Source organism: Camarhynchus parvulus, chromosome 8 (genome assembly GCF_901933205.1).
Source record: "Camarhynchus parvulus chromosome 8, STF_HiC, whole genome shotgun sequence".
NCBI lineage: Eukaryota > Metazoa > Chordata > Aves > Passeriformes > Thraupidae > Camarhynchus > Camarhynchus parvulus.
Genome location: NC_044578.1, coordinates 15,323,214 through 15,467,392, shown reverse-complemented (window position 1 = coordinate 15,467,392; position 144,179 = coordinate 15,323,214). Strand labels below are relative to the sequence as shown.

The following is a 144,179-nucleotide window of genomic DNA, read 5'->3' as shown; positions in this document are numbered from 1 at the left end:
TCTGTTTATGTTAGACTTGGCTGATAAAGTTAAATGCTGAAAGGAGATTTGGTATGTATAGATGCACACTTGAAACTCTGATTCATCTTCTCACTTAAAGTATTGCTTTCTTCACCTCTTTCAAAGTTCATTAAACATGGAATGGATTAATTGAGCCAGAGGTTACTGCATTTGTAGTAACAAATACAGTTTCTGCAGATTTCTTAGAAGGAAGACTATTTACATCATATTCCCAGACGTAATTATGCAAAGCATAAACATTAATGATGCAATCTCTGTCATTCCTCTGGTAAATCTTGAATGTGCTGGTTGACTTCAAACAAATATACCAAAAGAAGTCTCATACAGGAGTTCCTTCAAGTTGCATGAAGAGAGGTAAGTGGCTACCTAGGGGAGGAAGATAGTATTTCCAAAGTGTTCCAGCCAAGAAAAAGCCTCAAAGATTAAGTTAAAACACCAGAAAACCTGTAAAAGGGAGGTCACTTTTAAATAACTCAAATATGAGAAAATCTTCAGGGACACTGATGTGTAGACCAGGCTTCATTCCTGCAGCTGTTTATGAAATGACGCAGTATTAGACTTTTCCTCCTGGGTTTCAGTCTTCTCAGCTTCCATCCAGTTATGAAATAGTTTGTCAGACTTCAGGCTGATTGCATGCATCTCCAAGCTAGAAACAGTAAAAATCATCTTCAGGTAGGAATGTAAAGAAAATACCTGTGTGTCTTGAAAATCCCAGGGATCCCCAAGAGTCCTGACACTGATGAAGTGTGTGTTGTACTGACAGGAGTCCCTGGCTACACACAGTAGCTGGAAAAGTACAGCTCTGACACACAGCTATGGCTCCAGACCAGTTCTATTGTTCTGTCCTCTTGGCTTTGTGCTCCCCAAGGCACTCACCAAAAGCTGCCTCAGGCACAGAAAGGCAAAGGCCTTCAGATTTTTTTTTCTTTTTGGTTCCTGGTACCTTTAAAAAGCTCCCACTGAGAAATTACTAACTCCTGTCTTCCATCTTCTGTCCTCCTAACCATGGAGAGTGGCAGGATCAGGAATATGCCTTCATAAACATTCAAAGCATTTTGGAGTATGTTCTCCTACAAACAAGCAACCATCCTATAATGATGTGGTAGTTGGTGCTCCAGCTGGAGAAGGTGATGTTGACCTCTGGTGACTATTCTGGGGATGCCTGGTGGCGTGATCACAGTGAAACATTTCTGAGAACAGCTAGGCAACAATTTCACTGAAGCTGGCACAGCACATGAAAACAGTCACCCTCTTCATGGAAGCAGTTACACATCCCTTCCGTGGAACAGGAACACCCAGCTGAAACAAAGACCCCAAAAGGCTGCCTTATAGCCTCAAATATGCACACAGAGAGATTTGACTAGAGAACAACTGCACAGTGGCTGCAAAGTCAAAAGAGAAAATGCACACAGAGTGAAAGGACTGAACAGAGCAGTCCATGGAGACAGACATCACGGTATAATCCAGGAGAAAATCAGAGGGTGAGGAGTCAGTTAAGAAAGCACCTTAGCTGGCAGCAATATATTATTTAGATTTCTCAAATCACAGAAATGAAGCAAAAAGCAACAATTGGGATTCACTGCAAATAAGCAAAACAGCAGAGGAACACCCCAACAAACCCACTGTCTATTTGTTTGCTGACATAACCCAATAGACACAACATTTTGCCAGATTGTAATGAAAAATATTATTAGACACTAAGAATTCATCACCAGCAAGCTATGCATTTGATTTTTAAATCTCATTCATTCTACATAATGAAACAATTTTGTCAATTGCATTTGAACCTCATGTATCTCATGCTATATTGTACATTCATAGAATAAAACCAGAATACAATACATGATGCCTTAGGAAGTTACTCAGAACTCATCTACAGATTCAAAATAACAAGTGTTTTATTTTCCCACTTATTCAAAAGAAATGAAGAAAAAAACCACTTTCCAGCAGAGCCGCTCAAAATACCTAAAGAAAATAAGATATTTCAGAAAGCTTAAACAACAAAAACGATTTGAGGACTGAGAAGGAGTGTAGATTTCCAACCTAGTGACACAGCCTAAGCGATGTAGTGACTTTAGTGCCCCATGCAGAAAGAGATACCAGAAAAAGGGAAATTAGGTGAGCAGAGCATGCCTCCAGGTAACTATTCTGACCTGGATTAGAAGTGGGGAGAAGATTAACAGAATTTATATTCCCTCCAGAATTAAGCTGTTTATCAATGGAAAAGAATTTCTCAATTCCCAAGATGTTTTCGATTTAATACAACTTTTGTAATACTAACATCCATCATAATAACCCAGCTTATTTCTCAGCTTGGACTGATTAGCATCAGAACCAGGCAGACACCCTGACAGCCAAAAGTAAACTGAAAATGCACATTCTTCATTCAAATCCATACATTAAAATAAGGAATTCCTTAGTGTTTTGCTGTTTGGGTAGTGCATTTGCTTTGCACAGTGAGAACAAACTGGTATTGCTGCCCCCACATAAGCTTTCCATTCTGCTTTCTACTGTATTGCTCCATACCGCAGGGACTCAAGGGTGTGTTTACAGTCAAACCTCAAGGAGCTTACCTTATAATTTGTATTTAATTCATTTAAATGCTTTTTTCAAATGGTCTGTGCAAGCAGATGCCGGTACCTGAAGCCCTGCCACGGCTGCCAGGCAGGCAATAGCGCCGTCAGGGGGAGACGCACGGTACAATTGCCTGAGGCGGTGGAAAGTGCGAGAACGCAGTAGAAACGCCTTATGCAAGTTCTTGGAGCACTTCAAAGCTGAAATAAATTGGCATCTCAAGAGGAGATTAAAAAAAAAAATGAAAAAAAAGGAAAACAAAACACTGCAGAGCTTTGCCTGGGCAATACCTGATAATTTCTGAACACTTAACTAGTAGCTTAATTTTTAAATCTTTAATTACCATACACACATACCTTTTACATTTGTGTAACTGTTCGTAAATGACTGCAGTCCTTTTGTTAGCGTTCCTCAGCACATAGTCTCTCTTTCAACTGGAGATGTCCTCAGGATACATTATTATTTTGGAAGGGAAAGGCAAAGACATGATTTGACAAATATGCCAGGTCCCCAGTTGCACAGGATGAATTTTCCATGCTTCACCGGCAATCTGATTCAGTATCAGTTCATTCAGCTTACACTGAAAAGCTCTCTGATTTTCTAGCATATTACTTTGGCTGAGAAAAACTTAGGTAAATGCTACTCCCTCCCTACCAACCTCTGGACTTAAATAACTGCCAAGGAACCACTGACTTAACTCTGTGAAGATGGCAAAAAGTACAGCTGTTGGCTAAACACTTCTAAGGATGCGAGAAGAAATGCTGGTAAGGGGGAGACTCAGACCTACAACTAAAGCTGTCCCTTCCAAATAGTATATTTCCAGTACCCTTTGCCAGCTCAATTCTTTCAATATATAGCAGGGACAGCCTCTAGAATGTCTGAGTTTGCCTCCCAATCTGTGTGTTTCTTAGTCCATGCTTTATAGTTGGATACAGCCACTATGTAGGTCACTATGTATTTCTATCTCTGGATGATCACAAGTGGCACAGGCAGTGAAATAATCAGCCCTACTGTGCCCTTCCCAGCTCTTTCATGCCAGCACAAGCCTGAATTCTCTTACATACCAGGTTGTGATTTTGTCATCAGCTGGACCCTAAGGGAGAGACAGCAACCACAGTGATTTAGTATCTCCCTGGCATCAATACAGAAGCCAAAGGAATGTTTACCTAGACACACAGGAGATCATTTTCTCTGTCATCTAGAAGCTTTAGGGGACTCCTTTGCCCTATGGAATTATTATGATTAAAACTCACTTAGGGGTGGGCTGTTACTGAGAAAAGGCAGCTGAAATCAAATGGCACACAGTTAAAGACGGAAACCTCTGAAAAATGCAAGAGGGATTTTGCAACTTAATGGAGCTCAAAGTCTTATTAACCATAGCAGACTTCTGCAGCACAGCTTTGTTATATTCTGTTAAAAACCCCAAACCAACCCAAAACAGAACAAAACAGCAGTTTTTTTCAGGGGAAAGAAATAATTCCCAAACCTCAACTTGTACTCTGCTCCACTTCTGTTTTGAGTCTGCAGTGTCCTGGAGCAATACTCCAAGGAAGCAAATGACTGAGATCTGAACTGATTACCCCTGAAGTCTTAAAAGACAAGTCGTCATGCACTATTTGCTACTTCACTGCTGACTCAAGAACATTCAGCTCATGTGCATACTCCACTTCCCCATCTGCTCACTGCTTCAGCTTCTCTCTGACAGTTGTGCATTTCCAGAACAAACATCTTTGATAAATTAAGAACTAAGTGCAGGGCAGCATAAAATGTGCACCACTTTTCATCAAGGTATCAGAAGCACTACTCTATCGACTATTAATCTTTATTTGTGAGTTTAACTTATTAAATGCCTCCATTTTAACATAATAAATAATGTAACTATGTATGGTAGCCTCCTGCAACCTGAAACATTATGTAGAATTTCAGTCTCCTCTGCTATGGAATATGAGGCTCTGTTTATATCATGGTGGATCTGTGTAAATCTATGGCAATGAAAATCAACCTGTCTTTATAACATGCTAGCATTATTAAATACAGAAAAACAGGCAGCTATAGCTGAAAGCAAGACTCAGTAAATTGAAAATTTTGTACCTAAGTTTATCAGTTTTCTCTGAAGCAATGCAGGAAACAACACGTTATCAGCTCAGACTGTTTAGTGGATTTATTTCTCAAGCCAGGAAAACCACACCCACTTGGCATAAAACCAGATTAAAATCAAATAAGATTTATATGTACTTGCCTTTGACATTGTTGCTCATTTCATACCAGAAAATGTACCTATTTCCTTTTCATGCATATGTTATAATTTATAATCACAGAACAGAAAGAAAACAAATCTTTGTTTTACAAGATCCTTTTACCAAGACATCTTGAAGAGCAAGCTGAATAACTTGAAAGAGTTATTTGGAATGGTATGAATACTCTGAACTTCTGCTAGCTTTGGGTGGGAGTCAAGTACACTCACTAAGCAGTTACTCAAGAACTCAGCACCTTACAGAATCAATCCCCTGCACAGCCCCCAAGTTACTTCAGCAGTTTATTGAGACAGACTGCTTTGAAGGAAACACTAGCAGTAGCTCTCATCAGCCAGATTCAGCAGTGAAAAGAACTTGCTCTACAACAGCTGGACTAGCTCCTGCTCTAGCTTTTCTCCCCTCTTCAGTTTTCCACCCCCACTATATTGCACTCTGTTGCTCTGACACAGCCACTTTGTCCACCTCATAAAAAGCAATGCCAACTTTGGGTTGCCTTAACACACACTGAAACACAATTCAGCTACTGCTGCTGGAGAACCAGAATCATCTCTAAGCAGCAGAAAATTCTCTACAGAGCACAGAAACTGCTATCACTGCTCCATAATAGAGCACTAATCAAGATAAAACACAAGCATCCTGAGGAAAACAGAGTGTTAGGGATTAATGAGCGCACATATTCAGCAGTAATCATGGGTTGCACAGCATGGAAGTGTGATTATTCTCCCTTCTGTTCCTACATTTTCAGGCAGCCAATGCAGCCACAGCAACTAAGCATATCTGTTGTCTGATAACAACAGTTCGAGACATGCTATTTACAAACTCTTGAAGAGTTTTTTTAAATCTATCCTTATACTTTCTACTTCTTGATATTTTACTTTAGATAAACATATTTAGTATATTTGTGCGTCCTAGGCCTGTTTAATTGTCATTCAATATCTAGGTATGTGCATATAGGTAGCTATATATACGTAATATAATCCTTGAGAAGAAGTCATACTCACTCATTTGTAATGTTGCACTGTAATTAAAAAAATCAAACAAAACCAAAGAGGCAGCCAAGGATAATTACTCTCAAGCAAATACAAAGTTGCCCCCTAAGCAGTTATCATAAGGGAGGTACTGATCTTTGTCCTGTTCTGCTGCTTTTGGTACTTGCCAGACTGTACCAGACTAATTCAGCTTGTTAAACCAGCAGAAAACAAGTACACTAAAGTGTACTTTTGCCAGGCTTTTGCATAGAATCAGCTCAGCATAAGGTCCAGCAAAAGCAAAAACAATGGTTAGACCAGAGAGCCAAAGCACAGAGGTCAGTGATGAACACCTTTAGCTATAATGAACAGCTTCACTAGAAAATCCCACCCAACTGTCTCATCACAATTTTATGCATTTTTGCTACTGAGCAAGGCCAATTTCAAATGATCAATCAATTCACTGTTTACTTGCAGGTTAGCTATGTTTGCAATGAAGATAATGAGCTACACTCCTTCTTCCCCTTGCCATCCATATGCTAGAAGCCTGAACCCAGACTTGAGAGGTTTTCAGGTTGCATTGCCAGGGAGATTGCACTGGCTGGCTTTTTTCCCCTCCACACTTTTCAAATACTTGCTTTACAACATCTTTTGATAAGAGTATTGGTTCTGAAATAGACAGATATGCAAGTATGAGGTAGAGGAAAAGACAAGAAATAACTTTTATTCAGGGTGTTATAAGTAACACTTATCAACAGCAGCAGTAAATATTAGAAATAGTGTTCTTATAAGAGGAAGAAAGCAACAGCAAGTAATAAATGTACCTGTGTAACAGCAGGCCCACGAGCACTAGAGACTGATACCGCCCTGTGTTAAGCACCATGCTGCCAGAACTGCCTACCAGCAAGTTCTACTTCCCAGGAAACACTTTCCCAAGAGCCTGCTGGGCTAAGCAATAACAACCATCTCTGCAATCTCTCTTGTTACTTGAAGGAATTATTCCTCTCCCCCCTCTCTGAAGGTGGACTCATTTCCATCCACTCTTCCCCACGTGTTGTCCAAGTGTTAAATGCATATGACTTGCATATCCATACGACTTGAAAGCCTTTTAGCTGGCTCCTACGAAGCAGAGTGCACGTTTGTACAAAAATAACGAGAGATTATAGGTTATTAGAAGTTGAACAAAGAGGGAATGGATATTCACATAAATGGAGCAATGTAAAGAAGCAAAAGACAAAGATGTCCTTTGGTCCTCTAATAAACACACTGGACTGGAGATAATGCCTGAACCCTTCAGATGCCAGTCCAGCCCCAGAGTGGGTTGCTACTGCCCCCTGCATCACCTACATGTCCGAGCAATGGAGCACTGGGAAAAACTCTTCATGTAATGCCAGGATGGAGACTTCCCCAGACACAGGAATTCCTGAAACATTGCTGTATCCTGTTAGCATAAAGGACCACAAAACACAAATCTGTAGGAGTATGAAAAAACAGTTTTTGAATTCATAATCTGCTTTATTTTACTAACACTACCTCCTCAAAACAGGTAAGCTGCATCATTTTTTATTAGTTATTTCATTTCATGTCCAAGAAAAAAGGGCCACAGTTCCATAAAATTTACTAGGAGGGTTCTCATTTTGAAAAATAAAAATACTTTACTTTTACTTGAATATGTAACACTACTTGCAAGTCTGAGCTTTTTCCCTTACTTTAAGAACATGGTGTCAAACCCAAGCCTGCAAAAAAAGCCATCAGGTACCATCTTGCATTTCAAGAGAAATGAGACGTTTGAGCTAACATCACATGCAATACTTGAAATACATTCATGATTTACCATGAGCAGCATTATTTTTGGCAGTTTAGCCACATGACAGCTGTATGTGCCAAGCTGGGGAGAAAATCATTGCCCACCTGCTTCTCCCAGTACAATTCCAGTCTGCATTTCATACTTACCCAGCTCACAAAAATTAAAGTGGAAGACTTGGAAAAGGTTGTGGAGCAACAATTAAGAAGGAAGCTTTGGTCTAAATCAACATAAGAACTTCTCTCCTAATCCAGAATATGAAAACGATTTTGACATGGGCCATAGTTTTCATTTCCCACTGCTGTCCATTACCTTCACACTATCCTGTAGAAGATAGACCTGCTGCCACATAGATACAGACAGCTGGAAGCTTTGCATTAAATCTCTGATGAAAAAGAAAGAACAGTTCATAAAATTGTAATGCAAACAAAAATTTAATCTTTAAACAAAACGTTCATGATACGGAAGGTCACAATACAAAGTTCTTAAACACAATATAACACAAACAAGTTGAAAAGCCTTTTTTGATTGAAAATGATTATTTATACAAAGACTACATGCCAACAATATTTTTGTACAAAGTTTAACAGTGGATTCATAAATTGATTCCCTGAAAATTCCCTTGTTTTGAAGCAATAGTGAATATTAAGGTAATGGCTGAAGTGAATTCAAGGAATTCAGAGTTACATTTGTTTCCATCCTCAATTCTAAGCACTTGGATTAGGTTTCATGGTACAAAAGGGATAGTAAAGGCACTGTGGTTTGAAAACAAGGCTAGCTATCATAGCCTTTATATGTTCCGGCTTTTGTCTGGGTGTTTTTTAAACATCCAAACATGCAGCTAAAATAATCCAACCCTCCTGAGGGGGTGCAGAGTGAACAAATTAAAGTCTGCAAAAAATGTAACCCATTTAGCCTATAAAACAATATTATTATTAATTATACATGTGAGTCTCAAATCCTCTACCATTTTAGAAATTAAGTACCTTTCTCCAAGTTATTTCTGTTAATTCGCTCCTGACAAAATTAGTGTAGAATGCACATTTAAGATAATTTTTCACCTTCATCAGTTTGGTTGATTATGGAAAAGGACTGATGCATTCCTAAAAAGTTGAAGCTACTGGCCAAGTCAATTACTTGCTGATTTAACTTTTTCAACACAGCTTCCTAATTTAGAAAAAAAGCTTTAAAGAAAATGCTCATTTAATCTGATAAAAATTATTAGACTGCAAGTCTTAAGTGTCAAATTCTGGCATAAAGTGTTCTTTCATGTAAAGTTATGAAGTCCAGACAGGCCTATTGCAGTTATTAACACAAGCCTTGCCACAGGGGTGTAAGTCAATGCATTGTGGTTTAATCACATGTACCACAACTAGGTCTGTTGATGAACCATGTCAATTCCTATGGGCCTGTTATACAACTCAAAATGAGTTAACAGAGTTTGGAGGAGTTGCATATGGACATTATGAAACACTGTTCCAGCAGCACTGGTCTGCGCATAAGCACAACTAACCAGTTTGAACTAAACATTTCTAGAACTACATAGAAAGCAATTAGTTTTACCACACTTTGGTTCCCTGAGAAGAAAAGTGCTCCAACTACAAAGGTCTTTGGAATGCCATCAGTACAGTGGATAAACATGCACCTCTTGCACTGCAATCCTGCAAAGACATCTACTTTCATGCTGATCAGAGTTGCTTGGGCATTTTCATTCAAAATAACATTACACTCCAAAAACTGGCAGGGGAATGGGAGCAAGAGATGACTGAAAGTAGTCTAGTACTAAAACTAGTTTAATCTGTGATTATTTGTTATTACAAACTGGAATGCAGTTTGTTAGCACACTTCTTGAACACAAAGTCATTAAGGGCAGTTTACTTCATCTGCTTAACCCATAATTGAGCTTGGTTTTTGAAAACTGTATTATGTTAAAGTTTTAAAATGTGTTTTTGGAAAGAAGCCTAACCTCTTCTTTCCCCAGGTCCATAACTTATGTTTCTGGTGAACATGATAAACATAATGAGAATTAAGACTTCAAATATAATAAAACAGCGCACAGCAGAAGAATGAAGTTAGGAAACATTTTATTTCCATCCAGTTTTGCAAGTATTAAGGATGGCATAAGAGTTTATCCCACCACTATGATTTATGAAATTATTACATCCCTAGAAGAGGCAAAGCTTATAATGCTTCCTGTCTTTTCCCCCAAATGCTTCTAAGTTGTGTGATTATTTAGTTTGTTTTATCTGTGTCTTTCTGTCCCTATCTAATACAAACCTCAAACCTCCTTCATCCTCTCCACAATAACTGGGTGTGGAGAAGCTGCACTGAGGCAGTCAGTAATGAGAAGTTATAAAAATATTAATCAGCAACATACACTACACTAACACCTGGGATGCTCACAACATACAGAAGACAACTTTGCAACTATTCTGTTTGCCATCACTGTTTCTGAAGATCAGTAATATAAGATTGGTTCTCTAGGACATGCGCACAACAGTTACTTCAGATTCTTCTGATTCCTCCCAATTTCTAGGCAACAATTAGTTTTGTATTTACTATTTTTAAGACAAAATGCTGAAACCAGTTCTAGGTATTTAATAGTAAGATTCAAATGGCATCTTCCACAAGTATAGAATTAATGCTTAGTACTTGTCAAAAGCTTTTAAAAATTAAGTTATGTTGAAAAATTACTTTCTGTATACCCCATGCAATTAAACTGATCAAATAGTTTAAACTCTTAATTTAATACATCCTAAGTTAGAGAAGAGTTCATATTTAGAAACTAATTCCAGACAGTTCTTAGGCCTCATATGGCAGGAATAAAACTATTTTAAATCATTGCTATCAACAGAAAAAATTCTCATAGGAAAAAAGTATATACACTCTCACTACAGCCAGGCAATCATCTCTTCTTTTTCAATACTACCATAAACATTTAGCTGAATTATTTCAATCAGTAGAACCTAACCAACAATTCATGTTCCAAAATTCAAACATGTTTACTTGTAAAAGGCTGCATCTTTTGTTTAAATCTGAATAAATTTTTCTTTTCCAATACAATCAACTTAATTCAATGCATTTAAGTTTAAGACTGATTTGTAAATTGCTCTCTCTCCTTCACTCCTCTCTACCTATACAGATCTTTAGAGAGATATTAAGCAAGACTTGTAGAATGCAACAATGCAGAGTTTCATTTTAAACTTAGGACTTATCTGGGCATGCCTGCAAACGCTCTCTTACACGAGGTGGGAGTGTTTTTAACAACCTTTCTTCTACAATTAGATTATTTCGCTTTAAGAGCTGACATTCTTCCAGTTCAGCGGGAAGTGATTCAAGATAGTTTCCAATGAGCTCTAACTGAACAAGATTCAGTAGCTGACCCACAAAAGGGGACAAATTCATCAGACTGTTATTTCCCAGAAGAAGAAACTGCAGCTTTTTGCACTGAAATAATCCATCAGGCAGCATTTCAATCTAGAAAAAGGAAAGAAAAGAACAAAAATAAAGTACATTAGAAGGTGTTAGCCTATGTGCAGCTGGGTGTTTTCACATTTCCCCTTTTTATTTTAGGGTAAAAAACCCTCTTAGTTTATGAAAGGAAAAGGAAGACTGTAATTCCTCTATCATTATGTGATCAAGTGCTTGAGAGCACTATAATGGTTTTATTATCCCTGTTTTCTTACAAAGCTGCCTAGCTCCTGGCACAACCAAGCCTGGAAGGGGGAGCTCATCCATGTACGCACGCAGAACTGCACGCAGACGTGTGCAGGTGGCAGGGCAGAGGAAGAGCCTACTATTCCAAAGAATCACTTAATGAAGAACAAGCACAGACTGTGGAAAGACATTAGCAGCCTCTGTGTTGTGAAAGCTGTACGAGCAGTTATCTGTGCAGCGCAGTCATCCTGGCCCACTCGACTGACACGTAACATCCAAAACCAGCCTCACCAATGAAAACAATTACAAACCTCAGAGGAAGTCACAAGCCTGAGCTCCACACTAACAAGTCAGACAATTTAGCACTGATTGTGAGGTTACCAACCACAATTATTTCCCTCTTCTCAGTCATACACCTGAGATGCTCATCAACCAGCTGTTCATTCACTTTAGCTTTTAACCTGATGTTTTAAGGTAAACATTAAACACTGTTCACTTCCACTAAAATACTACATAGGATTGACAACTGCAGGGCAAGGGAAGATCTGTTTCTGCAGCCATGCTAACCTATACCATCTCTGAATCAAAGCCTTAAGCAGCTACAAACCAGGATAGTACTTATTCAGTATTATGCGAGCTTTGCTGATACCAAAGCTTTAGTAATTAAACAAGCACCACCCCTTTTTTGTGGATTTACTTTAACAATGAACACCACAAAAGCTAGAGGCTGTTCCAGAAGAAATAGCAGCTTAAGTCTGGTTTTGTTTTTGAATAGTAATTCAAAGTTCTACTTACATGGTTTTTTGTCAAAGCCAAGTACTGCAGGTTGGTCAGATAACCGATTTCTTCAGGGATGGAGGTTAGCTTATTATAGCTAAGATCCAAATAATGTAACTTTCTGCAAAGAAATAGCTGCAATGGAACATTCTTAATATTATTATAATTTAGATACAACTGTTCCAGGTTTGATAATGCACCAATCTGCACTGGGACATAGGAAATACTGTTGTGCCACAATTTTAAGCAAGAAAGATTCTTAAGATGTTGGAAACTAATTATTTCTTCCACTGTTCTAAGATTATTTTCTTTTAAGTCGATTTCATGCAAATTGTTTAGGGTAAAAATGGAATGGGGAATGCGCTCTAAATCACAGCAGATTAGTTCCAAGGTTCTCAGGTTTACCAGCTTCTTCAGGTTATTTAGCACTATCAGTTTATTTCCCTCATTGTTGATAGACAAGTGTTGTAAAGAAGGCAGAAGATCTGTGATCACTTGAGGTATACGGGAAAGGTTATTTTTTAAGTGAATTGATCTCAGATTTTTTAGCCCCTGAAAGCCATCATTGTATATGGAGTTGTGATGATCTAGCATGAAATATCCTGTTAAACACAATTCTTGTAGGTTTTTTAGATGAAAGACCCAAAATGGAATTCTTCCCATCTCACTAGACTTCAAACGCAAGGTTTTCAGATTTTCTTCTAAGAAGTTGACTGCTGGATAATCCATTGTTAGTGATGAATGATAAACATTGAGTTCTTTGAGATTGACAAGCTGGGTCACAGCTGAAGGAAGTTTGGCTTCAGGAATAAGTTCCAGGCTTAGAACTTCTATTTCTGTCAGTTCAAAGACACTGTCTGGAAGACCATTTAACATGAAAAGGTGAAGTTCAGTCTTGTCTTGGGAGTTTCTTACTAGTTTATTTTTCAGTTTTTCCACTGACCATTCATTGTTAAGATTTATCTGTTTAAGCTCATTTTCACTCAAATCAGACAGGAATATTGAGAATCGTTGGGAATAAAGAGGATCATACTGATCTGCCAAATGAAGAATAAATGCAAAGTCATTCTTCACATCAGGTATATCAGTGTAATTACTTTTCTCTCTCAACTTCTCAAAAGAGTATTGCTTAAGTGAACTTCTTAACATCCACCACAAACTGTAAGTACAAGTTAATCCATAGAAGATCACCAAAACAACATAAAATGAAGCCAAAACTTTAAAAATTTCTGCTAGCGAATAAACACACTGGTACCTTTTGTAGCCTGTAAAGGCTTGAACATTAACTACACAATCAATTTCAAGTGTAATAAATGATAAATAGTAGGGGACATAAGTTACTATTATGACAACTACAAAGACTTTCACTATAATCTGTTTCATATACACTGTGTATACGACATCCTTTTCTTCGGCGTGTACTCTGAATTTCTTCACTTTTTCAAATATAGCTTTAGCTTGTTCCCCTTCTTTTTTGTCAAGAACACTGGAATTTTCTCTTCCAGTTGTTTCCAAGCCATGTTGTGAATATGGCAGGGACTGTCTGCTGGCCCCTATGTCTCCTGAACACTGAGGTGATGAAATCGCTGGTTTTGATTTGGCTACTGGCAACTTCCTGGCAGACTGCTCAGCAACTGTTTCTGAGAGGGCACGCGTTGTCCAGGGAGAGTCGAAACACTTCTGAAGAACGGCTACAAAGTGCTCAAGCCTGGAACTTGTACTGGGATAGTAAAGCCAGAAGTTACTGCAAGCTGCAAAAATAAAGGTATGCAAAAGCACTAGGTATGGAAAAAATTTGGCAAACCAGTGAAGCTGTCGCTCATAACACACTGCATCGATGTAGGAATACTGCTGCCGATGGAGATAATTCTGGATTTTAAGCGGGATGAGTATCGGTGCTGTCGAGCTAGCTGACATGTTAAGGTTGGCTTTAACTAAATCCCAAGGCACAGCACAATGATTGTCAAATTCTAGCTTGCAAGGAAGACAACACAATACTCTGGTTTGAGTAAGCTGGAGAGCCCCAGCAAGCACAGCAACTAGCAGCATTATCATGGTGAGGTAATACCAGAAGACATCCCACCATGGTTTTAGTATGTGGTAGGATGACTGGGCATCTGCCAAGCATTTGAGTTCTGTTAGCGTGATCATGACTTTCACCTGTGAGAGAACAGCAGCTGGTAGAAGAGAAAAGAAAAGACATTCTTAGAGAATTGTTTAACAAAAATCTCACCATTAAATACTTGAGGTCTATTATTGTTATCACAGTTCTAAATATGTGTAACATGTGACCTGGACTCCAGAGCACAGCAAAAGGATCCAAGAACTTCTGGGACCTGACCCCATCCATCATCTCATGGATTTATTTTAAGGAAAGGTACGTGGGAGTGCAAAAACTTAAAGAGTAAAACTAGCCTGAGAGAAGGTATATTAAAACCAAACATTTGGGTACTGCTGCAGTAGAAGCAACAAACAGGTATAAGTAAAAGAAGTGGCTGATGTACTATTAGCAGTCCTTCACTACCATTATAAACTTACATAAGTGATTTCTTATTTACGAAGAATTCCAAAATTAGAGTGGTACATTAACATGATGGCTCTTGCAATTTAGAATTTTCTACCAGATTAAATAATTCTACCCAATTAAAAATACACAAAGTCCCAAAAGAGCCCTTGTGTATTACATATTCTTATACATAATTCCCCATCTTCTCCCATGAAGAGAATTAAGCATATTGGCAGAATTAAAATTAAGGTGGCACAATGTCTTACTGTTCAATACTGTTATATATATAAAAAAAGGACACATTTAACTCCCAGAAGCGTAGGTTTGAATCATACTTACTTTACTAATTAAAGGGAATAAAAAACACAGCACTGCTCAGTCAGGAGGTCTACATCTTTTAAAATTCCTTGGACATGCCATCTTTACATTTGTCTTCATTCTGGATGGAGAAAACATTGACTATACTTATTTAATGGCTTAACATAAATAAAGAGCAAACATTTCAGCTTTCATTAGAACTGCTGCTTCATTATGCCTCCATTAAGCTCTGCATTGCTACAGCTACGTAAAATGGAACAGGATGTATGTATGTGACCATGCAGCACGCAAAGTCAAAGTTTTCAGCCACATCAACAGAAAAATCCCCAAACATGCAGGAAAACTGCCTACAGCTAAGCCCTATTTCAACAAGGAAGTAATTATTTTTCCCCCAAATAACTATGAGCTTGTTACTTGGGAAATTGACCCCCACCTGGCTACACTCTCCTTTCAGGCAGCTGTAGAGACTGGTAAGTTCCACCTGACTGATAAGTTCCCCCAGCTGCCCAGACCCTCCCCAGCTCCCCTGTCCTTCTCTGGGCTCACTCCAGCCCCTCAGTCCCTTTCTTGTAGTCAGGGGCCCAGAACTGGACCCAGCACTCGAGGTGGGACCTCTCCAGTGCTGAGCACAGGGAAGGGCCCTGGTCCCCCTGGCTGCCCTGTTTTTGATACAGACCAGGGTGCCATTGGCCTTCTTGGCCACCTGGGCACACACTGCCTCTTGTTTATAATATATTGGGACTGTACATTTCAATTTTAAACAGAGCTGACAAACTGTTAGAAAAAGTCAAACAATAGCTGAACCTGATTCTTACTCCACATTCAAGTGGAAAAAATAACCAAAAATAAATTAATCCTTCTTGCAATGACAAAGCTATTTATAATAGAATACAAAAACTTACCAGGCCCACCCAAGGGAAAGCAGCTGAAGAAGGACTGGATGGTTACAATACACTCCTGTAAGGAAAATAAATTGTCATAAGACTGTGAAATGTTTGGACTCCAAAAACTGTGAGTATTAGAACAGCAGCTAGTTACTGGTTCCACAACAGCATTTCAAAGAGCCAACATCTATGAGTAAAAGATCTAAGGATCTACAGGATGCCACCCCCTTCAAATTATCTACATGTTCACTATCTGAAAGTTGCTTTTCCTAAAGTAGAAATAAAGTGATGGCTTCTCTCATTGTCCCCTTTCTAAGGACTAAAAGCCATTTAAGCTCTATTTTTGCATTTACGTAAAGTTACAAGTTCTGCAGCTGAGATGCTACACAACTGAAAAATAGCAATTTCTTTCATCACTCCAACTTCCAAAAGCACATCTCAAATGCCTTTAAAATGAGTTCTTTTGACATAATTCCTGTGGTTTGAATATAAATTTGTCGGTATAAAAGCATAAAGAGATACTACACCCATTCAAACTAAGGCTTTCATTCTGCAAAGAATACCTGGATCACATCTTGACTCAAGCCAAACATGCTTGATTTGAATGTAAACAGAAGAAAATCAAAAACATTTTTCCCTTCCAGCCTAAAATTTAAACCAGTCAATTCTTCTTGCTTGATGTTTGTTATAAAAATGGAAGACTTGGGACCTCTGTTAAAGTTGTAAAGAACACACTAAGAGATTAATATATTGAATGATGCAACAAAGTAAGATCAAAAGGTAAAAATAGCAAACTTTTAAAAAAGAAAAACACTTGAAAAGTCAAAATTTTCACTAAACTGGCTGAGAGTTTAACATAGTGTGAAAGGTCTAATGACCATGAGGATGGGAGCAATTCTTTTCCTAAAAAACATGTAAACGTCATCAGGGATTTGGGGAGATATTAACGTTTTAAGATGATTCATGTAACTAAATGCTTACTGGAGTATTCTTGGGGAATAAGGCATACCTGCTCAATACAAAGGACAAAATTCAGAGTACAATAAAACAGTTAACCCTCTTTGATAAAGCATTTTCCCTAAAATTTACAAAAAGGAGAACAATTCAATGAAAATCACATTGGTATACTTAAGAGTATGCATCACTCAATCACTCAATACACCTTTTTCAACCAATGACATAATGCTAAAAAAAAAAGTGCTTTGTTTTTGTACAGACTGAGAACTCAATCTGAGGCTGACCCAGGTAACTTTGTGAGGTCTGTTTCTATAAACTGCTCTGTCACCTCTCTGCCTTGCAGAGAGTATGCAGTATATACAACTGTAACATAAACATGTGAATTATTAATGATAATTTTGTTGAAGACATTTTTCTTTCAAATCCTATCTGTATGCCAAGGGTGGCTAATCAAATGGAATAATGCTGAACTGTAATGGATTTGATAAACCTCATCTCCAGCAGCTTTCAACCCATATCAAACCCATAAAAGCTTTTCAAAGTGGCCTAACTCAATTGGCAATCTTTCTTACAAGAAGAGAGAATGAAGCTTAGCCCCAGGCAAAATGATGACTTCAGGAGAGTTACTCCAGACCAATACAGAGACACAGGCCAGAAAAATAAAGCAATAAAGATCACTAATATTGAGGTAATTTTTAGTTACTTCAAGACTTATTAAATCAGAACAACAGAAACAGATCCAGAATGTGAATAAAAGGCTTTTGTTTTGAAAAATATTATCTGTAAGCATCAGACATCCACCACCACCCCCAGCTGCCAGAAGGGTACTTAGTATTGCATTACTCTGTCATTTGGTCATTGCTCACAGAATTTTAGGCACATTTAGTCAGGGATGTCTTTGCAGCAAGGCAATTACCTTGCCTGTCCTCCCTAAAGGGTATTCACCTGCATACTAATTTAATCAAAATAGATTATACAACTAAACTTTACACAACTACTTGACAGGTACTCCCATGGCCCCTCTGTCTTGCTTTTTTTCCCTCCCCCTGAAAGAAACACAGCCACCAAGTTTTCAGGCAGTCTCTTCAGACTCTTGCAGCTGCTTCTCAGTCTAGATAAGGAGATGCTGACATACTAAGTAATGTATCTGTTTGTTTAATCAATTTTCTATCAAAAATCATTCCTGAACTACAGAACCAACTTAGCTTCTAGCTAGTTTAAATAGATCACTTTTTCTTCTCAAGTTTTGGATGGAAAATTAAGTTTGACAATGAACTAAACACATCATTGGTTTTGCTTCATAGGCAGTTTTGAGACTCCCCTATGAGATTCCCAATACCTGTTTATGGTTTCATATGCACAACCTGAGCCTTGCAAATAAACCCCCATGAAAATGCCGACAACAATAAAAATAAACAAACCTTACCCATACACACACTCATCATCCCCACCAGATCTTTCCTGGCAAAACCTTCTCCTTTTATTGGCACGTTACTGCTCCCTTTCTCAAGTATTCTATAAGCAACAACAATGAGGAACTGCAAGAGTTCTGGTGCAAGTGACTCCATAAAGAATGATACTGCCATATGTACTCTTAGCAGAAGCATTTACATGACTGCCTCTCCCTTTTTTAAGCTGTGATTCTTTCTGAATCTGAACTTTGGTCACCTGTGTGCATACACAGATTCAGTTGTAGGACTTTTTTGATAGGGATTGTGGTTTTGAATCCGTATTCCACTGAATGCTGGACAACACAAACAAGATTAGAGAAAGCTTCTTTCCAGCTCCTTCTGAAGAAGATCACAGGTGACAATTAAACATGTGCAAGTGATTATCCTTTTGTATTTAAAACAAATCCAAAGACATTCCCACACTCTACAATAAACGGCATGTTCTCAAGCACTGGATCTTTAATACTACATTAACATTATTCCAAGTTTGCCATATCAACCTCCTAAATAATCAAAGTCCTTCCAAGTACTCAGAAATTACAGCTACACACAATCTCAGCCATGTGTACCTGGACCAGCTAGAGGCCCTGGCCTTTCTTAAACACTCCTGCTCTCAAGACAGCTGAACATAAGGTGCAGAACAGTAACAGCAAAATTTTACACTGCTTAAAAATCAGTATTTGCTCTCTGGGGAAGGCTTACATTAATCTATATAGCAAAGTAACTTCTGGGAGAAAAGAATTGTAAACATAGTTTAAAATGTAGTGAGTTAGACTACACTAACATTTTTTACTTTACAAGATTTACCCTTCTCTGCTACAGCTTCAGAGTTAACTGCACAGATCATAATTTGATTTAAAAAAATCTTAAAATCAAGCAAGTACTACCTCACTCTACCACTACCATATCTTCATGAAGCTAAGAAAAACAAAAGTAGAACATGGCAAGTATAGCTCAACTTCCTGAACTACCTAAAAGCTTGAACATTCCCAGGTTAAACACAAAAGGCCTTAGGTGAAAAAAAAAACAACTTAAAGGCAGTTTCACCCTTCTTTCTCTCTCTGGTACACTTAATGTAAGAAAAATACTTTGTATAGTCTAAAGTTATTATAAAGTTGCAGTCTAATCTAAATTGAAATTATGCTTTACTCCAATTTGATTTACTTTACAAGCACAAGACTTATTCCTGAAATCTGACTGTGCAGGATTAGTTACATTACATTGTGCATTTCCTTCCTATGCCTGGAACCTCCAAAAAAGACCAGTCTTCCTTGAGCCATATTAACTTCTCATTAAATATCACTGATATCCACATATTGAGCCTTTTCTCTATTCAAGGAAGGCCAGTCAAGAGATAAACTTTGGTTGTAAAATCTGTCACTGTTCAAACACTCACTAGGGAGAGGACCCACATTCAAACATTCCAGTTGCCTAAAATGACAAACCTGTGGGCCACACAGATCATGGCCCACATCAGTTAGCTCTGCCCAAGGGCATGAACTCACTTGAGCTGAACTCTCACAAGCAGATGGGAGGGTAAAAACAAATCCACTATTTTGAAGATTAAACTCTGTAATGAAGTTGCATTATAAGATTTGCATTTAAAAGTTGTGTTAAGCGTGCTTTTTATTTCATTCTAGTCTAGCCCATAGAGCAATTTCAAACACAAATTCACATTCAGATATAAATATTTTTACTAGTAAAAGCACTTTCTCCAGCCCTCTCCTCAAATTAAGGATTGTGTTCTATCTGAAATAGGTCACAACCTATGCTCCTAGAAAGTGAGAAAAAGATTCAGTGTAAACCCAAGTTTAGAACCAGAGATAGGTGAGACAATCAGTTTACACAAAAACCCTACAAAATAAAATGTAGAAAAACTGGTAAGTAGGTACAAACCTAAGTTTCTGAAAAAGTATGTTACAGAGTTAGATAGATAAGACTTCTAATGGTAAAAAAACACAGTAAAATGAAAGGTGGACCAGCTTTCCTTTAATGTAATTGCATCAACATTACCAATCTCTTTGAGAACAAGCTGTCTGCTTGTCCAGAGCCTATAACTCCATTTGTAGCCATGGTGCTTTCTGAGATCCCTAATGAACCAAGCAGAATCTGGACTCTGAATCAAATCTGAGCATTCTAGTAAGCAATGTTTTTTACAGCTTTACTGTCTCAGTACTATTTTTAAAATACACAAATTAAGGTTATAACTTAAAACTTGGGACATATCAGCCTCTAAAATACTGACTACAATAAATATCAATGCAAGCATCTGTTCAAAAGAGTGCTTTATATTGATCATACATTACATACATACCTAGCTTCATCTCAATATTTAATTAATAACTTGTATAATTTGTGTTCATTGGAAACTCTAGCACTCTTGGTTGCTTCATTAATTTACATTTCTCCAAGCAGCTGTATATTTCACATACTCCACTTTGAAAAGGAAATTATTGGATGAATGTAGCAGCAATGATGTAGCTCTGAGCAGCAAAGGCTGTCCTTCACTAATACCCAAGAAAATACTTGCAGCAACAAGGGGCACCATCCCTGTACAAACCTAATCTGGATGTCTAAAGAGCTTTATCATCTCAGAAAAAGGCAACAAAACCAGAATCAGAACCGCAAGACTAAGAATGCTCAAAGGAATGGTGACTTAAGAAATCAGACTAAAAGAAGAGGGTTTCTAGCATAAGGGAAGGAAGAATGAGAATATAGTGGGGATGGAAAGAAGGGGAGAGAATTTTATTGGAAATGTATCTGCTGCCTTAGGCCAGAAGCACATAGTCCACAAGTGCTCAGCTAATGCTAATTTAAACCACAGGAGACAGCTCTCTCCAGGCATGCCATGCTGTCAAGCATTCCAGCCCAAATGTGTCAAGGAAGATACCACGAAATTGGCACAGATCACACTCTCAAGTGATATCTAGAAGAACAGGCCTCCTTTGTCCTTCCCCCATTTCCCAGTTCGGTTTTAAAGCCAGTAACTCAGTTGTAAAGATACTACAGTCTTTACTTCCAAGTTCCAAAGAAATCTTGGAGCAAGTTTGGAACACTAAATATGAAAAGTCTCCTTGGTGCTTCACCTGTTCTTTCCTAAACAAGCATGACTACACCAAAAGCAATCTCATTAGTCCCAGGCTAGGTCTTTTATCCGCACCTTTGGTAGCTCTCCCAGAAACCATCTTACACAACAGTACATCAAGCCCTTCATCCCGGTACTAACACAGCTAACACAGAATCAGACACCTTCCAACTGCATGAAATAAGACTTTTCAAGCTTGCTTATTGTAATTTTTTATTCTTGTAACCATGTTTTTGGGTCTTTCTCATGCTGGGAAATATGACTACATAACCATAAGACAATGGTATCAGGAGTATCCCTCCAGCATTCTGAATGGGCATCAATGATATCTATTTTATTTTGCATACCAAGATAAGTATTACAATAGAATATTAATTTTTATCCCTTCAGTTTCCATAAGTCAGAGATATGATGTCAATTCATTGTGCTGCTATGCTCAGGACATCAGAAAGCAAAGCAGAGAGAACACTAGAGAATATTCGCAACTTAAATACTATTAGATTTTTCTACAAGCAGATTCTTTATTTATAGTATAGCTTATTATCTTCAGGCTTCAAGAGCAGTAACAGTACAAAGGACCCAGCAGCAAAATACAGCTAGAATGATATAACAAGAGACCCTCTTTCCTTGGGAAAAGGCAAGGAATTGCTCATACACCCTCTTTCCATTTTCAGTGTCCTTCTCAATAAAATCATAAATGGCCAAAGACATTTGAAACAGCCAAGACAACTTCAGTAACCTTATTGGAAACCAGTCTGAAATAAGAGAATATTCTCAGAAGGAAGAACTTAGGAATATGTCCACAAACCTGAACCAGCTCTGAATTAATTTCTCAAACACCACAAAGAGTGCTGCTGTCACAGCAGAATAAAGTACACTGACTACAAATCCTGCTTAAGTAGTCAGGTAAGCATTTGGGTCAATTTTGTCATCCACAAGATAACATGTTGCTATAACTAGGCTATCAACATCATTTGTTACATGGCAATGTAATACCATATGTACTCAGGTATTCACTAAAGCAGGTTTATATTCTGATTTGCTTCTTCTAAATAAAGGAATAAGGAATTCAAACACACTGCATTTAGACAACGATGGAAGGTGCCAACATTTTTCACATCACTTCTGCAGAGAGCAGAATACTGAAATCCAGTGGTTATAGTTATTCAGAACCTTCATTCTATATGAATTTCCTAGCTCAAACGTTGCTTTCCAATACAATACCCATACCTAACCTAGTTAATAATTTACTTCTGACAGTTGAATTGCTTCATGCAAGCAATTTCATTTCTTTCCAACTCAAACGTCTCAACTATAAAATTATGGTAACATTTCTGCTATTCTCAAAAACTTATTTAAATGAGGAATATTATACACTAGTAATTTCTTACTAGCTATTTAGCTGTTTTGGATTGTACTAAGCTTCTGTTTGGTTCTGAGAGCTGGAAATACATGCTATTCCTTTCCTAATAGTGATCAAACAGTTATCACCTTTGTCTGATCTCAGAAATATTAATTTGTATTTGTAGTCCTCATTCTACCTAGAATAATTCTGATGTTTCTAAAATATGAACAGTACTCTAGTACAACAACTTAAAATTTCAACATTTGGCCGAAAAAAGGATACCAAAGTTTTTTCAGCATTTATAGACTGCTAAGACCAAGCAGCATTCTCACAGGATAGCAGATGTTGAGAATGGAAACAGCAACTGAGGTCACAAAAAATAGATACCAAATGTATTCTCTGCAAGATAATTATTACCATGTACAAATACAGCCATAACATTTAAGAATGGTCAAAATAGTCTTTTAATTTTTTCTGATAGTGTGTAGGATTAATGGAGAACTTTCTAGAAGGGAATATTGGTCCACAGACAAGAACTTAATTGCATCTAGGAAAATATAATTATCAGGGCAGCAATACAGAAACACATTTCACTCTATTAGTTCTGACATCAGAAAGCTGATTTGGATTTTCAGTAGTGGCTCATATCTCCTTTTAGAAGCAGCAGGTTTTCATCTTGTTTAACTGGAAAGACAGTTACTCGTGAATGCCAGCCTGACAAACTGAAACACTTGATTCTAGATGTTTGGTCTAAACAGCTAAAATAGAATAATGAGAACAGATAAATTTCCAGTTGATATCTGATGCAAACTGAGACACTCTTTTTGTATGCCAGCTCTCCTGAAACCCATCTTATTATCTTTTTAAAGAATATCCCCACCCCAAAGTAAGAAAAAGAAAAACTTGGGACTGGAGTCAAATACAAGCCTGCTTGAAATGGAAATTGAACAGGCTTTACCAATCCCCCAGCAGTGTGCAATGGGGCTGCACAACCCCTCAGCCTCTTAAGTATCTTCCTATTCATATTACTCAGCATTATGTATTTACTAATTGGACAAAGCAACCAGCTACATCTTCTCTTCTTTTAATAAAATGAATGGACTGAATGACAAATTTCACACTGCACACGCAGAGTATGTACAAACTGCACGCCTAAACATAATTGTACAGCTCAGAGCTCCATATATGCATGGGATCAGGAGAGCTGAAAGCCCATTGTACCTATCAGAAACATCTCCTAGAACAATGCTAAGTTTCAGAACCACAAACAAGTGATCAGACTTGAATTCTACAGTAAATCCACAGTAATCCTGCTTTGTTTCCTGAACAAACACAAAGCTAGTTCAGGACCTGTGTTCACGTGTTGTACTTCCATCAAACCCAAGTGTGCTGTGCAAGTCTCCAACTGTGCAAAATTTCCTTTTTTGAGCAGGCTGTCTGAAGAGACCCAACAGCTGGTAAGGTTTTTCATATAGCAGTATTAATCAGAAACACACTTTGGTAGGAAGCCAAGTTTAAGAACTACAAAAACAAGAGTCAAGGTTTTATCATCACCTGAATCAATTAAGAACTTTAAAGTAAAAAACCTCTAGCCCCATATTTGTATGAAACTAAATAATAATTTGAAGTAAAGCAGACACTGCTTTTAACTCCTCTTCGGTAAAGCACTTGAGTATTGACATATCCCATCTCACTTCAATTAAGCAATAATTTTCCCAACTTTGTAGTCAGTGTCACTGCAAAGTTAGTATTTAAACAATGTTAATGTTTAAAAAAAAGTGTTTACTTGGAAAAGGCACTGGAAAAGCAACAATCTGTTTCACACTTGCATTGGCATAGGTTGGAAATTAAAGTTTATCTTGTGAATAATTTAAACACAGGCTAGAAACAAACATTTTTTAGTTAAAAATTTTCAATTCCCTCTCTTCTTCAAATATTTTGGGCTACACAACAAATGCACACTAAGATTTTACTTTCATTCCGAAAGAAAAATTAGTTCAAAGGACTAATAATTCAGCATTAAAATCACAATGGGCTACCATTAAATTTCAGTGCAGCAGATTCTCATATTTGGATGCAGATGATTTTTTAGCTACCAGAAAGTAGCTAAATAAATATTTCACAACCTGAACTAGTCACAGAATACTGGTATTTTCCCCAGAAAACCAAGGCAATAATGTCTGGGAAATAAGGGGTTACATTTTCTGCAACTGAAATAAAAGCTCTAAAAATCAACGTCACTTTAATTAAGCCTGAGCAAACTACATGACCGGGGTTTTGTAGCCCTTGCGTCACAAAACTGAAACTTTGCTAATTAAAATCACAATTCAAACTATTATCTCACAAAGAAACAAAGTGTTTGTAACAATGTCTAAATTCTACTCACAATTAGTAGCAACCAGATTGTGTTACTACCATACTCTTATTGGTATCACTGGACCCCTCACCAGCATTTCAATCCTTTTAGTTCCTCAGAGTCAACTACATTCTCAGAATAAGAAGTTGCATTCCAGTTTACAGCATCCAACCGTACTTGGAGGCTGAGTCCTTACAATGGAAATGCAGTCATATTATTTATTTCAGTGTGTGCAAACATTATTTTGAAACAGAGCAACACCCGTGAGAATTAAATTGAAAAAGTCAATTACAAGTACTCAACAGTTTCCTTCTGATTGTTGAAAGACCCTAGAATCCTCGTGGGTGTACATCAGAAGAGCGTGTCAGCACTGTCCCTTGAACTCTGCATTTATAACAGCTTTACTGAGAGCTGCATCATCTGCCTTCCTTCCAAGGTACCACCACTACAAAGCACAGCCTTTTCATATGGGTAAGTTTAAATCAAATAGCTGGGGAAACTATTCATAAGTATTATGACCCTTTAGTTCAATAGTGAATTACAATTTGATCTCAACAAGCTAAAAATTAAATCCAGAACTCATTTGTAGCAGACTAACAACTCTTGGGGCAAATAATCCCCAAATCCAAGCATAAGTAAAATAAACTGAAGCCCACTCACCAAGTCTGGTAAAACTCTAACTGAAATTATATAACCTATACCACTTAAACATTAATGACAGCATATGTAAACTTTAGAATATTAATTCCACTTCACATTTCTCAACCTTCTACATGGTGATCCATGATATCTCAACCAAATAGCTTCATGACCACAGCACAGACTGCTGACTTATCTTTAAAAAGAATAACTGCAAAAGCAATTGGCAGAATAACACTATTTACAAGACAACAGCTGAACAGCTGATATAAGGATGCCTAAGGATAAATACAGTCCACAGGTTAGTGCTAAGGATACAGAGAGCAGTGTGAAACATTTAGATAGGCAGCGCAGAGACCCATAAAAACCACACCTTATCCCCTTAGTCACATGAAACATCCATTTCTAATCCTAGCTGAGTAAAGCTTTATGGCTTTAGCAGTAGGCATTGTTAGCTGAAGTAGTGTTATTAGTGCCACAGTCTCTTTTGCTACCTGTAGTACATGAGGCAGAGCAGGCACAGCAGCAGCTAAAGACAGACAAGATTTCCCCCTCCATCCCCCTTGGAAAATACTTCTTTGACAGTGACATACTGCTCTACAAAGTTCATTTTACAATGCTGAAATACAGATGGATGTTTCTTTAGCACTATTGGTCCCTTTCCGAAAATTATTCAACATTATTTCATTAACTTCAAACAACAGCTGTATGGGTAACTTGCAATAAACAAAAGGCAATTTTCTCCCCATAAAAACCATGCTTTCCTGAAAGAGGAAACAAATACAAGCCAGACCAGCAACTCCCTTCTCTCAAAAGTGTAAGGAAACTAGCAAGTTAATATTGCACAATCTGTAAAAGTTACACGAATCCTACTGAAGTTATGAGTCAATTCCATTATGGCAATGCAAAAATATATGTTAGTGTAAAACTCTCCAATAAACATTTGTTATCTGGCTACAACAGAATGCTTTAAACACTCAAGAAAACTCTTCAAAAATCCCCCCGTATATATATTAGCTACTGGTTCTCTGCCATAATCATTCTCATTTCCACTCTCTTTTCATTTCATGTCCTTTGCACTGCTCAAGGCCACAGATACTGAAGGAAAGTTATCTCTTCTATTCCTCACGCTGTCATCTGAGCTACATGGATTCTGAAGAAAACATGCACAATATAGATGGACAATACTTAAAAAATTCTACAAGTACTGTAAGATTTCACTACTTAAACCTCATGGGCTTTCCTTCACCACTCTCTTTAAGTTAAACAAGACAGATCAGTAAGGCCTAATCTGCAGCCCTCCCTGCTAGGAAGGTACTTAAGAAAAAATTCCAAGACATCTGAAACAATTGATGCCTTACCTTATCCTTTCAGCAAACGAAGAAAGCTGAGAGTCAGCAGAAGATACAGCATGAATACTTGAAACCATAATAAACCACATCACTTCTAGCTTATTCAATGACTACCTCACAGGTATAGTTTTAAATGACCACACTAGGGGCCAATTCAAACACAGTTTACCTTATCAGCATAATTAATTACATACTTAATATAAAATTAAGCTTTAGGGAAGTCTGCTTTAATCACTCCTACATAACTGGTCAACCGCAGCATTCACTACGGCCAAAACCTGTCCCAAAGCCAGGAAGCTGCCCCAGTTTCCCTGAGAAGACGGGCACAAAGTCAGCCTGGCGCCACTTGCACTACTCAGCCAGGGCGCAAAGCGAGGCTGCCACGCAAGGGGCTGCTACAAGATCCCTGACTAGCTGGGACGAGAAACGCATTGACCAGGCAGGAGAAAGGAAGACAACGACAAATAGGACGGTTCTTGTTGGACATGCAGAACTGTCAGGCCTCAACACTGAGTTAACACTTTTCTCCCTTGCGGGGAGGCTGGGACTTGGCTCCCGCCTGCCCCTTGCCCGAGGGCAGGTGCCGCCCGCACTCCCGGGGCCGAAGGGTGGCAGCTGCCGCCCGGCCGGGCGAGCCCGGGGCGGAGGAGAGCGGCCCCAGGCGACCTGTAGCGCCCGGGTCACTCGAGGACACGCGCAGATATCGGTTACGCAAACCACAGAGCGGTTTTCGCCCAGCTCCGCCCGCGGGCCCCGGGGCGGCCACAGACCCGCTCGGCGCCCCGAGCCCGGTGCCTCTCTGCCTCGGCCGGCCCGCGGGGCCACGGCAGGTGAGCCGCCCCGCTGCCAGGCGCCGCCGAGGGACGGGGCGGCCGCCGCGCAGGCTCACCGGGTCATCCGACGAGCGGCGCCGGGCACCCCGCGGGATGGCAGCGCCCTCCCGGTCCGCTGGCGGAGGGGCAACACCGGGAAAAGCGGGGACTGCGAGAGCTGCCCTCGGAAAGCCCCGCTCCGCGCCGCTCCCCTCCTTCCGCCCGTGCCTCCCTCGCACGCCGCGGCGCACCTGTCAGCGGCAGCCGCCCCTCCCTTACCTGCCCCTGCCGCCACCCCCGGCCCGCCCGCGCAGCTGCGCTCGGTCCGCGCGCTCCGTCCGCGCGGCAGCCGGCGGCGCAGCGCGAGGCACCGGCTCCAACCGGCGCGTCTGGGGCGGGCCCCGCCGCTGTCACGTTACCGCCCGCGCAGCCAATGGGGCGCGGCCGGCGGCGCCGCTGACGGGCCGGGGCGGGGGAGCTGCGGCGGTCAAAAGCGCCGCGCTCGGCCCTGGCCCGGCCCCGCCGCTCACCTGCGGAGCCGCCTGACCACCCCTGCTGGCGGTCCGGCCGCCTCAGAGCCCCTCGGTGCGGCGCCGCGGCCGTGCCGGCCCGCAGACAGCAACCCCCCCCTCTGCGTGCCAGCGTTTAAATAACCCGAGCCGTTGGAAGAGGTGGAGGAAGTGAGAAAGCCATTGTCGCCGGCCGGTAGCAAATAAAAATAGACACGGTGACACTCGCGAAATGCAATCTAATCCCACCGGAGGCTTCGGCTGGGCCGGGGTGCGCATCCCGGAGCGGCCTCAGCCCCCGCTGGGGGCGGGCGGAAGGAGAGAGGCCGGGGATGCTGGGGAGCGGTGCCGGGGATGCCGGGGAGCGGTACCGCGCGGGTGCGTTCGGGATGAGCTCCCGGCCCAGGCGCGGCCCCGCCGCTGCGAATGTCCTGCTGCACCGGGGGTCTCCTTCCGGGGCCGCGGACACTCAGCGCCGGCCGCCCTTTCTGACCGGAACAGTCAAATGTCTGTGCGGTCGGACTCTTCTATGGCTCTTAGTTCCACTAAAAAACTGATACCGATATTATAAAGTTCACAAATAAACACATCGTTTTCTGAAAGTCATAATTCATTTGACTTTCCTGCTGCACCTCCTCCAGTAGGCAGTAAAGCTCCCTTCTCCAGATGTCTGAAGAGGCCAGTTCTGCTGGGCAAAGGCATGAAAGCCTGAAGGAAAATTTTGATTCCTACCTAGATTTCTACAAAAACTGGGACAAATGGGCTCTGTCTCCCTCCTCTTAGTCATGCAAACAGCTCACTCTATTCAAGTAATTGTCCTGACATATTTTCATTATTAGTAACGCCTTTGCAAGGACCTAGTCTAAACTTTATTTGCAGTATAATTGCATTCCTTACGCTGGCTCTGTTATGGTAATGTTTATTCTCTGTCCAGTCATCAATTTCGTGGGAAAAGGGACTATTTTCAAAATATTGCTTTTCCTCCATGAAACACAAAAATCCTTTTCCCTGCAGCTGTACAAAACTGCCTTCATCTTAAATAGCAAACACACTAAATTTTGCAAAAGCCAACAATTTCCAAATTGTGTTCACAGTTTTCAAATATGTATTCAGTACACATTTAGCTAGTAGTGTTAGTTTCAATTTAAAAGAGAAATACTTTTGAGGAGGCACAAACATTGTACTGGAGTCAAAAGTGAAACTAATTAAAACAAAAGGGAGCCTCACTTTTTAATCCAAACTTGTAGAAATACCAACGAAGAGGTATGTTGAAAAAAAAGACCGTTTGTTTTTCTAGTTTGCAGTCCCGGTGGCAGCCTAGCAGGGAATGTATTTGTTTTAGGCTGACAGTTTCTACTTAGGCTATGTATGCTGATAGTAATCTAACCTTAGAAAAACAGCTACTGTCACCACAAAGATGTCAACATCGTGACATTGTCTGCAATTACCGCTCCAAGAGTCCTTGGTGAGGTTTGGTAAACAGCAGAGAGCAGGCCAGTCTCTCCCCAGGAGACCAATTCCCTTTTGTCTCATGATCTGCTGCCTCCTTAGCTGGCTGTATCAGCGAGACAAATTTTCTGCTCTATTAGGGTTTCCCTGAGGAATTATTTAATCCATTTTACAGGGACTATTTCCCCCATCCGTGAGCAAAATAAATAAAAGTACATCTTGTTTTATAATCTTGCTTTCTACTAACACAAAAATGAAAAGTCTTTCTCCAGGATCTGCCATGTTTTCTTTTTGTCAGCAATATACTGGGAAGACAAATTCATGTTTGATTAAATTATAAAACCAATAACTATTTGCACTAGGAATCAAAGTATTGAATTAAGTCAGAACAAGGGAGTTAATGTTCATAAGGTTCATCATTGCTTGAGCAGAAGATTGCAGCACAATTATCTAGATTTAGTTCTTTACTCTGATACTGAGTAGCTCATAGGGAAGCACAAGGGGAGGACTCAGCCTGCCAGTCACACCACACCAATCTCTGAGCAAAGGAAATATTTTGTTAACATCTTACTCAAAACCAGCCCTGTTTTATCCGTGCAGCTACTCACTGTATATCCAGCCAATCAAGCTCATCTTTAAAGTCAGCTTAGTGACAATTATTTCAGGATGAATTTCTTCCAGTCTTTTTCAAGCAACATTATCTGGAAAATGTTCTTCAAGCTCCAACACCCATTCTATTTGTTTTTGACAGCCATCTATGAGATACTGAAAAACAGCAGCTTGACAATACTGTGAAAGTTGAGCTTCCTTTCACACATCCTGCCATCCCCTGATCTTTTTTAACTTGTTATTTAGATGTCACAAACAAACTTTGAATATATATATATATATAAAATAATGATTTCAAATGTTATGCTCAGTGTGACTATTGGGTATCCAGAGCATCTGCTTCAACCCCTTCACTTGTACAATTTTGGGAAATCCCATGTAGTAAGAAAGGGAAAGCTGTGTAGGAAAATGCTGTATATTTAAAAGGGCAATATAGTAAAAAATTCACTTTAATATATTTTCTATTGAGAGTTCTTTTTAATATTACAGAGGTGATATTTCTCTTGTCTTTTAACTCTCCAGCAGTGCTTGGAGTTGCAGGAGCAGCAGCATCTTGATCAGTGATCATGCTGGCAGCAGTATCTGAAGCTGAGCCTGCTCTGTAAATAAAGCACCCTATGACAACTTGCCTTGTGATCACCAAGTGAGTTTCTGCCTATCTGGTTCTCAGGATCTTGTCTTTCCATATGAAAGGCTACAGCTGAATGTTTAGGTGAAGCATGAACAATCGGACCACAAGTCTTTAACTCCTGAAATTCCATACTATCATTTATTCTCTTAAATTATATTAATAACAAGTTATTAATATAATTTCATTTAATTTCCTGGCACATTCTGATTATCATCTCACTTGCTCCTTCTGGCATTTGTTAAAGCTTCTTTGTCTTCTACTGACAATTTATAAATCACATGTTCCATACGCTCCAGATCATTGATTCCTGGTGCAGTAACGTGGCTCGCAGTGACCAACAAAGGCTCTCCTGCAGGGCGGGTATTTCAGAACAACACTTCCCTCTGCCGGACCCGTGGGCAGTCACACTCTGCCTGCCCGGAGGGACCTGCGCGCCTTCCTCTGCCTCTCGCTCCGACGAGACTCCTGCTCCTCCCGGACTACGCGGGACAGTGCGAAAATATATTCATCAGATGAATAGGTTAATCATAAAAATTTCATCGAGTATCAACTGGACAGAAATGTCAATATACTTTCTTCTCAAGACAGCAGTATGTCAAAGCCATAGATAACATGAAAACTGGGAATCTCAGGGTCTGACATTTCATATTCCCTCCAAAACCCTGTCAGCTTTATATCAGATGAAATTAGAACAGTATTTAAAAATATATTTTACCCAAACCATCAGGCATTTATTTGTTTATAGGCCATGCAGAGAAAAAAAACTTTAAAAGGACAGTTAGGAATTGCCTGCACCTCTTGTGACTCTGAAAACTAAGATGGTGCTACAGTAAATTTTAATTGAGTGCCACACTTCCTACCTGGCCATCTGTCCCAAACGGCTTGCAACACCCAGAGTATGACATTTTACAGGAGGATTGATGGAAGCTACTAAATTCAGATACAGCTGTCTTGCCTTCAAGTCATTCATGGGTTGGAATATTGTCCTCAGCTGAGGATGTTTTAGAAGGAAAGGGAGAGGGGACTGCCGTGACACATGAGTAAGACTGTGTTTAATTCTTGCCCTTCACAAGGACAGGAGCTGGTCCCAGTGCAGTACTACACGTGCTCCTAACTAATTTGTAAGAACACCACAGAAAAACACAATTAAGCATTTTACTGAACAAAGATTCTGTTTACATACTGCGCTGAATGACGGCTTTTAGTGGACTACAAAACATAGGAAGAAGATGAATGAGCTGAAGATAGAAGGAGTAGAAAATACAGATGTAATTCTAAAACAAAATTCCCCGTTAGTGAAATTTACTTTGAAAAGGCAGACTGTGTTATTTTATGTCATCACTGTTCCTGTACTTGTTAGGCCTCAGACATGCAGCCCTGAGTTCAACTGGGACAGCCCAAGAGGGTCATTCCCTCCAAGTTTTCTCTTGGTGCTGATTATAGTCCCCAGCTAATTTTTCATCAGAAGTTGCTGCTGCCTCAGATCTGCAGCCTGGTTTAGGTGTGATGTTGCTCCCCACTTTGGGGTTATCCAAACTAAGTGGATCAGTTAAACACTTTTAGTTATAAGGTTTCACTTTACATCATTTTGAAACACTCAGTTTGGGATCTACCAGCATAGGCTCTTTCCCATTTAACTTGCCTTTACAAAAACCCAGAATCTCCTCCTCACCTTGCAGTCTCAGATCCTCAGGGAAGCTGTCAGATCAAAAGACCAGAGGCAAATTATTTGTCTTTCAGCACACATTTAATCTGGATCATCTCCTCATTCCCTTCAGTCTTCTTTCTGAATGGGTATTTTGAGGTTGTTCAGTGATTTATTTAAAAAAATTATTCCCAATATCCCTCCAGAGAGTGTACACATCAGTTCTCTACTGTTTGAAGGCCATGCCAGAAAAAATGTCACAGAATCACTTTCTGCTAACTTGAGGAATCCATAAGAAAAAGATGTCTCTGCTACATCTCAACAGAAACTTGTTTTAAATTTTCTAGAGAGCATGGGAAAAATAAGACAAGAAGGTCTGTTACTCCAAAGTATCTCTACCTCAATTCAAATACAAGGAAGGTACCTCTGGAATCTGTCAGAAAATACTTCCATTGTCATACCCTCTTTCATTTTTATTAATGGCATTATTTAAAAGGGAGAAAAAGCTAATTTTGTCCACAAACCCTCACAATATAAAAATATTTAATTTTATAATGAAGTCAAATGTACATAGACACAATATAGGATCAGCATTGGTGGTATGAAAAATATCCAAATAATAAATTAATTGCTTGTGGATACTGCTAAAAAATGTTAGAGCTTTCCAACACCTGCTTTGCTCTGCAGTTGCATTCAATTTTCTTTCTCATACTTTCATTAAAAATGTATGAGGTCATTTAAAATTGGAGTCCTCTCAGCACCTTCTAAGATTAGATCTTTAGAGGCAATAAAGCAAGTATAATCTGAATCCCAGGATCACATTAATTGGCCATTATGCCTTTTTTAAAACAATGCCAAGCTTATACAGTAACTACTATCTGATAAACAAATTGTAACAATGCATCCTACCAGGAAAGAAAAGAAAAACTCATTATTTTTTAATAAGAATCAAAATAAATGCTTAGAGCACAACCTCTTATGGGGAGTTCCTTGGCATATATTTGGAATGTTTAATCACAAAACAATGTAGTCAGATATGTGTCATACAGCTCACCCCAAATGACTGAAAAAACCCATGCATTTGTTTAATACTCCATACTCTGAGTAATATGGGAAATTCTCACTGAAGTATTTCCAGCTTCCTAGACTTCCCTTATGCAATGCAGTGTTAGTCACACCGTGTGGGAGCAGAGTCACATCCTCTTCTCCAATCCAGATGCTGGCAGGACTCAGTCTTTAGGAATAAAGCTGGGCTTGAGAGATATTTGGGCTGTACTTCTTCATCTGTATTATCCTGCATTCTTTTCAAGATGGCACACTAATTCCTCATCTCCTCAAACAAGGATTTGCAAAAGACAAGATTCACACTCTTTCTGGAGCAGGGCTTGCAGCCACAGCATGGCTGACTGTGAAGTGGCAGCAGGGCCATGGGCTGGGGATAAGGGTGGTCCCTCCCACCCGAGAGACTCCAAATTATCCATGGCTGAGAGGAGTGTGGGTGTCCTGCCTCACCCACTGCACAGGCATGGGTACAGGACACTGAGCTGCTGCAGACACCAGGCTGCCTTTTTGTGCTTTTGCTTGAAAAGCAGGGCTTAAAAAGCATAGCTGTGCATTTCTGAGGGAGCAAAGCAATAGAGGAAGACACTAAGAAGAGGAATTGTGAGAGAAGAGATTCTCTCATCTGCTGTCCAGTTGATTTTGTAATGAGAAAAATAGGCTTTTCTCCATTTCTTGTTAGTAAACAAATCTGTGACAAAGCCTTGTATGTACCATCAGTAATTAAATGCTTTTTCTTGTTGATGAAAAAAATCTTTAGGGCCTTAAATTCGTATAAAAAGAAAATTACCACATGTATCTGCCTTTTGGAACTGCCACATATAAGGCTTTATTTTTATGACTTGTACAATACCACTTTGGAAAGTATTGGCTATATGCCAAGGGAAAGCTGATTTAAATTTTATGTTTTTCATTTCTACTTTGATTTGACCAAGATACAGGTTTATTAGAGTCCTATCTACTGCAGCTAGGGCAGAAAAGTCAAATGGGCAAAACATAGCTGAAGTCAGCTGATTTTTTATGGACTGTTAATAGTGTGCTTGGGAACCCAAATTCTGCCAAGTAATTTTGTCCTCTTCAATTGAACTGCCTCACTAATCAGTTTTGAAGTGTAGAAACTCCTGACCTCATTTCCTCTTAAAAAAAATAAAAGATGGAGCTTGATTATATGAAATGAAATCAGACTAAAAATGCACTAATTCTTACTTCTAATGAATGAGAATGTCTTAAGTTGCCATGGTAGACTTCTATCAAAAATTGAGGAGGAATTATTAAGCAGTTACAAAATGAGAGAGATGCTTCCAAACTGAACCTCAGTACAAGATACTTGGGGTCCTTAAAAAGGGTCAGGAAAGTTAAATTTGGGTGATGGCAAAGTTACTTTTAAAATATAGAAATAGATATTATTTTTATGTATGAAAGATAAATCTTAAAGAGCAAATGCCTCACCACACCTAAATTTATTACTTTAGCTGAGCCCTGGGTTTCAGGACTAATCTAATTTTATGAAAACTGTTGAATGCTGTATTCATCAGACAATGTATTTAATCATTAGGCTCAGTGCTCCTGTTTTCCCTGCTGTGCCAGAACTGGTAAAATTCTTTTAAGTTAGTGATCTTTGAAACAGAAGGTTTGGACCTACATACTGCTCAAAGTGTGGGAAGGCTGTACTGCTTCCTCAGTTTTTCTAACACTGATGAGACAGGCCTCCTTCAAGACCATCTCACTGATATACAAGGTGAGGATTTCCTGCTTAAAGCACAAAATACCATTAAATTTTAAAAAAATTGTCATTGTGGGGGGAGATTTGGAAAAATTGTTACTGCACATAGGTAGCAACAACAATTTTCATAGTTGTCCACAATTACAGCAGACTTTGATTGTTGCAGAAGTTGGACCTCTTATATGCTTTACATACTACTTCCATTGAAATTTAAATCAAAGCTGTTGCACCAGAGGCTACAGAATTGTAACTAAATGAACAGACACTGCTGTCTTTGCCACATTAGTTAAACTGCAGTGGATCCCATTAACTCACGTGCTCAAAGGATTCTGTTACACCTACAAGAGTCACCTACACCTTACAAGAGAGGAAATGTTGGAGCAGACAAGACACAAAAGTTCCTGTACTCCAGCAGACTCTCTGCTGATCTGGTAAACACTGGGCAGCACTGGGGCTAAGAACTCAAACAGTGCTTGTTTCATCATCTGAGGATGAATCAGGAGATTCTTACCAACCTCCCTTCAGCTGTCTGTGTCATGGGCCTAGAGCAGACAGGATGATGCAGAAGCCTGGGGAGAATCACAGTTCATGGATTACCCCTTGACATCTACTTTGTGCACAAATCTCTGAAAAATGCGTGCATCAATGGAATTAAAGGCCAATGGTAGGCTAAAGGTTTTTTTTTTTTCCCTTTTTGAAGCTCTTCATGACATAGCAGAGGTTGGGATCTGCTGCCCTCCAGTGCATGCTTGCAGATGTCCTCTTTGGAGACCACGAGAATTCTCAAGAAACATTACCAAAAAAAAAAAGTGTTAAATTTTTTGTGTGTCTTATTTAGGACCTAAAATAATTGCTGGGACTTGTTTCTTAATTTTGCTGTATTGTTCTGGCCTTGTCAGAGTATTTCTACATCCAAGTAGAATGTTCTAGTTTGTTCTATGAAATTGAATTCAATCAGCTCTTACTCTTTCATTTTCTATGAATATACACAATGATTATACACATAACACAATACATATGGTAATGATATGCAATAATAGATATCCCATTTTATATCTGCATTCCACCTGTAATTGTTATCTTTGTGATTCTTACTGACACATCAGAGAAGTTTCCAGTATCCACATTAAAAGGAAACAATAAAGACTTGCTATAGAAAGTATTTTCTTACTGGCTTGTACAGTTCTTTCAAAAATATTTATCTGTATTATTGAACATTTTGGAACAAGAAATGTATTTGACACTATGTCATGCCAGGCCCTTGTAAAATCTGATTTGTGGGTTCTTTCAGCTCAGCAGAATCACAATTGGACTTAACCTAAAAAATTGCTTGGAGTTGTACGGCCTTTCTCTTAAACAATGATGTACAATGATGTAAATGATCAGTACAATGGTGTTGATATTAAGGATTTTATAACCAGTTTTATAAAGATTTATAAGAGCAGGAAAAGTAGGCTCTAAAGACATTGCAAATATATATACATATTTCTAACTGAGTAATCAAATTTGGTGATGATGAGAGGTTGATTAAAGGGAAGTCTTTCATTTACAAATTGAGTAAGTCTCCGTCCTGGTTGTGAAGGGAAACCTTAAAAATGCAGATTCTGTGAGTTTATTGAATACCTTAAGAAATCTGGAAAATCTCATTCTTTTCCTTATAAGTGGTTAACTTAGGCATGAGATAATTTCTTACGATTTTGACACTTTATTCCTTCCAGAAAGGCCAAAGCCCAAGAAAGGTAACCAGTTAGCCCGGTTTTCCCAAGAAAGAGCCAGCTATGATGTTTGGGAGATGCTACGCACATGTGTGTGTGTAGCTCCATAACGTATCGGGGAGAGACATTTCTAAGCCATGGTGCTGCTCCGCACTGCCGCAGCCCTCTCGCCCTCAGCAGCTCCCCACATGCGCGGGGGGACGGGCGGGACGGGCGGACCCGGCCCCGGACTGGAGGAACGGGAGGCACGGGCGCTCCCCGGCCCTCGGACTGGAGGAACGGGAGGCACGGGCGCTCCCCGGCCCCGGACTGGAGGAACGGGCGCTCCTCGGCCCTCGGACTGGTGGAACGGGAGGCATGGGCGCTCTCCGGCGCTCAGGGCGGTGGGACGGGCGGGACGGGCGCGCTCCGGCCCTCGGACTGGAGGAACGGGAGGGATGGGCGCTCTGCGGCCCTCGGACTGGAGGAACGGGAGGGATGGGCGCTCTCCGCCCCTCAGGGCGGTGGAACTGGCGGCCCCGCCCCATGGGGAGCTATTGCGGTGGAGGCGGTGTCGGGGTGGTGAGTGTGGCGAGTGTCCGAGTGTGGCGGCGCCGGCCGGGGCGGAGGCGCTGCCCTCGGGGCCTCTCTCTGCCGAGCGCACGCGGGGGAGGCGGCTCCAGCCCGAGCTCGGGGTGGCCGCGCTTGTTGTCCCGCTTGTTGGCCGGGCCGGGCCCGGGGAACCCCGGCTCTGACCGAGGGGCCTGTGGGTGAGGGCGGGCGGCGTCGGTGCCCGGCAGGCTCCGGCCTCCCCAGCCCCGTGCTGCCGGGTGCGAACACGTGTGGGTGGGAGCGTAAGCGCAGCACAGAGTGGCTGCATGGTAGAGCTGCTCTACGAGCGGAAAAAAAAATGTGAGAAAAACCCCCACAACCTCATCCCCCTCCTTAACCCGTATGGTAAAGTTTATTTCTCCGCGCACAATTTGCTCCATTCCTTGTAGATTATAGAAGAAGAAATGACAAAATTTGACTGCTATGATAAGTCTTTCTTATAGAAAAGGTTTTAAGCTCAGTGCCTTTGCCCAACTTCCCTGAGTACAGTGATTTTGGCAACAGTTCTCTTGGCTCAATAAGCCATCTATTGCCTGTAGATGGTAGGAAAAAAAGTCCTGGAGAGCCCTCCACTGGTAAGATGGCACCTTGTCTTTCTCCAAGGCTTTCATCCTCTAGACAATAAGAAGAAACAGTCCTTCAAAGTCTTGATAGCATTTAGCTGAGGTATAGCATCTTCCAGATTTGCGTATCCAAAAAATATTGAGCCCAGGACAAATATAACAGGGATTATATTTTCATTATGACATTACTGTGGTGGCAGACAGGCTTTCAGTGTTTGTAGTAATGTTTGTCACTGAGGCTCCACATTAAAATGAAACTATTTGTTACCTGAAAAAATGCAGCAGCTTAAAGGGTCTGACCAAGTGTTGATCAAGCTCTGTGACATGGTTTTTTTAGAGATGGAATAACTGAAGCTCAAAAATGAAGGAACAGCAGCATTTGGCCTTTTGTTTCAAAGGAGAAAAATGAATTAATTACAAAATTGTAACTTTTTAAAAATGCCCCAGAAGTTCAGCATCCCAATGTCAGGGTACTGTATGACCAGGAGGCTGGGCAGCTGTGAAGGGAGCAGAAGAGCTTACAGCTCAGAAATTGTATCTATGCTGGAACAGTTACAAAGCACAGCATGAACTAAATGATTGTTAGTACACAGATGTATTCATCTATTTCCCATGACCAAGTCCAATTATATCTTCCAGCCTAGTTTAAGTACCAAACCTGAGTTTCAACCCAATTAGCAACCAGAATGTTGCTACCAGTCCCACTAAAAAACATTTATGGCACTGACCTTTCTGGTAGCCTTGCTTGCTTCTCACTCCCCTAAAAATATAGAAAGCTGTAGGAGTAGTAATTTGTTATCCCTTTTCCTCTAACATGTTAATTTTCCTGTTTTCTCTATGGATATGCAAGCCTGAATCCCAGGAGGACTGACTACATGAATGCTTCAGAGCACTGAAAATTAGAATAGGATTAAAAGAATTCCTAATTTAATTTCTGGGTTTAGCAGACGTGACTCTTGGCCAAAATGCTGATGTCTGACTCCAAGATTGGAAAAAGAAACATTAATAAGACAAAGAAAGAAATTAATATTACCTTTTAATTCCCCCACAAAGATCAGTGCATTTTCTGTGTTTGAAGAACCTTACAAATTTTGAAGAGGGTTGAAATGGAGTTTGCAGTACTTCTCTAGCTGCCTGGTGTGTAACTTCCCTCATCTGGAAGAAACTTTGTATCCCAATGATAAAAACTCAGCTTAGGATAATAAAAACCATCTCATTGATGTGCCTTACACATACTTACATATATGGGGTGAGAGTTGAGAGTGCATTCATGATAAAAGTAACAGGAAATCATTCTCTTGAGCCTGTAGTATGTCTTAACATGTCATATAAAATTATACTGGGAATGTGTGTGTTTGGAAAAAAAGAGTAGGAGTAGGCCTTGCCTTTTTTTTTTCTTTTTTTTTCAGATCAGTGTGTGGGAGAGTATCTGGTTATATTAAGGAGGCCTTTCCCTTTAAATCCTCGAAGTCTAAGTGGAGGTACTCAGAAATAAAAGAAGTCATAAAAGTACTTTATAGGAGGCTTTTCCATTTAATGCCCAGTAATCTTGTCTCTTGAGTCTGAACAAATGCTGTTCAGTTTTCAGTGGAAAAGTGTCACAAAGATAGAAACAGTGGCAGAAGTGTTACATGCCAGTGCCTGTTCTTACTGAGGCTGTTCAGCCAAGTCGTTTCCATTATGTTCCTCATAAAGTTTTCACAGTTTGTACATTTCTGTGGTATTAAAGGTGGATATAATTTTTTCTTCAGATATCTTAGGCACTTGCAGAGATTGACCACACCACAGTTACACAGGTCTGCTGCTGTTCATGCAGTGTGATGGATTTGTGTGATTGCCTTGTGTCAAATACTGGTTCTGTTTTTTGGTCCACCATGGCACTAATGCTGGAAATATTTATAACTGTCAGTAATTTCTCCTACTTGCAAGTTAGTTCTGCATGTAAGGCTTGCATGGTTTTTGTTTAATTTTTCTATTTCTCAATACGAAATGAGACAGGCAAAGATATACATGTTTGTCTCACTGCACTAACTAACTACTGCAAGTGTTCACAGTGGGCTGCAAGAGTTGTGCTCTCTTTGGTCTGACCCTGGGGAATAGCACCAATGTCATGGTTATGTTTTAAGATAGCATCAGTATGTTACACAAGTAGTTTTTGTAACCTTAGACAAGGAGAGCAATAGAGACCTTAATAATATTTTTGATTTTGCATAGTTATTCGCAAAGATAATGTTCAATATGCTAAGTGGTATTATTACAAATCTCTTTAAATGGATTTTGGTCCTTTTTAAGCATATGTATTTCTTCTGTGTCTTTAAGAGTATCTGCTGACTAGTGTCAAAGATTTTCTTGCTGTTTACTTTTGTTAATTCTCAGACTAGCAGAGTTTCTTCTTGTAGATGAAAATAAATTGTTTACTTGCAAATTGCTAAATGCAGTGGGATTATGGGGCTATTTTGAAGGTCTAATTGAGTTAGCCACAACTCAGTGGTGTGTGAGAAAGACCCTAATTTCAGAAGTGAGACTGAGTTTGTAGCACAGGAGTAAGAGAAAGGCAAAATCAGCATACTTTTAAAACTTATACATTGAGGCATCATTGACTGGCCTTTTCTATTAGTTAGTAAGTGTAAAGAACGCTTTCTTGTTGGACTAAAAGCATTCTTCTTAATGAAAACATCATATTTCACTGTGCTATGGGTTTACCTGTTTCCTTTCTGTTCATGAGGCTCGGATAGTATTGTTTTAAGAGGCAACAGCATTCCTGTGTTTCTAATGCAAATAGTATAGTTTTTTTCTTTTTTTGTTCTCTGCCCCTTCTCAAGTAGCAAAGTCAGGAGGGAAACAGAAGTTATATACCCTTTAATGCTTAAATGATGGAAAACAAAGTTAATAATTATACTGCTGTGGCTACTGTGTTTCTGACATTAGATTTGTGGGTTACACGTGTCTAACACATTTCAGTCATTGTGCCAATGTAATCTAACATATATGTTTTAAAGTATCTTCTGCAAATAGTTGCATGAAGTACCAGTTCTTACTTCTTTTTTGATAGTTATTAATTAACAGGACACATTTTCTCCAGTCTGTGAATGATGTTACTCTACACAAAGTGTCTTTTCTAGCTGTTTTCAGCCATGGGAGATATTTAATGTTTGCCAAGTCACTGTGACAAAACTTATTGTAGTTACATAAAGTTCACAGGCCTCCCTCTCCAGTGTGATTGGTCATCTTAATTATCCTGATTTCAGCATACCTGATTTGAAACACCTGGAAATGGAGACAAGTTTTAAAGAAGTGTAACTTTTAAAAAATTGGGCTCTTTTTCTATTGTATATTAGCAATCTTAATAGCAATTTTTATTGCACAAACACATTTTCACAAGAATTCTAACAGAGACTTTGAAGCTTGAATTGCATTTAGTCTTAGCTATTATTCAAAGAAAAGAAGATCAGTGTTGTCAAATAAAGGAAATCTTCCTTTGAGATGACACTCAGAAACATTTTTCAGCCAGAATTAGAGAGTTTCATCCTCTATGCTTACAAGTGTGACAAGGTAATCATTTAGTAGCACTTAATTGAAACAAAATCACTGGAGGGAAGAGGAGAGGATCTTAAAATTGCCTAGTGTTGTGTAGGAACTCCTTCCTAGAATCAGTAAGGTTTTTCAGGTCACTTATTTATTATGCAGGCATGTTTCTTGCTTCACGAAACTTCTGTTGCCGTGGCATTAAGCTAAGAACAGATTTGCTTTCCAGATCCATCAAACATTCCACCTCTGCAGTAAGTATTCCTTCAGTTCCATTGAGAAAACGATTTCATATTTCAAGCAATGTTTTAGAGATGCACTAATTTTGCAAATATATATGCTTTAGCTGTGGTTTATTTCTTGTTATAGATAAAGAAACATTTACTGTCAAGAACAAAATAAGATATTTGAATCAGTCAAATATTAACCAGACTAGTGTAACAGAATTTGGTGATTATTGCTTTGTGCAGCCTTTTCAGTCTTTAAAGTCACATCTATCATATATCACACCAGAAAGATTCCCTAGCTTTTAGACAGAAGCCTGAGATACAGGAGACAGGTTCAATCTCAGCTTTATCACAGGCTTTTTGTAAGTAATTTTATTTATTTTTATCTCACTTTTCCTTTAATGATATGACAATAATGTTGCTTCTTAATGCTGCAACAGCAAGGGGTCTATAAGTACCTTAATTTTATATAGATTTTTTTCAGTTTCCCAGCTTAACTGCTTATAAGATTGTGTAACTTCATTTTAAGTCTTCCAGTTATGTTCAGAGAAAACAGCTTTGCAACATGGCAGGCAGCTGGATATGACACTCTGCATTCCATAGAGAACACTGGAATTTAAATGGCGTTCCCACTTCATCTAGTCAACAAATTGGGTCAACTAAGGCACATGACAGATCCTTCAAAACAGATGCTGAGTCATTATACTGGAAAGTTGCAACATATTTTGCCCGTATGAGAAGTGCAAGCCACTTTGTAGGTCAGCTTTTGCCTGAGTCAGTTTTTCATATGCTAGATGTATTTATATTCTCTTTAATTGAGTTGGATATTCATTAAATGTCCTCAAATTTAATACTGGTTGTTTTTTTTTAAGATATTGGCTTAAGTTGTAGCTCTTTACAGTGTATTCTACAATTTATTTATGTACCGTGTCAGAGTGTCTGCTTCCAACATCATTAAACTTACTGACATTCAATTTCATTACAAGTTTCTCTGAATTAAGAAGAAGATAAATACAAGCAGCACCTGGGTTTCTATCAGATGTTTCCCTTGTTAGAGGGTGTTAGGGAAAGTAGGAGGTCAGTTAGAGCTTGATGAAGACCTGAGTCTCCTGCTTAACACCCATCTTTAACTCCTGGAAACCCTAGCCCTGCACCTAGAAATGGATTGGAGATTATCAGGTGATGACGTAACTGGGCTGAAAGAAAAAAGATTCTTAAGATTTGTCATGACCTTCTGGAAAAAGAATGCCAATGAACGTTTCATTTTAAAATCTCAGTTAATTAGTTGGCTTCCCCAAAGTAGTGAGGTTGACCCGAACACCACTGTAATCTGAATCTGTGAAAACCTGAAAACTAATGCAAGTCCTGCTGTTCTGTTTTAAAACTAGTTCCAAGACATAAGAAAGAAAGAAATAGAAAGACTTGAATTGTTAAATATATTTTAACTTGTGTAGTATGGAACAGTAAGGTGAAGGCTTATTTTATTGTCAATACATTTTTAGCTAGGGAAGGTTACTCAATGCAGTTAAGATTTACATTATAGTTAATTACAAAAGTCCTGCAGTTGATAAGCCTTTAGCTTTTAGCAAATTGAAACAATTTAAGGAGAGGCAGTGCATGGAACAGATTTACTCATGGCAGCATACAGAATTGTCATTGTTAATTAGCAAGATTTGAGGTGAGTCTTATTCCCTCCTCTACAAGAAGGGGCCTAGCATGTAAAAAAGACGTGTGTGTGTCTTAGTGTAAGTATTACCTGTGTTGTTTGTATTTCTAAAGTACAGCCAAACATTGATCATATTTACCAAAACACACTGTAAAATCAGATTAATCTTCTAAACTATTTGTGTGTTTTTAAACAAATTCAATACAGATTACCTAGTCAGGACTCTCCCTTAACTCCCTCTTGTTCTGTGTTAAGAATTTTGACTTGACCTGTCTAGTGATCTTAAAGGTTTTCTTCCTGAGGACAACTAAAAGATGTTCTGTGTTTGTTTCCTTTGAGTTTGTATCACACAATGAGGTGAGAATCAGATCTGTTGTGAAGACAAAGGTGCACAGAAGATTCTGTTTAATTTTATAGCTTCCCATTCTTCATATCAGAACACGTGAGATGGCTTCATTACTGTAAGCAGGATGAGTGCAAGCATTGCCCTGTGCATCTTGTATCTACTTGGAGTCATTTCTATGGATGCAAAGTTGAAACTTGAGTCTAATGGTAATGCAGACATTTTCATCTCCGAGTATGCTGGCTAGAATATGGTTTTTGAATATTTCTGGTAATAACAATAGCTGGCAGTGGTAAAAGTAGCTAAAAATCTGTAGTTTGACTCAAAGAAACAGGAGTGTCTGGAGTACTGAGTGACTATGTAGTTTTTTCTCTGGTATCAAGCTAGTTGCAAAGATAGATATGAACTTGCATTTTTTTTTGTTTGCACATAGAAATAAATTTGGGTTTATTTTTCCTAACTTTCTTTCTAGTTGTAGCTTAAGAATACCACAACCATCAGTAGGTTTTTCTCTGCCTGCATATAGAGTAGTTATTACAAACCTATTTTACGGAAGTTTTCCAATACCTTAATTTACGGTCTGAATACATTAAAAAACCCATATTTTGTTGTGGTTTTGCTGTGCTCTAAGGTAGATACTTAAAGGCTTAAAAATCTGAATAAAAATTGAAATGTCTTTGCTATTTTTTTCTTACTCATCAATTTAACAAATAAAATTACATTGCAAATGCATACTCTCCAAACTGGATTGAGCAGGAATTGGACTAGAAATAGCATAATCTTTAAGCTGTTAGCATGTCATAGAAAGGAAAAAGAAAGTATGTACAGTAATTTTTTTCTTTTAAGGTCATCTTTTAAAGCTATTGAGCTAAATTTTGCCCCTCCTCCATCCTTGCTGAAAGTTTAGTGGATTTAGATAATGACAAATGAGAATTTAGGAGATTTTTTTGTATTTTCTTGTTAGTCTGAATTCAAGCTATTATGGAAGATTTAATGAAAGAACATGTCTGTAATTCTGTGTAGCTACTGAATTCAGCTGGCAATGGTGTATTTGAGAAAGCATGAGGGAGGGTTTTCATGCTGAATCCAACAATATCATACTTTGTCTTTCTTAACAAAACCCTTCTGTCTATGTTTTGATCTTGCAGACAATGCCCTTCAGACACAAAAATACAAGACGAATTGAAGGCCTTGATAGCAATGTGTGGTAAGTAAGAGGAAAATATCTGCAAATTTCAGAAAATGTCCTTGGCTGATGTATTTTCTTTCCAAAAAGATAATTATTGCTAACAATAAGATACATGGCAGTTGCTATCCCTGCTGGAATATATTCAGCACCTGTTTAGAAGCAGGGAATGAAATTCAATTAAAGGTGTGATTAATTTTTATTTTTGAGCTTTAAATATCAGGCTTGGGCTTCTCTTCATCTATTAAATCATATAAGACAAATATAACTCATGGGCATGGTAGTATAGCTGATTTTCAAATGTAAATGTTAATTCTGTTGAATATTGTGTTTCAATTACACCTGATTTGTGTTTACCAAACAAGTCAGTTTTTTATTAAAGCCATTATACTTGTTTTGTAATAAGCCATTATACTTGTTTTATAATTTGGCTCATTATTTTTAATACATCTTTTCCTAGGTATTAAATTGGTCTTAAAGCAATATTGCCATCACTGATAAATATGGAATTTTCTTAGTTGGTGAAAAGACTATTTTGGGCTTACCTTAGTTGTATTTGTTGCATTAGTTGTATGTACATATACACAACGTGTTTTGGTTATTCAGCCTCAAGCTAATTTTTGGCAATTTGTATTCATTTTTGACAGGACTGTGATGCTCTGTGGGAGGGTTATGATGGAGAGAAGGTTGTTTTGATTTGTTTTTAAAATCTTGTTAACATTTCAGTAGGGAGGAAAGAGTAAAATGTAAAGCTGACCTGAGAAGGGAGGAAGGAAAAATTGTTCAAGGATCCTGCAGGCTATAAAAACAGTTAATAGGCAACCTGAAACAGTCTGTTGACTAAAATTACTTAAAAACATTATAGCACTCTGAGGTGACTGGGTAGTTTAAATGACACCTTCAATTGATTGAGCTTAATCTTCAGGACATTTAATGTGCCTGGTATTCAATTTCTGCATGTATTCAATGGATGCAGAACATCAACCATTCCTTGGGTGCCCTCTGACTCCTGTGATCACATTATTTCAGCCCTCAGCTCTCCATTCTACTTAAACCTGTTCCCATTGGTGGAAATTTGGCAAACTGAAATATTTTTGTTTTGCCTTCTAATGCTAATGAATAAAAAGATAATTTTATCTGCTATGTTAACTTTAAGATATTTTTCCCTCCAGGGTTGAATTTACAAAAGTGGCAGCAGATCCCTCAATTGTTAATCTTGGTCAAGGCCTTCCTGATATATCCCCTCCTAGCTATGTTAAAGAAGAGCTGGCAAAGGTAGCAGCAGTTGACAGACTGAACCAGTACACCCGAGGCTTTGTAAGTATTGTGGAACTCCAGGACCCAAGTTCAGTGGAAAATGTGCCACAGCGAAAAAAGTTGACTTTAAATTAGTTTTATCTATAGATCATAGTCTTATGTTGCAAATTAAGTTCATCTAGTAGCTTTGTCTGTTACTAATGAACATCCTCTGTGTCGGCTTCTTCGAGGCAGAACCCTTCAGCAAGAGCAGAATGGGAGAGCACGTCTGGGAGGTCTCTGAGGAGTTGATTCAGTTTAAAGAGTGTAGGTTATGTACCTCTGACTTTAGTCAGTGGGAACATGAATCAGACAGTACAATGGGAGAATGAGAAAGAAATACTTGGTATTGCTGCCATGTCCCTGGAGGGGACACAAATGGTGAATGGTACTCTGTGATTTGGGATGTGACTATATGAATCAATATTTTGATCACAAGTGCTATTTATCAGCAATTATAAATACAACAAAAGATTTTCCTTGCACCAAATACTTTTAGTTGAAAGATAAGAGAGGAAACAGAAGGAGCTGAAAGAGACTCAAGAGGAGGTGAGGGTGAATTGGTGTCAGAGTATTCCCTTCTCTCCTTCTGTCTCTTGTCCTAGCTAGGCTACAGGCTATCTGGACCTACTCTGAGATGTGATAATATCAAAGAAATTGAAAAGCACCAGATAGAAAAAAAATTTCTGAGTAGATACAAATAAATTGAAAACAAGCTTTTCTTTTCTAGAGTGCAAAAACTTTAAACCCTGTTACCTGTTAGCAACCATTAACACTGAGGGCTAATGTTGTATTTTTCTATTTCAAAATGTAATAGTTTGATACACGTAGAAAAGAGCCCAAACACAGGCTTTGTACATTGTCAGGCACGCTCCAATCAGTTACTTTCTTTTTGTTTTGAACAGGGACATCCATCACTGGTGAAAGCCTTGTCTCAAGTCTATGAGAAAGTTTGTGGAAGAAAGATTGATCCTCTCACAGATATCCTGGTGACTGTGGGAGCTTATGGATCTCTCTTTAGTACAATACAGGCACTAATAGAAGAGGGAGATGAAGTAAGTTTTTACTGGAAATATTCACATATACTCACAGACATAAGAATCTTTCTCTTTTTCTTATTTGTCTACTTCTAAATATAAGTTAATGTTGGGGCTTCTTTCTGTCCCTATTGGTTTGATTTTTTAGTTGTACATCTGACTTACAGTTTCAGAAGCTGTGATTATGAGACTATACTTTGGATGTCTTCCTATCAGTCATCAATTTACAAACACCTTTTTTCACTCTTAGGGCATCTGTGGTAGTTTATTTATCACTGTTACTGTTAGGTGACACAATACACACTGATTTCTTATTTGAGAAAACATGTGGGATGTTGTCTGCCACAGAGGGCACAAAGAATTGTTGGTGTTTGGGTAACCATTATGTATCAAGTTCTGTTTTGGGCCACTGCATGGTGGCAACATTGGGCGCAGAAAAGCTTAGTTAGTAAGTTACTGTACTAGCTGTGATGGCTCAGCTCTTCACTATTACTGATGTCTGCCTTTTTGACAATGAAATAAAAAGTTATTTTACAGAAATATTTGTATCCGTAGTGGATAAAACCTTTTTGTGTTGTTGTGTATTTTGCTTTCAGTGTTTCATTCATTTCACTTGTATATTGTATTCTCATCTTGCTTTTCTGTTGCTCTGATAGTCACTTCTCTTTTGTTTGGAATAGTTCTATAAGCCTTTGCTTTTGGTGGTTTTCTCTTGTTTGTTTTGTTTTCCTATTGTCTAGCCTCTGTGCAGTTTTTCTTGAGTTTTTTCTCTTTCTTTACCTGAGAATTATTGTCTGATAAAATTTGAAGGCTTAACTGTTCTTCTGAGATTTCTAGACACTTGGAAATCCTGGAATTTCATGGGCATAATTAGAGCAGCTCTGCTGTGGTTCAGTAATTTACCATTGCTATTTCCCATCTTTACCTTGTACCTTCAAATCTGTGTATAGGTCTCAAACATTCTTATTATTAGAACTCAATAGCTGTAATGTGTAACTAGAAAAACAGCCTCTGTGTGTTGTCAAAAATGAGTGGTGCTTATCATACTTAGCCTGAGGGCATTGTTGTATTGTACTCTAAAAGGAGGAATATTCTGCAGTGTTATAACATTAAACCTGGAGTGCCAGAAACATTATCAACCTGTGGCACCAAGGTAAATGTAGAAATAGGATGGTGTCATGCACAGTAAACTCTTTGTTTCTGATACTGATGATTGTCATTTCAGGTAATAATAATAGAGCCATTTTATGACTGCTATGAGCCAATGGTAAAGATGGCGGGTGCAAAACCTGTTTTTATCCCACTAAGATGTGTGAGTAACTTTTAAAAAATTACTAATTATATAAAGTTTCTCATCCATGTTCAATACAGTTTGCTGAACACCTATATGATGCTTTTCTGTATCGTTTTCATTATGTCAAATTACATAAAAATGAGATAGCTTGCTAGAGTGTAAGTCTGAGACAATGATAATCCAAAAGAGAATATTTTATTAGTGTTGGAGAAGATGTGACAATGTTTCTTATTTGCTTTAATTAGTACATTCTGAAAGCTGATAAAACTGTCTTCAGTTTTCAGTGCAAATTATGGAAGGGGATCCATGTATCAGTGCAATTTCTCTGTCAGTTGATTTTCAAAAGGTTTGGTTCCTGATCCCTACAGCAATTCCTACAATCACAGAATACAATTTATTTTCCAAAATATGCTTGCTAAGTAAGGACTGATCATGTAGTAGATGTATTTGCTATACATACAGAATTACTGTTTCCTTTATTGTTAAATAGGCTATAGGTTAATTGTCAAATTGGTACTGCTGGCATTATGCCCACAGCTTGCAAGGATTGTTCTGTATGCCAACTGTGCCTTGTGCAACTGGCAGCCTTGCTGAGGGGCTCTTTGGGCAGCACTGCTGCAGGAACACCATGAAATCAGAGCAACACATAGTGACAAAGCCTCTAGGACTGCAGTGGGAGTAGGTGGAAGTCTGTCTTCCAGGGATGTTTCAAATGACAGGGCACCTCCAAGCATTTTCTGTTTCACACCCTTGTTTTTGGTCTGGCCCTCTCCCAGTCATTGCAGGTGCCACAAGGGTAGTGTGGCCATGCTCTGTGTTCTCTGTACCAACTGGCCCAAACTCCTTAGCCATTTGTAATACCTCAGGGATAGCTGTATTGTGTAGTATATAAACTCCAGAGACTCAGTAGTGCAGATTTTTAGCTCTTTGGCCATTTTCATTAGTTTAAGGAGGAGGAAAAGACCTTGAATCCCCAGTGGTGATCAGTCTTTTCAGTCAAGCAAGCACACACTTGCTCTACTGTCTGGCAAGTCTGTAAACTCTCCTGCCATGTGGCTGCACTACACACTGTAATAATCAGCATGTGTGCAACAAGATCCTGGAAACCAATTCCTGCAGGGGCTTTAAGACAGACAGTGGCCAGAGGAGGACAGCCACTGTCACAATAGTTTACCTGTTCCTAGAACAGCCTTCTCTTAGGTGAGCAAGACAGATTGGATAGGTTGTCACATATGGTTATGAAAGTGTTTGAGGGTGAAAAGTTCAGCAGGTTTCTTTAGGCTGCAACATGTATTAAAGTCACATATAAATTTATTGTGGGTTGTTTTTCTTTTTTAGAAAAAGGATGGAAATACTGCATCTAGTGCTGATTGGGTCTTAGATCCTGCTGAACTTGCAAATAAATTTAATTCTAAAACAAAAGCAATTATTCTAAATACTCCACACAACCCGATAGGCAAGGTAAGAGTCCTGCTTTAACACCACTTTAATTTCAAAGAATGCCTTAAATACTGTGATTAATGTATTTTCCTTTACTTTTCCTATATCCCAGGTTTTTACCCTGGAAGAGCTCCAAGTAATAGCTGATCTCTGTATTAAACATGACACCCTGTGCATCAGTGATGAGGTGTATGAATGGCTGGTGTATAAAGGGAATAAACACATTAAAATAGGTACTGATTTTTTGTGGCATCTTAGAAGTAGTTGTGGAATGATGCTGTGAACTTGCCTCCCAAGGATAATGCTTGCTGGAAGAAGCTCATACTTCAAGCTTTGAAATTTTTCAATGTTTAGGCTCTAAGGAGGAGATCCTCTCTCTTTTCTAAAAATTATTTTAAATAATTTCCAAATAGAATTTCCAAAGCTCTTAAGTGACTTTGGAGCAGATATCCATAGAAACCAGTGGGACTGATGTTTGTAAGTCAGTTATGATCATATGAATTTACCATCCTTATTCAGTTACTCTGTCGGCCATGACAAGTATAGTTGCTGTTACTCTATGTATATTAGACAGTGCTTTGCTGAAGAACTAATAGAAGGAACAGGAATTAGAACTTTCTTCTCAAAGCTTTGTAGAGATAATGAGGGAAATGGACAATGAGGAACACAATTATTTTTGCTCCACTAATTATAGAAAACTAAAAAATAGTATAAAGTTCATTGTGGAGATAGTGCATGAGCACTGTCCCTCCCAAAGATGGAGACAGGATTAAATACTAGATATTGAATTCAGTGGAGTAAGTCCTGCAAGTGCAGTATGAAAGCTTGTTAAATCTTCAGGTAGTGTTGTTACAGGGGTAAAGCAAAATTGCAAGAACAAACTGGAAAAACAAATAATGATGCCAGGTTCTTGATCCTCTTGTTTTACTTAATCCAAGTTTCACTGAAGTTAGTGGAATCACTTCCACTGCCTCAGAACAATTTAACCTAGTGCACGTTACTGAACTCCTTTTCCAGTTCTATAATGCTACAGCTATGTATTTCTGTGAAAATTTCTAATCTGGCAGCCTTGGGTTCGCTCTGCTGATGTATTTGAAAAGTCCAAAACTTCCTTCTCATATGTACAGATACTTTGTTTCTGATGGTAGCATCTTGCATGAACTACCTGTTCTGATGTACTTATTGTTGTACTGAAGGCACATTTCAGTCGTGTGCAATAGAGGCATATAGTTAAGATTAAACAATGAAATCAAGACACTTAAGTATAAATTAGACCTGAAAAGACTTACCTTTTTCCCTAGCTCTGCCACTGGTTGAATGCTGAATAACTTTGCTTCTAGGCTTCAATTCCATATTTGTAGAATGGCAATAAAATCCATAGGTGGGGGCTACATCACTGTGAACATTGAATCTATGAGTAATAGAAAGAAAATGATATCTAAATGACCTTGCAATACTTGTTAGCTCAGCTGCACAGTTGCTGATCATCCAGCTGCAGTACATTGATTGTATTGGCCTTGCATAGGCTGTGAGTCTGTTTTGAGGGTGACCTAATTCCATGTTGTAGTTGCCTTGATAGTGATACTGTCTCAAAGACCTTCAGACATGGAAGAAGGAGAACATTTTGGGTACATTAATGTGATAGTAATCTGAGTCACTGCATCTAACAGGTTACCTAACAGTAACTGATCATGTGTCTCAGCTGCAAAGTCAAGTCAGTTAGATTACAGATTTCTGTGTGGGCTTAGCAGGTGTTTCATGGCCTTAGCATTTCATGCAAGACTGTCTTCAGAATCAAAATCTCTCTGTGGTGTAAGGTAATCCCTTTTCCTTTTCAACAGGAGCAGGTCCAGACACATTGTCAGCTACACTTCATCTTATGGACAGGTGGTGAATTCTTAAGATGCAGTATCTCCATTGTCATCAGCACCTTAACGCTTCAAACCAAAACATTGCACCAACCAAAGGGATTCTGTAATTTAGCATAAAATGTAAAAGTACTGTATAAAGAAAATGCAAATTAAATCCCAGAAAGATAGTCAGCTAGGTTTAGGTATGGATCCTCTAACAGATCCCATGAGATCATCTTTAACTTTAGCGTTAAAAGTACTCTAGAACTTTCAGGGTAACACTGTAAACAATAACATTATTTCAGTAAAAGAAACAGACTCTGCTCTTTTTTTACTTAAGTTTCTCCTATTCCTTATTACTTTTAAGTCTACAAAAATAATACAATAAAAATGAGTGTGTTGTTTATTTATAAACTCTTGTGTTTCCATAATAACCTCTACATATTCTATCCAATGCAGTGACACTTTTTTTTGGTGAGAGATACAAAATGGATATTGCATCAATTTACAGGATCTGATAGTTGTTCCTTCATACAATTTAGCAGGGGTTGCTAGCCACAGCTCATAAAATTAGTACAGTCTTTGTGCTGTCACTGAAGCAGTTTTCTGTAGCATATAACACTTCATCATGTTTCCCATTATCTGACTTCTGTGAAAATGTAGACTTCCTCTGCATAATGATTAGGGTTGCACTGACAGATTTAGAGATTGCACCTCATAACTGAGGATTCTGAGCAAACCACTCAACAAGCTGAGTACTATCCCAGGTAACAGGCTTATTACATGTTAGGTGCACTTCATTAGTTTTTAAATTGTAGTCAGACTTGGTTATGGTGTCATATGATGTCATATATGGTTGCCACGGGGAAATTTCCCTCTCTATTTAAAACTTGTTTGGAACAGCAATGGAGCTGCTTCTTTCTCTGTGTCTTTGTAATGCTGCTATTGTTTGAAAAGCTGTCGCATTCTATCTCCAAGGTTGAATTCCTGTGACTATGTGGCAAAACAGGCTTGCTAGAGGCCATTAGCTTTGAAAGGCAATTCTTTTTGCAGTCTGTGAGAGCTAGTTTGGGTGCCTCTAGGAAGTGATCTCTACTGTTGGCCTAGCTTGGTAGAAGATACGTCTGTTCAAACTTTTTCTTTTCAAGGTCACAGAGTAGTTGAGTATGGGTAGGCTAATAGAAAAATCAGTTTCTTTCATACTGTTTGGTTTCTCTTCTTGGTAAGTTTGCTCAAAAAATTGCAATACATGAAAGGCTTATGCCATGTCTAATGCCGATAACTGCCGCAAAAACTTCCTCGTGAAATTCAGGGGTTTAATTTGGAAGATCTTTGTTCATTGGTCTCGCTAGAGAGGAGATTTTACAACTGACAGATTCACTAGTAGTGGTTCTAGTATGCAAATGAGGTGAAGTCAGATGTTGGTGACTACTGTAATTGCAACCTTGACTGACTTTGTGTCTCAGACTTAGGTGTGTCTGGATTTGTCTGTTTCTCTTGAAATTAATTAAGTTAGAGTCCAAGCAGAACTTTGCAGAAGCTGTATACAGAAAAAAAAAATGCAAACTACAGGAAGAGACCTTTGCTCTCTTATCTCCTTGGAAAGGGAAAAAAAGGATTTTGGTCTCCTATCAGATACAAGTGCAAAGACAGAGACAGGCCTCTGTGAGTCCCTTAATCCTTGCAGACATTTTGGCTAACTGCTATTGTCAGTCAGTCTCAGGCCTGTTCAAATTGTACAATACAGCATAATTTATTTACTCACTCTGCTAGTTTTCTGGTGTTCTGTTGTTTGGTTCTGGGTTAGAAGTCTTAGTAATTAGTTTCTTTTTCTGATGTCTGAGACAGCCAGTGACACGGAACTGGACAATTCTAGTAAAGTGGGTTGCAGTGCCTAAGTTAATGTTGTGTATAGTACTATTACCAGGCATCAGAAACAATCTGTCCTGGGGTGAATGGATAGCCTTAGATATTTTTCTTATGGATACTAGTGCATTTTAGCTGAGGATAATTAACATGTAGTTTTCAACTGTACCTCTCATTTTCTGTCTCTTCTTTCTCCTTTCATTAATCCTTACCTTCTTTTCATGCTAAAAAGCACTGGCCCATATATCCTTTTGCATTTGTTACAATTGCTATAATTTCCGAATATTCTTGTTGTTTGCTTAAGATGCTGCAATGAACATACAGCTCTTAGCTAGGGGCAGTGCAGTTCTTCAAATTACATGGAATATGTGACTGCATCTGTACCAAATTAATTTTATTTTATGTACAGCTACGTTGCCAGGTATGTGGGAAAGAACGGTAACTATAGGAAGTGCTGGGAAAACATACAGTGTAACTGGCTGGAAGGTAAGAAGAATCAATATAAATGAGTTAAATTACCTAGAATGCATTTATTACTCTAACAACACCTCTGTTTTATGACCTGTGTTCTGAAAGTTTCTGGCAAATCTTCATGTCTCCAAAATGTGACAATACCATTCAGTTGGAGCAATTACCTATCTTTAACACCCATGTCTTAATTATCTTCTTGTCTCTTAATTGATAAACTCTTGTGAGCATAAATTACTAAAAAAACCACCACACTATGTTTTGTTGAAAATCAGTAAAGATACTTGGAGAAAACATGGATATTATGATATTTTAACTTCCCAGTTTTCCCATCTTGAGTTTTAAATATGTATTAGAAAGTCTAAATTTTTCACTACCAGGTATTCATCAGCATGTGTTCAAAGTGAACCACAGCACATATTATGCAGTAGTGAGCTTTTGTTTTATATTCAAACTGGCTTTGACACAGGAGCTTAAGAGATGGACAGGTTCTAAACAAATTAGAAATAACATTTCTAATTAATGTTCAGTTGGATTTCTAACCCTTGTTTTATGAAGAGTTAAAAGTTTGCTCAGTATCCTATGAGAGATAGGGATAAGGGAAATTTTTTTTGTCTCAAATCTACCATTTTCAAAGGAATCATACACTAAGCTTTGTGTAAACCAGCTTTTTCTTAATAATTTTTCAAAACAAATTATTAAAATAGAAAAACTTGAGACATTGGCTAACTTTTGGTATTTGTTACCTCTTAGTAACACCACTGCCCTTAAGTGTAATATATGCACCCTTTCCTCCCGTAGCTTGGTTGGTCCATTGGTCCTGAGCACCTGATTAAGCATTTGCAAGTTGTTCACCAAAATACACTCTATACTTGCCCAACTCCATTACAGGTAGGTACAGATGGGGCAAAGGAGATTGTTTTCTGGTGTAAGAAAGCTGTTGGCCTCATGTAATAAAACAGTAATCACAACAATGAATTTTTAGTTGTCAAAATACATATTCTAGGGTGTAAGAGGAAACAAATTTGATCAGCTCACCAGACATTTAGAAAAAAAATCACTCTTGTGGATTCTGTCATTTTGTACCTATAAACTACGTGTTGCATAAAACACGACAATCTTAATGGTTTCCTAGCAAATGCAAATGAAAGTTCTGTCTACTAGTGTCCAGTATTCTATGGTACATTATTATCAAACAATTTAATTTAACTTCAATTCAGATTGTAAACCCTTGTGTCCAGAACTCTGGCTTCAGTGTATGATTAGCGCCTAGCAAAAGATTGGGTGTTTTGGGTGATGCCACAGCACAAAGTAATGACAGATTACAGACGTATCTTGTGTAATTTGTGTGGTGATTTGCTTAATATGGGCCAGGATTGAACTAAATTCCACGATTTCAGCAGGAAATGAGTGTCTGTGAGGGTACTGAGTGTTAATGAGTACTTTTACCCTGTGTTTCCAGGAGGCTTTGGCACAAGCATTCTGGATGGACTATAAGCGCATGGATGACCCTGACTGCTATTTTTACTCCCTGTCTCGAGAGCTGGAGAGCAAGCGTGATCGTATGGCTCAGCTACTGAAAGGGGCTGGACTAAAGCCTGTCATTCCAGATGGAGGATACTTCATGATTGTTGATGTTTCCACATTAAGTCAGTATAAAGTTTATTAAAGAGTGTGTGGAAAGTAAATTTGGTTAATGAGAAATTTCAGCTTTCATTTTAAACTATATTCTCATCTCATATGCACCCATATGTGCGCATAAAGTTGTCAGGAGTACTAACTGGGATTGACATTATCAGTTTCACCTTAGCTGGTTAGGTAGATTTTATGAGCTTCAGCAAAGCATTTGTGATCCTAACTTGTCCATGTTTTGCAAAGCTTTGACAAGTTTTTAGAGCGGATAAAGGAGGTAGATAAACATTCCTATTTTCAAAATATCTATGATTATGAGAATGAGAATCAAGCGCCTGGATAATAGTTAATACCATTTGTGTTTTCTTTTTTCTGGTCTTTTTTCTGGTTTGGTTTTTTTTTTCCCTAATCTGAAGTCACACCCTAAAGGCTCTTTGAAGCATTCTGATCTCTAAACACTGAATGCTGCCAAGATTCACAAACCTTTTGAAAATTCAGGCTATGGTAGCTTCAGAGAAAGAATTCCCACAGGGGAAGGTCTTTTAGTTCCACATCTTTTCACTAATTGGTCTAAATGGCATTTGTCATTTAGACAGAAATGTTTAAACACAGAAAGATATCACAGTTTAATCATGTGTCAGGAAGTTTTAGGTATCCCAGTTTCACAGATGAGAAAACTGCATTTTCAGGGATTTTTGCTGTCCATGCAATAAATGCACTCTTCAGTACCCTCCATAGCCCTGATTCCCCAATAGCCCAGACTTCAGGACTTCTTGGACTTATTACATGGCTTTCTTCCAAGCTACATGTCTGAATTTGCTTTGGACACAAAACAAGTGCTCAGATCAGAAGGAAAAGGTTCAATCCGTTGGCCTATTTTACGTCTTAGACTATAATTTAAAAATTATATATTAAAATAAAACATAAACTTCATTCTTAAGTATTAACTGTAATAAAATGCTGTTAATGAATGCCTTCCCATTGGAGTCTAGGAAATCTTACAACATATTTGTTTTACATTTAGATGTGGATCTCTCTGATGTAGATGAGAAACAACCTTATGATTATAAATTTGTCAAATGGATGATAGCATCTAAGGTAAGATGTCTTAGTCATACTCTAGTTTTAGGAATGCTTTTCTAGTGAAAGCAAGAGCAGTGCAACTGTAGTTATTAAATAATGTAGTAGAGCTGTTCCATTCAAAATATTATTTGGTGTTGCTGATAATAGTGTGACTAAAATATCGTAAGTATGTTGAAAATTTACACTGTAGGTTTGTGCTACATCCCAGCACTTTTCTTTCAGGAAGTTTAAGTGTTAGTTGTACAAAAGTACCTTTGAAATATTTTGCCTAAGAAAAGTGATTTGAATTTAGTACAAGCCTAGCTAGTGCATACAAAACTGAACTTCCCTCATGTGTTGGGAGAGTTCCAGAAACAGAATAGTAAAATCGTCATGCTTAAACCAGATTTCTTATACACATTTAAATAAGCAAATGCTATTTCTGTTTTATGTTTCAGAAGCTGTCAGCAATTCCTCTTTCAGCATTCTGTGCTCTTGAGACAAAGAAACAGTTTGAAAAGTACATACGTTTTTGCTTCATTAAGGTAAGCTTGTGTCCTGAAAATCAATGCAGTACAGGAATCTGCAAGAGACTGACTTACATTTTTCCCAGGATCTCTTGTATTGAAAGCTTTTAGGAACATAAAGTTAGTTTGATGTAAAATTCAGCACAAAGTATCTTCAGTTGTCTTTTTGCTGAGGGATTTTACACCATCAGTGTAGGTGGCATGGCCAGGAAGGGCAACTGGCAGAAAATAACTGGATGGGTAGCCCTTTTAAGCTTATTGTATTGATTTTTAAAAACATTCTTGACCAGTGATGATAGTGAAAATTATTGAGACAGGTAAGCTATCAATTAATGTGATACCCATAATCCAGAGCAGAGAATAACTGTATAGCAGAGTGTGTGCCCTATGTCCATTCAGTGTCCAACAACAAAAACAGTGAAGAGGTCACCTTCAAATTTAGCTCACTTACCTGAAAACACACAGACTTTCACATGAGCTCCAAATTACAAAAGAAAACATGATTTTTTGTGAATTGGCTGATTTTTGCCATTTTGTGAGCACCTTCTTTGCACATATTCTTCCCCCCGTTAAGTCTGTTCTTGAAAGGCTGAAAGACTTTGGGGACAGGTATGTAAACTTTGATTAGCCCAAAGCCCTAAGATGTTTCCCAATTGTTCTGTAACAGAGTCAGCACAATGGAACATGTGCAAATCCTGAGCTGTTCTGTGTAAAGATCAGAGCTTTAGCCTGAAACACTAATGAAGGGGAGGTTCTCCTTGTGTTACTTACTTCTTCTGATGAAGTGTAAAGTCTGTGGTATAAACTGAGCCAGTAACAAGCAGGATGAAGTTACTGGTTGTACCTGTGCCTGATTAACAGCACTAATGGTTTCAAGTTAGACTGCCTCTGTGACTCACCAGGCTGGAGCCAAGCTACACAGTTTGGAGGGATTATGTTTAAGTCGTTTACAGCATAACCTGGTTGCAAGGAGTTTGAAAAATCCCAACTGTACTCACAGGGATTAGGAAAGTGTGCTAGCATGTCTCCAAACCAGAGCTGCTAAGTTACATCACTGCATTAATGCCATGAATTTATGTAAGTATTGCTTTCATTAAATGCCATGAATTTATGTAAGTATTGCTTTCATTAAATGAATACTGAGATGGTATCTTTTAAATATATCTAATAAATGTTTTCAAGGAATCAGCATTGAATTCTTTGTATTGTCCAGATTTGTACCTAACAACTGTCAATGAAAAACTAGCTGAAAAGATATTTACAGGATGCAGCTGAAGCAACCAAATACTGATTTGAGATGAAATAATCATGTCTGACTCTTTTCAGGAACTCAGTACTTGCAGTAATAGTGTTGTTTCTTGTTTTGCAGAAAGACAGCACACTCGATGCAGCTGAAGTGATCCTGAAGAACTGGAATAAACAGGCAGACTGATTTTTCTAATTACTTCTTCCATATAGTGTAACTATCTAATAGTAGGGTTTTTTTAAATTGGAAATTTAAGAAAAAATTACTTAGTACAGAATTAACATGACATTGTAAATAACTTTTTACTGATACCTGCTGAGGAGTTAAAACAAGGATTTACTGAAATATGTGTAATGCAACTCAGAGGTTATTTTCAGTCTTTTAAAAATAAATTGCTTTTCTCTTAAAGAAACCCCAATGTACTTCTGTGCAAACTTCTGGCAGTTTTGCTCACGCTTGTCTTCTGTGGGAATTCCCGAAACTGCAGAGTGTGCACAAGAGCAGCTGAACCGGAGTCACGGCCCAGGGCCGGCACGGTGGGCTCTGTGTAGGGGGGTCTGTGGGTTGCTGCTTGGCCCGAGGGGAGGGCTCCAGCCCGCTCCCCGCTGGCCCAGGGCCGGCGCGGTGGGCTTTGTGCAGGGGCTCCATGGGTTGCTGCTTGGCCCGAGGCGAGGGCTCCAGCCCACTTCCCGCAGCCTCGCTGGCCCGGGCCCGCCCCGCCGTGCCGTGCCCCGGCATCGGCGCGGGACAGCCCCGAGCGTGCGCCCGCCCCTTCGCGGCACCCGTAAGAGCGCTCGGCGGCCCCGCCCACCGCTCTCGGGATTTAATTGCAGGGGCCGCTGGGCCGCGCGCTATCCGGCCCTGCTGCGGCACCGCCGACATGGCGTCCACCAGCCGGTACGGGGGCGGGCTGGGCGCGGGGGGCCGAGGGAGGAGTGGGAGCGGCTCCGGCTCCCACATCGCTCCCGTCCGTGGCACGGGCAGAAGATGGCTGCGTCGCCCCCACTACCGCCTGGGGACTGAGCGGCGGCCATCGCCGCCCTTGCCCGGCCCCGGTGCTGCCGTTTTAGCACGGCTCTCGCGCTGCACGGCCCACCGGCACCTCTCCGGTGTCCTGTTTGTCGGGGCCGTTCCTTAGAGCGGCGGACGGTCAGGCCTCAGGGCGCCTGTTCGTGCGGGCCGGGTTGGGCCGGGCGGGCGGCCCCCGGCTGAGCGGCCTCTAAGGGGCCGAGCTCGCCGCCTCTGCGTCTTCGTGTCGCTATTGCTGGGCAGCGCTCCGAGGAGACGCCGAGGTTTTTGGGGGATTGATGTCCTGTGAACGCAGCTCCTCGTCAGCCGCAGCTCGGTGCGAACGGCGGCTCGGCCTGGTCTGTCCCCCGAGCGCGGCTGTGGCCTGGCCGGGCTGGGCCCCGCGGGCCTGAGGTGGTACCGAGCCCGTCCCGCCGTGTCCCGCGGCCGGGCACCGGCAGGTGCGGCCCCCGTGTCCCCCGTGCTCAGCGCCGCCTTGAGCCGAGGTGCAGCTCCCCGGCCTGGCTCCACCTTATCGGGGCCTGCAAACTGCTTTTAGGCTCCCACCCTAAATCCGTACCGGCACTAGTCAGCGACCAGACGGTTTCGGGTTCTGAATTCCTTCCTCCTGGAGACACACCGAGTTTCTCTTTCTAGCCTGAAAGCCCACGGAGCAGACTTGGAGCGACTCTGTAACGCCTGCTAAACCTGTCCTAGGATCTAGGAAGTGCTTCCGAGTAGCCTTGTTGCAAGTCGGGAGTTATTTGCTGGGATGGGCCTTTACACACGTGCCATGCATTTTCCTTGGGTGTAGGTGGCTTAGTAAATTGAACCCATTGCAAGGAGTACAGCGTACATGTGTCGGTAGATTAGATAAACCGAGTTAAATTGGGATGGGATGACAAATTTTTGCAATGTTTTATGAAGGTAAAGTCTGAAACAAAACATGGTTGGTATTCTTTGAGACATCTGGATTTTTAATTTCCCTTTTGCTTGGTGTGTCACTGCCTTTTATGTAATGCCAAATGTCAGATGATTGTGAGTGCTTTGTCAACAGTGTTGTCATATGAAACTTGTGGCTAGGAATAGAAGGAAGGTAGTCTGAAGAGCTTTCATGTAATGTTTTGAACATAATTTACATCTGAACATCTTGTGTTGACATGCTTTCTGGAGGTTTTAATATTAATAGTTATGTTGATTTTCAGTTTTAGTTTCGGGTTGCAGACATTTTTTGAAGAGTCAGTGGATTAAAATGTTCTGTTTTTTTTGTGTTCTAGACTCATTGCAAATATCTAAAAAAAGAAAATTAATATGGGGAGTATAGGTTAGGCTGAATTAATGGCAGAAATAATAGTGGAAAATGGGGTAACTCAGAGTAATTCTATTGGAAAATTTTTTACAATTGAATGGATTACAAATTGTTTTTTGGTCTAATCAGATAGAAGTTAATAGTCATGATAAACTTTTTCAGACCAACTTCTGTACTCTTGTGCTTTTAAGCTTGAGCATAATGGCTTTGTGGAATACATGGATCCCAATTGTAAACACTTTATACTCCAATTTTGAAATAATTTGTTTTAGTAGAATTATGTAACATATTGTTAATACGAGCTATTTACTTTTAAAACATTTGGTTAGAAGCAATTGGTTGTTACTTTAGCCAGTAACTAAAAGGTGTTTATTAAATAATGCTAATGCTTTATGGGAAGTTGTAATTCTTGAAGATCCATGGGTGTAAAAGAGATCCCTGTTTTCAGAACTTCTTGTCATGTAATTGCCTTAGGATCTGATTATTTTTTAAGATTTCACTATGAATTGCTTAATTTAAAATGGAATTTATTCTTCAAATATTTTAAAATAAGCCAGTGTTTGACTTGGGAATTTTCCAAACATACATGTTGTATGTGCACTACTTCCTGAGTTAAGGACCTGGTAAATAATACTGTTCTGAGTAGGAGGAGTGAAAATGCTCATTTGGAATGAAGAAATCACCTCTAACTTCTTGGGAAACTTCATTTAGCAGTAGTTTAAGTTACACTGCATTTAATCAAGGCTGTTATGTAGATTTTTAATGTTTTGATTTGAAGTGATTTTGGTACAAGATACATTACAAGAAAATTGGAATTTAGGTGATCTGAAGCCTTGATTGTCAAGTGTAGTTACAGCATTCATATAAAAAGTGCAGCTCAGATAATCAAGTTAATATTCTATAATGTAAATCATTAAGTGCTGTATTACTGAAGTGTTATCACCAGGGAACTCTTTTGCTTTTGATATACAGCCTGCTTGTTTAATAGTAATGAATACTTCTCATTTGTTTCTTAGTTTGGATGTGCTTCCGAGGGTGACTTGCCCAAATCATCCAGATTCCATTTTAGTGGAGGATTACAGAGCTGGTGATATGATTTGTTCTGAGTGTGGGCTAGTAGTAGGTAAGTAGTTATTCATATTTTTATAAATTACCATGTAACCTAAATGGTGTGTGTAGGTTTGTGATCTCTTGATGCCTAAGTGTGGGTGGTAGATTTGATGGGGTGTGTGTTTGTTTGTTGTGGTTTTTTGTGTGGGGCTTAGGGTTTTTTTTGTGATTGTCTGTTACTAAAAGCTTACTGCTCTGAATAGCCTGTCTTCTGGTAATTTCTTGCACTACAAAAATAATCAAACTTTCTTAAAAGACTGAAAATTTCAAATGTGCTGTAATATGAATTAGAGCATTGTGCTGTCCAGTCCCATATTCTGTTTTTATTCATGACTCTTCTTTCATTCAGCAAAGTATAAGAGATATTATAAAAGCTCTCTGTGAAATAACTTGCATATAAGAAAAAAACCAACACAACACAAAAACAAACCCCAACCAACCTCAGTTTCCCAGTAGTTAGATGTTATCTTCTACCCTGAAAGATTTATCTTTATATGGTTGCTAGCATGTGTGTTTGTTAATTACTTCTCCCAAGGCTTTTAAGACTATCCTAAATTTTCCCACTGGAATTTTGTGGAGCTCTTTTTCTTGGTTTCTGTAGCAGCAACTTCCATAGACTAAATTGTATTTCTGAGTATAATGAAATATTTAAAATGAAAGGCCTGTTAGGCTTTGTCTTTTGTTTGAATGAGAAAGAGGAAGTTGCTGCATATACATTTTTATTTATCTTTTCTAGGGTAAACATCTTACATGTACCTTACTGTCTTTATTCCTTTTATCATGGGAAACTTTCCACGCTTGTATTATGATAATCCTTTAAACTTCATTGATTTCTGTTAATTTGTTTTTGGCCATTATGTGAAAAAATCCTCCTTGAGGGTGTGTGATACATTCAGTGCTGCTAAATATTTCAAATAGTTTATATCTGTCTTTCCTAGACTATGGTGGTTTTGTTTTGCCTTGCTGAATTAAAAAATTTTCATGAAAAGCTGAAAGTTAAGGCATTTGTGGTGAAGGTAGTACTAATTCAGCCAAGCAACTAAAATATGTCTTTTTATGCAAATGCAAACTTTCACATAAATTGTTAAAGTAAATGTTAAAACATTTAAACTTGAGTACCAGTTTCCTTTAAAATCATGAAACCATTTAAAACCTGTAAAGGAAGGGTTATAACTGCTTTGTTAAAAAGGAAGGGGTGGTTTAAATTGCATGAATTCTGATAAAGGTCAATTAAGCAGAATAAATTTGCTGGTTAAAAATTCAAATATCCACAGCAGTATTTCCTACTCAAATATGATAGTAAGCTTCTAAGGTACTGCTTAAAAATACTTTGGTGCAGGTTCAGCTCTTTGCATGGCTGTCACAGAGATTGAGCAAAAGTTTAGAAAAGCCCATCTTGATCAGTTCATAACTTTTAAGATATTTCTGGTATTGGGAGAAGATGAAAAGCTTTTTCTTCATAAATATAATTTTTTGGAACTTGGAATTTGTCATTAGTCTCATTTCATGTACTTCTGTTACCTAGTCACAAGGAATTCTTGCCTGAAGAGTTTATCCTCTGTTTTTTCTGAAGTAATAGCATTGGTGAATTCTTTAGTTCAAAATATTAGCAGTTTCAATGAGCAGGTTCATTAGAATATTAATAGATACTATTTCTGAATTGAGTTTTTAATGTGTTTGTAATTAGTGCAGTTTACCACCAACGCTACTAGTAGATAAAAAATGTTTTTTAGGTAAGCATTCTGTGGATTTCTCACCAAAAGGCTTTAACAGCATTGTGCTGGTTGTTCTCATTGTGTGTTGCATTCCTTCAGCTATTTAGCTTGCCTCTATGTGTCCAATTCCTTAGCTAGGGTATCCAGCAGGTAATTTGGAAAACCAGTTAAATAGGGTGACAATAAGTAATTGAAGAGAAGTGACCAAAGAGAAGTGAGAGCACTAAATATTTTCTCACCTGGTCTGATAAGAAATTTAGAGAAGGTGTAAACCAGATCCAATCCTTGATGCCTGTTTTCTGGAGATGCTTGTGAGGTAGGAATGTTTTAAAGGAGTGAAGAGAAAATTTTGCTTTCATGTGTTCCAAATGCAACTTTCCTGTATTTGTAGCAGATTCCATGAGGCACGGTCCCTTTAAGAGACTAAAGATTTCATTTCCTGTTTTTACATAGGGAAGTTTTGTTTCAGGGCTTGCATGCATCGTGATCACATGTGAGCAGAGCCCACTGAAAATATATTTTGGGATGGACTAAAGCTTATTGGAATCTTTCAGTGACAGGGATCATTTAGAACAGTTAACCCTCCTCATGCAAAAATCAATACATCTTGTAGCTGAAGAAGTGCTACAGATTTATTTTAAAATATTGGGTTTTATTGTCTGCAGAGCACTGCTGGTGTAAATGGTAAATGCTGAATTTGTGCTCTTATTTTACTGCTGTAAAGTACATACTGCTGTGAGTTCACAGATTTTTTTTTTCTTGTGTGTGTGTGTGTGCACTTTTGCTGTAGACCGAGCAGTCTTTGACTTAACTAAGAGTTATTTGCATTTGATGTTTTTCTTGCTTGCCATGGTAAAGAACTGAAATTGCTTTTTTGTGGAAAGAATGTAAGACTATTACATGTAGAACAGTGTTGTAGGATAAAATAGCTGGTGCACAGATAAATTCCAGCTTTGTAATCAATTTTCTGGGAATAGGAGATTAAATTAGTATTATTATCTTGCATTTATCAGTTGAAAGGGTAGAGCAATAGAAGATTTTGGGTGAATAGGAGGAGGCCAGGAGACAGAGGAGCTGATCACTTTATCAAGTGGATTCCATATTTTAGGCAGACCTGTATGTTGCAAGTACTACTTTTTAAAGGGATTTTTGAGAAAAGTCTTTTATCAGAGTTGTTTTCTACTTAGAGATTTCATTCTAGTCTCAATAATTTAAGTTAAATCTAGTATGCTGGGTTTTTTTGCACTGTATTTTCCATGTGTTCTGAATACACTGGTGTTTTGCTGTGCAGTATTAAAATAATTTAATCTTTTAATGTCTTTATGACTGAAGATGGTGTTGAGAGTATTATTGTTTCAAAATACTGCTTCGTTCTCCTAAAACCTCTCATCTACCTTTTCATTATTACTTTTTGTGGATTAGTTTGTGTTCTGTCTTTTCATGGTAATTATTTCCAACTTGTTGACTTTTCCTTTTGCAAATTGCTTTTTACTTGAAAGGTGCTTGGAGATCTAAATTATAATAATCCATGAAATTTTTGTATTAGTGTGGATTGACATGCATTTGAGAGTTAACAGCTCTGTCCAGGTCTATTTGCTGTGACAAGACTAGTGTTTTATTATCCCTACCTTTCTCCAGCCATTCTAAGCTATGTGCTACACTAACAGTTCATGGACAGAGTTCTTAGGGCTTACTTCTGTGTTCATTTAAAACATTCACCATATCTCATTCTCCAGACAGGGTTGGTGGGGGGAAAAGGTGTTGTTCAAGAACAGAAGGCTAGTAAATCCTCTTTCTTGACAGGCAGCTATTTTGCCTGCTACCTTATAGGCAGTAAAAAAGGCTGGGAATCAGCTCATATGCCAGAAGGGGCTGAGGAAAGCAGAGAGAAAGTGGAAGACAAAGCGCTGAATTTTCTTGATGTAGCAAGGTGGTGATGTGAATTTCAGAGGAGGATAAGCACAAGTCTGGTGGCCTGTACTGCTGTGTAGTATCAGGTATAAGGAATACCTAAGGTTAGGAATACCTTTTGAAGACATTCCTTAAACTTCTATGTAGATAGCTTCATTAAATGTTGTCTTAGTGCGCAGGAGTTAAGCAGTGAGGAATTTATTTTCGGTGTGTAGTAAGTGATTTTCTTGAACTGGTTAGCTCTGTCTGCTTCACTGGGCAGGTGTGGCTGAGAGGAACAGTGCTCTTCTGTGGATCTGCTTTGGGAAGCCTTCTTTGGTAAAAAACCAGAAGTCTGTCTCCAGCTGATGAGGATCCTTGGACACATATGAACTCATTAAAGCTTTGAATCAGATTATGACCAATATTCAGACATTTCTGCCATGTTCTCTGTATACCTGGGTGTTCAGTTGAAGAATTTTAGGGGAAAACAGTCAATAGTCTGTGGTCTGCACTACAGCTGTTACAAAAATCTGTCTGAGGATTTGTTTGGCTGATAGTTCTGACACGTTTGAGATTAAAATGGTGCATTGTAAGTTCAAATTGGTCCATGAAGAAGAGGTAAGATTTGACTATACTATAGGTGTTTTTTTTCTCTTGGCCGTTTAATAAACAAGTAGGAAGGGGTTTCACAATTGCCTCTCAACTGGCCAGTTCATTACTCAGGATACCTGTCATTAGGGATAAGATTGCTTGCTTCTGTATAGCTGCTTGTTTTTTCTGAAAAACCAAAGGAACCTTTGATTTCTTTTCAAGAGTTTGTAGTATCCAGTAAGTGGGGAAGGTGCTTAAGTACTTCTGACTTGCATCCAGTAGGGGGCAGTTAAATCCATAGGGGAAAAATCTTTTAATACTTGGCTGTATGTACAGGTTTACTCCTTTCTGCAAATATTGTCAGTCTTTAAAATACTAATTCTTGATTCAAAGTATTGCTTAAGAAGTAGGCAAAAATCTTTAGATATGGATGTGTATTAGCAGCCTTTCCATACTTGGTGTCCAGACTACTAAAAAGTGTGTGACAAAAGTTGGCCCTTGGAAAAAGACTCTACATTTAGAGGAAAGCTAATGATAAAGGATACTGATGCTTAAAGACATTCTGAATAGTTGACTCTTGCATGAGCATTCACAGATACTTAATACAGGAAATTTATGGTATGAAGAAAGTAACCTGCTTGCCTTTTTCAGCCAGCATTTCAAATAGTCTGTTTTAATTCTAACCCTTTTCAGCTTTAAAGGCAAAGGGTGATGCTTCTGAGTGTTTGGCAGTAATGCTTGTAAGAGTGGAAACAGACTTTAGATGTTAAAAGTTAGCATCTTTTGTCAGGCTTTGTAATAAGCACTGCTCTTAGCATGAAATTTCCTGGAGTGTGCAGGAAGCTTTCTAGTTCGTGGGTTTTTGGCTAGGGACCTAAGGTATTTGAGGGCCACTACTGCTTCCATTAGGTGAAGTTCTAGGTTTTTCTAGTAAGTAACAGTAACATTTTGAATTACCCTCTTTAGGGAGTGGTTCTTAACTTGCTTCCTTACCAGCCTGACAAGGTAATTAGGCAAATAAGGGCTGGAAGCAGTCTGAACTCCTCTGATGGAAAAAGAGTCTCAAATGTTGTGATGTAGTGAAATGTTGTGATCAGGCACAACATTTTAAATTGAGATTCTGTAGTTTGGAGCATCCTTCACACAACTATTTGAGCTCTTAATCTTTTAAAGGCCTCAAGTCCTGGGGAGGTGTAACTTCAGTTGCCCAGACTTGTCCACCTGATCATTTAACATTTCTACTCTCATTTGCTTCTTCCAAAATTATTATGCAAGCTGATGGCTTAGGAAGCCTGTAAGTCCTTTTAGATTTGTCATCATTTTGATATGCAGGAGCTGCTAAGCCTTTGTTCTTGTAGCAGTCATTTGCCTGCGGTGCTGTACTGTCTGTTTCAATCCATAGTTGCCTTTTGGTACTGGTGTGATGCTGTTGGTGTCTGGCAACTAGTTAAAATCATCTGTGGCTTTTTTGTTTATTTGCTTGTGGGGGTTTTATGTTTTGTTTAGCCATCTGAAAGCCTGCTTTAGTTTTTTTAACTGTCTTGTGAATAGACTGGTGTTGCTGGTTGTGATGATAAATTTGTGGTGGTGACAATTTATTGAAAACAAGATAACTTTTACAAAGAATACTAATGCCTTACTAAGGCCCAGAAATAGTGGTGATTGTGAAATTATATGTTCATTTCTTTTTCCCCCTCTCTGTGAGTTTATTCTGTGAAGCATTTAATACATCTGGTCCTTAATAGAAGTTCTAAGGCTGAAAAATGGAAAAAAAGGTCATGTGTTCCCATATGGGGCAATATGTAAGCTAATAAATAGAATGTGGAGTAGATACACCTGGAATATTGTGTCTACTTCTCTGTACCAGGAAGAGAGAGACTTGCTGGAGCAAGTCCAGAAGAAGGTTGCAGAAGTGATTTAGGAGTTAGGAGAGTCTTGAGAGCTGAAGCTTGATCTGACTCTGTTCAGCCTGGCTCTGTGCAGTTTCATGTCTTCTTCATTCTCCCCAGCTTGTAGCCTGCTCCTTAGTTTTTTCACTGTAGTTTGTCACAGCACCTCATTACTCTGCTTAATAAGGAGCTGACTGAGACTTAAGTGTAATCCTATATATCTATACACACGTATTTATATTTAAATTTGGCATTGTAAAATGCTTTTAATTAAAAGTATAATATATGCGCTCACTAGATGGCAGCAGATTCCCTAACTAACTGTGAGAAAGAAACATTCTCTACTATCAGTAGGTATTTTGGGTCTTCAGAGTGCAAATCAACTTTTAATACTGTATTTATGTTAAAATTAAAATATTAGTTAGCAATATGCAGAACTTAATGCAATGTGCAGCTAACATTAGAACTCTTCTGAAGAGAATTTAAGAACATGCCTTCTCAGCAGTATTTAGAGACTAGATAGGGAAGATTACATAGCTCATGAATGTCATCATATTTCTAGTTTTGGTTAGATATCTTCAATTTTAAGCTGTCTTGTCTTCTTATAACGCAAATAACAATGCAAAATGCAGAAAGAGAAGAAAATACATATATTTTATGAGTTATGGCAAGTTAGATGTGTAGATATTTCAAACTAAGTTTTAAGAACTGCTCAAAAGTCTATTTTAATTTCTGAGTCTGACCTGAGTTTGGTTTTGCGTTTATGTAGCACATGTTCTTTGCATGTGTCAGTTGTGAAGAAAAGTAACTTTGGCCTGAAGTTTTCCATTCTGCGTAGCACTTCTGCATTTTATTAAATGAGCTTTTCAGATGATGAGTAACCTGAATTTGGTTACCAACCAGGGAAGTTGGCAGTGTGTGTTTGCACTGGAGCCTGTGTGTTAGTCTGTTAGACTGTATTTTAAAGAGACACGGAATCCTGGAAGAGCAGTTTATGAAAAGAAATGGAGCAATGGAGAAAAATTAATCTGTTCAGAAAGATGCATTGGGATATCAGCCTGGAGGTGGATTTCACAAGGATTTGGTTCTGTAAACTGTTGTTTTTGTATGTATTTCAGAGGAGGAAGCTGAGGAGGTGAAATCCTCTGTTAGAGGAAAGTCAAACAAAGGAGTATTTAACGTGACTGTATCCAGTGAAGCCCTTTTGTTCAAAAGGACTGCATCAAAAGGGAGTAGCCAAGGAATATGTGGCCACTCCCACCCTTATTGCAGTTTTAGAGGGTTGCCCAAACCAATATACGAATGTGAGAAAGCAGAGACAACTGTATAGTGTACTTACTGGGAGCTGTTTTACTCTCATGTTGGACTATTGGACCCATATTCCAGCTTGAGAAAGTCAGTCAGTAGGGCATGACCTAGCAAATTGAGTTTAGAGCTTGAAATGTTAACTCAGTACTAAATTTAGTCTTTTTGTGAGACTAAATTTAGCATTTTAAAGTTTTGCTTTGACCACTTAGGGTGGGGCTTAATTGCATCTGTACTAATATCACAGTTCCAAAGTGTTTTTTATGTATTGAAGAACTAAAGATAATAAATGCTGCATTTTGTTTCTTGTTTTAGTTTCTTGTTGAACGGGATAATCCAGCTAATCATGCTTGTAACTGAATACATTTTCCATCTATGGAAACCTGTGGGCTTATTTGTTCCATTTTCATTAATACTTCTAGCTTGTCACACTTTTATAGAAGCCTTTTGGAAGATGGAATGTGCTGCCTAGGATTTCTGTATATTTTCTGTGACACTGACAGTATACAGAAAAACTTCTTTTCTGTAGTAGCAGATTTCTTGGCAAAATGAAGATATTTGCATACTGCATCTTAATGACACAAATGCTTTATATTTAGTGATTTGTTCTACTTAATCTTTTCTTACTCTGACATAGTAGTCTCAATCTTCTGTTTGTGATGCGTTTATCAAAGCAGGCAGTGATGTAGAACTTTTTTGTTAGAGGAGGAATGGTTCATAACTCACAAGAGGCAGATCCCTGAGTGAGTCATTTAGGTCATTCCCACTTGTGTGGAAAAATATTACATCATTGCTCTGTACTCAGTGTTCTATTTATACCATGCCAGAATTTTAAGTACATTTTGCTTTTTTTAGATGCTGTAAACAGTATTTGGGGTTTGTCTAAAAGTAAAGTTACTGCTAGGCCATAGAAGGAGCATTACTGAATCAAATATTTACAGAGTCCAGGAGTCAGAGGAGCACACTGTCTGCAAATTCAAGCTTGCCAAGGGTGTGGGGGTTGACCTTTGTAGCAGAAAGAGTAAAAGGCAGCACAGATTCATTCTATCCATAACCCTGTAGCTTTTAATGGTTTTTTTTTCTTCTCCCTCTTGGTTTTTATTAGACCAGTAAATAAAGGTGGAGCCATAGTTATGAGCAGGTGTGACAGATATCGATGAGAACACCTTTAACCTGAAGTTTTTGGTTTTTTTGTTGTAGCAACTTCTTTTGGTTCATTCACAGCTTTCAATTTCAAGCATCCTCCTTGCATAATTGTATGTTAAAAATTGAGTTATTCTGTCAGAATAGAGTCCCCTTGTATCCCCCAGGGAATTCTGCAGTTGCATCACTGTCCACACCTTCTGCATTTTCTCCAGCTTCAGATATTGTATTGTTTGCAGAGTGCTTTTCTTAGTCTGTTTTCACCAGGTTAAATCAGCCTCTGTGATTCTAAGACTTGCATACTGTAAACTCTGCAGTCAATGCTACTTTTTTTTGCAGACATTTCTCTCACAACAAACTTAAACTTTGATAAAGGTGATTAATTTTCCCTCAGGTTTAGCTAAGGCTACCAATTATTCTGAAGTTTCTTCTGAGCTGTATTGTGCTTTACTGCAGAACACTAAGAGAAGTGTTCCTTTTGTGTTATTTTGTACATGTTTTCTTAAAAATTCTGTAGTATTGCTCTGGAGGCAACACCTTTGTGATGCAGCTTTTATCAGATCTTTGAATACAATGAACTGTACTGGGTTTGGGGCTGGGGTTTGTGTTTTCTTCTGTGTTTCTTTTTTTCCCCCAAGTTTCTGTTGTTGTGTTTACTGTAGGGCTTTTGCCTGCATCACAATGTTTGTGAGAATTATTTCTCAAACTGGTAAGTTGCTGTAGGAAAGGTTTAGGTGAATGTGAAATAAAGAGAGGACTGCAAGGAAAGTTGTTTCATTCAGAAAATGGGTGCTTTTCCTGTTTATTCTGAATCTGTACTGAAAATCTTCCAGTTATAACAGGGTTGATTGTGTTTAGGAAAAAATAGTTGAGTATATATATTTTATGTTGATACTGTCAAGCATCATGAAATTGGGCAGGATCACAACTGTCTTCAAGAACTAAAATTGAACTGCAAAATGTCATCAATGGTGGGTTAGAAGGTACGAAATTGAGAGTACAAAGGACCTAGAAATGATTCAAGAGAAGTAATTTACTATAGCTTGATGGGATTGTGCATGATAGGTAATTTGTGTGTGCACTATTAACACATGGCAAGTGTGATAAACTTGTAAAGTTACAACAGCTGACTCATTGAGAACAATCCACAGGCAGTCCTGACTTCAGCTTGAAATTGAGATCTCGATTCCTTTTGTGTATTGGAAATGCCATGATGTTCTTAATGGATAATCAATAAAGGTGACAGTTCCTGGTTTCAGGATGCATTTCTTTAGTTATTTATGTCTTCTGTGCAGCTCTAGTTGCATTTTTTTTCCATTGTAGATCCTGAACATTCTGGATTGTTGTCCTGCCAGTCACTGCTGTGTTTGGGAATGCCAGCAGACTGCCTCCTTGGAGTGCAGAGCTCAGATGCCTGCCTTAATGTTTCATGCAATGTTTTAAAGCACTGTGTCAATGCAGACTTTGTGTTACCCTGTGTTCCCAGGTGACCGGGTCATAGACGTGGGCTCGGAGTGGAGAACATTCAGCAATGACAAAGCAACCAAAGACCCATCTCGAGTGGGGGACACACAGAATCCTTTGCTCAGTGATGGCGACTTGAGTACAATGATTGGCAAGGTAACACTGGAAATGCTAAATTTTACTGAGTGCTTTTATTTCAAGTACTAGATGATACTTCCATAGAGAAATTATACAACATGTGTATTTTTGAAGAGATTTTCACCTGAACTGAAGTTGCGTGTTTCAACAGTCTATAAAATGTGGCCCTTTCCTGGGGACAGAAGGAAAGAGCCAACCTTTGCAAAAAAACCAGAAGGTTTGCAGTGTTGTGGAGCTACTTACTACACTCAGATATGTTGCTATAAATAGGAAAGCTGATGTTGCAATTTAAAAAGAAGTATACTTTGACTTAGCAAGTGTATTTGAGGTGGTTCTGAAATTAATGTTGAGATCTCAATAGCTAATGCTGCCTTTTTTGGTAGTAAAGTCTGTATCAGATTCATATCGGAGACCTGGAGACCACATTGTACATGTTCTTTCAATTAATGTTAAAGCACTAAATGTAGAATTCTTTCATGGTGTGAGTACCTCAAAGGAAAGTAGCCCATCTATACTTGGGTTGAAATTTTGTGGTTCAATCATATCTTGCTGTTTCTCCTGAGAGCAAGCAGGACTAGTCACACAAATGCATTCCCTTTAATGAAGCAGTGACCTAGGTAAGTTTTAATTGTTGTACTTTCTTCTTCATATTCTACTGCAAGATTCAAATTAACTTTTTGTGGATTTCCTGAATGTTTCATGAAAAGAGGTGCAGTTGCTGATTAAGAACATTTTGCTGCTTTATGTGTTTTCTCAGAAGTTTTTGTCCCAGTTTTTGCTAGGATGAAGTGCCTAGATATGTATGTATAGGGCAGGGTGCAGCATACTTTTCATGCAAGGATGGTTAAAAGCGAGGAAGTCGACAAGTGAATACTGATGGGCAGCTAATTTTCACCATTAGTGAAAAAGAAATCTTCTCTTTGAGGAAATGTCCAAGTAGGGTTTTGGACAATTCTAAGCATTGCTGCCTATCACATTTTATGATTATAGGTGGCTTTTGGAGTATATTCAGAGAAACAAATTTCTGCACTGCTTCATTAAAACATTGGCATTGCTAAGTGGCTCTGTGAAGCAGTGTTGTAGAAGTACAGGAATTCTAATACCACCTGTATAGGATCAGAAATATTGTAGTTCAGTCCTGGACTTCTGTTGCTGATTTGGTCAGCTGTGATAAAGATCTGTACCTTTAAAGACAGATGAAGAAATGGACTGTTTGCTTCAAGGTTCACATTGTTTCTCACTCTGGGCTGTGTAAATATAAGGTTTGTTTCTGGGAGCTCAGTTTGATTCGGGGAGCTCAGTTTGATTCGGTCAGTAGAATGACCTGAGCTCCTTTAGACCCTACACACTATAAAAGACAAAAGACATTTCAGCTAAAGACAGGTTTTGTGTCCAGGTGATTGGTGACTTGTGCTGTTAACCCCCTTCCCTCTGGACATTCAGATCATAATTTGGAATAAAGAGGGATAGCAACCTTAGTGAGAGAATTAAAGACACAGGAACTTGTTTGGAAAGTTCGTTTGCCCATGAAAACTAATGACTTTCAGAGCTGGACATTCGACTAACGAAAGTTTTGCTGTAAACCAGAACATCCCAGAATAGGCAGGAGCAAACTTGCTGTAGCAAAGAGTGCCATTCCATAAAGACAAGATGAGAGTTTTAGTGTGGCATGATTTAACCTATGAGAATTGAGTAAAAAGTGCTGGAGCTGCCGGGATTGTGTTTGGGATTGTAGATGGGGCAATCAGTCCAACTGTGGATACTTTATTTGCACAGGGAGGAATTGCAGAAGAGGTGCATTATTTTCTATGGGAAATTGAGAATCCCTTTGACAAACCAGGATGTTTTCTGCACAGGAGTTCCTGTGTTTGTCTTGCTAGTAAGCAGGAGCTCTGCGATGTCAGTTCCTTGATGTGAGCTCTGTATCAGGGACTGCTTTTTTTTCAGTCGTTTGGAAGGAAGTGAATGGCTTTTATCAGAAGATGCTGAAGACATATCCTGTCAGTGCAGAAAGGACATGAATTTTGCAGCAACAAAGTAGTACATTTCTCAAGCAGTCATCTGAGATGCCTGCTGGCAGTAGGTTGGGATGTGGATTGACCTAGATAGACACAGTGGTTGAACACTAACTAGATAGACACAGGGGTTGAGCAAGGGTGAAATTGGTGTAGTCATGAAGATGGTAAGTAGTATCTGACAGAGTGCAGAACAACCTTTATGAGTTCCAGAGAATGAAACAAGGTAAGATTATTATTTTCCCAGTTAACAGCAGGTTTTAGAAGGGCCTGGAGTGGACCCCATATTTGTGTGCCAGAGATGGCTTTAACCTTTCATATGGGACAGGACCAGGGCTATTTCTTTCTGCTTGAGGTAGGACTGCAGATAGTAAAATCTTTACAGCTGACCTTCTCCACCCTCGCAAAAACACTCTCACCAGAAAAGCCCCTAAAACACAGCTTGTGTTGTGGGAAATCCAAAAGAGAAGGACATTGATAATTCTCATGGCGCATCATGTTAAGTCTCTTGTAGACTCCTGGGAACAGAGATGGAAATGGAGTCTCAGCCAGTTACAGCAGTATTGCTTTGTAACAGTCGAGGAAGAGGGTCAGTTCTGCTTCACAGAGTGGTTTGTGTCTCTTTCCTCTGGGAAGGCAGGAGGTGCTGCTCTGGAGCCCCTTCCTGCAGGGATGTGTGGTCTGTATGTGTTAGCTGCACTGCCTGTGCAAAGGGATTAATTCCTAATTGGTTTTAATGTGTAAGGAACCCATCTGTCTGAGGCAGCAGCAGCAGCCTGCATTGGAACAAAGATTAATTTGCCTGTGAAGAGGAGGGTGAATAGCATAGTTGGCAGTGCTGGAAGTGGTTTGAATTCCACAGGCCGGTCTTCAGGATACTGGCACAGAGCTGTAACTATGAAATTAGATACTGTGTGCTGCAGTTGATCTGATTACAATGCAGATCAATTGGAGGCATGGTGAAGTGTGACATTAATTGTGACTTGATTGCCAGAATGTTATAGTTATTTCTAAAATTCTAACATAAAATTTTTTGGTTTTTTTTTTTTAATTTTTTTGGTTCTCCTTAACCAGTGGTCCAAGGAAAATCCCTGTGGTGAAGGGGAATCCTTGCTGGCTCCAGGACAGGACAATATTTCCTGGTAGATTAGTCTCTGATACAAAGTCTGACTAGACAAGGACCTGGGGACTTGCTGTTGTTTGTGCTCACTCTTCTGGCATCTACAAGAGTTTGAACTCATACAGTTCCTTGTAAGCATGTGTGCATAGCTCTGGTCTGGGAGGCCATGATAAACACAAATGTAACACACTGCAGGGAACAGGGGTATAACTGATGGCCAGCAAGGAGCCTTTTGACCTAAGACATCTGTATACTTTGGGCCAAGGGAAGTTTTGGCATAATTTTTGAATGGAAGGCCTAGTATTGCTCTTTGTGGCCTGAAGTCTGTTGTACTTTATTCTTGCTCTTTGTTTACCTTTGCATCTTACTGGGAACCTTTGAATATTTGGAAGTGTTCATCCAGCCAAGGAAGTAGGATTGTCTTTGGAGCAGCCCTCTGTTTTGTTGGTGCCAGAATCCACGTCTGGGTGCTTATTTTGTATTAAAGGATGTTTGGAGTAGTAGGAAAAAGCCATGAATGGTTCTGGAATCTGTTGTAAAGACTGTTGAAGGAGCTAGGGAGACTTGTGAGGAGGGTTCTGTGCCGAAGTCCTCAGTTGCCACAGTGAGTCAAGGTGTGTGAGCACCACGGATGGTGTCTCAGCAGGGAGGGATCCACTGGGGCTGCTGGAAGAGGGGTGTCCATGAGGCCTTGGACATGGGAAAGGGAACAATGTAAGTGAATGGTCAAGAGCAAGTGTTATTGCTGTCAGAAAACATCTGTTAAATGCAGAACTGCACCTCAGAGATGACAGAGTTATAGCCTGTGTTAAAATAGAAGGGCACTTCCCAAGGACATGGGTCAGGAAGGAAGGAACTGGGCAGCTGAGAAGAAAAAGGTGATGCCAGGGATTGTTCTGTGCTTTGTTCACTGTGTCTTTGCCCCACTTTGTACAGCCTGGACATCTCAATCCATTGCTAGGTATTCAGTTTGAGAACTCCGTGTGCAAGTGCTTAGCCAGGTTATCAGTCAGCCACAGATCAATACCTGCTTTGTGTTTACTGGTTTTGGCAAAATGACAGTGTCTGTGGTGTCTGTGGTCAGTGTCTGTGGTGGCTTGTTTAAATGACCAAATCTGTCTGTAGTGAAAACTGGATGCCCCATCCTAGGTAGATTGTTTGAAGGTACCAGCAAGGAATAAATGCTTGCAGATTCAGGAAATCCATATTTCACGTGATGGAATTATGAAGAAATGGTTTCCACTTGAAGGAACTTGGGGCCCCTTACATACTGTGACAGTGAACACGTATTTAGACAATATAAGTTACAGATTATAAATTGCTCTTCTCTTCCAGGACATGTCATTATCAGCTATCACTAATCTGACATGGCATTATTTGGTTAAGACTTGTTTTGGACTGCGGGCAAATTGAAAACTTTGAACATTTTAGAGCTTTTGGTTGGGCATATTTGCATGTTTAATAGAAGTATGCATTTTGCTGTGTAAGTTGTAAGGTACAAGCAGAATGGTACCTTGGAAGCTTGTTTTAAAGTTGCCAGGTTGAGTGTGAGGCTCTTAATTCTCTGAAGACCTCAAGCTTTTCTTTTAAGAGGCCAGTGATTTTCCCATTAAGTCAAAATACATGGATATTTCCATTTTCTGATTAAGGCTTGCAGCCTCTAACAGGCACAGTATCAGGTTGGGTTTGACTGGCTCATTGGTTTGTGTGTTCTCTTTGCCCATGCATTCACTTATGATGGTTATCATTGTAACAACTGGTCTCCAGCTGACCATAAAATTGTTTTTCTGACTCACCTGTCTACCACAGATGCAGCCTAAAGGACACACCAGAGCGGGATAGAATATCATCCTGGACCTCAGCATTGGTGACAGGAGTATTGAGATGCACACATTAGCTATATATTCTTTCTCTTTTTGACTGTGTAACTATTGTTACATAAGGGAAGAAAAAGCCCTGTGTAATCTGTGGTCTCTGGGAAGCAATTCATGATTTGAGACTGGTGTGAAGTCTAGAACTTGTGTGGAATGATGCTCGATTGAGTTACTTTCAGTGATGTTTATTTGCACAACTGTTGGAACCGATGCCTTGAATTAAAATGTATAAAGCTGGAAGATGTTTGCTCTTGAAGTGAGCAGGAAGTTGCTTAGTTGCTTGTATTATTGACAATACAAATTTTTCTTTTCAGGGCACAGGTGCAGCAAGTTTTGATGAATTTGGGAATTCAAAGTACCAAAATCGCAGAACTATGAGCAGCTCTGATCGTGCGATGATGAATGCTTTTAAAGAAATTACGAACATGGCAGACAGAATCAACCTCCCTAGAAATATAGTTGTAAGTTCATGTCTCTCTTCCTTAAATTGTTCTGGCATTGACTTAGTTAGCATAATATAATGAGCACATGAATTTTTGATATTGCTGCTAATTAAATGGCCTAGAGTTAATTAAATTTCATCTTCTTGCATTGAAGGATCGAACAAATAATTTATTCAAGCAAGTGTATGAGCAAAAGAGCCTGAAGGGGAGAAGTAATGATGCTATTGCTTCTGCTTGTCTCTACATAGCCTGTAGGCAAGAGGGCGTTCCAAGAACATTTAAAGGTAAATTTTCAATGATAGAGATTCAGTTTTGCTATGAAGGAAATGTTTAGTTTCTGTCACTGTAGGAGGTTGGTTTTCTTATTCCTGGGCTTTGTCAAATTGGTTGTTCTCAGCTGTAGCTCACCTTTGAGGGGACGGTAGAAGGGTCTGTGGGAATTTGTTGTATTTGTGGAGTAGGCTCTAGGGCATGGGAGTTTTAGCATTTGAAAGTTATTTTGAGTGTTGGTGAAACTTAAAAGGCATTGCTTTGATCAGAGGATGGTGGAGACTGTTATAACTGATTTAACTGAATTGGAATCAGCAGTTCTGTAGTGAATAGTGCAACTTTTCCCTAACAGAGATACAATTCTCTAGCGTTCAGTACCAAATTTCCCTTACTAAGTGAGCTGTATTAATTAATGCCTTGTGATAAATGTGCACTTACTGAAGTTTCACAAATGGTCAGAGCTTATTTAGTGATGGTGGCCTTCAGGACATTGTCCTTCTTTGTGGGTCTTAATATAATGAGAATCAAATTTGATTATTTTGGGAGCAACAAATGCTGTGAAGCCTAAGGTTTAATTTATACTTTTTTTTCAGAAATATGTGCAGTGTCCAGGATTTCAAAGAAAGAAATAGGCCGATGTTTTAAACTTATTTTGAAAGCTCTGGAAACCAGCGTTGATTTGATTACAACTGGAGACTTCATGTCACGATTCTGTTCTAATCTGGGTCTTCCCAAACAAGTACAAATGGCAGCAACACATATTGCCCGGAAAGCTGTGGAATTAGATTTGGTTCCTGGGAGAAGCCCTATCTCTGTAGCAGCTGCAGCTATTTACATGGCATCACAGGCTTCTTCAGAGAAAAGGACGCAAAAAGGTAAAACTTGACTTTTTTTGGTCTTTTTTTGGTTTGTTTTTAGTTTGCCATGTCTTTCTTCCTGAAAGAAACTTCAGTATTGCTGTAAAACTTGGATGAGGTATGTGCAAACAGTGATAAGCTCATTCTAACTGCATAGAGCAAGGACCAAACCAGGATCTCCCAGTCCCCAGAATGAACATGGAGTAATTGTCTATACTCAGTGTAAACTGAGTTAATTTTCTTCTGGTATTAGGAGTTGGATTCTTGAATGCAATGGACCTGTGCATTCACATGAGCATAATAATTTAAGTTCACATATATTTTTGTGTGTCCATTTTTCTGCTCTAAAATATTCCACACAGGAACTTGATGGCAGTTGCAGGGAGCCACTTGGGCTTTGAATTACATCAAATCTTTAATCATTCCTGCAGCCAAGGAATTGCCTGCATTAGTACATGGTCCTTGACTTACTGTGAGCCTGTGGTAAAGATGGAAAGTGTGGGATGGCAAGGTTTGCTGTGGACCAGCTGGGGCAGATTCCCTGCTGGTAGGGTAGCCGGTGGGGAGCCAGTAAGGAGTTCAGGGCTCTTGAGCTGCAGAGCAGCATGGATCAGCTGCTGGGGCTCAAGGGAATGAGGCTACAGGGCAGCAATGTCTGGAGAAAGAAGTTTACTAAGGCTGCAGGGGGTAGAACTTGATGTGAGAAATGGATTCAAGTGCTCCTCTGAGTTGTCCAGTCCAGATCAGAAATGTTGAAAATGTAGCAATTTCTTAATGGAGCATTCCTTTTGGATAAAAAATAGTTTTTATCTGTCAGGTTGTGTTTTGTGTTCTGCATTTGTAACTGCTTATGTCCTTGGAGCTTCCATCCTGTTGGCACTTTCCTGGGCCTATGAGTGATCTGGAGCCCAGGAAGTTCAGTACCTTCATCCTTGCTGGTTGTGAGCTACTGGATTGCATCTCTTAAGAGTGATAATTAAAATACTGCTGCTTGCCATGGACACCACAGCTCACGCTGCTCCAGTGGTTTTGGACAGTGCTGAAGGCTCTCATGCAGTTCAATGTTTAAATTCCTGACTTTTTTTTTTTTACTAACTCTTGAATAAATTTAAGTTTCTGTGCATCTCAAACAAGTGTTCCCTTAGCTTGTTAGACAGTGGTGTGTGCCTCTGCCTTATTTCTTGGTGCATTTTAAGGTAAATGTATTTCATGCTTAAGTGAAGGTATCAGTTTTTGTCTGTGGCTCAGTTTTTTGCTTGTTTTTGCTTATATTTAATCAAAGCATAAAAACGAAGTTCTAGAAGTTGATGATGATTTGTTAAAATACTGGTGGTCATATGTAATAGGTGTTTCTAATTACTTTTACCCTCTTCCAATTTGAAGTTTGTTATTCCACAATTTATAGGTTAAGGTGAACTGTAGCACATAAGAAGACAAGCTTAAGTATCCAAAATATTAGTCACCACAGTTAACACCATTTCTACCAGGCTTTTGGGGAAGTTGCAAGTGAAGCAAGTGTCCAGTGCCTCTTGATAAGTTATGCTTGCTGGTTTCTTGAATATAAATCGCAAAAGTAAAAACTAACCACTTCTCTGCTTTTTGTTGTAGAAATTGGTGATATTGCTGGTGTGGCTGATGTTACGATTAGACAGTCATACAGGCTGATCTACCCTCGAGCTCCAGATCTTTTCCCAGCAGACTTCAAGTTTGATACCCCAGTAGACAAACTACCACAGCTGTGAGATTGCAGAGGGTTAATTTCTGTTAACCCTCCCCCAAAAAAACCCCAACAAAAACAAACTCTTTATTTTTGCCTATAATAAAGGATGTACAAAGTGTTAATATTGGGTCTTCGTGTTGTGGAACTGGAGGATATGGAGATGGAGCATAACTGCTGGAAGGCAGCATACATTCCAAGGGTAAACAAGCTGATTGTGTGGCATTTTGTATGTATATATTAGTGGAAGTAAATATTTAATATCTGTTGCAACAAATTTAATTTGATACTGTTGTACTTATTTAGATTTCTTTTGTAGGGATCTAGTAAGATGTATTTTGGAAAATTTAAAATATTGTGTAACTCCCAAATAAACTGTTTTCCAAAAACACCATCTTGTGGTATGACTGCAATGTGACATGCACGTACTGTTGTACATGCTGAGAACTGGAATGCAGTCCATGGAATGGTGGAGTGAGCTTCATACTTGTGGGCTTGGTCACAAGGCTGCTTAAATGCTCACTTTATGGACAATTTCTGATCCCTAGAGTGCTCTGGTAGCTGTAGGGAACTGTAGTGTGGTGCAGGCACCCAGAATGTAAACAGTTGCTGAAAAGCTGTTCCAAGTTTTGCACAACGCTGCAGAATATTTCGAAACTGGTTGCAAAAGGATTAATCCCATCCTTGGTGCAGTCTTCCTGATTCTCACTGTCTCTGCTTTTCTGCTGTGAATTTGAGGTAATGACAAAGCAGCTACTGAGAAGGATGAGGACTCACTTTAGTTGAATTCCTGGTAACTTCATGATTCTTAGTACTGTACAAAGAAAAGTAAAAATACTTATAGTGTAAGTTTGTTAAATGTCTGTCCTGCCAGCCCACTCTGCAGTCTGGCTGGCCTGTGGTTGTTCTAAGTGAGCACTTGCTGCTTGAACTGATATGCCAGGTGCTGAGTGAAGGCCTGAAGTTGTTCAGCCCTGCCCAGGCTAAGAGTTTTGAGCACTGGTTGCCTCCTGACAGTGTCCCTTTGTGTACAAAGCAACAAATGTGCTTAACTGGGAGTCTTGTGGTTCCTGAGATTTTTGTATCACAGGTGCAAATGCAGTTTAACTACACAAATAACAGCTGAGGGGTCAGCTTGCTGCACATCTGGTCTAAGCCAGCCAGAGGGAAGGCTGTGTCCAGTGCTAATGGCACTCACTGTTGGTTGCTAGTTGAGCTTTAATCCTCTTCTGCCAGTAGATACTGGAAATGTGGAAACTGAACATTTTTCTCTGTAGGTTGTACAGTCCTGTTACACCACAGGAGCTGTTGGTTACAGCCATGGAGGGTTCTGGTGCAGGTGTTAGGAGTACGCTCAGTCGTTGGCAGGGCATGTATTCTTTGTCTGATGTATTGCCTTTGACTTTGATGCAACATTTTCTGTTATCTGGGCATTCCTGGTTTTGGTCTGTACTATTCTGCCTGCATCCTCTGTGAGTAAAGATGCTGTGAATGGGCTGGGCCTGACCATCAATGCGTTGCTACAGCTTGGGGATGCAAAGGTGGAAATTGCTTTTACTGTGAGTACTGCTTTCCAGCATAGATCTGTGGATTAAATCTGCGCCATGCAGGTTGAAAGTGACTGAAATATACGTTGCCCATAATGCTCATCTTAAATCCTTTCAGGCATTAGGCACGAGCACTTGACATGTGACGGGTGAGTGTTTGCAGTTGAAATTGTTGCATACAGCAAAGATTGCCTGGACAGGAATTTAAATACATCCGTGCAAAGCTCTGAAGTGCAGCAGCTGGAGGCAGGGAAGTGCAATCCTGCCATGACCCTGCAGGTTCCATAAGCAGTTCCTGTATCTCCCAGGGTGTGGGAGTAACTGTGCAGCACAAAGAGGCAGAACTAGGAATCTGCTTGAAGGCGCAGGTATATTCTGAAGGCCATTTACTACTGATTGCAGTATACTAGTTAATGTGAAGCATAGCAGGAAAAAATACGGCCTAGCTGTGAATTAATTTCTAGGCCGCTCTGGCCCCTGTAGTAGCTCCTGCCCTGCCTGTGTCAGCCCGGCCCAGGGGCGGGGCCCGGGGGAGGTGCCGCTGCCCTCAGGCTGAGGGCGGGCTCCGGGCGCTCGGCTCAGCCGGGACGAGCCTGAGGGGGCGGCTCAGCAGCCAGCCCGGAGAAGGCAGGACAGGACGATGAAGGGTAGGATTCCCCACACACAAGTGTGTGGGGAACATCTTCAAGCGTTAATTCAGCGGCAGTTCAGATTAAATCCTTGAAACGCTGAAGCCAGGCCTTTCTGGAACGATTGTTTAGCCAGGCGTGAAGTGCCCACCTCCGGGCAAAATGGCCACGTAAAAATTCCATGTGGCTCCTAAAAGTAAAGAGTTCTATTCTAAATGCACTCAGAAGAAAGCTTCATCCTCTAGACTGTCCAAAGAACGAGCTCAGTGAGGGGTAGGTAGGTACAGATTGTGATTTGGTTACACAGCTTGCTAAGGAATGGTGGTAGGAAGGAGACTGCAATGAAGCAGTACCCAGGAGCAGGGCTCAGTTGTCTCCCTCGTGCCTCAGGGAAGCCTGGGAGGAGGGAGAATGCTGAGCCAGGCAGACAGACTCCAGCTGTCCCGACTGCTCCAAGCCAGAGAGTGCTCAGAGTCAATTTGTAATGTTCTTTAAAAAAAAAAAAAAGGAAGCCTACTGAGCTACCACCAAGAGACTGGGTCCCCTCCTGACGTTAAGATCTTTTCTGAAGTTACCTGTGGGGAAGACATGACCAGCCACTTCAAGGAACAGCAAAATCATGTTTGCGACACAATTTACAAATTACTCTATTTAGACCTTTAATTTGTGATATTAATGACTGCAAAACACTTAGAATGACATTTGTTAAAGGCACATTTCATTTAATGCATAGTGTACCATTCTAAAATATCCTAATTTCCTTACAAAGTGCTTGAGCAGCCACATACAGATAAAGTATAGCAAAATATATTTACAATCTAGGGTTTAAATCTTAATCTGCCTAAAAATATTTAAAAAACTACAGAGATAAAATTAGTGCTTTTTTCAGCTTAACTGGGTGAACATACCCTGCCCTCTAATTTTTTCTAATTTTTTTTTTTTTAGTGATTTGCTTAGATTAAAAAAAGATTTCTGTACAAGATGTAGTTACAAAAAGGTATGTTTGAAGATACTTTTGTAAGTATTAAGCACCCTGTGAGATGCTTGTGTATATATATATATTTGGGAACCAAAAAGGGTGAGCTGACTGTACCTCAAAAGTATTGGTTTCAGCTAGATACAGGAACATAATTTGTTTCTAGTCAATATAGAACCTGGAAACAAGGAATGCTGAGGAGTTGACTCACTCTTTCCAACGTGATTTGTAGCAGTGGGGAAGGTGCCTGCCCCATTCCTCTGGAGGACTGGCCTGATTTAGACTTAGTAATGATTATTTTATTTTTTTATCCCTTAAGCCTCTCCCCTGCCTAACCCTGCAGGTCTGTCCAGCATCTTGATTTTAAACCACCACCTTAGCATTGCATACTCCAGTGGTTTGCGTTTCTTCTTTAAATTAATAAAATTACCAGTTTTAAATTCATTTGAGTGCGATGCTCACTGCCTTAGCCCATGAACAGCAAACTCCTGGCCAGGATGAACCTGTGAGGTTACAGTGCTGAATAGTGCTAGAGGTAAAGACCAGGAGGAAAATTTATTTTCCAAGAGTCAATGTTTGCCCACAGAACAGCAGATGCCAAAAATAGGTCTTGGTTTACAATACACACACAGTGTCTGGTCTAAATTACTTTTCAACTTTTGAGGTACAGCTTTTAGTGTTAAGGGGTTTATAAAATATACACTGTTTTTATCAAAAATATTTATACATTCTATTACAACATATTGCTTTTTACCCTCAGTAACTGCCAATCCAGGGGCTGGAGCTCAGTGGCCTACATGGATACATTTTTTTGTTCACTTGGCCACTACGCAACATCGGTGAAGTGGTACAGTTAAATTACTTGCCTGGAGGTAAGAATACATTACAACTTCCAAATATACATGTTCACAGCATGTATACATTGAAAACGCTTACTTTTCCTAAGTGATATGATACTGTACAGCAGACAGAGGAGGATGGAGGGGGTTAGATACGGACTGGGAACTTCTCTGCCCCCTCGGGCTGTGGGAAAGGCTCGAGGTGAGTGTGGAAGGAGCTGGGCCTGGGCCTTGCAGCTGCTCCACTCTGGGGTTACACTGAGCAGCGTCCTCCTTACATTCCTCATCCCAACCAGAGCCTTAAGCCACGCTCAAGGAGCTTGAAGGCAAAACTGTTTGGCAAGTGACTTTGGTAAACTCTCCGGATTTTTCTGGGTTTTTCTTTGTAATGGAAGCACTTACACAGTTGTTATCTCAAAGGCAAGGTGTTTAACATTTTTCCTAATAAATACCATAGAAAATTTACAAAACAAGGCATATCTGTTCTCAATAGCATTATTTTAAGAACACAAGATGAAGGTGTACGTAAAAATGTGTAGTTTTAAAGACTGCACAATGTTTAGCTGAAATCATTTGCCTTCTCTGACTAGAACCAGGTTCTGTGTGAGTGTCACCAGTATCCCAACTTACTTCAGTGTGGCTGAGTGGAGATTACCTAGCTAAAGTCTGCATTTCCCACGTAAGGCAGATACTTTAAAAAGCGGTATTATCTGCTGTGGAAGAGTGAGAGGAACTGTACAGATCCACGTGCGCCCATGTGTGGGAAGTTCAACACAGCCTGGGTTCACCAACTCAGCTTAGGAACGCCATAGACCTGCTTTCCAGTGCTCAGATAAAAAACAATATACAAAGAGGCCACTCTTCAAAAGAGTGTTAAAACAGTACTTAAAAGGATCTTCATGTGATTTAAAAAAACCCAGAAGCTGCAGGTGGCACAGGAAGCAATTGAAGGGTCAGTATTCTTCAGAGAGAGGCATTCTTGTGAGCCAGTTCAGCTGGGGCTTCACAGTGTGTGGAAGTTAACACCAATCAGCAATGTAATCAAAATCTCTGAACATTTCCTGCTCTTCTTCTGAAAGTATCCTTGGTTCCCGAGGTGGAGTGAGGATAGGTGCTTCAGAGGTAAATTCATCATCAAAATTACTGACATCTTCTCTTCCTCTAATGGTAGGGACGAAAGGAGGCTTGACTTTCTTGGCCAGTAAAGCATGCCAATCTATTTGCTGTAAAATAAATGAACTGATGTTTAGTTTCCCATCTCTACTCCTTTGGGTTCTTAGAAATAATGCTGGTTTGTACTCACCCTGAAAAAGTGATGCTTTTTCACATCCTCAGCATCTTTCTCTCCAGCCCCAAGACGCCGCTCTGGATTTCTTCTTAGCAGCTGACAAAACATGCAGAGTTTCAGTGGGGAAATTCAGGGGGAGGGAAAGGAAGGAGGAAGGATGAATGTTACTGTGTAACAGCCAACACCAAGATAAGGTGGACAGTAAAGCCATACTGCCTGACCTGTGGGTAGTCCTTTCCCCTTGAAAGAATGGACAGACAAAGCTTTTAGCTGTTAGCAGTGCTCTTTCAGCCTGCCAGCACAGTTTCAGCAGCAGCTACGCCAGCACCAGTACCAGAGCAGACTCATCTGTCTCCCAGCAGAGCTGTGCTGCCATGTCTTGGTACTGGAGGTGATCTGGGGCAAGTCACAGAGTGCAAAATTCCTCTTTGCTGGTGAGGGTGCAGATTTACATAAGCCAGTGGTTCTTGCTCAGCTCAGAGAAGAGATTAATTACCCTGCTGTCTCAGTGCTCCGCTCCCTCACAGCAGTTGATTTACCAGGAGAGGGTTCAAGCTGCTTCATACATTCAGCCAAAGGAAAGGGTTTCCTAGTTACCCCCAGGTTTGATGCTCCCCCTTGTGAACTGTACTGCTGTGAGCAGCCCCCTGTTCCAGGCAGGGCCCAGCAGCAGGCTGGGTTGATATTCATGATGCAGCCATCAAAAAATAATGTCTAGTATATTGTGAATGAAATTCTGTGATGGAAAGAGCATGCAGAGAGCTCCAACTAGTAAACTGCCAGTAAGAAGTTCCTAGTACATGTATTGTGGGTGCAGTGTAGCAGCACCGTGTGGCTTGTGGATATTGGCATGAATTTTCACAGCAAAAATACCTTCCCCAGGTACTGCCTTAAATCTGTATTCTGTGTTCTTTCTCTAGGCAAACACTCTCTCCCTGGGACTAAGCAAGTGTTTTAAGTTACTGAATATTGATGCTATTACTTAGATAGTTTTGTCACAGTAGTTACTGTGCTACAGCACAGTGCTGAATTGGATGCTAAACTGGTACTCAGCATCAGGCATTCATGTGGAGAGGCTGATTCCAAAGGCTTTGGAACCACCTCCAATACTGCCTTTCTATCAGTTGTGATAAGGTGCTAACTTAGGTTCAGCTGCCTTCTTTTGATAAGCAGATGCATCTCATTAAGGAATAGCACTAACAACAACCATAACCAAAATCAGCTGTTCCTTGCCAAGAATGGGACTGCAGCTGCCACGTGTACAGTGTTCCCTGCCCCAGCTGGAATGAAACCAAAAAGATTTAGAAGTCTTTGAATTAAAATATTCATGTGACAATGCTAATCCACCAAATAGGTCAATGCAGCAGTGTTTGGCTAGGAAAAGAGCTGAACCACTCTAGTTAGGTAAAACTAGGAAACTTAGTTCAGAGAGAAAATGGAGCCTTAAGTGTTTCACACTTTCAAAAGAAAAACTTGCTCCTAATAATGTGGAATGGCATAGACTATTTTCATTTAAGGTGACAGGCAGAGCATAAATGAAGCAATTGTCAAAAAAACCACGAAGTGCAGGTTCCTAATCTATTTTGTTCCTCACAAAAGTAATTGTTGGAAACAGGACAAGAGGGACATACTGTAATAATTAGTAAAATGTTCTTACCCGTCTCATTATTGAGATGGCTTCTGTAGACAGAAATCGTGGATATCTTACTTCATCATTTACAATGCTGTCAAACACCTCTTCCTCATCATCTCCAGGGAAGGGAGACTATAATGAAAGCAAAAAAACCCCCACTATAAACAGGCTTAAAATCACAATTGAAAACAACATAAGCTTAGCTGAATATTTGGAATTAGACACCCTGAAATGAAGTCTTCCTTCCCAGAAACAGATACATGACTGTGCTTTTAGATGTAGAAACACCTAAAACTGGGATCTTCTTTGAACTCAGGGTGGGTGTACATGGAAATTATCTATCAGCTCTTCTTTGGGGTAGCTACCATTCACAAATAGCATGGGCATGACGAATTTGTTTTAGTAAAATCTTAGCATGTTGCAGCTCAAGTGTTTTCAAACTGTTTTGAAGTGGCCTGACAGATGTAGGTGATACCGTACAAGCTTTTTGTCCTTTTTTACCTGAAAGGAAGTGAAAGTAATTTGAATGACCATCTTTTTTTGAAAAAGAACAAAATTATGAGTTTTCAGCATGTGCGCTATCACTGTGCCCCTGGGAGATACTGTTACAAAATGGACCAGAAGATAGAGCAGTATATGCAATGGCAAATAAACTTCTCAACAGTGATTTATTTATACCAGCTCATTTACATGGAACTGAGGCTTTATATTTTAGTGTGTTTGGCATAATCTTTCATTGCTATCCAGTTTTATGTGTTGAAGTTCACTTTCATTCACGCTAGAAGAGTTAAGAAGTTTATTTTTTCCCAAAAGCATTTGAAAGCAGAAGACCGATATTGCTGTGCACATCTAGATTTGGTAACAGATGTGTCCTGGAAACCTAGCTCCCCCAAACTGTATGTACAGATGTACTGTACTCTTAGAGACACTACCATTACTGGAATTTAATTTAGGACATAATGATGTAATTAAAAATAGAGTAAAGCAAAAATCTGTTACAACATGTTGGCTTCTACAATTGCTGAAAATTCAAGCTCCAGACATGACTTGCCAACTTCTCCAGTGTTACAGCAGCCAATATCAGGTGAGTAGCTGCTCAGTATTTCACACTTCTTTTTCTTGATGACTCACATTAAGATGCTCACTGTAAAGCTGGGTATGCCTATGCATGCTGTATGATGAATACCGATACTGTGGCAGGTAGGGTATATGAAATGTTAACAGGCTGGTATCTTGAGGTTTGTAACCTTTGAAGATTGCTTTTTATGACTCCACTGTACCTTACTAGAACTTACCTCACCCACCAGCATCTCATAGATAAGAACACCAAGACCCCACCAGTCTACAGCTCTTGTATAGGAGGTTTCTGTCAGCACCTCTGGAGCCAGAAATTCCGGTGTGCCACAGAATGTGCTTGTTCTGTCTCCAAATCCCATTCCTGAAAGTTACAGATAATGAAAAGCAAGCAGTATTTTCTGCCATTCCACAACCTGTTCCTCCAAGCAGAACCTCTCTACAGAGCAACTTCAACTGATACTGTAGATCCAAGGCCTGTGACCTGAAGGCTCAGGCCAATGAGATAAAACATTCCCTCCGTCTTCCTCCCCATGCCTGTTTCACATGTGCTTCCATTCAAGTTTTCTATCCCTCGCTATATGCAATGAGCCAGATTAAGGTTCCAGTTACACCTCTGTTACCCAGTTATCTTTGTTTGGAAAGATACAATCTTATGCTCCGTTTCTACCAGTTAGCACAAGAAAATGCAGTACACACTAGTTGAGCCAAACGTGCCCCTCTGGATGCTTGTGCAGTGCAAATTACATATAGTAGAGAAAAATATGGAGTGTAGTGAAAGAACGTGGAGCAAAATAAGCCCTGTGGATTTGCCAGAGGGGCACAGTTTGGGACATCAGCACCACCAGGCCTGATGTAACATGACAAGGGGAGCTGCTACAGAAAACTTGGGAAAACCATTAATTGTAGTAGTCAGTAAAGGAAAGAACTTTTCTTCACATTTTGTTTTGTCATTTACGGAACTTATTTGTAGCTAGTCACAGGACTTGCTCTGGCACTCCTGTCCGAAGACCTACTGAGTTTACCCAATTCCCTCTTAGGCACCTTAAAGGAAAATATATGGAAGACAGGCTAGAAAAACTGAAAAAGGATCTTTGCCCACACAATGGATTTTTAGAAAAACATTGTAATAACTACCTCTATTTGGTATTTGCCAGTAGTGAGCTGCTTGAAAGTAACTTTCTAGGCTTCCCTTCTGGGACAATCTCTCAATTTTAGCTGTAGTATACTTTGCATATCATTTTCCTAAGAATCACACACAGAATCACATTTCCAAATACTCAGAGTTGCAACTGTTTTTGAGCTAAAAAATAGATAGTCCATTTGTAAAAAAAGCAAGAACTCAGGATGGATTATAATGGCACTTGATTTTGTTGTGCGGTGTCAAGATGTTTAGAATGAGGAAACCACCTAATGCTTTTCCTACTCGTAAAATGTGCAGTGTGCCTTGTTAACAAGCAGCTAGGTGATGAAGTAAGAGTCAGAATAGGTGATGCTCACACTGACAATAAATAAATTAAAAGAACAGGGCAATGCTCACATGCTCCTGGTATGTCCCTACTAAGGAACTTCCTATCTCCACATTTGTACAATCAGAGGAGTATTTTTTTTTCCTTCAAATGACACATGGTAAATAGATCCTATGCACATCTGGTAGTCCAAAACTCTCAAGGAACAGTCAAGAATAGGACAGACTATGGAATTCTCCTAGAAAGAAAACTTAAGGGCTATTACCTTCTTTGCAAAGACCAAAGTCAGCAATTTTCACAAAGCCTTCTGTGTCCAGCAATAAGTTATCCAACTTCAAATCTCTAAATGAACATTTGAGAACAAAGTTGCATCACTGATGTGTTTCTTTAGTACTGTTCAGAACAGCTGAAATTGATCTGCTGGAAATGACTACTTACCTGTACACTATTTTGTGCTCATGTAAATACTGAAGTCCAAGAACCACACACGCAGCATAAAATCTGTTGAAAAAGTTAAAGTTAAAATTTCAATGGAATTTTGTCTTGCTTTTCAGAATGTGAAGTCCATTATTATTGATTTTTTATGAACCATCCTTTGAAGATTACCAATTGGTTTTTTGGGTACAGATTAGTTTTACAAGGCCAGAGTTTTAAAGCCAGATGGCAAGAACACTTAAACTTGCAGCTTTCAAACTGTGGCATGTTTGCTTGGGCTGGAGGATAAATTTTCTGTAGTGTTCACTGCTATAGCATTGAGTTTTCTAAATCGGCTTATTCTTTCCTTTTTTAGCTTTGTCTACTATTTTAACTCTTCATTCACATTTTGAATGTGATCCTAAAAAAAGTATTATAAAAACCAAATACTTGCGTATAGATTTTCAGTGTAGAATTCAGTGTAGATTCAGGCACATTAAACCTGCATGTCATCTTCTAACAACAAAATCAGTTAGAATCTCCAACCCTTAAGCAGCATTTACTGAAGTGGCATAATGTGGTGGCATGTGGTGATAAAGCCCTTAGTTCTTATCCACTGAGCAAAGCGCCCTTCCCTTAATGCCACAGGAAGGGAGGGATACTCACACTGCTCTGGGCTCAGAGAAGACATCAGTGTGAATGTGCATCATCAGGTCCCCACCAGCAGCATATTCCATTACAAAGCACACGTGATCTTTGGTTTGGAAACAAGCAAAAAGGTTCACCAAGAAGGGATGTCTTACACTATTCACAGTTTCAAATATTCGCTTTTCACACATCAAGCTGCAAACAAAATCAGGAATAAAGCTCAGTGCTGAACAACAGTTTTTCAATTCTCAGAAATTATTGGTATTTTATACTTTATGGTTTTTGCTCTATTCCTTAGGATAAGAACTTTTTTTGTTTTGTTCAACAGAGAGATTTTAATATCAGGATTTAAGGAATTTATATTTAGCTTTCCCAATGAAAAGAGGAAACCTAGCAGTCCATGAAAATCATGCTGACAATTTTCCTTCCAAATACTTGGATTGCATTAACTATGCACTGCTATCATGTGACATTCATTTCAATCCATTTTTATTTTAATCATTTACAAGATGTAAAGTGGAAATCCAGTGACAGTATTACAGATATCTATCTATAGTATTTCCTGGTTATTTCTCCTTAAACCAGTTGTTTAAGTTGTAGGTTTTTGTTAATAGAGCTATCCTTCTTCCTGCAAGTGAACACAGTCACTCTTAAGCAACTGTAAAAACACCTTCTTGCACTAAAACCAAACAATTTTGTAATGGCTCTTTCACATCCAAGCAAATAAAAAGCCCAGAAAAAGCAGAATCTGAGTTTTGGGTCAAAAAGATGAAAAACACCCAACAGTACACAAAAGGAAAATATGATGGACAGAGCATGCCGGTATGTTAGAGGTTCAGAAATAGCAACACAGGTTCTGCCAGTAAAGCAAACAGTCACTGTTACCCCAAATGTGATGGAAGTAATTGGAAGTAATTAGATTAAATACTTGCAAGAGTACCTGAAAATCAAAAACAGGATCAGCTTAAGTCAGAGCTGTAGTTCAGGCATAAGAAGGGCACTAAAACAAACCAGGGGTTACTCTGCTCCCTGCTTGCCCCAGAAGAAGAATACACATCTACAGCAGCCAGCTATGCAGGGAGATGACAACTGACTGTGCTCTTCCACTCAATTCAGCAGCTCCCTGGCAGAGCACACAACTGGTTTATGGAATCCACATGTTTATATTGTACAAACTGACCTGTCCACTTCATCACGAGCCACAATATCTCCTTTCTTTAAGGCTTTAATAGCAAACATCTCGTTTGTGTTTTTGTATTCTGCCAACAACACCTAAAACAGAGGAGATAACTTTAAGAGCTATATCTACATTTTGATAAAGCCTTGACACTTGAAACAACCTTTTGACATTTACCTTTCCAAAATGTCCTCTGCCCAGTACAGCGCAGCATCTGAAATCCTTCAGACTAAACTGGAATCTTTGTTGTGATCTATGTAAATAAAAATTGGTCACAAAGTTTCTAGTTTGTTAGCTTTAAGAAATATTATTCAGATCAAAACAGGAAAACCACTGCTTTTTTACCTTCTATCTTCAGACTCTCTGGTGTTGGTGTATTTCATGTCTGAATGGGGAACATCAGACTCACAGATTATTTCAGGCTGGAGTTTTGGAACAATACTATTTCTGCCATTTTCAAAATCAAAAGTTGCTACTTCATCCTGTGAAGAACAAGAAACCTGAAAATTTAAAACTGATTGTGAAGGCAAATGAATGTAGAAATTTTACTAAAAGCACATGAAATTCTTAATACACCCATTGCCTATGCTAAAATGACAAATTTCCAGATGATACAGCTAAGTAAGAATTTAGCAGACTGATGAAACCTACTGCTGCAGTAATTTTGCTCTCTCTTAATAAAACCATTTTATCCTGAATACTGTAATAGTTTTGGAGCTCTGGCTTTTTTCTGTGGTGGAACATGGAGTGTGAAACACACGAACCACAGAAGCAGTCTGCCACCAAGAGCAATCGGAGCATTCTACTGACACAATTCTGTGTGTGGAAGTTAAGAGAGCATGTGCTGATTTATAAAGGCAGAAATCCATCATAAAGATGCCATACTACAACCATGTTAAACTGTATAACCCAAGATTCTTAAAAATTACTTGCCTGAGAAGGCACATCAGGAGCCTTTATCTCAGAGGAAGATTCACATATTTCCGCAAGGGAAGATGCACGGGGTGGAGCAGGTGGAGGCTCAGGCTCAAGTTCAAAGTCCAATTTGGCTACAGGAGAGTCACTGGCAAGAAAATAAATAACTCCTCAGTAGTAAAGACTATTTTAACACTTGTAGATTTCTCCTAAACCAAACATTGTGTGTCTGGATCTAGCTACACTACAGAATAGTTCTCCAAAACAAAAAGAAGGAAAGGTGTGCAGCCTTTCAGGATAACCAGACTGTGCATACATTCTGTACACGAGGGCAGAAGCCTCTCAGTGCTCCCTCCTGCACTCAGGGGTACTGCAGAGCTGCAGAGGTGACCTACCCGGCTGGCAGGGTCAGTTCAGCGAGCTGGGCATCCACCACTTGTCCTGTGGCAGGCACTGCTGCTTGGGGGCTGAAGGTGCCAGAGTGATTCACTGTAGGAATAGCTCTTCTCACCAGCCTTCCCCAAGTGGCAATATTAATATTCATCTGAGGAGCTCGGAGAAATGTTTTGCCTATAGATATTGTGAAAAAAGAAAACAGAATGCAAGTAATTCCTTTACTCATTACCAAAACCAATAATTAAAAAATCCCGTATTAATTAATTTATAGTTTATGAAAAACAAACAAAATTTGTAATTTTCCTTTGCAATTTCTAATTAATCACAATTAAATGCTAATGCATAATAAGGAATTCGAATACAAAAGATTTCTAAATGCAATGCCAAATCCTTCATTATCAACAGTATTATTTGCAGGCAAACATTAGACCTCTGTATAAAAAATTTCATAGATCTACACCAGTTTTAAGCTTTACATGTTTAAATGAAAGAATCACCTTGCTGTTTCGAAAAAATTTTCTTCTGCCTCTGGAGTTTTGGTCTTCTTTCAATAACCGGATTAAAAAACGTAACCTGCAGTTCAAAAAACGTGTGTTATAGTTCAAGTTTCAGAACAAAATGCATTCTTAAAAGTTCAAGGAAAACTCGTTAAACTATTCTGCCATGTAATACTTTTGAGTATGTTCAAGTGCTTCAAAGAAACATTCTTACCTCTGCAAACAGAGTGCCCTGGGGTTCGAGATAGAGACACATGCCATGCCGTTGGTTATCCAGGAAATCTTCCAACCTCAGAAACTTTACTGCACACAAAGATCTCCAGTCACGCCAATAGACTGAGATTTCTAATTCACGTGACTATGACAGGAAACACAGACACAGGAAATCACTTATTAGTAATTGTTCTGCAAGAGTTACCACGGTACAATTTTAAGATCAAGGAACTCAAGGATCAAGATGCAGAGCTGTTATTTTAAAAGGCTGTCAGGGCTAACCAGTCAGACTGAAGCTCTGATGATCACAGCATTTCACCTCAGTTCAGATGAGATCTCCAGTGTACAAATAAAAGCACAGATGTAAAATTTTCCCTGAGAGTAGAAGCAGAGAGCCACAGTAAACAGACTTTTTGGGTCAGTTGTTCAAGATGTTTTAGCTCAAGCTCTGACAACAAAGCTTAACTTATGCTTAGAAACCTCAATTTTGGTAGTTTCTGTATTTTTTAAAAGTACCAACTTCATTTGATGCCTGCAAACATTTTCGTACCTGGATATCCATGATGATGCAAAACCTTATAGACTATCTCTAGAAATGTATACACCTTTTGTAATATGGTTGTAAAGAGGGGCCAAAAACTTTAAACTACCAGGAACTACTGCTCTATCTTGCTGATGTGATTTACATAGAGTGTCATATATGTGTGTTACAAAAACCTGTCCCAAAAGAAGAATCCTGCAATACACATGAATCCTGCAATGTAACCGCACCATCGCATGTTACTAATTCAATTCCATCATGATACATCATTTTACTGTCTACCATAGCTATGATAGGTTTTAAAAGAGGTAAAAGTCAAGAAGCACCAGATTAAAGAGTAACGGGGCTTGGATTGTGCATTTCAAGCACAGAAGGATTCACAGAATATTCTGAGTTGGAAGGGACCTGCATGGATCATCAAGTCCAGCTCTTAAGTGAATGACCCATACGGGGATTGAACCAACACCTTGGTGTCACTGGCACCAAGCTCTGACCTTCTGAGCCCGTCTCAGGATATGTGGCCAGGAACAGCAGAAGCAAAGTCCTTTTCTGGCACCAAAACCTGAGTTCTTAAATAGAGCCCACAACACATATGAGGCTGGCAGGAGCAGCTACTATGCTGAGTAGTTCAAGTCTTAATCTGAAAATAATTGAGGCTTCAGGGCTCCACAGCTGCTTGGTTGTTTTTTTTTTTTCTGCACTACTCCTGACTGTAACCTGAATTTCTCTACTTGCAAGTCTAAAATTGCTTCCTTCCTAGATGGAGGGAATCTGGACTGGGGCTTGGTGGGGAAAAAGCAAAAAACCAGGAAAGTGGCTGTTATTTTTTCTCATGTGAGAAGCATGTATTGGAGTAAATGTGTACTGGAGGTAATTTAAGCTCCTAAAATATAGTTTAATTTACAGAAAAAAAATAAGACTTATACCTTAAAATACTAGGACTATCAGGTATCTAAAAAAATACTTGGTTAAATCTATATAACATAAATTCTACATCAAAAGTAGCAACTCAATACTTGTGCCCTCTAAGTAACATTTAAAGTTATAAGAATGAACAAGTAATGAATTTATTATTCCTGAAGAACTGACCAGCTTTACATGAGAACACTTCTATAAAAACACTAAAAATTCTATGATTAGTTTTACCAAAACATCCAAACTGATCTGATATCACACTTTACTGATAAATAATTAAAAGCTGATGATCCAAATAAAAAAGTAAGCACAATCTCTCCCATCTCCCATCTTTGAAAACCCACTAAGGGTTAGATCTTGGCAAAAATATTACATCAGTTTGTAAGTCAGAAAAGGTAAGATTTCGAGAATGCTGGCCCAGCACAACAGCTTAAGCCCAGGGAGCTCTTTCTAGTAAAGATGGGAATGCTGCACTTACGGAATTTGAATATAATGACAGCAACAGGGGAAAAAAGCAAGATGAAATTAATACAAGAATCAGGTACAGCTGTTGAGGAAATCGGGCCACATTTTTACCCTGTCTAGTTCCAGTGTAAATTTCTGATCCCATGACTGATTGGAAATCGGTTTCCAGCTAGTTTGACCAACCACAGTGTTATCCAGCTTCAGTACAGCACAGACTTCATCTGTAAGTAAAGTACACAAACTCAGCTTAAATCTTTAAGAGGATTTTCCACAAAAAAAAAAAAAATCTCCAGTAAGTTTCCCTTAGAAATGTAATCTCATATTTAATTGGTTCTTATGGGCATAATAGTGTGGTTGTGCTTTTGTTAACAGCTTAACAAGTAAAGAAATATTTAAAGTTTAAAGCTTTGAATCAATTTAATATTTTAAATTACAGACCATATCATGCCCATGAAAATTTAAATAAAAGATAATGCATAAAAATAAGAGAAGTAAGGGTATACTGAACTGGACAAGTCATCAGTTTTCAGAAGGTTTCTACCACTCCCACTTTTACTTTTACTGGGTCTGCTTATGAAAGATGATCTGGCTTCATTTGGACTCCAACCAGGTAATGTAATTGATGTGGCTTTTGATCGACCAGGGACATTTTCCAATATATCTTGGCAGCCCATGAGCCTCACTTCCAGGGTACCTAGAAGAAGATGGACAATGATTTATGAAAGTTTTCTGCTCTTAAGTAAGCCAAGTGAATGACTAATGACTGATTGATGGCAATAGCTCACATTCTGACTCCCACAGGGTATAACAGAAAGATCAGATGAAATCAAAAGACAAATCCAGGACACACATATATATTGAAAATAAAAGCATTAAAAGTCAACTATGTGGGACTCAACCTTCTAGAAAAGAGCAACAGTTCACCAAGATAACACAAAATATGTTTTTGTTGTGTTCCAGAAGTCTTTTTGTTTTCTTCACTTGGGAACCTAACTGAGTTGGGTTCAAATTGTAAACAACATCATTTTTTAAGACTGACAAATTTCAAGCTTCTTATTAAAGCAATGAATCTTGCAGCTGGAGCAATAACAATTTTAATGAGTTTTATATAACTAGTTAATACTGGATAAAATTAACAAACTATTGAGACTACAGATTTGTGTAAAAAATCACACACCAGAAATCACATCTGCCTGGTGCATGCTAAAGTCAAATTTGTATCAGTATGTAATTTAAAATCATTCAATTGTTCCAACTTGACTGAATTTGGATTTATAAAAGCTGAGACAAGAAGCTACTCTTCAACAAGCTATTCTTCCAAATCTTCTGCATCTTTAACCAAATGAGGTATAAAGGCTGCTGCTGTTCAAATTGAAGAGTTCCCTCCAGCAGCACAAAAACATCTGAATACCACAGATGGTTACAAGAATGGTAGGTTTCATCCTGTACAAGATAACATCTATGAAACTGTGACAGCACTGACTGACAAAATCAACTACTAGAAGTGGTGAAATTAGCCAGTTCATAATCAGTGTCAGTTAGAAATGCAGCTCTGAAATGCAGCCTTCTTTTGACAGCAAATGTACTTAACTATGACACTTAAAAAGTACTCTTTTGTAACAGAAACTTAAGTCAGACTTAACCTAAAAATGATCTGCCAACATCATAGCCCACAGAACAGACAGCAAGAAACCAGTCTAAGAAGAAATCCCAACCTGTAGGAAGCTAACAGCCGTAAGTGACAGCTAAGCATTAGGCTATGAAGACAAAGAGATGCTATTGGCTTCCGAAACAGGTTAAAAGGTAAAAGAATACTCCATTCCCAAACTCTGTTTAGAAAAAAAAAAGATATTAATAAGCAGAAAAGCTATACTCTTGTATAAGGAATGGATGCAAATCAGAAAGTCATGTTGATGCACTTAAAGATGTATGACAGTAGCATTGCTCTATTTCTCACAAAGCATTAGAGGCAAAACACAGAGACACTCTTCATTTAAATCCAGCTCAATACAAAAGCTCTTTGTGTAGGCAATATGAAAGTGAAACTATTAAGAACTTCACAAGCATGTAGCTTTGTCAATTTCTATTAAAAAATTTCATATGTATCAGTAGATCATGTTTAAAGAGAAATTATAGTCACTATAAAGTATCTGGCTCTTCATTATGTGTAACAGGAAACAGAAAAAAAAAGCAAGTTGTTTTAAACCCAAGGCATGATACTTCCTGCCTACAGTCACCGATCATTTGAGTTTTCATTTGATGAAAGAAGTTCTTATTACCACACAACTTTACAAGGACTCTCAGCTAAGAGACTCTCAGCAAGTTTCTCTCTTGCTTCACAATGCAAGAGAAATAGACTTGCTCCATATTATTATTATTATTATTATTATTATTATTATTATTATTATTATTATAGCTTAGCAGAAAAGTTCCTCTTTTTGTTTCAAAATATAACCCCACAATACTTCAAAATTAAATTCTGTTTCATTTCTACATGTATATCCTGAGTAACATTTGAATGACAGATAATTTTTTTTCTTATAAACTTACTCTATTAATAATAGGCTTAATAGTTACATGCAAAATGTGGTAGGAAGCAAAACATAAAAGTCATACCTATCTGTCCTAGGAATTCTAGACCACTGGCTAAAAAAATTTAGAACAGCAACACACCCCCAAGTAGTCAGAAGCATGTTTTTCTTTAAAAATGCTGTGAGGCAAATGTTCAAGACATTTGTTAAAGTAGCGTTCTTTTGTTGAAACCTTACTTTCAATGAAGGACAATTCCAGGTGAACCCAAACTATGAGATTGTTCCTAATTCACATTTATATATAAATGTGGTTCCTCACAGTAGGCCAAGTCTCTTTAAAAAAAAATCGCCCACCCCAATCTTATTTGCAAGGAAAAGAGTCAGCACCAACAGAGTCTCCCATGGTTTCATCTATGTTTGTTAGGACCTCCTTCTTTGGATTACAAATATAATGCATGATTTGGTAGTATAAATCTCACCTTCCAGAAATCCATTGAGGTCCAGTGGTAAAATAGGAACTGGGAGAAAAGCTGGGTGCCTATCTCCAGCTCTGTCACCTACTTGTTGTATGATCAGGGCAACTCACTAAACCCTTCTGCAACTTAGTTTCCCTATCTGTAAAATGGGTATAATGATACTTATATACCTTGATGATAAGTACATGATAATTTCAAGATTAAAGGCATTTGGTAAATGCTAGCAATATCATTCCATAGGGAGCTATTTAATGCCAGAGAATCATATTTTCAATAACATTATAAAAAGGTAAACATATAAATCAAAGAAACTTATCTGCATTTTTTGCAGTGTATAGACACTGGGAAACTCTAAATGCCTTTGTCTAAGAAAAGAACAACAATTACATATGTCCAGTAAGAAATATAGTTGGCATTAAAGGCTTGTTTTAAATCATTAATTAAGATCAAAAAAGGAAAACCAAGAAAGCTCTTTAAATCATACCTGTTAAAGCTGCTGGTTTGGACAGTGTACTGTACTGGTTTTGAGTAGATATTACACTCTGACGAGGACTTAATGTGGGTGAGGATACTAATGAAAGCTCTTCTATAATAATACTGCTTTTGGGATGGTTTTTAGGAAGTTCATTCAATCTCTGTTCCAGTGAATACTTCAAGAGGTCCAGCTTCTGGCTTGATTCATTAAATCTTGCTTGTGCCTTTGTAAACAAAAAGGATTTGAAATAGTTGATTTTTTTTTTCCTTAAAGAACCTTTAAAACAAAGTATCAGAAATTGTAATGACAAATTACTTCTGAAAGTGCCTTTCTGTCGGTAACTTTCCCAGATCCAAGTAATTTCATCACATTTTTTGCACCTTCTGCTACAGCGTACTCTATCCTAAAATGATGCCGTAATTCTTCCATTCGGAGTTCAAGAGGGCTTATCACAGGTTTTGCTGCAAAGAGATACAAACAAACAACCTTCATGAAGATAACAACCAGGTTTAATTTCGTTAGTATCAACCCCTCCTCCATATAAACAGAGGGGAGAAGAAAAAGGAAAAAACCAGGAGAGATACATATTTGGTAGTCCAAAGAGAAACTTGAAGTATGTTATAAAAGTAAAAAGTGATATTTTAAACATCTACATTTGAATCAAGAAATAATTGATCAGGGCCTCAATTCAATAGCATCTCCTACTTCCTGAAGAGCTATAAATGCTAGAAGATGAGAAAAAAAGAAAATGTCTTCAGGGGAGTTGAAGGACAAAACTGAAATATCCCCAATATTCAAGTGGCAAGGAAGTTTTGGGACTTCAACACTTCTGAACTACACCATGAGCATTTATCTTTTATACTGCTCTGTAGCCATGTAGATCCCTGATCAGTTTCTGATAATCCCCCTGGCTCACTTGAAATCCCATGGAATCTGGCTTCTGCCAGCACAGAGAAATGTGAGAGATTCCATACACTGCGTTTGCCAAATGGCCTGGGTTAACCATTCTAATGTCCACATCTCAGAGTGCTTAAATATCCTAACCAGAACACTTCCTGAATACATGCCTTTCTGCTTAAAGCACTAAGAGTAGTAGGAAGACAAAAATGCATTTGAAAGCCCTTTCTAGCATGAATTTCTTTTCCTTTTAAACAAATTATATACATAATCTATGTGCTAAAATGGGGTTAAAAAGTGATGTGCAAAAACAAACACAGAAACCAAACACCTCACACACCACAAAACAAAACATGAACACACATTTTTCATTACCTAGGATATATACAGGCCCTGACTACAAGCATTGTCACACAATGTCAATATTCAGAAATGCACACAAATAAAGTTCAAGACTTAGAGATATACCCATATGCCTGTAAGTTTCTAGTACACTCATGCTATTAGAGATTAAGAGTAATTTTTTTATTATTATTTGAAGATTTTCAATGAAATGCAAGTTTAAAAATAATTCTGAAATGCAGCATGAGTATTTTCAAGCCAGGTCATTTAAATAACACTTTTTTTTGTTGCTTTAAAGGTAATTGTTTAGCACTCAATCTAGCCTAAATACCTATAAAACCAGGAAAAATTCTCCTCCATCTGTCCTACCACTAGAAATAATAAGGTCAGTCTATTAAAGTATGTATGACAAGCAGGCTTTGTACTGGCATCAGATTTTTTTTTTAGCATCATAATATAAAGATTATCTGCTATAAAAAAATCACTAATTATTAAGACAAAAGAAAGCATGCATGAAATGAGAAGGTAGACCACAAAGCAAAAATGGACAGCATGAAGTATAGAAAAGATGATAAACAGAGATGGTATTTCTCTTCATTATGATGAAGGTATTTTCCTCCACATTCCTTCAGATGTTTTTGACACACCAAGACACACGAAGTTTTGCCTAGTCTCTGATTATTTTTGGTTCATGCAAGCTGTATCAAATGTTCCTAACAGAAATTTATGGCAAGTCTGTGTGCATATGGGTATATATCTATATGACATTCTGACATTAATGATTCATATTTCCTTTCTACACCATCACCATTATCAAAAGCCAATTCATTGGTCTGGACTGCCTGAAGAATCTGCATCCTTATAACTTCTATTTTTGTCTTGCTGTCCTGAAGCATCTGCTGAGCTGTGGCAAGAAGTTTTCGATCCTATTAAAACAAACAGACAAGTTGAAATCAGAAACGTCTTCATGGAACAAGACACATTGAAAGTTTCAAACCACACATACTTAGGAACAAGAATTAAATCTATGCATTTCATTTAGTATAGCATTAGGCAAACTAACCACATAAAGATATTAGTGAAAATTAAGTTAGGACAGAGGCATTGGTTGATTAAAGACTGTAAGCCACTCCCGGGGAAACTGTATGTCTTTCAAGGTGAGTGAAGGAGGCATGATCTAGAAACATTACATGAATAGATTAATATTTTGTAATCTGATACTAAAGAAAGGAGAAGACATTAAGTGCAAAATACCTCCAAAACTATGTAGAATGTCTCCAATTTACTTTGATTATGGTAAAAAGTCTTGTAATAGACAAATTTGCTAAACTAAGCCCATATAAAAGTAATTGTACTATTTAACCTGAGTTGATTTTCAATACTGAAATTAGAAATATGATGTTGCTTACACAGCACATTAAGTCTGCAGTACATTTTTCTGAACAAATGAAAGCTGAAAATTTTTTGCATTAATAAATATGTAACAAACAAGGGCTACTTCATTAGCTATTTCATCAGCAATCTAAGTACAGTACAGCACTTTTTAATCTAAATAAACTAAGATAATCAAGCTTCATTTTCAACAGCAGTATCACAAGAAGCTGTTTAGAAGAGAACATTTCTAAAGATGAACTTTCATAAACTTCCATGGCTCCACGTGGCTCTGTCTCTATGTTCTGGCAATTACCAGACAGCTTAAAGGTGATCTGACTTGCAGTACGAACAAGAACAAAAACAAGGTATAAGAAAATTTAAGGCAGTGCATTTGTCCTGTCCATGCAGTACCAATCAATCACAGTAATTAACAGCAGTCAGGGCAGATGTGTACCACCCTTACAACCCAAAGGGTATTTTGGTTAGCTCATTTTGTAGCCACTCTATAACCTCATTAATAAGTTACTTTCCCATGGACATGGTTTATAATTGTATTTTTGATTTTATAATGAAGTTATCAACTACTTAAGAAGTTAAAGAAAGTAAATTCTTCCCTTGCCATAATCAAGAGAAAGACCTGCAGTGAAGCTCAGGTCCCAGAGCTGGAAATACTGGCACCATGAAGCATACTGTAAAAAAGTATGCTGAGAAATTGACCTTCACAGAGTTCCTCTATGACCTCTCCCCTTGACTTACTACTCACTCAGATATTTTAATGCTGCCCTTTGTTCTGCAGAATCTACACATAAAAATCTACACATAAAAAGACTTTGGTTTTGTGGAAAGATTTTGTGCCCCCTCTGCATAGCATAGTTTCACAACACTCAATTTTAAGTTTTAGTATTAATCAACATTACAGCAAGATACCACAGATTTAATATTTTAAGATCCATATTACTTATCCAATTAATGATCACACTGACTTTCCTAAATCAATACTTTCTCGCATACAGATGTGAAATTTTGGAATAATCACTGACTCAGTATAGGATTTAAGTAACAGATTACAAGTCACTCTAAAATCCTGTATTAAACCTTATCCATGCATCATTCTGATGTATAAATATGCTGGAAGTGTTTCTTTGTCTGTATCTTCACTTTTATCTTATTTTTGATCTTGCTGCTCTTGATTATCCCTCATAGTCTCTTACTGGAATGGATTTGCTTGCTCAGGAGCAGCATTAGCCCTTCAGTGTGTAGAGCAGAGGCAATCCAGTGTTACATTGATATCCTTAGGTTTTAAAGAGACAGAAGATCACATCTTCCGAATCAAAATGTATGTGTAATGCTCAGCAGCTCTCTTAGTGTTGGAGGCTGAATACAAAGTGTTTCGATGCATCTTCTGAGTACAGTAGAACTGACAGTGCCTGTAAAACTGATCTGCAAAGCTGTCATGGGATCTCAGAGAACCTACGCACATCCAAGGAAAGATGATCGTTATCTCAGAAATGTTCAAGTCCAAATAGGTTGAGCTGAATGTTACTGAAGCAAGTAAAGTACAAAGGGAAAAGCTTCCCATGAGATGATGGGTTTATTAACAGACTGCTTTTTCATTTTTAGAAAACAGATTATAACCTCCCTCCATTAAATTTAGGTCTCAAAATAATACAACAGATTTGAAATTAGATCATATAGTACACTTGCAGAAAGGTCACAAATGAGTTTAATATGTTTAAAGATGGTCCTATGACTACTTTTTAAAGAACTACTGGATTACTGGGATTGGATTCAAACTGGGGATTTTCTGCCCCTTTTGCCCACCCCATCCAGATGGTTGGATTCTTTTAAGCTCTGCTTTTTAAAACATAATCAACATGCTCAAGGCTACAGTTCAAACTTGCCAAATAACTCACTACGGAGCAGAAAAAAAAATAAAAGAGAGAATGAATACCCACCATTTCCATCCTGTTTGCTGAAGTGGCTGGCAATGCTTTTGTGCTTTGCAGCTTGCTCTCTCCAGCCCAGTTACTATATACTCCCAATGTGGTAGGCTCATTTAAGCATTTACCAATCACAAATACAAGATTCAATCAGAGATTTTAATTACATACCTCAATCTAAAGCAAACCAGAATTTATCTTCTCTACCTAGTCTGATCAAAGCCTGCTAACAATGTCTAATATTACAGCTTGAGTGTTTAGTTAAGTTTTTCAGCCTGTTATAAGGTTACTTACCAAGGGTTTATTAGAAACCTAATTCGTGTATGTCTTTTGATCCATTTGGGTCAGCTAATTATTAGTTTTAAGTGTACCTGATGTTAAGTACATGGCCCCAGAGAATGTAGACTCCAAGGGTTTCTAGGAGCTGAGGGACTGTGGTGGATGGACAGCATTCCCAGGACGTTAGTCATAATGTGCACTCCAGCTATTTCTTCTATTTGCCCCCAGCTAGTATGTTACAGGTCACTTTAAGATAAGGCTGCCTGGGACAGAAGGAACTTGATGGCACCTCTGGTCCATTGAGTCTAAACTCACTTTCTGTGAGAAAGCAGTGCTCCCTGCTATTTTTTCAAGGTATAAGGAAGTAATACAGTAGAGATGCACAAAGTGATCTACCTCTCCACCAACACCTAGCCCAAATTCAGTCAAAAACATGAAGTTCCTTTCCAGCAATTTCTAGTTAAAATCAGTTCTAAGGGGTAGCAATGTAATTCCCAGATTCCTTCTCTTCTAGCCAAACACTTCCTTTTAGTAAGTTGACTGACCCAGATAGGTGCTGGCTCAGCTAAGATCTTAAAACATTTTGATTCTACTTACTACTGTCTGGACACAAAAACATCTAACCAAGCTACTACACATTATTTGTTAGACCTACTCTTGTGTTTCCCCTTAGTCTGGAAATTAATCTCCTTAATGATTTAATAAAGGTAAAGAACAGTTCATAAGTAATGAATGAAACGTGAAGGGGAATATAAGTAGAGGATCCTTCCCTTCCTTTTTTCTCATTTGAGAACTACGACTGCCTTCCACCTCCTTGGAAAAATTCTGGTGCTATGAAGAGAGAGTGAGTGCAAGTACTTAAAATTCAGATATAATAGTAAGTGTGGCTTTATTTTTAATATCACTTTATTCTATCAGTTGCTACCTCTAATTTACCACACTTCCCTAAAAAGAATTTATTTCAATGTGTATTTTATGTGTATCAATGCAGGTTATGACATCTCTATCAAAATACTACACACATTCTATTGAAGCATTTGGCACAGATCTTTTTACTGCTAACTACAACTAGATGACAAGTTCAGAATATACTTGGCAATACTGCCTTTGTTGTAATTATCATGCACATTACAATGTTAAACTAATGGATCTTTTTTTTTCCGTGGAGCTAGGAAAAACACCAGACACCAGTGAGTCCTACCAAGCTTTGCTGCTAAGTGAATCCCACGTGGTCAAAGATTACTAGATGTACTAAATTTAGTAAGCCGGATTTATTATTTAGGTTGAACTGCATCTGCACAAACTGATAACACAATCACTTACAGTGGGTATCAAACCACAACAAAAAATGGTATAGTAATTTGTAGCAGATTTGATGGAAACTGTTTAACAAAAATATAGCCCAAACTAAAAATACTGAAGCTGCATACTGTTTATACATTGTACAGTCACATTACAGCAATGTGAAAACCCACATTCATTTCATGATCTTTAAGCATTCCAAAGCCTTACCTTTGAAGAGCCATTTGAGTACATCTGTATCATATTTTCTGCTCCCTGTTTTACCTTCAGTTCTATATCCAACTGCTTCTTTAAGGCCATCAATCTGTTGTTTGTAGAAAACCGAGGATCACTATTGGGAGTATCAGGAGTGCTAGGACAATCTGTGAAATAAAGATAAGGTATAAGCATGCAGAAAAAAACCAGGAAGAAAACACCCAAATCATTCCCCCAAAACCCACCTTACACTCTATTCTATGAAGTTACAGATTGAATAGAACTGGAACATCATACTTGAGAATTAAGTGACCCTCCTGCCCAGAGATACTTTGCAACAGGACTGCAAATGCGCCTTACCATGAAAAGCCTCCCGAGCGCCCTGTGACTCCTACTCATGTCCTAATTCACATGAATCACTTCCGGCACTGGGCAAACAGGCAGGTTTGCAGCTAAGCCTATTTTTATTTCATAGGAGATTTAATTCTTCTAGAACGTCTTGAGTCAATTAAAAAATGCAGTTTTCCATTAAGCTTTCTTATACTCCCCATTTTAAATGAAAGTGTTTTAACAACCAACTTGGATAATAGTATTAGATACTAATGAGCACTATCTGAATACAGCTCTTGAGTAGATCCTCATCCATTTTAGTGTGAATCCTGCAGACACTGTTTATGTCAAAATTAAGAATGGATAAAAATAAGCCTTTTTCTTATTCTAAAGCTGAATGTATTCTGCTCTGCAGTCATAAAAGAAATCTGGGATAACTGGATACATAGTCAGATAGGTTACTGAACAACTGACTGATCTATGGGAAGGAGAAAGCTTTTTCAGTTGACAGTATTACTGTGTTTGGGTCTCCCTCTTGTTGGATTTATTTCATGGAATGCAAGTTAGTTTTATCAATTAATTTATAAAGTCAAGCTCCTTAACTTTTCATAACCAGTCTATTGTATAACTTCATATTTCAGCTTCTGCAACATGAACTGTTAGTAAACTGAAAATAAGTGGCCACTGGACTATTTCCAACATATCTGTCCTTATAGCTAACTATCCTCCCTAGCAGTCCCAATGACTTCCAACTTTTTGGTAAAAGAAGACAAATTATTTCCACCATAATAATTTAAGAAAAAAATTATTTCTCCTACCACAACAACTGAGAGAATACGTTCTCTGTGGACAAACGGTTCTGGTTTCCTCGAAGACAGTATTTACTGAATACGAACAGTAGAATCTTTTTTCCAGCTGTAATAATCTTCCTTGTATTAAAACCAGGATGAGAAATTCCGAAATCCTCAATTACCAGAAAACACAGGCAGTGCACTAGTAACTTACAAATTTTTACTTATGAGGTGTCAAGGGGAGATATTTTATCTGCCATTTCATACTTTTTCTGTAAAAGTTTCTGATAACTACTTCTGGAGATTTAACACATTTTGTTTCCAAGTTTGCTGGGTAATTTCCTCCTAAATGGCAATCTTTGCCGAGGCTACATACAGATTTGAAGTAAGGAGTTTTAATTTCCTCTGCTGCTAATTCACTCTTCACTTCAAGCCACTTACAAGTCTCTTACTGCATCCTCACTACTTAAAGGTAGCACAGAAAATACCAGATCTTAAAAAAAAAAAAGTATTACTCCTCAGCTGTTTTGTCATTGATCCTCTCCTCAATGTTTTGGCTTGGTTCCTCTGTGGAAGAGCACTTGAACAGCTTTACCTAAAATCTGTTATTAATAAAATAAAGATTAACAAAATGCTTTCCTATCACTTATGTCTTCAGTTTCAACTAATCCTCACCTAATAATCCATTCAAAACGAGAACAAACATGAACTTGAAAGTCACAGTGTCAGGTCTCCTTGTAAAGTAGATTCATCATATAAATGAATATTTACCAACTTTAGATATATGATGCAAGCCTCTACCACACATCATCCCAGCCCTCTGATAATCCCTGTGAAGGCTGTGGGGCTCCTGAAGTCTGTTTTCACAGCTTTTAAGGATGTACACAAGCAGCCTTCCTTTGCATTAAAACAACACACAAGTTGCAAGTTAAGGACTAATTAGAGATACCATGTTCCAGGCTGCCCAGGCAGCTGTCATTATCTGCCTTTGCATGTCTCTGCTGTGGAGGTGTAACCACACCACTTACCTGGGTCATCTCAAGAGTTGGTCTGTACCTGTGGGCGTAACCTATCCTCTACTACTTAGTTAAAATTGCTGTACTATGTGCTTTGTTAGTAACTAACAGCAAACAAAACTTTTCTGCAATGGGGACTAATTGCTATGAAGAAGTAATTTTTTGCCTTCAGGCATAATGGCTGCTCACTAAACCCCCAAATATGGAACAACATGCTTCTTAACATATTATGTTTTAAAAAAACCAAACAATAGTTTTTCAGAGATGCTTTCCAAGGGACTCCTTCTACCATCCCCCAACCAATCTCCCCATTACTACTCAGTAAGCAGCTCGAGGCAGCTTCTTATAGAATTCAGATTAATTTTTAAATCAGCCAGACAAACCGGTTCTATTGCAGAAAGCATTGACAGCAACACTACAAGCTACATCTGTATTAGCTGTTTCCTTTTCTCTTTGTTCTGAAAGGTTGTAATGACTTTGCATGGCTAGTTATCTCAGATTTATTTATGTAAAGCACTTCACAGAGGTGGTCTTATCTCCTCTGAAAGCATTTAGTTATCTTCATAGTACAAATAAGTAATAAATTCATCCAGGTAATTGCAATCAATGGAATTTATGTATACTCCTAAAGTTATACAAGAGTTAAGTACTAATACCAAATTGATATTTCACTCAAAGTAGGGACTGGGGAACAGAAGAGATTCTCCAGGTTGCCCCACTTGTTGGTTAAGAAGGGCAGTACAAGACTTGCCATTTTGGATACATTCAAATACAGCTTTGCATAGGACAGCAAGGGCTTTGCTGGGGTACAGGTTCGGGCTCCCAGACCCAAATATTGTTCTTACAGTGAGTATAGAGTGAAGCAACAGATGCATTTCAAGTGAACTCAACTTCAAGCAAATAGGCATCTTATTGTGCTCAACAACTATGAATATTGTTGCTTAACACCAGTGAGTTTTGTGCAACTTGTTTGCACACATCCAGGCTGCTGGAAGAGCTACAGTGCTGCTTCCCTAGCACCTAAAATACCCTGTTTTCATAAAAATATACTCACCAGACTTAAAATAAGTTAATAGGGATGATTTTTTATTTAATATTTGGATTACATGAGGACAATGGCAGTTTTCAGTCTGAAATGCTCATATGAACTGTGATCTTTGCTCTTCTGAAAACCGTTTGAGTTTGTACAGTGCTCACCAGCAAAAACTTCTTGCTTCTAAATTGCCTTTTACCCATCACTGCTATCTAAATTATATTTATAAAGAGCAGTTACATAACTCTACTCTTCTGAGACTGCTGCTCATTCCTTTGGGATCTCTTCCCCAGATGCCACATATAGTATACTTCAGTAAGCTCAGTGTGAAATCGAGGATCCCACATAACTTTCTGAATTTGGGTTCCCAGATGGTACTGCAGCATGCTGCTTAAGTACTCAATTAGCAGCAAGTACCCTTTGGTAAATAGTTAATTTTAATCTTATTTGAGGATATTTAATTGCAGTTAGCCGCATCACTGTCATACCCCACAGAAATACCTGCAATGCATTTAGGCATTGCTGAAGGGAGGAAGAAAGATGCATTGTCAGGCTTTTCTCAGGGAGTCAGAAGGTTGGATCAGCACTTGAACTAAGTCATCAGTAGGCCCAAGGCAGCAGGGGACATTCTGCACTCAGAAAACATCCAGTGCTGACCTCCTGGAAACTTCTGAAGTCCAGCTGAATTTCCACTAGGTAGCAGCTAATTTTAACTACTAAAAAAGTGACAGGAGATTCTTTCAAATTGCATAGATAATATTATTCTACATTAAGGCTCCCAAAGTTATAATGAAATTCCAATGGATGTGAGTTTGTAGGTGGAGTCTGCTGTCTAAAAAGTCACTACCTATTATCAGTTTGGTTGCTACCTCTACCAGTTTCCAGTAAATGGTCTTATGTGGACACTTTGGTGTCCAACAGATTAACCTAGTCATTTGTAACAACAAAGAAATCCCCCAAACAGCCAGCTAATCATATTATTTAAAAAATAATTGATTTTCTTTGCAATACCTACAGCCAATTATGATGTAAAGTGGATGGCTTCCATGTCAGTTAGGAGGATGGAAGAAAAGGCATTAACTTGTCTTTGAGTTAGTTTTGTCCATACTTTATCCAGTTTTATCAATTCACTCAAAGGTTTTCCTATCATTACACTTCTCTATCCCCCTTAACTTCAGCTCTATGAAACAGACCAATTTGCCAATTTATTGGTTTTCTATGTATCAGCTACATGTCTAATTAAATCAGTAACTTGCTGTAGGCAAGCTATTTCAGTCTTACACCTCCCTGAGTCATATTAGAGACCACAATCTTTACTGCTGCTTTTGACACAAACACAAATCCACCAATTCAATCTCTGCTGTTGTATAGAAGTATGTTTTCTAGACACAAAATTTTTTCATCTCTGAAACAGAAGTAATCATCCCCATGGGACACATTACATCTCTCAGACTTCCAGCAATAATGGTTGCTAGGCTTGTCCTACTCTTTTTCATGTTGCTGCATTCTGCTTCACTTTTAAGTGCTGACCTACAAATTTTAAAATTCCACATCCTTGCATGACTAATACACTGCACAACAAGGGCAGACTTGGGTACAAAGTCCCACTTCTAAAACAAACTTTGATTCATCAGCAATCCCTATAAGGTAAAGTACACCTATGTTGTGCTAAAAGTTGTTTCTGAATCACATACCCACTGTCAAATCTACCCTCACATGTTCTAATAAAGCTGTTTGGCAAACTGCACTTTCTGGTTAAAGTTTAGTACCAATTCTTCAAATAATTGTGAGCTTACAGCTCTAGGCAAACTACCACAAAAACATCTAAACTTGCTTGGAATGGAATGTTATTAAAACAGATTTTTCTACAGTAGATTCGTTAATGCTACATTTAATGATTTCAACATGCATTGATTACACTGTGCTGATTACAAAGCAGTTACACTAAAAATTAGTGGCTTGTTAAAAAGTACTACAAGTTACTACTTGATACCATAAGCAACAGAAAGAATCACAACTGCCTGTGTAGCATTTCTCAGCTCTATATTGGGAGCACTTTACAAATATGTGTTCACATCCACTTTTCAGATACAGGAACACAGGAAGATTAAATGATTGTTCAAAAGTTACCAAAATGGTCTTTCAACCAGTCAAGAGAACAGTCAAATAATCTTTAGAGTTCAGGCCTGACAAGTCAAATAGATCAGTTCAGTGAATCTCAATCCTGACTTTAGAACCTGAAAAAACTTACCCAGCATATTGTTATACAGGGAAAAACACAGGGCTTTAATACTGAAATGTATTAAAATACACAAAGAGAAGACAGACCTTGACTCCTACAGCTCTTGAACCCTGTTTACCTTATTTTCAGCATTCATGATCTGCACAGTCTAAAAATTTCCCCATATATTTCAACCTCTTTTAAATAACTTGTTACTAAGTGACCAGAAGAAGGTCAAACACAAGCTAAAGAGAAAAGCAGTAACACTGAATAAAGATAATCTCTGGAAACACTGCACTTTTTGGGGAGCTCCCATATTTACCAGTAAATGGTTATTAAATTCACTGCCTATTTTAGCAAAAGCAAGATACCACTGAGGTATCTTATGTCAGATGGCAGTCACCTTTAGGGTTATGTATCTATGTACCTCCTCAATATCGGGTGTGTGTTTATACATATATCCACATGAACACACACACAATTGACATGTCATAACTTTTATGTTACCAACTTAATTTTGGAAAGATCAAGCTCACCAATACCTTAAATCAAGTCTAAGGCTTCAGTATTAAAAATCAAAATATCACCAAAATGACTTGCAGACATTTGTCTCAAGACAGACAACATTTACTGGTAGTGCTCCCCCTCCATGTACTACTGACCATGAATGAGGAAGGAGACAAGCACTTAAATTACAAGGCAAAAATTACAAAAAACTCAAGCACTTCAGAGGGTGGGTGCTTCCAAATCTTTATCTAAAAAGCTGTATTAACAGAATTAAAGATTACTTTTTTTTCCCCCTCATGAAGATTATGCAAAATATTCTATTTAAATGGGTCTTGCATGGGAATACCTGATGTGATACTTTACAGAGAATATAAAGATCTCAACCAAATTTTCAAGTTTTTTCTTGCATATTTCCATGATTAAGACTGTACAATCTATCTACCACTAACACCTAGACCAGAATGGAATTAAAAAACAGTCCTAAGACGTTTAGCACACATCAAAAGCATGTAGAAGCACATAAGATCAACCATGATCTTTTATCCTTTGAATCCCTCCTGCATTTCCCAAGACATGCACAATGACAATATTACTCATTAACTCATTATGATAAGGCTTTTAAAAATGCTACACTGGAAGGAAGCATTCCAACAAGAGCATTTCTGTGCTCATCTACTTTTCAAATTCTACTGCTAGATGAATTTTGCAAATTATATCTGCACAGATTTTTAATATTTGGTCTATACACAGTTTGTATACAATTCTCTTCCTGTTCTGCTCTTCCTGTTCCTTTAAAAGCCACAGTCCTGTCAACACTGAGGCAGATTTTCATAAACCTTAGCTGACATGGAACAGAACGCTTCATGCCTACCAAAAGCCCAATGGCTATCTGGAAGCATACATGATTGCATTCATTTCCATTTCATGCTGCAGCAACCACTTAGCCTCGCTGGTTCCAGCTGTTTCCCTGCTCCACCTCTTGTATCCTCACACAGATGAAATGCAAAAAAGAATCCAGCACAGGTGGTCCCACCACAGCCCCTGAACACCTCTGCAGTGTGTCACGGGGCCAGACTATGAACTGCAGACATCACCTACCACTATTTCCTAAATTCTCACTGTAACCAACCTTGCATCACAAGGATGCTGCAGACCTTTATTCTACTGCCCAAGCTTCCTCAGGCTTGGTATTCACTTCACGTGAATCTTTGATGGCTTGTGCACAATATTAACATTTTGCCAAGAAGAGTCTGTGCAATGTGAAATCACCAGGCTGGCAGTATCTCCCAGGCCATTCCACAAAGCTCAAAGAGGACTGTTTACTTTCACAACATTCCATCTTAAAATACCAATCCTGGTATTTTTAAAAAATACATTCAAAATTAGTATTGACTCACTGCCATGCCACAGAAAATACTAATTAAAACCATCAACTACAACCATTCTGTGAAAACAATTTCAAATTGTCTTTAAAATAGTAGCTTTGCTGTGGAAAAAGCTGGAGAATAAATAAATTTTAAGAAATGCCACTGTAAGAAATGTTTGATAAGTTAAATAACAGCACAACTGAAAAACATTTTCTAAGTTAAGTTAAAAAAACCAAAATCTAACAAAAATTTTAAGTATAAATGTTGTAATTTTTCCTGCATTGAATAAAAAGGTGCATCAATGCTGATGTCTACAGTGTAATTCAGAGAAAGTCACTGGAAGAGCTCATGAAATTTGCTTTCACACAGAGAAAAGTTACTAGGAAGCATTACAGTGACTGAGAAAATATTTTAGTATGCTAAGAACTGAAAGTGAAGAACTCATAATCCATAAAAGACACTGTTCCCTAGAAAGGAATTTAAAACTCAAAGGTACTGGATACTGACTTGTGGGTCAAAACGAAGAGACATACATAAGTAACAAGCTCACCAGCTATGGATTTGTTCATTCACAAAGCAATTTTTTCAAGTGAAATGGGGAGAGCTTATCTCAGCTATAAAGAAAAAGTGATTTCACAGTAATGCATGGTACCTGCAACATCTTCAAGATCTGTTACAACAATGTGTGCATTTAGCTCCTGTAACTTATGATGCAAGTCTTCTAACTTCTTGTTCGATTTTTTCAAAATGTTGTCCACATATGCCAAGTTCTTTTTATCCGTTGTGACCTTCCTGAGGTTCTCTGCTCCCTCCTTGATTTTAAGTTCCTTTCTTATTTCTCGCTTGATTTGGTCCTTTATTTCATCCAGCTTCTGCTGTACCATTGTATCTGAGAAGTCCAACTTCTGGCCAGTGCTCACATTCTCAGAGGTTACAAGGCCTTTGGCATCCCCCTAGGAAGAAAAACAGTAATATAATCACCAGGCAACACTGTTTCTGACAACACACACTTACAGTGCCCAGCACTCAGGTCTGTAGTTAACCCTGTAAGGCCATTCACTAACCTCAGCTTACACTCACATTGACCTAAAGCAACAGTATCACAAGATATGATGTTAACTGGAGCTACATTTTACAACAGATTTATTTTCAATTGAGTGACATCTTTACTATGCCTATTTTTAACAGCAAGAGATTTAAATACTTTCATATTTGTCATGGCTGCTTGCCTAGCAGTTATATGCCTCAGAGCTAATGAGTCATGTTTGTGATTTTATAGATTTAATTGGTGTTTCAATAGACAAGATGGATAGAGGAAAGAAGACTAATTTCTAATAATTATAATCTATGGGGAAATTTTATATATTCTTTATAATATGTTCCTTTTAAAGATTGTTAAAAAACCATAGTGATATTTGCAGTTGTTTAAAGAAATACTGGCATATCTATAAGGATTTGTCAAGGTTTTACTGGAAAGACATTTACCAGGTCTTTTTAATCCTTCAAGTAAAGATTTCTTTTTATTTTAAAATAAAAATTAATTTATTTAAAAAGTAATAATCATTAAAAAACCCACTTCTACTTTCTTGTGGAGGCAAGCTAGGCTGAAATGGAAAAAAAAAAGTTGCAATGATGGAACAGGAGTTGGTGTAGTAAAGGAGCAGGGGATGAAAAGTCTTCAGAGCCCCAGTACACAGGGGGTCATAATTGTGCCTACTATAGATTTGCATATTGAGAAGTAAGAGCACAAAGGGCACACTACAGAACCTACAGCAGGGAAGTTCATATACAATTAATTACATATGTGACAAGATTTGTGTGCCTTATGCACAGACCCTAGACAAAAAAATTCCAGCTAGAGGTAAATGAGTGAAGATCAAAGAAACATTCTCCTGAACTTGAATTTGAACCCATCCTAACTCAGAATTTATTTAATAAATATCTGGCCTGATTTGCATGTAACAACCCAAAAGACCAAAATTCCACCAAAATTTCTTAAACACTATGATGAAGTTGCCTTGACTTCTGAAAAATGGGGTGAAAAAAAGGCATTTTATGGCTTAATTAAAATGTAGAAAGTTTTTGCCATAAAATCAGTTAGCGTCACAGTAAACTGAAGAAAACATTTGGGAGGGAGTTCATGGAGCACAGCATCAGGCTAATAAACTGAAGAATGTCCAGAACACAAAACCACTACAGACACTCTACAGTAACTTGGTTTTCAAACAAATTTGTATCATGAAGGTTGTGCCTGGGCCCTACATGTCAACAGATAATGTTGGTCAAACTATTTCAATCCATGCATATTCCAGCAATACTGCCTTCCATAAGCAAGATCCAGTCTACTAGTCCTCAACTATAATTTCCCAAGTTTCCTGAATCTCTCATTAAAATTTGTCTACCCACAAATTCTACTTTTACTACAAAATGTTAACAACTCAAAGATTCTTAAATATTCAAAGTAGTCAGAACTGCCATCTTGCCACAGAATTTGACTATCAGTAAAAGAGAGAACAAGAAAGCAATTTAGAAATGACAAAGTGAGTAAGAAATGAAAGGGAAAAAACCATGCAAATTTACTTTAAGTACACTTGTGAGTGCTTTTTTGTCAGTGCAGATTAAAATAAATAATTATGCATGTGTGGAGAGGCTATTAATAGCTCTACTGGGAAGTACATGGCATTGTTTCCATATATAGGCACATAAAATAGAATCGATTACAAAAACCATAGACTAATCAATAGCAATGAGCAACTAGTCCAAAGGTTCACAAAATGAAGGAAGCCATCCACCACAAGTTGAGTGTTTAGTTTTGAGAAAACTGAAACTGAAAATAAATTGATATAACAACTGTATGGCAAACTATTTAAGTAGTAAGTATATCCAAATCAAATTAAGATCTTTGATTTCCCTGTCTTTCTAACACATAAAAATGAAGGACATCAAAAAAAGACAAGATTAGTATGCTACTAGTCAGCTTTTAAAGAAAGAGATATTAAAAATGTTTGTGAATAAAAAGTATTTATTTTATAGCACAATTATTCATGCCTGTTCTGCAAGCTTTCTAGAAATAAACTTATGTATCACCTGCTTCCTTACAGCAGGATATTATACTTTTTAAAGTTCATAGGAGAAAGACAAATGAGAAATGTAAAAAACCCCAAATCAAATAGCAAAACCACCAAAACCAAAAAGAAAATCTTTTTTTCTCTGCTGTAATAGCACCTGAAGTTTGCTAAAATTATGCCAAGAATGTACACTTCTAAACAGAACAATGTAATTAAGATATAAATAATTCAGAAATATTATTCACTGGGGTTTACCAAAGAGACTTCAGTTAATTGTTCATCCATTGAACAATAATGTATTTTGTTACAGGGGAGGTTTTTATCCCTCTACAAGCCCTATATCCCATCTGTTAAAGTGTTGTTATGTTCTCCCATAAAGTGGGTTTTGGAGCCCTTGTTCCAGACAGAGTGCCTAGTAAGCCTTCAATGAAATTAAATCTCCATGATCATTAGTAATTTGCCTTCAGAATTTGCAGTAATTGAGTTGAAGTTCTCCTCAGCCTGAGCAGTCTCAGCAGCATCTTTGTCCCTGGATTTAAGGGTTTCAGGACAGACTTTTCTTCAATCTGCTTTTGAGACAGCAGAGTTCACCAGTGTGGAAGCTAACACTGGAAGCTGGTCACACTGCCTGTACACTTAAACGTTCTTTTCTAAATCCTCCCAAAAGCCACAGATGATACTCCTTCTGCCTCTCCTGTCATCCAGAGTTAATTACACTTTTGAGCAAGAAGTATTCTCTCACCTAGTTATCCAGATGTGTCACCTGGCACAAAGGCCACTGTGAAATAAATTCTTCCAAGGAGGCATCTGTGCACTCAGTGACCCCTGAAGGTCACTGTGAATGCAGAGCAATGGTGTTTTCTGCAAGGGAAGCTGCTCTAGTCCTGCACTAACATGCTTTGCTGCTGAGATGCAACAGAGGTTTGAGACAGAGCCTCATGTTGCAAAGATGAGTAGCCTCAAAAGTGTTCCAGTTTAAGATGAAGATAATGTCACAATGGCACAAAACAGAACGTCTGATAGTTAAATCAGTCTAATAGTAAACATCTAATAGTAAGTCAGTAGTAGAAATGAGGTAGGATTTTTTTCTTTAAGAAAAACACCTCCCAAATGCCAAACTCAAAACTATACTTTTAAACTGAAGTTACTTAAAATACAGCGTATTCCAGCGTTATTAGATGACAACCTACTACCAAGTCTCTGCTTAGAGTTGAATATTCTTTCAAAAAATGATTTTTCTCATTTGAATAAACTCCCTCCCAGGATAAACCTCACATCCTTTAAGTTGTAGGTGTTCTGACCACTCAACCTGAAAATTAAGTGTAAAAAGAAACAACAGTTAGGGGCAAGGCCCAAGTCCTTTCCTTTGCAGTGCTCAAGGAGGCAGCATGCAAAGACAGAAGAAACCATTCACATTCTGTATGCCAAGAAGCTATCAATGAATTTTGCACAACTCTTCCCTTTACTCTCCCTCTCCAAATCACTTAACATAAAATATCTTAAGAGTGGAAATGCTCTAAAACAGATAATGACTAAACCACTCACGCTGGCAAAAGAGAGAACAGGCCTCACTGTTTTACAATCCAAGGCAATAGAATGGGCAGCCAGTTACTGGTTCTCAGTTTCTTTTAAAATTCCGTAGTGTTTTGACTGCTGGTTAAAGGAGAGGGGCCAATCTTTGCTGGGTGCTGCCAGTACTGGACAGCTCAGCACAGCATCCTTTCCCCTTGTGCCACAGAAGCTGCTGGGGACCTGGCTCTTGACCCGAGCAGCAGCAAAGGGCAGCGTCACCCACCCACTGTGGGAGGCACGGACAGCACTGAGAGGCAGCACTGCACACCTCTCTGCTAAATACAGGTTTCTGAGCTACTGCAAATTACTGAAACATTTCAGTGTGTAATGAAACTCAACATATGCTTACCACAATTAAATACCAAGGACCACAAATTAGATACTACTGCTTGATTAAAAAAAAAAGAGAAGGAAAAAAGGAGTCCATTTATGCAGAGTTCCCATGGCATAGGGCTTAACCTCACTTTGATTGCTGGCTCAAAGACTATCTATTTACATAGATTAATTCAAGATGCCAGTCTTCAACTTCTGTACTTCTGAGAAATGTTTTAAGTATAGTTGCTGAAAATAATGAGTAGTGGTCTGAGCATGTCTTTTAATAATACAGTCGATTCTGGCTGGTGTGGTGAAAGAGAGTAGTAATACTGTATATGAACACCACGTGGGGTTTCCACTTTTGCTTCAGATCAGTTCTGAATCAAACAACTGGTGAAGCAGGTGCCTTGACATACTGCATTTACCACCAAAATCCAGTTTAAGAATAAAACATCCAAATTGCATGGTAGTGGCAATGGTACTGCTGAAGAGAGTACCATGAAGCTGAACACAGCAGGCAATCTGCTTAAGTTGTGTAAACCAAATGGATTTGAATTCTAATGGAGATTCTCAAACTGCCCCCTCTTCGAAGGTGACACTAAAACTCTGGGCATTAGTAACTCCTGAAGACTTGTTCCTACGATCACAGTACAACTTGACTGCGCTATATCATATATTCATTATGGAGAATATAGGTTAGAGCAAGAATTTCAATTGCTCATTTCTGTTAGAAGTTGTTATAGAAAGGTAAGTGGAGTCTTAAACTAAACCACACTTAACAGCTGATGAGTGCTCATGCACAATTTTATTGACATTTTACAGATGTGCTACTAGCACACACTAAACCTGAATTTAGAAAAAATCCCAAACCAGACCATATCAAAACTCCCAGTAAAACTGCTTACATTTTTTCCTAAAAGTATTAGCATTTCTTTTTATATGCTCTTGAATTTTAGCAATCATTTCAACAGACAATAAGACAATTAAAAACCTGTTTGACAAATATAGTAAAAAATACTATATAAAAATAGGATTTTCATCTTATGTATGATTAAAAAAGCTATCATAACCCAGAAAGACAAAATGTTTATTAACATGTAATTTAATTTTGAAGAGCTAGAAGTACAGCTTTGGAACAACTAGGTATCTTAGTATAATAATTTTCTGAATAATTTTTTAGGGAAAAAAAAAGGAAAAAAAGCTGCTTTTCTGAGCTAACTGCCAAGGTTCCCAAAGTTCTCTACACTAATTCCTAAGACTAAAGTAGTCTTTTATTTTACGAACAATGTTAATCAATTGCAAACTTCCCTTCCCCCCGAAGTCATTCATAAAACCAGATGTGAGGGCTTGTCTGCATTACTGGAACTACATGGGCTATTTCCTCCTACTCAGAAGCAAATGTGATTGTGGTCAAGATCTCAGCACTCACCCAATGTCAAGAACTGAAAAAACCCCCAACTTGGAGGCTTAATAGATTTTGGCATTAGTTTGCTGTGCTAACATGTCACAAATCAGGATTTAAATTTAATCTAAGTCACAGCTTTCTGCTTTGTAACAAGAGGCTGTTTAAGGCAGAAATATCCACAGTCCACTACATTATACATAGATGAATTCAAGTAGGACACTGATTAAAGGGGGTTCAATTCCTGTGCACAGTGGGTGCCCAACTGCATCTGTAAAAGATGAAATTGATTTTAAAAACAGGAAAAACGTGTTCCTTAATTAGGAAGGTCCTCAATCAGCTGGTCACCTCTGCTATGCTCTCCCAGTTTGAACTGCTGTCCTGATGAATACTTTAGGAGGAACGTTTGCTTTCACTCACACAATAGCTGCTGGGCTGCAGCAGTTGGTCCTACAGCTCCTGTATGAAAAACTGTGTGGCCTGACTCAGCCAAAACACCTAATCTAAACAGGTAATAAAATTCCCTGGGGAGTCCTTGCTATCATCTACCATTCCAGCCACCAAAAATCCCTGATTCAGCCAGAATTTTCTAACACAAAGAGCATGGCCCCCAAAAGGTGCTCCAACTGCAGTAAAGACTTGCTTACAGAACTAGAAGTTGTGTCCATGCAGTGCTGTGACAACACTAATGAGAGAAAGGGGCATTAAGAGAGAGAGATTTCTTTGCTACAAAGGGAAGGAAAACATTTTAAGAAATGCTTCTCATTGCAGGAGCTTCTGATAGTTTTACACAAGGAGAAGAACCTGCAAGGAGGCTTCCAAGGAAATATGACATTGAAAGCAAATCTTCACACTGAAAAGCTTCACACTTCACACTGAAGATTTGCCTTCAATGTCATATGACTTCATGTGTCATATGTCAATGACTTCACACAGTTTCTCACAATCACAAAAGCTTGATGGAGGCTATGGCACAACACAGGTGATGAGCACTCAAATGGGAGGCCAGCAAATGTATCCAAGAAGCATGACTAGATACTCTGGCAACAGGCATGGTACAAACACTTCAGCGGTTTCCAAACTTTTATCTCTAACTTGAGGTTCCGACTCCAAGCCAAAAAATTCCAATAGAGTCCAGTACAGTGGAAACAAAACTTCCCCTCTCTAGTTTCAGATGTGCAAAAGAAAGAGCAAAATCTTAGTTCCCATCAATAGGGACTGCTGTCACAACCTTTATTAACATGTGCCCAAGAAGATCAGGATATGAAATTATGGCTATAATAATGCCACTTCTCTATTCTTTCTGAGATTTTGCTTAGTTTTCATTTAGCTTCTCATCACATATGAGAATAACATACTCAGAAGAAAATTGCTTTTTATGTAAATAGTATGGTTTCAAGCAGACCACATATGGTAGGTGAAGCTCTATTAAATGCCAAAATACAAACAGTCCCTTTCAAGGTACAGGCAACAAGATTTTATGAAATGTTAATACCATAGTGCATGCTGAAAATATCGCCAATAATGATGTATCATAGAGCTGTGCCAAGAAGACTGAAGTAATTCCCCTAAAATGCAGCCTCGCCAAGATGCAGGCAATCAAAGCACTGAAATGATAATTTCTCATCTAATGCCTGTAACATTATCCTATATTAATAATGTGGTAAATATAGACACTCCCCTTTAAAAGATAAGGAAAACAGGTGCATTAAGTGACAGTTCAACAAATGAAAGAGAGACAAGTTCAAAGGAGCACAAAATATTGCAAGACTAAGTCCTTCAGCCACAGATCCTGGACTTGTACACTTACTGTACTGGACTGGGCAGTGAAAACAGACAGGTATCTGTGTCCTACCTCCTACTGCCAACACAGGAATTTCATGCACAAACTTGTTTTGCATTTTCTAAATTTGAACTGAAAAATTTGGTCTTCTTTTGAGAAATGTCTTGGTGAAAAGAATCTTTGAGATCCCATAAAAATATGAAAATTTTCGTATTTCATAAATATACGAAAATATGAACTAGTAAATAGCAGAGAAATGAGCATTCTTGTGTGTGTTTGACAGTTTGAGGCTTCTTTAAAATAAAAACCCCTTACATTTTAAAATTGACAGCAAAACTATGTATTGTGAGGGACTTAAGTATCTGTGAATTTTGGGTTTTTTTTCTTTTCTTGTTACTTTAAACACTTTCAAAAATCCCATAAGAATTGCAGGTTTTTTTTTTCATGAGAACACCTGCAATTTTCTGTACTATATAAATAAAGAAACAACTTCACCCTAATGGCCTAAATTTATTTCTTGAATATATACAGCATGTATAGATTTAAAATACAGTGTATTTTAATATACTTGCCAAACCCTACACAGAGGTATCCATGGTATCCATGTATTTCAGAAATTCATACACTCATTTTGAATTGCTGCCAGAGACTGAAACAAGGAAGGGGGCTTGAGAGAAACTCTTATCACAAGATTTGTCTCAGTTTGACTTGACTGATCTCTCTGTTACATTAAGCTCAAGTTTGGTGCAAGCAGTTGTTATAATGCTTTGAAGTGCTTGAAGTATAACATAAGTTACTCAGGAAACAGAACTATTTCAGATAAAGGTAAGGTCGTGCAAATACTGCGTGGTGAATTTGCCTCTAAGTATAAGTAATACAGAAACTAATCTGTCCACCAGGGAGAAACACTCTCCCCCTTCCCCATACTGCTTCCACCACAACCAGTAAGGGATCTGCTGAAGTGCATGTTAAAGCAAACACCTAAACTCAAAAATTTCTGCTGCTATTGAAAATTAGCATGATTTTGTTCCAGGTCACCCCAATACAAATATGTTTATTGCATTTTTTTCATACAAAACACTTACCTGTTTTTGTCTAACATTCAGAGTAGAGTAATATTATACATGTAATATTATACATTTCAAGATGTTTGAAAAAATAATGTCACTACATTATCCAAACTACAGGATGTGGTATTTAATTTGGTAGAAGAGAGGTTAAAAGGTCAAGTCAACAGACATGAGTCAAAATCATGTCTTATGACTTTGATAACTCCTCCTCAAACTCAATGCACATTGTACAAAGGTGATAATTTGGTGGGCATGCATCCAAAAATATGCTTACTTTAAAGAGAAGCTACCATTCATTGCAACCATATATTTTCAACAGCTGTAGTGTTAACATTAAGATGAAAATGTGTGGGTAAACTTCTGCTTGTGAAGGAGTTTTAGTTACTATGCAGAAATACAAAAATAAAACCTCAAGGAACCCAAACTCTAATTTATTAATGCTTAATGACAATCAGGTCCAATCCCAGTGGTATTTTTCTTGTATATTATGAATGAAAAATGAATTAGATAATAGCTACCACTAAAAAGATATTATTATCTATCTTGGGTAATGCAACAGATTGAGAATTCTGCTCATCCACAAATCACAGTATCAGCTGTTGCCACATCTGTCAAGTGGTGGAACTTCAGGGTAACACACTTGAACTAAACTGCAAGAGAAGAAAGCTAAAATATCTTACTACAGAAACAAATCATTACAGCTGGAACTTCTGTAATCTTTCAGTGCAGGTTAAAAATCTTAAACATTGATATGATGCAAAAGAAATCCTCACAATAGAAAGGAATTTCTCAATAACACAAGCAAGTATCAGGATATTGATGAAAACCAATACACAATTTCTTTAATCTGAAAAGTACAATAAAGGGGTCCCTGTATGATAATCTCAATTTCTGAGATGGATAACTAGCAATTGAAATGAAAAATCCTCGAATTTCTTTGTTTCTGGCAATTCCAACTTTCAGCACAAACAACTGATATGTTAGTCCATTTTACTTTACTATGTTCTACAGGAGCTATTTTTAGCCATTTCAAAACTAATGGAAGAGTTGAGAGTCTACATTCCACTCTAATTAAGCCATCATCTTTAGCAGCCAACTATTTTGTACATTATAAATGCAGCAATACATATCAGAGATAATACTAACATCTGTTTTATAAGGCAAGAGGCCAAGTGGCTAAATACTAGATCCTGGTGAAGGAACCAGATTTTTTGCTTTCTAGGACTGTGTGCAACAACAGCTTCAGCAGAGCTTATGGGTTTCCCAGCTTGGTAGCTGAATCTGGTATTACAGGAAAGGGATGTATGCTTGTATTTTTACCAAGGATCTGTGTCTTCATACTCTAGGACTGAGAACTCTTCCACAGTAGCTTGGGTTGTTTTATCTGAAGTTACTCAAGTTCCCAGCCTACACTCCAACCAGCTGGAAATCCTACTCCTGCTTTCACCTCCAGCAGTAAAAGGATGAGAAACACTTCTTAAATCCTTTCCTCATCTTTTACAGGTGGTCAGTAGAAAAGACCACTTTTCCCTACTGGGACTGCCACACCCAAAATTCCACTTGTAGAGATGCAGGCATCTCATTCCATGCTCTTCCAGTAAAAGTTTATGTATGAACACAGGGTTATTTATAGAAGCATTACTTCATGTCCTATTTGTCTGAGACTTCTACAGAGCATCACTGATGCACATTGTGATACATTTGAATAGTGTTTTTGCAATCCTTTTTCCTCTGACCCTTAAAATATGGTAGAAAGATTCTCGCTGGCTCTTAATGTCCATTTTTTATTTAAGAATTCCCTAGGCATTACAGAATAATGAAGAAATAGTACCCTGTCTTAACCTACGACAGAAGCCAAAAGAAAATTGCCTGACTTAACTGCTTTATATGCAACAGCAATGAAAAAGAGGCAGGTGATTTCACTTCCTACATGAACTGCAAAAAATTCTTAGTACATTTCTAAATACAAATATGCCTAAAGCTTTGATTGTAAAACCTTTCTATATTTTCTTAGTTTTTAGGAGCCCTGATTCTCCACTGACTGCAATAAGTACTCTAAGTAAATCTACTTTTTTATGACCTAAAATGAACATATGACTTACATATGAAGTTTGCAGTGAAAAGTGTAGAATAAAAGCCTAGGATTTTAGCAAGGGATTTCTTACTGCATATTGAACAAATTTTACTCTTTATGTTTAGCCTCAGCACCATCTCCCAAGTAAGCTGTTTCCTGTTTTGCACCCATACTTGCATAGACTCCCCTCCACCTAGCTCTTGCTACCAACACAGCTCAATATCAGTTAAATAGAAAATGGGAAGCAGTGGTTTCAAAATAACCAATGCACCAACGAGACCTGTAACATAACAGAAATAAAGCAGAAGAAAACAAAAGTTTTTCAGTGCATCATGTATAGACAACATATAAAACTAAATCTTAAAGGATATCCCATAAACCCATGTATACATAACAATGGTAAAAAGGTCTCACCTCACAAGTGCATTAGATTAGGGGAATGATGTTGTTTTTTATACTGCTGAGTATTCAGAAAATGCACAAGACATACTTGTTAGTGATCTCAATACTCCTCCCTTTTCAGAGTAGGTAAGGTTACACATGCAGTCTATGTGTTTTCCAGCCACAATCATATGAATGGAGCCTTGAATGTGGTATGTAACATGTTTATCCTAAATTGATCACTTTTTTAACACTAAAAGCCTCACCCTATTTTACAGGGCACATATAAACAGCAGTTTTCATATACACAATTTCAAAAAACATCCTAGAAATACTTGTTGCTAATGTGAATATGATTTTGGTATGCTCATCACTTTTGAGGCATTTTTCTTCAAGACTAAAAGTTTTCCACTTCATTCCAGTTCAGGAGCATTTCAGTTAGCAGCCTGAGAAAAATCTTCAGATTTTTCTCTGTAGAAAACTAGAAACTGTAGCATGAAAAATCTGTTAAGCAAAAGTAGAAAATTCTGCTTTATTAACAACTAAGAACTACCAAAAAATACTCTAGATATGACATTGAGCAAAACCTTCATGAAGAACTGCCTTAAGCTAAGGAAAGAAACTACTGCAATCACAAGCTATTTATGGTTAACCTGCTGCATTCCCCAGAGTATCTACAATGTATTTCTCTATAATGACCTGTCTAATCTAAAGCATGTCATCTTCAGGAGACAAAAATACACAAATTAACTTCTGACTGAAAAATACCAGCAGGAAGATGACTCCTACTTGATGAAAGAGACTTTCATATTCTGAAATTTAAGTGTTATGTGGTTGTGGCTATTTTCTAACTGCACTTGGAAGGGGCTGATTCTGAGTGGGTGGGATGTGTTTTTTTGATGCTCTCTCAAGTATTGTATGAAAGATGTCAAGAGTCACAGGAGAAAAACAAAAATCAGTCTCTGTAATAAAAAAAAGAAATTTCACTACAAAAATAAAGTACAGTCCTAATCTGCACACACCATTTTCCAAATTAAGCTAAGATACTATATTTAGGTCAGGCTACCATCCTCTCAACTCTAAACATCTGACCTCTCTGAGCATTACTGATTTCTTTTTCATGCCCTTTGCACTGCTTTACCCAGCCAGGACACAATGAACCAGCATTACTATGAATGTTCTGGGGTACAGCAGCCAATGCTTCTGCCTAGGCACAGGTCCTCCCCATCTTCTGAAGATGCCAGAACCACAGCCAGCTAACCCTGAGTGAGGAAGAGGCAGCTCTCTTCGTTCCCAGTATATGCCACTAAAATGCTCACTGCCTCTGTATCTCAGGTTTGCAGGAATTCCCAGTAGTTGTACTTCACTCTGTACTAAGTATATTCATTGCAGTAAAGAAACATACATATTTCAGAACAGTAGACAATTATTTTGTAACAGTGGAAAAATTAATAGAAGTAATTAAAAACATCTGACATTTTCAATGTACATTGTTGGCAAAGTGCAAGATCAGAATTAGTGGAATAATTTGCAGAAAAACTTCATGCCAGATAGAAATTAAGAAGAAAATAATTCAGCTTCATAGTTCAGAAAATGTACGTGAATCAATTCAGAATACGGATGCTTGTAGTTAAGTTTTAAAAACTTGTTTACTTCAAGTACTGTATAAACCTCAAATTGACACTGAATTAATTAAAGTAACAGGTGGGAAGGAAAGCAAATGCTAAAGAAAAGAAATGCTACCTTTGAGCTCATAAAACAGTGTAGTCTATTGCAGTAAGAAAAAAATTGCAGAAATGGGAGATGATTAGCAGAACTTGGATCTCCCTTGCTTTTCTTTCATACCCAAAGTCATCTAGTTCAAGAATGTCACTGGAGTTAAAGAAATCAATTCCCATGTGCACAGAAACTGCTGCCCTGACAGTGTCACCGAGTTACTGCCACCAAAAAGAAACACTTCAAACTAGTTAGTCTGGCTGCTAACCTGAAAAATATATGATGATACTGGATACCCCTCCTGCACTTAAGAATCTTCTAAGGATTTAAAAAAAAAACCTGTTAGAATTAGTTTAATTAAAACTTGAGAATATATTCACTTGCTCTCTTGTGCAGAATCCTAATACGGATAAAGACCAATTTCTAAAGCAACTAAATTTACAATTGTAATTTGTTTCAGCATTATGTAGCATGTTACAAGTAAAGGCAGAATTCAAGAAAGGAGTTTGCCCCCAAAACAAAAAAATAACTGCTGATAAATGCCGTGTACTTTGTCACATATCAATATTTTATTTGAAAAATGTACATACAAAATGAAAACGAAAAAAAGTCAGATCAAGATGTTCCTTTGCGAAGTGGCTTGCTTATATGCTGAGGAATCATGTATGAACTAGCTTGATAAAAATGAATAGTTAAAACTAAATCTTTCACCCAACAGAAAAATACTTAGTTTGACTCACACTAACTTGCCTGAATAAAGAAGTAGAGTACAATTTAAAAACCCTCTGAAAGAAATTATGTTGTTCTAATATTGAAGCACTGTCTGCTTTAATTTTCAAAATGTCATGTTCCCCTCTCTTGGGAAACCAAAGATGCAAATCATAGCAACTTGAAGAAAACTCCATAAATAATGAGTTAAGTTTCAATAACAAAATTTAAATAATCTTTCTGAGGACCCCTAGTTATCTATATTATAATTTGCAACCCATAACTTTTGACATCCAGGCATTTTCAGCCTAAAACAATGGCTTCATATGAGCTTATAAATAAGCAACAAACAAACTCAAAATATTGAAGGAAACATGCTTCCATTAAAGGAGATTGCTGAGTCCCAAATGGGCAGCAGTTCAAGAATGCTACATGAGTAGTCAGGCATGTACAATTTACAGTACTTTTACTTTTCTACTGCTGTCACTAAGTTTAGAATATGTCTACAAAAAGGCCTTGCTGATTTTAAAATATTCTGTAGATCTGTATGCTTGTTTTTTGTATTTTTCAATACAAGTCTCTGAAACTTTGGCTTCTGTAACCTTTTGCTAGAATCTGGCTTACTCTATTGGGTCTCCCCATCTGATTCTGCCCATGGAATTCCCCACATGCTCTGGATGGGTTGCAGGCAGCACACACCCTTACAACTACAGAGGTTAATAATACTTGTCAGAAAAGCTGACACTTCCTTGTCATAATTTATCTTATAATTTTAGCTTCCACAATTCGAGTATTAGGAAAGAAAGAATCTTGTCATGCCATATGCAGATCCATCTATAAAGGAAATATGCTCTTAAAACATATTCCAGTTCATTGTTTTGCAGTGTCTTCCCATATAAATAAACATATGAAGTTGAAAAGCAGTGGATGGTTTTACATATTGTGCTTGTAAAAAGCAACAAGCCAAACAGTCAATTTGCATTCCTTCCAAATTCTCAGCAATAGATTTGGATGCTTTTGGGCTTATGTTACTCAAAAATCCAAGTGATAACATGTATTACAATGATGAAAAAGAAACTTCAATCTCTTATCTAGTGATGCAAATAGGGCAAGTCCTAAAATTTATCATAAAAGGAAGTGGTTATGTTCCTCTTCCTGCAGAAGAGAAGTAAGAAAGGTAGAAAAACAGAACCAAGCAAGTTTTTTTCCATTTTTCTAAGGACTGGCATAAAGTTTTTAGCCTACATTACAGAAATTAGCTTGTTGTTACTAGAGAGCTCTAGAACACCTGGAATCACCAAAAACAATCTCCTTGTTTATTTTAAACATAATCTTTCACCTCAACAGCACAAATACAAAATAATACATTCAGGGTTTGCAAGTACAAGGAGAATGAGAAAGAATTTATAATTTTGGAATTAAAATTCAACACAAGAACATTGAAAACATTTAATCACTTTGTTACCTCAAACTTCTTACTTCTGCACCAGATTTTTAGGCCTTTTCTCCCCCAAATTTGGCTAGACCTCTGAAACATGGAATCAATCTTGTATGCCGTAGTTTAAAGTCCTCTAAGTGGTGCTTTAATTGATGCTTATGTGACCATTCAGAGATATTTTCCTATTGCAAACATTCAGTTCATCACTGTAGGGGATTTATTTCCCTATTGAATAGTCAAATGCCTCACACTTATTGAGCTACTCATTAACTGACAAATGTATTCATACCAAGCTGTATATAATACCTCAGTCTCTTCATTACCTTTATGGGCAGTACATTTATAGTATTACTTGCATAGTACTTTGTCTTCACTCCAAAATTCAATCCCATCCATTTCAATTGTACACTCACTTTTTCTTCCATTTCAGTTAGAGAAATAACAAAAAGACTCAAGATTCTTCAAAACTTCAAAATCTTCTTGCATTGAGTGCATAAAAGGTTTACCAGCAAAGGCTTACCACTGCTGAAAGTTAGCTAATAAACTTGGGCCTATATCCCTACACTGGCCTCGTACTGCTATCAAACCTCACCACTGTTCTCAGCCTTCAACATCAAACTAAATGTAACTATATCTTCCATCCATGCATGATGTCCAAACCAATAGAAATTTTAATGCCTTTTCATACAAATAGGTTTTCACTGTCACAGGCATATTGTGAGACTTTCTGCTTGAAGAATGTCAAGCTAGAAAAGAACTGCCACAGACATTGCTTGGACTGCTCATTTATCAGCATATTCACCTGCAGCAGAATTGGACTCCACACAGTCCTTAGCTGTGAATCTGTAATCCCATAAACATTTTACTGCATGAACCACCACTGCAGGCAATAAAAAGCATCCTAAAGAACAAGCAGTCCTGACCTCCCCTAACAGTTTGTTCCTGTTCCAGACCACTCACTGATATATGCAGTACAAACTTTTATATAGCCACACAGTGAACTGCAATTATGAACCTGATCTGGCTGAAAACTAATCTAGGGGTTAAAAAAAACCCCACTAAAACAAAACAACAAAAACTGTTCACCATATAGCTGCCTGTGCAAACGTAAAGCAACATAATATGGCACATGCTCAGTTTCAGCAGTGGTACCAGCTGACAAAGTCTGACACTTAGAGCAACAGACTCAAGTCCATATGGGCAAAGCTTCCAATTCCAGCATATGACATCATCAATGAACCAACTAGAACTTTTCCATCCTAAATTTATGGCACAGACCTGTCTTACATCTTACTGCAACGAAGAAAACCAAACTGAATATACTTTTAAGAGTTTTCAAAAATACATATGTTAAAGTTCCTAAGTTCACAGGCCAACTATGGCACTAGTGATATACTAAACAACATCACTATTACCTGGTTAATTAGACAGTTTGTGTTTAGGACTTTGAAATGAAAAACAAAAAAAGGACATTTTTTCTGATGTTTTATACATCGACTCTCAATTTCTCCTCAAAAGTTACATGAAGTTTGTATAAAAAAAATGATACACATACACACAGCTGAATAGAAGAATAATTTCAAAACACCTATGTACTGTTATTATTTACAAGTACTATTTCAGGTAAATAACAATTAAAATTACTATTACTTCTTATTAATTTAAATAACCTATTTATTTCAACAGTCTAACAAATATGAGTACACGGTAGTGCATATGTACTTATGAAGTTCACATATATGTATTTACTTCTTAAATTGCATTAGAGAAAATGTATGTGGTAGAGATGTTCAAGTACTTTGAGTATTAAGAGCTAAAAAAAACAAAGCCAACCACAAGGTATATTAGCACCCACATTCCAAGAATTGAGTAATATTCTCTGGGTTTAGGGCTCAGAAAACTACTATTGTTGTATTTACCCACAAGAAAAGTTCTCCTTTCTGACCTGATCTGCTTGAAAGTGTTTCATCACAGTAACAAACAGAGCCCCACAATATTCCTGAGATTTATCTTACAACTTTAGTACAATCTATTAGTACCTTGGTATTGCAGACTTAATTATGCCTTCTCCTGGCTACAGATTTGCTGCCTATTGCATTTTGCTACATCCTAATAACAAGTGTGGAAAGTTAATGGAAAGCTCCCTGGTTCTTCTCAATAGAAACAGAACTGATTCTGCTACTTTAATTTTCAGGCTTATGTGTTCTTGTATTTAATGGAACTTAAAATGTATGAACCCTACTACCATGTTGCAAGGTAACAAACGTCAGAAAAACCTCAAGAGAAAACCCAGTTTTCTTTAACACCAGACTCCCACACATAACACTAAGACAGGAGCCAGGTATTAAAGCTTTCTGATTCAAGCTCTCTGATCTGCACTTATTTAGAGAAGGAGCCAGAAACTCCTATCATTTAAAAGACAATATATCTCCAGTGAAGAAAACAAGGCTTAAAGGAATCCATAGGAATTGGAGGTAGAAAAAGTGAACTAATTTAGTCACATCCACATTAAGGTTTTTACTAACCCTGTTTGTATGTTGGGCCAGAGCACACTGTCCCTGGATCTTGCCACCTATCAGGCTTTCTTCATGGCACAAAAAAGAACAGGGAAATGCTTCATTCACTAAACTTTCACAGCCCAGCCCTTTCCAGTTATCATTTCTTAATTGGTATCTATCTGATAGCTAGCTATGTATCTTCAGTAAAATAACAAAGGCTTTCAGTAGGGATATACTTGGCCTAGGAAAATACACTTCTGCTAATATTCCTATTTTTCTCTGTCCAGTGGAAGTAACAAATTCTATTACTGAGACCACAGTCTTGCCATCTCCGTGCATCCACTCTAGAAGTTTTCTGTACACTGCAGCACCAGCAGCAGTAAACAGGAAGTACAGCCACAGTGGGCATAATGCTGATACAAAGCATAGGAAACTGTATCTATAGCTAACATCAAGAAAAAGGCGTGGCCTGCTCTGAAAAACAATCAGCTCACCACCACCCAGCTGGTGGTCCCACTTCTGAGCCATAGTAACTGATCACACGAACCCTCTCAGCTCACCCTACTGATGAAGTTGAATGCACTACCTCAAATAGCCTCGTTTCAGCCTCTTCTACTAAGCAGAGTAGAACAGCAGCAGAACTCCCAGCAAAGCTGGCCCATTTCGCTGAATATAACCCTGCAAATGCACACTACTATCCTGTTCATGTCAGGGTCTCCTCACCACAGAAACCCCAGCCATCTCATCCTCACCAGATATCAGAATTTGCATGGCAAACTTGATAGATTCCACAAAACTTCCTTAGTTTGACATACAATCACAGAATTCCTGAAAGTTTGGAAAATCATTCCACAAAATCATGAGAAAACCGAGCAGTACTTTGCTCCAAAGGATGTACTCCCAGACGGCCATGCAAGTAGCTCAATTCACTGGTGAGGTGTCAAACAGTAAGTAAGTGGTAGCTGTAAAATGGCAGTGACAAAAATTGTGTTGATTTGTGTCACTATGACATAACTGTATTGCTGCAGTTCAAATAAACAAACATATCATATCTGCTGGTACTTGTAAGGACAGGCCTAAAGCATTTTGTTAGCTAACGGTATTATTAGTTTCTGTTTCGATGTAGTACTTCTCAATCATATCTCAAACTAGCAGAAGCCATGGATTCAATTTTACAACATAAATCTCATTTCTTTAAAAAGAACCACCCCCACCCACACCAAACAGTAGCAAAGATGCTCTTTTGCTTGTGTCAGGAACTGCAGACCAAGCATTAATAATTAAAGCTTCAACGTACCATACAAATGCTTTGCCCATGCTACAGTAAAGTCTCAGGAGAGATGCTTCAGCTCAGTCTGTTCCTGAACCCATTCACTTACTGGACCCATGTAGTGAAAAAACAAAACCAACAAAAAGCCTACCATCAACCAATTTGTACCAGCTGTACAAGTGTGTACAAAACAAAACAAAACAAAAAAAAAAAAAAAAAAAAAAAAAAAAAGCAGACAGAGCCCTCCACTGCACGTAACACATACAAGACTTTGTTACTCTATGAATTTATGTAGAGGTCTTAGTCTTTAATTCAGCACTGGGGCACTGATGAAGAAATCTTTAATCCCAACATGAAATCCTCAAACCACTGTTTCCCAATGTCAAGGACATATTTATCTAGTTATTCTACTGCAGATTTTAGGTTACACTGTAATGAATGACCTTCTTCCAGAAGAGCTATTACATATAGCGTAACTAAATATTTTCCACTAGCCATCACTAATAATTTATCTTGAGTTAAAGTAACAGATCTGGGTCCTAAAAAGACAGCTACTCTGATAAAGAAAATTCAGTCAAATGTATAGAAGTCTAAATGATCTACAAGTTCCTGTGTTAACAGGAAGACTAAGAGAATTCAAAAAAAAAAAAAAAAACAAACCCCAAAACAAAACAAAAAACTCCACCCAGCCACCTACCAAAAGGTATTTTAAGGACTGTTTATGTTCCAGTGAGAACAGGATGCATATTTTGCTAATACAATATTTGAACACAGGAATGTTTAAAGAGTATATACATCCACAAATGGAAAAAAAAACTGAAGTGCTTTTCTAAATCCACCAATTGTGAAAACATTTGTAGGGACCTAAGAAGTCCCAAGCAGTTGTACATCCTTTCTAAACGGCAATTGACTAGTTCAGGATATTTTCACCTGAATGTGACATTTGTTTCCTCCTGAAGAAACAAGAGTCATTCAAAATTATTTAAAGCTAATCTGTCCTAGCTGAATATTATTTGAAGGCAGTCTTACTGCTGAGTGTTCAGCCCAATTACAATGTTTCTTCAAAACAGATTAATTAGGTTACTTGTACCTTTTTACAGTGTCCTTAGGCACTTTGACCACAGCTAATAATAAATACCCAGTACTTTCTAACTCTAAAAAAAGCAGGCATCATTACCTCTATTCTAGAGATGAGGAAATGGAGACATGAGTAAGCAAAGCCATCTGCCTAATGTCACCTAGCTGAGAGCAGAGAAGCCAGGAATGAAATACAGGTTTTCAGAGTTCCAGCTAGTAGTTTAACAATTACAAGTGCCCAATTTTATACACATTTATATACAAAACATAGTTGTATAACCTCAGACTCAACTGTCCAATTTGTATCATGCAGACCAATAAAATACTAAGCATTGTTCAGTCACATTAATTTAACAGATATTCTTGCCCTAGATATGAAATGGAAAAATAAAATAAAAAACTATACGGATGTACCATCATATAATTGTAATTTACATATTTCAGTTGTGATACTGTTCATCACTATTTAAAAAAAAATTACTGTGGCCTTTGAACATGATTCTGTCAGGAAATTTATGCTTTATGATCTCTAAGTACAGCACTTTAGGAAATTAGGTGACCAGGGTATTAAAACAAAATGTCCATTAAAAATGTCCCTTTATGCTGGCCAGTATAAAGACATTTTTCACAATGTTCTGTAATATTAAAAATATGTATGATGGTTGAGTTTGAAAAATTAATTCCAGGAAGAGACTTTAATATTTCCATTTGAAGCAATGGAGGGTTTGTTACATGCTTATTCATCTCACGGCATAGCCCAAGTTCTCTGTCTTGCCCAAACAATTTCACATAAGCAAATAAACCCAAGTAATATACTTTTTTCCTGATATTAAACAAGTATTGCTTTGCAAAACACAACTTTGAATGAAGTGAAAATTTTTGTAAAATAAATCCTGTAACATTAACAATAAAAGCCTCCAGTTTAGAAGATTTACAGTACTGTCTAGAAAAGAAGTGGTAGTGAACACCTGGAAGTCGACAAGTGTAATCACTGTGCATACACAATGGTTTCATTTAAATACTCTAAGTAATAATTTCTGTTAATCCAGCCATACCAATTTACTATACTGACATCTACCATCACTGCCAAGAAAGCATATACACTTCACAAAAAATTTCTTTTTAATAATGATTTGAAAAAAACAAACCAAACTTTCTTCCATAAAAACCTTTAAAATATTTTATCTTGTGGATCCCTTATTTAACAAACTACAGCACTGTATGTTAAGAGTTTAATTTCTTTGAAGAAACAGAGCTGGCACTTCCACCAGGAAGCAAAGAGTTAAAGACTGTGCAATTAACCTGAGAGCAAGCACTGGAGAGGCTAGTTTACCTGGTGTACAAAGTTCTAAGGGATGCAAGCCCAGAGAAGGACAGCAGAATTTTGGAAGGGAAGGCAACATCAGCAATACTGATTCTTACCCAAGCTCATTCCTCCTCCTACTAAAGAACCTGTACTAGAGATAAAAGGAGGTAAAAAAGGGTAATCTGGATTTATGTAATCTTCCAATCTTTAGCAATCAGGCAATTTTGCTGGTGAAGCTACCAGAACAAACTAAAAAGAGGCTTTGCTTATTGACAAGTTTGCCTTGTACTTTGCATTTGCTAACTACTGAGAAATAAGCGTTGCATTTTTCACCCTGAACAGCCTTAAGTTTAAAGCTTGCTAACTAGCAAGATATACTTTCTACATCTCACTATCAGTCTGGAAAATGTTTAAAGTAAAATAAAATATACAAGAATGGATACAATATTTTGTAGAAAAAGCAGGACAGAAATATTAAGTGGATGTTTGCTGGCAGAGATTTATAAGCAACTGCTCTATCTAATATGGCATCACTTATTTAAAATACAAAACTTCCATTGTGAGAAGTGAGATCTAGAGTCTATTTAAGGCCTGTTTAATTAAGCCTTTGAAACAAGGACACATACTGCATCTGTTTTACCACTTGCTTATTAGCAACTAGTTACTTTGCCCTTTCGTTTTTCGTATTTTCTCAGAATCCACTTCACATCCTGTTAGTCAGTAGTTGTGCCAGTCTGCTAATCTTTCTGTCAGGAGCATTCAATTGATTCATAACTACTGATCCACCTCTATCAACTTCACCCCAAGCTAACAGTTTCCTTACAGCACGCTGGAGTACACAGGGCTGTCATAACCAGAAGCACACAGCCCTTAGCACAGCACAAAGCAATGCGTTATATTGATCACTGACTGACACTTTAGAGCCCGTGGCAGGAACAAGCTTGGCATTTACACTGAGTTTAGCTTGTTTTCAGTAAGTTTTCACATCTATTAACGAAATATTTAGATCACACATCACCCATGATCTAGATCAACCCATGGACTTGACCCTTTAAACTTCTACTGTAGCCATGAATTCTTCAACTTCCTCATCTTTCTGTGCAGGATTGCAATATGCAAGCAAAAGTCTGTTTCACATATAAGCACTTTGAGAGTTCTTATGATTGAGGAAGTTCCCTCCTGAAGAAACACGAGTGAAATGGCGTATCTCACACTTCCCTCTAGTTCCCTTTACTTTCAGACAATACCACTAAAGCAACTTTTATGTACAGGTATATGAAAAGCAATTTGTTTATGTATAGGTATATGAAAAGCAATTTGTTTTGAGGTATTCCCAAGCAGAACTACATTGATGCCTTTGTATTTCACTGCTAATATACAGCATGGCAAACAACACTATCCTTACAGCAGTTCTTTCTGATATGAAAGTTCTTCTCAAAAATACCTAAAAGTTAGCAGTTCACAAAGCTTAAACCCCACTGGCATTCCCATGTTAACTTAACCTTTCTGTCTTGTGCAAGAAGCTGTATTTATTAATACAGAAGTTTCATATATAATGGAACAGATAGTGCAATCCAAGAACCTAATCCATCCTAGATTTTTTGGTTGGTTGGTGGGTTTTTGTTTAGTTGATTTTTGGGGGTTTTTTTTTTTTTTTTTTAATTAGTACTACTGTCAGTCTCATCTTTCAAGAGAAAAAGTAACAAAACAAAAACAAAAGCAACCTTTCCAATGCCCACAAAGAAAAATCTCCACTCATTTCTGTTTAAAGTAATTAGAATCCTGCTTTGGGTACTTCTACAGAAATGTTGCTTCCATTTAGCCTACTTGAAACACTGCTACAGTTAGTTATTCACACAGCTCTCCAAACAGGTTTACAAGCTTTTACATCATCGTATCAAGTTTGTATTAACATACTGATTCTTCCTAGGCACTCATGAGCCACTGATTAAAGTTCAGCATTTTAGATGGATTCTTAGCCTTCAGCCATCTCATGTGCTACAATATTAAGTAGACTCCTACATCTATTGTGCCTTCTCTTCCTTTGCTATTCAAGTGAACACACCTCCAACATTCAGAACTACAGGAGAACTTAACAGCATTACATAAATAAAATTACTTTTTCTAAGACATGCCTTTCTAATTTTTATTTGACCATTAAATCCAATACTTTCCATTTATGGACTTCTTACTTTGGTTCATTGTCCAACTAATAAATTCAGAGACACATTCTTTGCCTGGGTAAACATAACAATTTGCACGGATTAAGTGATGTATAATTAAAATTAAAAAAAAGAAAAAAGAAAAGCAAGCTTTCTTCGGAACAAGGAAGCTGAAGAGGTAGCAGGTTGTGCTGACATATAAAGATAAGAGTGCAAAAGCGAAGCTCCGGAATTGCATCTAACCTTGCAGCTGGCAAGAAGAAAAGTAACAGTTGCACAGGCAACCAAACCCGGTCAAATTACAGCGATGGAAATCTTTAAGCCTCGAGCTTTCAACCTTTAACAGTGTTGCGGGGGTCTTTTGGGATTGTTCTTTCGTAGTGACAAGAACCCTTGCCGTGTGACAAATCAAGTCGATCGCACCATTTTCTCCTCTTCCCAAGCTCAGCGTTCAAGGCCTACAAGAAGGAAGCTGCTCGGCTCCTGCGCGGTGCCGTGTCCAGAGGAGAGAGAGGTTCTTTGCCTGACCCTGACGCGGGCGTGGGGTGGCCACCGGGAGCCCTCTGGGCCCGGCCCGGGCGAGCGCCGTGCCCCGGGCGGGGGGGAGGGCGAGAACTCCGGCCCCCGTAGGGGCTCCGGGCGCGGGCAGCCTTGGGGCGGGCGGACGGATATCCCGGCGGGGCCGCGGCGGGGCCGGGGGCGCGGCCCGGGCAGGCCCCGCCGGAGGGACGCGGCCGCTCGGCGGGGGAAGGAGGAGCCGAGCGCAGACAAAAGCGGGTCGCGGCCGGCGGCGGGGTGGGGCCGTGACCAGGCGGCGGCGCCTCCGCTCCCGGGGGAGAGCAGCGGGAAGAAGCCCGGGGTGGGCACGGGCTTCCGCCGACCCCCCGGCCCGGGATGGGCTGGGGTGGGCGTCCCGCGCCGAGCGGCGGGCAGGGGGCGGCGGGGCGCGGCGTCTCCTCCGTCCTCCCCGCCAGGAAGGGAGGGGAGCGGGGCTGGGGCGGCGCCCCTCGCCGCTTACCTGCAGCTCGGTGAAGAGGATCTCCCTCTCGGCCGCGTTGGACGCCATTTCGCCGGGGTTTGAAGTCCGCACCTGGGCGCTGCTGCTGCCGCTGCCGCCGCCGCCGGCGGGGAGGGGAGCGAGGGAGGCGGGTCCGGGGCCGGGACTAAGGGCGCATCGGGGGCGGGGGGAGCGCTCCGTGCTCGGGCAGGCGGGCGGGGGGTGCGCGGGGGGGCAGCTGCCGACCCCTCTACTCTCATGGGGGTCGCGGTGGGCTGTGGGGCGCGGTGCGGCGCGTTCCCCGCGGGGCGGTGCGGAGCGGCGCGCTCCCCCGCGGTGCGGCACGGCGCGCTCGGAGCGGCGCGGAGCGGCGCGGTGCGTTCCCCGCCGTGCGGTGCTCGCCGTGCGCTCCCCGCCCGGGCGCGGCGCTCGGCCCTGGCAGCGCTGGGGCCGCCGCGGCTGCTGCGCCTGCGGCCGCCGCCGATGTCGCACCATTTGGCTGTCACCCTGTCGCAAAGGCGTCGCTGCTTTGCGGCTCCCGGAGCACGTGACTGAGCGGGGAGGAAGAGCGGGCTCCGTCGGAGGCGGAGAGCGGTGCGCGCCGCCCGCCTCACCTGCCCCGCGCGGGCCGAGCGGCGCGAGGCGCCGAGCGCGGGAAGGCGCGCGCGAGGCCCCTCAGCACCCTCATTGCCCTCACTCCCCTCAGCCCCCTCATTGCCCTCCCTCCCCTCAGCCCCTCACTCCCCTCAGCCCCGCGGCCGCCTCGCCACCTCCCACCTTGCACGCTCCCCTGGTTGCGCTTCCCCATCCGTTAGGCTCCAGCTCTGGGAATCATGTCGTTTCCTCCTGTGGTGGCGGGGTTTGGGGGCCGTGTGGCACATTCCTGGTGTTGGGGGCTGCAGGGGCTCGGCTCTCCCGGGCCTCGGAGATGGGTGAAGCCCTCAGTTTGTTGGGTAGCGAAGGCAGGTAGCTCAGGAAGGAGAGTTCACGCTTGTCTCAAGCAGCCACCTGCCGCCCTGGGGACCTGGAGCAGTGGCCCAGGAGGTTGTGGTGAGTGGGGGCTGTAAATGCCGTTTTTAACAGTTTAAAGGGCTAAACATTGGTACTTGGGATGCTTGGTGAGTTTTTTGGGGGGTTGGCACTGTTCAGTTAATCTGCAGAGTAATAAGCTTCTCAGAACTTCAAAATCGGTTTGAGTGTCTGGGAGGAAATGGTTTCTCTTTCCTCGTGGCACTATGTGACAACACCGTTCATTTTCTGCTTCCTGCCTGTGCCGAGGGTCGGTGGTTTTCTTCACCTATCCATTAAACGTGTGCTTTCTGCTGTCGACTCTATACACACGTGCTTTCCCATTCCACCCTAATATTTGATGCTACGTTCAGCTGATTGGACTAATGCAAAATGCTCTGTGGAAGCAATTATAGCTGTTTGGGGGTTTTTGTTTTGTTTTTTCTCTGTGCAGTTCATGTAAAATTCATAAGCTGAGGCATTTTGATAGATTCAACTTCATGGAAGCATCATCAGCATTTGCTCTGTATATGCTGCTGCATCTCTGTATGGCTACAGACCAATAGTCTGTTTGCTCTAGGAATGCAAGTTAAACTTTGGAGGGTTGGCTTGTTTTGTTTTCTTGAGGAACTAGGAATGGCAGAAGTCAGCATTAAATTATCAGTACTATTCCTAGCAAATTTGAAGCATTTTAAGTGTGCTTATACTTCCACTGTTGAGCACCAAACAAGCCTGACGATCTGAGGTACTATCATGCAGTAGAAAAAAATTTATGAACGTGTGCACACGGTTTCACATAAAAGAAATATTAAGATAATTCTACAGTAACAATGCACATATTTACTGAAATTACAGTTTCACTGACTTAATGTAAGTAGCTGTTTGATACAGTTCATAATCTTTCACATACACAAATTTTGTCTCTAGACTTAGTCCACATGAAGCCAGTGGCTTAATGTCTATGCTGTGTGGCCAGGCCATTACAGGCTTAGAGGAAAACTACTTGCTGATTGTGTAAAAGTCACTATTTTGGAAAGGCTCTTACCCAATGAGATGTGTGCTAGCCCAGCTTCAGTGTCAGTGGGATGAATTAGTGCTGTTTCCCTGGGCCCATGTCCACAGCCATGACATGACTTGTGGCACACAGTGCATACAAATGGGATGGGTAGGATGGGGAAAGAAAGGCTTTTATATAATAATTCCTCATTTTGCCATGATAGAATGATTCCAAATGTTTAAACTTCATTTGAACTGGTTTTGAGAACATATGTTGAAGGATATAAAGAAGTAATCAGAAATCACTGGATTACTGTGACTTAGTGACTTCATATACTTGTCAGCATGTATGTGGTCCATTACTGCAGCTCATCTCCTTGCCTGGTCCCATTGCAAAGGAGAGGATCAATGTGCTTGCATGTCTCATTTACAAGGTGTGGTCAGAGGGAAACACAGATTGTGCACCAGAGAAAATTCATAGGTAGATGAGTGGGTGTCAGCAAAGTCAGTGTAGCTTTGAGATTCTCTCTAAAACAGGCAGCTGGCTTTGGTTCATGCTCGGCCTAGCCTGCCTATCGAGTGTAGCCTAGAGCATATTATTACTTCTGTCAAGACAAGGCATGTAATCTTTTTTTGTATTCCAAATGTTACTTGCACAGCTTGGGAGGACACAGTCCTAGATTCTTTGATGGAAGTGTAGTGGCACAGGAATCTAAAGAGAAACTGGTTTGGTAAAACAATATTAGCTTAGCTAAAGCTCTTATTCTTAATAATTCTTCCTTTAGAGTCTGGAAAGTATGAGGCAGTCCTGAACATCTGTAGCTCTGCATTTAAGTGCTGTGACAGTGAATTACTGAGCAAGAGGGAACATTCCAAATGAGTCCCAAAATAGAAGGCAGTTAAGTATGTAAGTCTGAGAATTTAGCATTATATGGAATCCTGAGTTCAGCCTGTGCCTTAAAATATTTGAATGCAATCTCTTCAGCCATTATTCTGTTAGCTCATCCCTGCAGTCAATTAGCAAGCTAGAAAAGCAAACTGAATGAAATTGATGTCAATACTATTGGCTAAGCCCTTTAATTGTTTATTTTCTTCATGTTGTGATATTAAAGTTTTGTCACAAAGACCTGGAAAAATGAATAGCTGAGACTTTCAGTGTTCCTGGTACAAAACACACCTTGTGAACCCTTAAGCACAGCATAGAACACTTTATGTAAATGTTTGGGATACTGTAAGCAAAATCAAGGGTATTTTTTAGGATAGTTCTAACTAGTCCAATGTATCATGTAAGAAAGAGCATTCCTTTCAGTGAGGATTGACATGTGAAGAGCACCAGATAGGTGTTAATTATATGTAGTAAAATAATTATATTTTACTACTGGCAAAACTCTACCAGGAAAAAGTGTAATTTCTTTTTTAGGCTTTTGGTTAATTTTGCTTTAAATTAGTGATGTAGGTCTAGAGGGACAACAAGGTAGAGATGTGCCTAGATATGGGCAAATTTAAACTCTTGGAAAGAAGAAATTGGATGTGATGCTACATATGCTCTTAATAGATGAGTGGGGCAGAACAATACTAGGCCAGCTCACCACCTTTTTAAGCACAGAACAAGCTCTAAGAATTAGTGACCTTGTTAATGGGGTGGGGTAAAGCTTATTTGATTTTGCAAGTAATATTGATATCTGTTAAAGGAAATCCTTGTCTCATAAGGCAGGAATGCTAAAATTCACACCTCAAGTCAGCTTTGGGATAGCATTTAAGTTCTTTCACTTGGGAATAAAGACAACTAACTATATAAAACAAATGTAGCCCCAACATTAGTTAACAAAAATAACCTCAAACCACTACCACCACCACAACAGATTTTCAGTAATGTAACCATTAATTGTCCCTGACTTCTAGACAAAGCAATGTTACTCTTGCATAGTGAACCCTCTAAATTGGATCCTTTAAAAACATAACATAAAATTCTGAAACTATGAGGCACAGAAAAATGAAATGGAAAATTCATACATCTTTGCCTTCTTTATTTGTTTACTTCAGCCCAATGGTGTTGAAAAAATAGCATATTAATGAAGAATAGTACTTTCCATCTTCCTGTTTTGCTTTGCAAATAATTGTGGGAATAGGAGTAATCTTTGTTTTATAAAGCTTCCAATGCTACATTTTCCAATAGATTTAGGTATAAATATGTCTAGATCAGGTTAAAACTTGAGAGAAAAAAGAAATGTATATAATAATGTTTATTAGATCAACAATTTCCTGGTGTTTATTAAAGAAAATGCCTTAAATGAGAAAATAAAAAATTGAAAAAAAAATTAAAAGTGTGGATAATTTTCTGTTTTTTGAAAACTCACTTCTTTTATAGCACTTCTAAGGAGTTAATTACCTGCCTTTCACTCAGATTTCTCAAAGGGAAATCCGTGTAAGAAAAGGCTCCTGAGAGCATGTTGATGTACCAGTGCCAGTGAAGGGGATGAGTTTATGGCGCATCACAAACAGAAAACTAAAATTACTACCTACGTTTATTTAGCTCTTGTGGTGCTTGCAAATTTCATGTATACTTAAACTATTCCTTTATTACTCTTTTAATTACACAACTAATCTTACAACTTCTGTGTGGATTACTGTGATGTAATCATAACCCTCCTAGCAATTGCTGCACACTTTCTGCTTAGAATTTGTCTTCTATGTTTACTATTACCCAGGGCTAAGTGTAGGCATATGTTATGAGGTGTGGAGTGCAACAAACTTTATCTCACTATCTGTTTTATTAATTCTGGACCCTGGGAAGACTTGCAGTCAGTGAGAAAAGAGTACTCCAGGGGAAGGAGGTTCATTCCTGTTCATTATGGCCTGCTGTTTTTCTTTTCCATCTTTCTCTTATGAGGAGAAATCTGCCTTATGCCAGCTAATATCAGCAGTACCTTGAGGAGAGGAAAGCCTTACCTGTGCACAACCAGCTGTTAAGATCAGACCTCATTTTCCTAGAGGAGATCAACTTGGATTATTTGAAGTAATAACAAAATGCATTATGTCTTTACATTAAGGCTATGAGCCCACAAGTGGATCAACATTATCGATCTCTACACCTATGCTAAGTCCCGGTGATTCTAATTAATCTTGATTGTAGGATCCAGCTTATTATACTTGATGTTGTTTCTGCAAATGAACTGCCCAGATGGACTCTTGTGCTTTCATTGACTCTACTGAAGTGAATAGGGCCTGGTGCAGCACTGGTAATATCAAGACCTTATTTTCAACAATGTAGATAAGGAATCAGTCCAAACAAGGTAGCTATACCTCTGGATAGTTCCTGGTCTCATTGCTTTATTTCTGTAAATTGCAAGCACATTACTTCAAATGGTGACTAGGGGAAAATATCTTTGTTTGTTACAAAAACAAGGCAAGATGACAAATATGTCATCCTGTTATGAAGAAGGCTGATTTCCTGAAGGAATGTAGGTGGCTGGCTGTGACCTAAAGTTGCTATGAATAAACATCAGAAAATTCAGGCTCAGGAGGTAATTGAAGGACTTTCTTGTTCGGCAGTAAGGTGTGCAACTTCCTATGATTCTAGGAAAATCAAGTTCCTTCAAAAAGCTTTTCAAGTATAAAAGAGTTTTACAACTTCAGCTGGAATCCCAGTCTGCATTTGGAGGAAAGGGAAATGTATTGCAAGGGATGAGTCAGCCATGGCTTACCCAGAGAAATCTTTGCAAAAGAGATCTGTGCTTGAAAGGCTGCTGCAGGGATGTCTCTTGCATGTTTGTGGCGTGGGGTTTGACCTGCCTATGGGCAGTCTGTTGCTTCCAGAAATACGAGACTGCAGATTTGCTAGCAGC

The 144,179-nt window shown here is 38.8% G+C and overlaps 4 protein-coding genes across 9 annotated transcripts; 2 read left to right on the top strand and 2 right to left on the bottom strand.

Annotated features, from left to right (window-relative positions):
- Nucleotides 1-9,689: 9,689 nt before the first annotated feature.
- On the bottom strand, nucleotides 9,690-28,684 carry LRRC8B (leucine rich repeat containing 8 VRAC subunit B). 2 transcript variants are annotated; one of them, XM_030953740.1, is made up of 5 exons: nucleotides 28,520-28,684; nucleotides 15,783-15,837; nucleotides 14,902-15,001; nucleotides 12,075-14,233; nucleotides 9,690-11,099 (listed from the first exon to the last, which is right to left on the bottom strand). In XM_030953740.1, the coding sequence occupies exons 4-5, from the start codon at nucleotides 14,205-14,207 to the stop codon at nucleotides 10,827-10,829; spliced, it is 2,406 nt and encodes an 801-aa protein (XP_030809600.1). In that variant the 5' UTR covers nucleotides 14,208-14,233; nucleotides 14,902-15,001; nucleotides 15,783-15,837; nucleotides 28,520-28,684; the 3' UTR covers nucleotides 9,690-10,826. The 2 variants fall into 2 exon arrangements, with proteins under 2 accessions (XP_030809600.1, XP_030809599.1); XM_030953739.1 differs by lacking the exon at nucleotides 28,520-28,684 and adding an exon at nucleotides 28,041-28,102.
- Nucleotides 28,685-37,623: 8,939 nt separating this feature from the next.
- Nucleotides 37,624-59,332, top strand: KYAT3 (kynurenine aminotransferase 3). 4 transcript variants are annotated; one of them, XM_030953851.1, is made up of 15 exons: nucleotides 37,639-37,662; nucleotides 41,943-42,034; nucleotides 44,091-44,225; nucleotides 45,165-45,223; nucleotides 46,375-46,519; nucleotides 47,404-47,553; nucleotides 48,761-48,847; nucleotides 50,168-50,290; nucleotides 50,382-50,502; nucleotides 54,395-54,471; nucleotides 55,255-55,344; nucleotides 55,916-56,102; nucleotides 57,110-57,183; nucleotides 57,606-57,692; nucleotides 59,044-59,332. In XM_030953851.1, exons 3-15 carry the CDS (start codon nucleotides 44,223-44,225, stop codon nucleotides 59,104-59,106), a joined length of 1,266 nt encoding a protein of 421 aa, XP_030809711.1. In that variant the 5' UTR covers nucleotides 37,639-37,662; nucleotides 41,943-42,034; nucleotides 44,091-44,222; the 3' UTR covers nucleotides 59,107-59,332. The 4 variants fall into 4 exon arrangements, with proteins under 4 accessions (XP_030809709.1, XP_030809711.1, XP_030809710.1 ...); XM_030953849.1 differs by lacking the exon at nucleotides 44,091-44,225 and having other exon boundaries at nucleotides 37,624-37,662; XM_030953850.1 differs by lacking the exons at nucleotides 37,639-37,662; nucleotides 44,091-44,225 and adding an exon at nucleotides 39,689-39,736.
- Nucleotides 59,333-59,443: 111 nt separating this feature from the next.
- Nucleotides 59,444-81,832, top strand: GTF2B (general transcription factor IIB). Its single transcript, XM_030953898.1, has 7 exons — nucleotides 59,444-59,817; nucleotides 62,254-62,360; nucleotides 72,370-72,503; nucleotides 77,809-77,955; nucleotides 78,092-78,221; nucleotides 78,801-79,082; nucleotides 80,673-81,832. Exons 1-7 carry the CDS (start codon nucleotides 59,567-59,569, stop codon nucleotides 80,804-80,806), a joined length of 1,185 nt encoding a protein of 394 aa, XP_030809758.1. The 5' UTR covers nucleotides 59,444-59,566; the 3' UTR covers nucleotides 80,807-81,832.
- A 109-nt stretch (nucleotides 81,833-81,941) lies between these two features.
- On the bottom strand, nucleotides 81,942-138,672 carry PKN2 (protein kinase N2). 2 transcript variants are annotated; one of them, XM_030953896.1, is made up of 22 exons: nucleotides 138,352-138,672; nucleotides 114,146-114,446; nucleotides 106,244-106,395; nucleotides 101,947-102,064; nucleotides 100,215-100,360; nucleotides 99,909-100,122; nucleotides 96,926-97,111; nucleotides 96,529-96,638; nucleotides 94,498-94,641; nucleotides 94,284-94,359; nucleotides 93,786-93,960; nucleotides 93,409-93,538; nucleotides 92,821-92,957; nucleotides 92,653-92,728; nucleotides 92,479-92,570; nucleotides 91,317-91,493; nucleotides 90,675-90,737; nucleotides 90,502-90,578; nucleotides 88,989-89,131; nucleotides 87,718-87,825; nucleotides 86,076-86,156; nucleotides 81,942-85,995 (listed from the first exon to the last, which is right to left on the bottom strand). In XM_030953896.1, exons 1-22 carry the CDS (start codon nucleotides 138,397-138,399, stop codon nucleotides 85,792-85,794), a joined length of 2,958 nt encoding a protein of 985 aa, XP_030809756.1. In that variant the 5' UTR covers nucleotides 138,400-138,672; the 3' UTR covers nucleotides 81,942-85,791. The 2 variants fall into 2 exon arrangements, with proteins under 2 accessions (XP_030809756.1, XP_030809757.1); XM_030953897.1 differs by lacking the exon at nucleotides 138,352-138,672 and adding an exon at nucleotides 137,577-137,978.
- Nucleotides 138,673-144,179: the final 5,507 nt, after the last annotated feature.

Coding starts and splice junctions, on each gene's coding strand:
- LRRC8B (XM_030953740.1), bottom strand. CDS start 14,207: ATGATCACGCTAACAGAACTCAAATGCTTGGCAGATGCCCAGTCATCC. Junction 11,100..12,074: donor TGGCTTTGACAAAAAACCAT/GTAAGTAGAACT, acceptor TCCTTTTTCTAG/ATTGAAATGCTGCCTGATGG.
- KYAT3 (XM_030953849.1), top strand. CDS start 41,945: ATGTTTCTTGCTTCACGAAACTTCTGTTGCCGTGGCATTAAGCTAAGA. Junction 50,291..50,381: donor CACACAACCCGATAGGCAAG/GTAAGAGTCCTG, acceptor CCTATATCCCAG/GTTTTTACCCTGGAAGAGCT. Junction 50,503..54,394: donor GAATAAACACATTAAAATAG/GTACTGATTTTT, acceptor TTTTATGTACAG/CTACGTTGCCAGGTATGTGG.
- GTF2B (XM_030953898.1), top strand. CDS start 59,567: ATGGGTTGCTGCTTGGCCCGAGGCGAGGGCTCCAGCCCACTTCCCGCA. Junction 72,504..77,808: donor TGAGTACAATGATTGGCAAG/GTAACACTGGAA, acceptor TTTTCTTTTCAG/GGCACAGGTGCAGCAAGTTT. Junction 78,222..78,800: donor CGTTCCAAGAACATTTAAAG/GTAAATTTTCAA, acceptor CTTTTTTTTCAG/AAATATGTGCAGTGTCCAGG.
- PKN2 (XM_030953896.1), bottom strand. CDS start 138,399: ATGGCGTCCAACGCGGCCGAGAGGGAGATCCTCTTCACCGAGCTGCAG. Junction 96,639..96,925: donor GAAAACTGATGACTTGTCCA/GTTCAGTATACC, acceptor CTTTACTTACAG/ATGAAGTCTGTGCTGTACTG. Junction 94,360..94,497: donor AGGGCACTCTGTTTGCAGAG/GTAAGAATGTTT, acceptor TTTGAACTGCAG/GTTACGTTTTTTAATCCGGT.